Raw genomic sequence first — 144,179 nt, 5'->3', positions numbered from 1 at the left:
GAGAGAAAAATCCACTGGCTTTCCCAACATTTTTGACACTGCCAAAAAAAAAGAGGCAAATTTTCAATCTTGTGACTTAGAAAAGCAACATGATTATCAGCAGGGAGGGAAACTGCTTCCCTGCTGATGGAGAAGCAGAACACAAACCTTGCTCTGCAGGGAGCAGCAGGAGGGTAGCCAAAAGGTTCCTGGAAAGGAGACTGCTCATTCTTGACCTCTCAAGCAACAGGGATCAGAGAACATCACTTAGACAGATTTTCTCACCAGCAGAACTCAGACTGCAAATAACAACTCTTTTCTAACCAGTATTTTGTCCTCGCATAACTCCAGTCACCTCCGTAGTATGTGTTGTTGTTTCAAATGTACATCGTACAGAAAAATGTGGCTATGATCACTTCCATTGCCTCCCCACACTACCATCACATGAAAAGAGGAGGAATTTAAACCTCTGGTCAGTATAGTCCCAGTTAGCTCCCCAGCTATGTTTGGCGTCATTCGCACCACACAGCTCTGGCCTGGCTGAAGGGATCCCGTCACCCTTGCTCACCCTTGCCTAGGATAACTCCTGAACTCCCTGGTAAGGGGCGTTTGCAATGCAGGTCTCAGGTTGGACAGCATCGCTTTCACAGAGCCCACGGCTTCCTGAGGTCTGGCATTAGGATCTGTCACCCCATCATTGTCTGCTGTGGGTAGAGACTGCAATGTTTGTATAATGTGCTGGGAAGAGAGGTAGCTTGGATAAGAAAAGCCTCATGAAGGCGTTTTTGTGGTTTTAAAATGTGCAAGGAAGATACAAGAATATAGGAATTGAAACTTGGATTTCCATCATAGACATTATCAGAAGGTGGCATTACCACATACTCGAAAAAGAAAGACCTAGAGCAATTCTCAGGCCTCTGAATAAGCATCTGCAAATAATTAAATAGCCAGTCTGAGTTTGGAGGGTTTGGTTTTGTTTTTTGTTTTCAGTTTCGGTTTCATTTTTTTTTTTAAGATTAGGGAATCAGACTCGCTTCTTTATTTTGCTCGCAGACATGACACAGCTGCAATGGAGAAATCAGTGGTTGGCAACAGAAGCGTAGAACTCTTAATTTTGTGAGTTTCTTTAATATAACTAGGAACTTATTCACTGAAAACAGATCTAGAAACTTTATATTGTACTCGGGGGGAAAAAAAAAAAAAAACAAAACCCAAAACCCAAAGGGAATTAGAGTGACTGCAAGTTTTCCCCAACATAAATCTTAATTACTTCTGCTTAACCTCAAAAGTGGTCACAACTTCCCTTATGCAAATGGAAAGGAGCACAACTTACAGAAGGAAACTTCATTAAGGGAGGCAAACAAAGGCTGACCTTGCCAGGGAGGTAGGCGGTGGCTGCAGGCAGCCCTCTGATCCACAGCCCAACAGGATCAATCCCTGAATTTAAGCACTCACACCACAGTCAAGGTGGCACATACAAGGTCAGAGGGCTTCAAATCCATCCTTGTCTCATCATCTTCCTACAGTTCCAACAAAGAAACACGACATATGTTTGGATGGATGTGTCCTTACTGTGCAGGAACCTTCCCCAATAGTATACAGCTTTAAATCACTGCAAACAAGACGCACCTCAGGAAAATGTTTTAAGAAAGTTGGTTTCTCATTTTTATTTGCACAAGCCTTCTGTGCAAAGCTTTGTAAGCAAGATACTCTGTGAATGATGAATATAAAGGGAGACTGCATGGGATTCATGACTGTTTACAGGAAGGTTCATAATGGAACCATTGACATTTTTCCTGTCTCTATTCATTTAACATACAGGAAGAAAGTCAAGGACAGGAAATGAAATAAAAAAGGAATAGCTGAGCTCCTTCCTTCATTGTGCTTAGACGAGCTCAATAATATAGAGTCATTTACTGTGAAACAGGGCAAAACGTCAACAAATGCTAATGAATCTCCATATGTTTTACAACATCAAATTTTCTATAGTCTGTATTGGTGTCTCTTCTGAAGCCTCATGCTAGCAGTAAAGGCAGAAGACTTCATATTTTGAAGCAGCACTAGAGGTTTGAGCCCGCTGTGTTGAACAACTGCTCAAATGGCTAGGAATGAGAGCAGCTTTAGTAGTTCCCATATAAAATTTAAATCTATATTTCAAATGGCATTTCAATTGCCACTGAGCTGTTGTGCAGACTGAGTGGACAGAACAAGAATGCTTCATCTCCTCGATTATTTCCTCAATGGTCTTTAAGCCATTGTGTGGAGTATAGCTGCACATTTTCAACCTATGGGCAAAACTGAGTACATAAATAAGAGTATAACAGTAAACAAACATTGCAAACACACTGTGTTCACAAACATGCTCAGTCATCAGGACGGGATGCTTCTTACAGGAGCAATAAGCTATATTAAAAATTGAAAGGGGAGCTTAGAAAACATCCCCTGATGCACATGGAGTACAGCTTCTTTATAAACCCTAATCCTGTGCCCGGTGACCTCGGGGAGGGTTGTGACCCTAATCCCCAAGGTCTGCAGTGAGTAGCTGGAGCTGACGCTGTGCAGCTGCCTGCACCACACAGCTGCAGGAGCGCCTCTCGGCATGGGATCTTTCACCTCTGCCAAGAGAGTCTTGTGTCTCCTAAAATTGCCCCCACCAGTTTTGCACCTGAGCAAAACACAGCTCAAAAACCAGCTGCTTAGAAAATAGATTCCTAAAACACTCACTGACCTAACTTTCAATAGAGGAGATTAACCATTTAAATCTTCAGCTATAAGCCTGTGTATGTTCTTCTCCTTCAGCAAGAACCCTGTCTCCTGGAGAATCTTAGCAGTCCTTGGTTCTTACACTGGGGACAAGCTACCCTCCTGCATTCACCAAGTCCTCCTTACCACTTGCTAGTCGAAAGCATTTTTCCCTTTGGGAATTTGGAATTGGTGGCCAAGACTAGCAGGCTTGTTCCACAACAGATACAAGTCATTTTTTAAAAAAGGGACAGTAGCGTAAAAGCCAGCCTACATGCATTTATTTTTCATCTCCCTGTATACTCTGCCATGAGACAAAAGGAATAGCTCTCCTCTGGGGATAAGGGAGCAAAACAACATTTATCTTCCTAATGCCTGCTCCAATCCCCTTGTATGTGCACAATTATCCTCATCCTAAATTTTTTGTTTCAAACTGTTTTGATGACTCAGCTGGACAGCGGGACAAAATCACCAAAGGTAGCTGATTTCTTTAGGGATTTTATTCCACATAAAGAGGCAGAGTGCAGAAATGCCTGAGCTTATGCTGGATGAATATATGCAGATCATGCAATTCAGCCCTATGAAGGTAGCCAGGCACACATCCCAAAAGCAGTATGGCTATGTTTTTAAGATGATGTGTATAAGCTAATAAGCTCAGCTGTCCCCATACTTATTAGGAGCTAAATCAAGGATCTCTGCTGTGCTCCTGCTGAGCTGCAACATTTGCCTGATTAATATTTTTTAGTATGAGCTAGTAGAGAGTGATTTCCTTTCTCTATTTCTTTAGGCAGCGAGGCTACCTCTGCTACCAGGACATCTGTAAGTGTTTAAGGAACATTTCATCTCAGGCAGAGGATCCAGGCACTCTGTTCATCAAACAGCGCTGTTAGATCATGGCCCCAGGGCCCCACTTGCCCATTCGGGTTCAGACTCAAGTTGTCCCAATGCTATTTGGATCCAGACTTTTGTTAATTTTACTTTGAGAAGGGAAGAAAAAGAAAAAAAAAAAAAAGGAAGAGGTATTATTTATGTTAACCACTCCTTAGCTCCATCTCTGAAACACCAGAGATGAATACTGACCACAACTTCCTAGCAGCTGCTTATACTTTGAGCAGAAAAAGAGCAATCCTTCCAATGGCAGCTATCCGAGCACTCCCTTGTGATCCAGGATTTCAGGGCTCCAGTTTCAGCCTAGCAGGTTATGGCCCCCAGGTGCAAAGCTTCAAGCAATTATCAGTGAGATGCTGTCCCACAGGGTCTGTTCAAGTCACCCAACACATACATTTAGGATTCCTGTAGTTTCCCACTCCTTTTCAGCTTTCCTCCTCAACTTTAAGTTTATTGGCTAACCACCCAAGTTTTTCAGCTCCTCAGACTGGTTTCAAGGCAATAATTAAAACAGACACAGTATGTTTCACCTCAGAGCACTGAGTGCTGTGTGATTATCTACTCTTAAAAAGAGGTAACCCAGCACAGTCTCTCTTTCTCTCCTTTCTATTTAAGGGGGGGGGGGGGGGGGGAGTCAAGGAGAATAGGAAAAAGGGGATATTATCCATAAAGCTCAGAGGGGAAAACAGAACCCAAACTCATCCAGGTATTTCCTCAGGCTCTGTCTGAAACTAAAAAGAATAAACAGAAAATAATGCTGGAAAAAAGCATTAAGAAAATTTACATCCCAAAACATACCATATTTATTACATTCTATTTTTCATATATTAGCACCAGCAAATTAAAGAAAACTGCATAAACTCATGGTTTACAGAATTTACCTTGTTTTAATTTTGGCAATAAATTCTAGTACTAATAGTTATTAGGAAAGAAAAAAAAAATTAAAAAGAGAACTATAGCCTGGAAGCACTTTGAAATTAAAAGGAAACCCGGTCTTTATTTGGTGGAGACAGTTAGTGATAGAATATAGCATTAATGAACAAGCCTGTTTTGCATTAGACAGCACAATGTTTTTGCTACAAACACAAATTAAAGTATTTGTTTCTAGTGCAGAAATCTATCGTATCAATTTGTCCTCAGAGGCTCTGTTTCCTCGCTCCTCAGGGTGTCTGGCTGTTGGAAAAGAAAAAACATTGATTTAAAACTCAGTTCTGCAAGACTGTTAATTGTGGGAGTGGATCTTACTCACAAGTCATCCCCATGAAGCTAATGAAAATGCTTGTGTGCATAAGAATTAGAGCTGGCTGGGAATTTATTTTTTTCTTTCTTTCTTTTTCCCTGGAAACAATTTTTTTGCACAGATACTGCAGCTTTTGAGGAAATATATAAGGTTTTACATTGAACTTTCCGTAAGTTATCTTTCTACTGGCCAGGCTGGAAGAGAGAAAGAACAGGAGTTAGGAACTTGACTGTGCTCAAAAACACACACAGCAGTACTTGTCTGAGGCACGACCCCCTCAGGCTCTCAGCTGAAGTGTTCGGCCTTTTATAAAACACTCAGTTATTCACAGGGCTAGAGAAAAAGAGATGGAGCGGTCAGGATGCATGTCTGAGATGCCAGGATCCCACGCTGAGGTACCCAGACAATACATACCTCTACACATGGCAAAGCAGTTGGATAGGGAGCAAGGTTTGAGAGGGGCAGCTTCCATTCTGGTCTAATTTCTAGTCTAGAAATTAAAGAACTTTTCTGGCAAGTGGGAAAAATCTTTAGCAGAGGCTCAGTCACAGGCTCGCATCTCCCATATTAAAATTTTTTTTTAAAAGTACATTTTCTGAAGGGAGGAGCGTTTTGGCTGGTATCTGCTTCTTTCACAGATTTGGAAAGGAATTTTGCCACACAGCTTTGCACACAGAGGCTTGGGCTCAAAGGACAGCTTTTGTCTTGCACTCACACAGCGCACAGTCCAGCAAAGGTCTACTCCTGGGGTGAGCGCCACTGCCCTGGGAAAACTACAATTATGAGCCATTTCAGTAGGGGCAAGAGATTAGGACATTCACATTTGTCATTACAAGAATTTCTGCTTGCTTCAGAAAAAAATTTCAAAGTTATGGTGAAGAGTAAAATACCCCATTTCCTCCATGTTAACCCATTCCGGCTTTGGTCATTCTGTTAAATCAGCACTAGCAATATGCTTTTCCATGCCTTTGTGGCAGGCACCTAATGCCAGATCACCACCCTTCAGCAGCAGGTTCTTCATAATGTCTGAGATACCTTTTCACTGATAAGCCCAACTCTGTGCATTTCTTTGTCTCTTGCTTACAAGTTCTCACTCCTTGCTTGGAAGGATGGTGATATTTAGTATTCGACTGTAATCACATAGATAGACCTTTGTTCTTTACTGTTTGCCACTAAACTGCTTGGGATTTAACCTCTCATTTGCCTGCAAAAACAGCTTCATGAATAACCAATACAGAGAGATGCTGTAAGACTGCAACTGTAATTGTGAATCAGAGAAAAATTCAACTTAATAATGTATTATCATGTGCTGTCAGACAACTTTATCTACCTTTAGCATGCACCAGTCCAAAGTATGTTTAGTCTGAGATGTAGCACAGCATTGACAAGCCAGATGTAACCTAATTTATTCAAACACATTTGCAGATCCAGCCACAGAACTGAGAGCACATCAGAAATCCAAAAGCTTTCTCTGCCACTCCAGCAAGCCCTGCAGCCTGCGCTGATCCAGGTCTCTCAGCTAGCATACTACCAGTGCCCAAGCCAGCTAAATTAAAACCAGGAAAGCTCCAATATTGTCCTAAGTCCTAGATGTGTGTATATATACATCTATATACACATACAGACTAGTAACACAGCTTTGGTTTTTTTCTTGAGTTACCCACACATGCAGGAATGTACCATTTAGTAGAGTTGGGGTTTTTTAGTAGTTACACTAATCTTTGAATATTTTTTATGGTTTAACTTCTTAAAGTCTAAAGGTCTCTTCACAACCAGAGGAAACCAAGTTCTTCTATAAATACAGATTCTTTGAGAAGACAAATATTAAGGATTACTCTACTGTTACTTTTAGGACTCATTTCACAGTTCAATGCTATGTTAGGGATATGTGAGCTACTTCTGAAGCAAAGTATGTTTCTATAGGCATAGCACAGTGTTACACAGTGATAAACTGAGTCCCATTCAAGAAGAAACACAACTTCATCAGCAAGGACTTGGATCAATGGTAAGTACAATCAAACTCCTGACAGGAGGAACAGGGTTTTTTTATGACCATCACATACTTCTACTTGATACAGATGAGCTTTCCTATCAACATCTGCTGTAGAGAAAAAGGATTGATTTAATTAAAGCCAAGGACCTGGGAGAGATCTATTCAAGTCTCCTCATCTGGGGATAGATTTGCTGTGGGACTTGGCCAACGGCAAAGTCTGTCTGTGCTTAAGGTTCCCATTTCTAGAAAGTGGAAAAGTAGCTTTTTCATTTCTTCCAGGGATTTTGTGCAGATAAATATGTGGTACTTACAAGTGTAAGAATCGAGTCTGAACAATAACCTCAAGAAGATGAGCATGATACTCATTCTTTTAAAGCAAGGATATTAAATCAGTCAAGCAGAAGTATATCATTAAACTATTCTTCTTTCCAAGGTTGTAAGTAAGACCATTCCCCTGAAGGTGACTTGTCAGGAACATATACATTCTCTGTAAGCTACCGATCTCTATTTGCAGTTTGTTAAATATTACTGATAATAGAATCAAGGCGTTTATGCCTCAAAATGTGGTATTTTCAACAGCCACCCACAGAATCACCTCTCTGTCAAATTTTCCCATCATGCACCAAAAAGAAATAAAGGAAGAGGAACGGGATTTCTCTTCCCTAATCCTATAGCACAGACATTTAAATCTGAGCTAGTCACCCAAGGCTTCCTTTCAAGTCTACGTTGTGAATACATTCCTTCTAGCATATGATTCATCTCATCCTAAAGCAGATAACTAAAAATAGGTCAGAACTGCAGACTAGGAAGGTTTTTACTTCTGTCAGCTAGCAGGAGGCTAGTATGAGAAGCTTACCTAAAAAAGTCTATACTAAATGAGACAATTTTGTCTCATTGTCTTGTGTAGGCCGTCTTTATCTCATTTCTCTTGTGTGTTTAGAAAGTCTTTTAGCATAGTCTAAAATAAGAGTTTCCCAAAATGTAACATGTTTAGAAAGAATATTAAATGCAGATTACACCTTTTCCTTCCTATAAAATGAATGTTTGTCATGCAAATTAATTGTACTAAAATTTTCTGGAGCTTGAATTTGTCATACATAGCTAGGTAAAGAATAGGAAAAGTTTAAATGCCGTGCTGGTCTTTTACTTCCTTCTGAAGTACTAGTGTTCCTGTTTCCACAAAAATGTGGTGTTTCCTGAAGCCAGGCTGTACAACCCATGGGAGAAGAAAAGAGTATCTGGCATCCTAAAATTACTTTCTTTCTGATAAACACATTTTTTTCCAAGTTCCTTATAAATGTAAGTCTACGACTTCTCTTCACAGGGCTTACACCTGTACACACATCACTGTGCAATGAGAAGGCAAGGAAAAGATTAAAAGCACAGCTTGCCCACAAGCACAAACTGAGGATTCAAAGACTTGCTCAGAAATTTCATAAGCAACAAGAAGATATCTCACACAAGAATAAAGCTGTGTCAATAATAATTAAGAGTAGGTTACATGTTGATAGCTTTAAAAAAGCCAACACATATTTTGCCCCTGAACACTGGAATTTAAGAAAGTATTTGTGCCTTAAACATAGAACAGCTTCCAGAAGTCTTGATGAATTTTCCTAATTTAACTTCAGTGATCAATAACATGTTTTCAGTAGAGGCATCTTGGGAAGACCTACTTAATGAGTAATCACATTCACCAGAAATACCCTCTTATTAGTGGTTACTTTATAAACAATTACTTCTGAAACGAAAGACATGAGTAAAATTACATTTAAACCGTTGCCATTAATACACCAAAGGGGACCTTAAAATGAACTGAAGAGGAAAGATATCGTATGTTTTTCTGGCTTTTTCACACAGCACTAAGGGAAGAAAAGAAACAGAATTTTAGTTACAGAGCAGTAGTACAGATCTCCTTGTTGTTTTACAGTCTTTTAAAGGATGAAAAAAAAGTTATTTAATCTAAAATGTTTTAATCCATTTTAGAATATAACAAATAGAGGGAATGGATCTGATTTTTTTTTATCCTTGTTAAATTCTCCTTTTATTGACAAGCCTCTTCATATGTCCAAGAGATCTTAAGAACTTGTGAGCTTCCAAGAAAAAGCAATGCAGCCTCCTCAAGGTATGAGCTGCATTAAAAAGGCCACTATCACTTTCTTTTAAAAGCCGGGTGAAAACAGCTGAATGTTATCTCAAGGAGAAGCCCAGGCTGCATCAGTAGGGGAGGGCCTGACGTGTTCCTGGCACCCCGAGCAGAGGAGCCACCGAGCATCTGGAGATCATTTCCAATGCATCCCAGACGTGCTCTGTGCTGCTTCTTGTACTGGGTGCAGGTGCCCAGGTACTGGTAGCGGGGGCTGCAGGGGTGGCCTCTGTGAGGATATGCCGGGGCTCTCCTGTGCCAGGCACAGCCGGCTCCAGTGGACCTACTGCAGGGCACAGCTGAGCCCATCAGCAACTCTGGTGGCTCATCTGTGGTAATATATTTAAGACAGGGTAAAAAATGCTGCACAGCATCTGTGAGAGAGGAGTGAGAAAAATGTGAAAGAAACAGTCCTGCAGACACCAAGGCCAGAGAAGGAGGGGAGGAGTGCTCCAGGCGCTGGAACAAGGATTCTCCTGCAGCCCCTTGGAGGACCCACACTGGAGCTGATGGATATTCCTGAAGGACTGCAGCCTTTGGAGAGCTCACACTGGAGCAGAGGAAAAGTGTGGGGAGGAAGGAGCAGCAGAGAGGAGCTGTTATGGCCTGAACCCAAGCCCCCATTCTGTACGCCCTGCTGCGCCACTGGAGGTGTGGAGGGGCTAGAGGAGTCTGGAGCGAAGGAGTGAAGTTGACCCTGTGACAGGGAAGAGGACAGGTCTGGTTTTAATGTTTGTCCTTTTATTTACCACTACCCAAATTAGTAAGTACATTTTCATTTTAATTGACAATAAATTAAGTTAATTTTCCCTATGTTGAATCTGTTTTGCCTGTGACAGTAATTGGTAAGCAATCTCCCTGTCTTTACCTGAACCCAGAAGCCTTCTTGTTCTTGTTCTTCCTATTTTCTCCCCTTGCCCTGCTGAGGAAGGAAAGTGAGAGAGCAGCTGGGTGGGTGCTTGGCTGCTAGCCAAGGCTAACCCGCCACATTTCTGTGTTGCAGGAGTTGGTGCAACATAGAAATTTCAGTCCATTAATCAAATTTTGACTGTCACCATTCACTAAGTTAGGATTTGGTCCTTTCAGTCTTCAGTAATAGGTGTATTACTCATTGAAGTCCACATATACAGACTGTGGTAAGATAACATACAATACTTTGAACAAGTCCTGAATATCCAGCACAGAGGAAGAGAGGTACAACAGTGGCTTTACGCTACCACCAAAACTGCAGCCAGGCCCCAGCTTAAGTTAAAAGTAACCTCAAAGATGCTTTATGTTAAGCAAGGATCGCCAAAGCTTGAGAACACACTGCTCACACACCGTTTTTCTACAGTGAATTAGAAGGGGCAATAGAGAAACTAATTTAGGCATTTTCTACCTTTTTGTCCTCCACCAAAGGGGAATCCTGGAGGAGTCAGTGAGGTGGATTTAGCAGTAGCTCTCTTGGCAAAGCCATAATAGAATATTTTATTCTTGAAAGTCATACTTTTATCCGCTGTAAAACAAAAGTGACAGAAAAACCTTTCTTCTCGGTAAGTCTCTTGTTTTGGTGGTGTGTAGCCACATGAGGATGCAACAAAGGATTTAGACATCGATATCTTTTTAGGAACGCAGTGATATGGTCCAGATTTCACAAGAATTTAATCTCACATGCATGCACACACACATACACATGCCTTATACGTTTGTTGATCTCCTCTAATTTCTTTCTCCTCTTAACAGAGCTGTATAGTAAATCAGAAAGGGTAACAGGCAGAATTACCACACAAGATGAACTGGAAAAATGGATAATGGTGTTTATGTTCATAATTTACATTCAATTTGCAACTTCGTTCAGAACTCCAGCCCACTACCCAGTTACAGTCTGTTCAAGTGAGTTAAATAAAAGATTTTTATTATTTCTGTTGAACAATCTCTCAGCTTGCCTGTAAATAAAATTATTTGCTTTGTTGAAAACTGTTGAATTCTCTCTAGGTAATGAACTATTTGTGGCACAATCTGTCCACACTAATAAAAAGAGATGCCTGAACAGGAAACTTTATCTGAGCAGCAGCATCAATGCTGGCACTTCTCAAGTTTGCAATTATGGAAAAGAATCTGTCCAGAAAAACAAATGTCAAACTTAAACTTAATAAAAGAGAAGAGGGGAAGAAAACAAACTAAACACACACCTCCACACTCTTTACAGAGAAAAAGAATTTCCAGACAATTTCAACTAGCTCTCAAAATGCACTTTTGTAATTTGTTACCAAGAAAAGTGAAATACTCATAAGCATATACAGTACAATACCAAATAAATAGGTTTTCTGACAGTTTTTTCAGGCAAAGAGATGAACTGACCTATGAATAGACACAATAAATTATGTTGGATATTAAAACACTAACAAAATATAATTTGTCATGAAACTACATGGCAAGTTTTGATCTCAGCTTGTTCTAAAATGAAACTGTGTTTTTTCAAAAAGAGTCAAGGGCAGCAAAAATCAAACCTGCAGAACATACTGCAGATAGGATTTCTCAGAAACACCTGTGTTGCAGAAGCAACACACAACTCGAAGCTCACTAGCTGACTAACATTGAAAGATCTTTGTCATTTCGGTTTTATTTTCTTGAGAAGTGAGACTGAAAAACCTTTTGCTCCAAATGCCTTTGAGTAACTCCCACACTTCCTGCTTATTTCCCCAGCCAAGCCACAGAAGAGGCACAGAGTCAGGTATTCTGCTTCCTCTGCAGTGCAGCTGCAATACAAGGCTGGAAAATCTCATTTCAATTCTCTTAGGGGAAAAAAAAGTCAATATTTTCAAACAAAGTTTCAATTTGGGGAAATATGCATTTCTGCATGTCATTCTAGTAGAAAAGTTTAAAACAGTTCCACTTTTCAGTTCTCACATCTGGCGAAAAATATCCTCCCGAAACTGGCAGGGAGGCTCATAGGGTCCTCTCAACCTGCTGCCATCTTTCCACCCAACATGGAAGGGACAGGCACATGGACTGTAACCTTCATCTTTGCAAAACATTCCTGGTTTCTCAGGAATTCCTGGACTCTGAAACTGCTCCCTTAACTTTTACCCTCAGACCTATGATCTGCAGCAGTGGGAATATACGAGGCCCTTGTTCACAATAAGCCATATATTTCACTCCACCTCTTCTGCCCGCAGATCTCCCGTCCCTTTCTTGACCCTTAGTGATTGTTCCATGGCCAAATTTTTGTTCTTCTTCAACTACAGGTCAAGTCATAAATGAAAACTTTTTCACTATTGAGAAGCCATTTTCTAGAGAGATTTTACAGCAAAAAAGCCTTACCATTCAGCCACCTCGAACGTGAGTAGTGATGGGACCTAAACAGGTCTTTGCTATCCATACAATCTATAATTTCTGTTGTACATGACACTTTCTCTCTATCACAAAGGAGATCAGTTTGCTTCAGCTATAATCATAAATCTCTAATAAAGGACTCAGTCAAGTTGTGAACAGGCTACACTAGCTACAAATCATTGCAAATCTACATCCATTCCTGGCTCTGGCATTCAGTGAGATGGACTTTGTCACATTTCCCATATAACCGTGTGTGTGAGACGGCACAGGCAGAACACAGGAACAACCACAAAACTACAGATGAAATGCAAAGAGTAAAGTTATTTTCATTACTTCACCAATTGGGGGATCCCCAAAACAGCCCCTGGGCAGAGGCACACAAGCGGGAACGCAGGCACCACGGAGCTCGTTCTATGCTAGAGGATCACCAAACCTGCTCTTTTCGCCTGAATTTCAGGGATTCATGCAGGTGTAATTTACCACTGTGCTTTGATCATTCCGACAGGAGGACAGGAATCTCAGCATGTTCAATAAGGTGCCCCTAAGTCTATCACAGGCCTATGTTATCTAAACTTGTTCTACTTGTCCAACACACAAGGCCAAACAACAATTGGTATGATATATGTCTTTTTCGACACCCCAGCTGCAAGTCACTTGCGTGTGGTTACAATCCTCCTCGCCAATCTTCCATTATTTTCATAGAATAGTTTGGGTCGGAAGGGAGTTTTAAAGGTCATCTAGCCCAACCCCCCTGCCGTGGGCAGGGACATCTTCAACTGGATGAGGTTGCTCAGAGCCCCATCCAACCTGACCTGGAATGTTTCCAGGGATGGGGCATCTACCACCTCTCTGGGCAACCTGTTCCAGTGTTTCACCACCCTCATTGTAAAACTTTTCTTCCATATATCTAGTCTAAATCTACCCTCTTTTAGTTTAAAATCATTACCCCTTGTCCTGTTGCAACAGGCCCTGTTAAAAAGTTTGTCCCCACATTTCTTATAAGCCCCCTTTAAGTACTGAAAGGCTGCAATAAGGTCTCCCCGAAGCCTTCTCTTCTTCTTTCCCACACTGTGTAACTATTTTATTCACAAAATTTGATTTTTCCTCCAGAGGCACCCTGAAGGATGTTCAAAACTGTGCAAATTGAAGATATCCAAAACTTGGAAGAGGGCTATAAGCACAAATGGAGGAGTGGTTAGGTGAGCAAAACTTCTCCTTAGAATCATAGAATCATAGAATCATACAGGTTGGAAAAGACCTCTAAGATCATCGTGTCCAACCGTCAACCCAACACCACCATGCCCACTACACCATGTCCCTAAGGGCCTCATCTACACGTCTTTTAAATACCTCCAGGGATGGTGACTCCACCACTTCCCTGGGCAGCCTGTTCCAAGGCCTGACCACTCTTTCAGTAAAGAAATTTTTCCTAATGTTCAATCTAAACCTCCCTTGGCACAACTTGAGGCCATTTCCTCTTGTCCTATCGCTAGTTACTTGGGAGAAGAGACCAACACCCACCTCGCTACAACCTCCTTTCAGGTAGTTGTAGAGCGCGATGAGGTCTCCCCTCAGCCTCCTCTTCTCCAGGCTAAACAACCCCAGTTCCCTCAGCCGCCCCTCATAAGACTTGTGCTCCTTCATTTGCTTCATTACTTACTTCATTCTTGCAAAGCATTTACTTGCAAGCCTAAACAGCAGGCTTAAAGCTAACTCTGAACTCTTTTTATTGCTTACATGGCACACAAAGAAAAGCTTAGATACTCTGGATAAAAGCAGGATCCATCTTCCATATTCCTTCCCTTACAGAGCAATACAAAACTTACCCATACTCCAAAAGCTGTAACTCTGAATGATCAAATGCAGCAAATAGCCAACGGTCCTAAAGCAGCTTCGCTAAATCCGCTCTTCAGTGACCAAAAGCTTACCCTAAAGTTCAGCCCCCAGTAACAACTATGCAATGGAGCCCTGTATACTTATCTAGGGAAAACACATTGCATAGTGCACATTCCTGTCTCATTCCTTATTAAAGGAATGCAAATATAGCTGCAATCCTGCCCTAGAGACCCACTAATTTGCATTTTTTCCTCATAGAATCATTTTGACTTATCAGCATGACTGTAAGTTATCTGAAACATGAGGTGATATGGTGAACTCTTCCTCAGAACTGCTTTTAGAAACTGGCAGAACCTTTGATTTACCCTGTTACTAAGTCCCTAGTATGCCAACCACAACCAAAAATTTAGAGCAAAATTCTGGATCTGGAGTGAAAACTTATTTTTCCTCCATTCATCAGAGGAATGCACTTCAGCATACACTTTTTCCCAGGTCACAAATAAAGTATACTTGCCAAAGCAAAGCTTTTAAACAAATGCTTTATATATGTTAGTATGGCTTCAAGGATTTTTTTAATGTTCATGTTATACTTGAAAGTCAAAATAGAATCTTTTCTGTATAAGAAAGATACTTTTTACATCTCTCTTTCCTCATTTGTATTTTTACATACAAGACCTCATAGATTGACTTCAAAATTTGACTTTAAGAAGAAGAATTAATATTACAGTGCATTAGCCATTCTTGTGGCTTTTCCAGCCTATGATTAAAATTTTAACATTGGTCAAACTTGGAAAAAGACCCTTAGTTTTCCACCATGCCAGAACCAAAGCTACTAGATATTAGAATTTGAATGCAGTGCACTCTTCAGATTAAAATATAAAGGGCTAGATTTCTAGTTAAGACCTATACTAAGAGGCACACAATTTAAGTATGAACATAGTCACGACACAGACATTTCTTTTGTGCTTGCCTCACTTAAGATTTAGGAGCCTGTTAAAGTAAACAGTGCCTGTAGAAGCAAGTGCAACTTGTGTTTAAGATAGAGGATAAAATACAGACACAGAAAACAGTCTTATCTTTTCTCTTCCCTTTTATTTCTTCCTGCATGTAGCTGCAGCCTTTAACCTGTTCAAGCTCAATTTGTTTAGGGGATGACATTTGGATTGTGCTGGTAATTAGCCTGGGGAGGCAAAGACTAATGACCCCAATTACTGCTGGAGGCACAGCGGGAGAGTCTTAAACACTAAAGTTTATCAGAGTGTGGGGGGGGGTGGAGGGTGTTAAAATACAAACAGAACAGCTTTCCTTGAGCTAAGACATCTAAATAGGGTTGCAGTGTTCTTGCTATGCATTGTAAATTGAAGTTATTCTTTGGGAAAAAGTGGGGTTTTGCATCCAAAACAAAGGGGTTTTTTAATCCAAACGTTCAAGATGGGCTGATGACAAGGAGAATTTTTGAGAAACATAAACACCATATTAGAAATGGCCACATATTCAAAAGCACCTTTTACTTCTTTAATTGTGTAGCCCTGTAACAGGGTGTTGCCACTGCCAGGAACAGATCACATTCTTGCACTGAGTTTGCGAGGCCTCTGGACTGCTACATCTGAGCATTCCTTCACCTGCCTATAGCTTTGTTTTACTCAGTTTAGCTGTGGCAGCAATCTCTCTGGCTGACTTGGTGTCTACAGCTAACCTGATTTACTCATGTTTGTTGTATGGTACAACCCTAGTTTTATATACATAGCAGTAACAAGCAGTTATTGTTGGCAGAACGAGATATTTATGATTCTCACACAATGTTATAGTGCAGAGAAATGCAGCCCTGGTATGAGAGCAGAGACCTGGGAAGTGAGGAAGCAGGAGGTGGCAAAGGTGAATACTGACATGAGATGGTAAGAGATGGGTCCAGCATTTGGTACTGGAGATCCCACAGCTGTGCAGAGCTCTCTATAATTGTCAGTTAAAAACCAAACCAACCAAACAAACAAAAAAAGACCTGGAGCTGGACAGAACTGGTCTTTGGGGTAACAAAGAGAACAAAGAAATAGCATCTAATATATGCAAAGAGTACCATATATAGTTGTGTTTTAACCCCAGCCAGCAACTAAGCACCACGCAGCCGCTCCCTCACTCCCCCCCAGTGGGATGGGGGAGAGAATCGGAAGGGTAAAAGTGAGAAAACTCGTGGTTGAGATAAAGACAGTTCAATAGGTAAAACAAAAGCCGCGCACACAAGCAAAGCAAAACAAGGAATTCATTCACTACTTCCCACTGGCAGGCAGGTGTTCAGCCATCGCCAGGAAAGCAGGGCTCCATCACGCGTAACGGTTACTTGGGAAGACAAACACCATCACTCTGAACGTCCCCCCCTTCCTTCTTCTTCCCCCAGCTTTACATACTGAGCATGACGTCATATGGTATGGAATATCCCTTTGGCCAGTTTGGGTTAGCTGTCCTGGCTGTGCTCCCTCCCAGCTTCTTGTGCACCTGGCAGAGCATGGGAAGCTGAAAAGTCCTTGACTACTGTAAACACTACTTAGCAACAACTAAAACATCAATGTGTTGTCAACATTATTCTCATCCTAAATCCAAAACACAGCATTATACCAACTACTAGGAAAAAAATTAACTCTATCCCAGCCAAAACCAAGATAATATTAAATCTGGATATAACCTGGAGTTGCAGAGCAATGAAGAAAAAGAACAAAATAGAAGTGTTAGCAAACATACAAATGGTGGATCCCAAGTGGATCGTGGGAGAGGAAACCAGTACTTAGAAATATTGGAAGAGTTATAACAAAAGTATTAGTATTAGCAAACATACAAATGGTGGATCCCAAGTGGATCGTGGGAGAGGAAACCAGTACTTAGAAATATCGGAAGAGTTATAACAAAAGTATTAGCAGAAATCATTCACAAAACTCTTTACTAAAGAGCAAGACAGAATTCCATTTCTTCTGAGAATATGACAGTTTTCAAAAAGAAAACAAGCAGTCTGCTTGTTGCATCATGATGAAAATCTAGGTATAATGTTATGTGAGCTTCTATGGGACTACAGTCTAAAATATGTGCTTAATTTTACACCACATTATCTGTTCGTATTCTTCTAAGCACATAGGAACTTTCCTCCCCAGAATTCAGTCCAGCTGTGTGTTTTGCTTCTGTTTCTGCAGAACTTCTGGTGCAAACAGGCACCAGCCCTGCCCGGTCCGGGAGGGCGGCGAGTACACGCTCTCCTCAGGCCCACCACACGCACAAAATTTGTGCTGCACAAGAGGTGCTCTTCATTTTGCTCAGAGGAAAGATGACTCCAAGCCCAGGGCAATGGTGAGCTCTGCATGTCCTAAACTCAGCCACAAGGACCAGTTGTGTAGCACGTAACTCCATTCTAAACCTCCATTGGGAAAGCTGCTTTTGGGAGAGGGACTCTTTCACGGTCCCCAGGCTACGGTAGGGCGCAAATGTAGAGGACTACACCATCTTCCTAGATGTGTGTTTTATTTTGCTGTCAGAAGTATAGTATTCCTTTGAAGCACTACGCTGGTTCCATTGTCTGTAATGAGACCTTTCATGTGTGAGAAGTGTGCATAGAGCGTGCACAAGTACAAGCAACATTAGGGGCTTTTTATTTCAAAGATAAAAGAACCTGAAGATATACCTCAGTAACACTTTTATGGTATTTCCTCTTTACATTTGGTGAAATGGTAATAATCCATTTCAAGACCCAGAAAAAAAATACAAATAGACAGTTACCTTTTTATTTTCCTTTTGGAGACAGAATTTCTCTAAGTATTAATATACTTTTTGGCTCACTGAACTTGAAATATTTTCTGGGAATAAATGGACCCCATGCACGTGTAGTTTTGTAGTTACATGCATGTTCAGTCTCATCAGTTCTGCTGATCATGACCACACAGTGATGGCCAAAGCTATCAACATATTAAAAACACACTATCCAGCCTAGTCTTGACTCTGAATTAACATCTCCAGGAATGAAGGCATTGCAAGTAAGCAAAACAGCTGGGCTAAATATTGTACACATGCAAGATCAACACAAGAAGGGGGAAAAAAATTGTCATATTTAATTTAGTTTTCTCTCTGCATTGGGTTGAATTCACGTAGTCATCTAAGGATAAAACATTAGCAAATATTCACACTTATGAATCTACATATGCAGAAGTAAAAAAGTTAGCTAATGCATTCCTAGGAGTACGTGTTCTTCCTAATCTCTCCAATTTCTCCTGCAACACAGCCCTTTGGCCAGTACTGTAAAAGCTTCATCGTTTCATGCAGCTGAACTGCTCATTAGTACAGCAGTTGATAGCATTGCATAAGGCAGCACACATACTGTGTCGGAGCGGAAGATAAGAAAGAAAATCAAAGTAGTAATTTTCTTTTGCTCAGGCTTTTTCTCCACTTTGATGTGATTTGTTAGAATGCACTTAGTAATTTGATAGCATTCTTTTTTCCCCAGTCAAGTTCCAGCAGTACTTTAACAGTGCCCCAGGGTGCCTGTCACTCTCTGACATCTGTTACAGTTGAAGGCCATCAGCTGGGTTTGCATGTCGAAAACAAATTCTCAGTGGGTTCTGCAATTTCTCTGCGCTGTTGCTGTGCAGCAAAGTAGTATCTATTGATCACTGACTGGAACTGTGGTAGGTCAACAATTACTGCTGATGGGAGCTCTCCTGCGCCTCCGTGTAGCAGCATGCATTTATGTTGCTCTAAATGAGCAGGTGGAGGGGAGGGTACTTGGGTGTATGAGACAAGGAAAGGCTCTGCCCCTGAGAAGTAGTTTTATAAACAAGGAAACTTTAAAGCACTTAAACGTGTAAAAATAAAACCACATTATCTAATACAGAGTATCCATCTGGCACAGAGAAAAAAAAAAAAAAAGGAAGAAGCCAGGAAAACTGAAACTTACACAAGACTAAATTAAACATCTACATTAAAAAGTCAGAGATGATAACGAATTATTCCTAAACTCTCTCAATACTCCATTCTACATCCAATGTTTCAAATACAAACACACACACGAGGAATTAAAGTACTAATGCATTCTGAGGAGTACTACAATAATTTCTGTTTAGAAGTGAAGCTATTTTAGACAGTGTTTCTTCCCTTCCCTTTTACAACATTATAAGATTTTGTAACTTCAATCAATTCAATTTCACACTACAGTAAAAAAGTACCATGCTAATTGTAGGTGGGAAAATTGTAGGTGATTGCACTCTTTTAAACAGTGCTACACAGATTTAGACACTTGGGGTTTTTTGAGAGGAGATAGCATGAAATTTAAGCCAGAAATTTGGCAATGATGTGGAGTAACACGTTACTTTGTATCAGAGGAGGTAATACATAAATGTCAAGCCAGTCTCACTGCCCAGAGCCTTGGTATTACAGCGATTAGATTTCCCAAAGATCTCGTTTCAACCTTGGTTACTAAGACAGAGTGCAAATGGCCACCGGCAAGTACCTTGAATGAATGCAATTTGTGAAACTTCACTGTCAAGCCTATTGGACGGTTAACAAATCTGATTTCTATCTTTCTATCATCTCCTTCATTTTGGAAAGAAACAGTGTTTAAAGTATATGCTTTACCAACCATGCCAAATGTACTGCTGCCAGAAACAGGACCGGGAAAGCTGCTCTCAAGCTCCCTAGGCCAGCTCACATGCGGTTCTGTGTCTCTACCCAGTATGATCGAGGCCCCTGTTTCCTCCCCCCAACACCTCCTGGCGAGGAGGCTCCTCTCCTGCCAGGCTACCCCACCACCAGCGCTGGGAGCTGCTGCTTGGGGGAGGAGGTCCAGAGGGGCTAGAGTTCCCTCACCTTCCCCCCATCTCTGCACCTCCGCCCTCCCAAATAAACCTGAACTCACAGAAAAACGCAAGTCTCTCCTCTCTGAGCAGAAATGATACTTTGCCTCTGAAGTAACCCATAACACACCTTGTACAGGTGCATTCGGTAAAGGGATACAAATAAACCTTGTCTTAATCTTGTAAGTTGCTCACGAACAGAGCAGAGGTACAGTCTACCGCATTCATGTTTTCGCCAACTCTGTTCCCCATTTTGATATGAAAAGGAGACTAAAGAACAGACACACACAGACTGACAGACTTCCTTCTACAAACAGAAAACTCCCTTCATCTGGGGAAGTGTCTTTGCCACTCTTACCATGATACATTAAGGATGCATTTGCTTCACGGCATCTCAGCAGAGAGCAGGGACGGGGGCAAACACCACAGGAAGGAGTCAAGCAATGGTGTTTTTCCATCCACAAGCAAGAAAATATTAACCAGAAACATACGTAAATAGGAAAAAAAATGCATTATTTGTTTTAAATCATAGCAGACAGTTTTAAAATAGGAGGCTGCACTTGAAATATCAGAAATGCCTAGAAAATAACAGGACAAATAACTGATAAAATCAAATCTGAAATTTATGAAAGTGCAAGCAAGAGCACTTAGAATTACTCACACCAGGATGTGTGAGTAATAACAACGCTTTTTTAGCCTTTACTTGGAAGCTGCTTTTAACAGTATAAACCAAGACTAGTCACTTAATTAAGAATTTGAAAATATATAAATAAAAGCTATGTTTTCATATCCTCACATAATAATATCCTGATATAAGTTGTATTTATTTTATTTAGGTATCATTTCTAGACTACTTCTATTTTCTTTCCTCACCTTTTGATTGATTAAGAGAATTGACAGGTTATAAGTGCAAGCCTTTTGAGTGGTGTAAAAAACCACAAGATTTCTCACACTGACAGTAACAGCTAAGCAGAGACAGAAAAAGAATAAGCTTAGCAAATGTTAAATTGCTCTATGAAAACGGGTTCTGTGTGGATACTGAGCTAAGTTTCCCATTTAGCACCCTAATGAGCAAAAAGAAAAGGAATTTGAAAAATCAAATTATCAGCCAGGTAATCGGCATAATATGCATTTTTAGGTCTCTGCAACATTGTGAAGAACTACCACATGGACTAATGCTGCTAATCCTACTTGAGACCACAAACGTAATGAGACAATTTAAGTAAGCCAGGGGATAAGATGTGCTCTTCTGCATGACGTTGAATTTCATGAATAAAAAGGAACAAGAATTACCACTAGAGCCTTTGTAAAAGTAGCAGAAACACTCCTAAGAAAGGAAAAGCAATCGAAATTGCACAAAGTGCATGCCACAAAGTATATTAAGGTATGTCTGGAGAGAAACAAAAATTGTATTTAAATTAGATTAATGCAGCGTACCTTGCTCTTTTGTAGTTTAAATTGCAGTGCAGTTCCAAATCAGTCAGATAATTTAAAATAAAAAAGAATAATGGAGTCTGTTTCCATATCACTAGCTACATGCAAAGCAAATTTTGCTGAAGTAATCCAGTTGTTCTTTCTACTATTTAATTTGATAGCAGGCTGCCTCCAACTAATTATCAGAAAAGTTGGAGAGATGTAGTTCCATAGGAATCATGCTGGTACCAGCAGCTAACATTCAAATACCATGCAGGAACCAGCAACTTCATTGCTGGATAGTGTTACTTGTTGACAGTTGAGCTTTTGCTCAGAGGCACTCAGGCTCCCGCAGTTCCTCTGATGACTCCTATTCTGGTGATTTAAGATTTTATCTTCTTCAGATACCTGGCAGACATCTGGCTTGCACCAGAGATGACCAGCTACACCTCAGCTACCCCAATTCCTAGACTTACATTTAGGGCAAACAGTTCAAAAGGGGTTTTGCTGGGCCATCAGCCATCAGCGAGCCTGCGGTACAGAGATGTCCACTTCGGTGAGTTCAAGCTGCCATAGCTCAATCAATCAGGCATTGTCTGTGAGGGACCTGGACCTTTGCTGACCAAATCTCTGGAGACAGTGTCTGCTGTGGTGGCACACACAGCACTTTTCTGGACCTTACATTTTAGTTGACTGTGACATGTTAATCATGGCTGCTGTCAACAGATTAAATAAAAAGAGGAAGATGTAGGAGTTCCTCAGAGATTGTTAAGATTTTGTTTTTAAACATCATTTTTACTAATGGGACTATATTTTATGTAGAACAGGTTATCATATATTTTTACTTGGGATCCAGTATGACTTCTGCTAGTCTCTGACAAAGTTTCCATTTGACTCAACAGAACAGGCCTGCATCCTGTAAGTGGCTTTTTTTTTTTTCCCCTTTTGGGGGAATAGGCAGTAATTTTTAAACACTGTTTAGGAGACTGTATCTCTTGCATAGGGTTATGCAAGAAAACTGATTTACCAAACTAGCTGCTAAGTCAGAGTCCTATCAATTTTTTTAAAAAATTCAAGTTGAAAGGAAAAGCAATTCTTTCCCCTCCACTAAATTAAAACTTTTTTTAAAAAATAGACATCAAATAGGAAAATTTCTTGTATCATAGAAGCCAAATGTTCTGTCACAGCTCTGAAATGTATCTTTTGTCAAAATTACAAGAGAGATATTTATTGCTAGGTGTGTGTTATGTATAAGGTCTTCCTAAATAATATGAGAAAACAGTCCATGCTGAAGCCTTGCAAATCTACTTTTTAATTCCTTGTTCATATTCATCCATTCAGTCCAGTAATTCACCTTCTCTCTGATGGACTGATATTAACAATTAAGATCATTATTGCGGCAGTGCTACTTTCACACAGATCCACAGCCTTAGACTTTTTTCTCTTCAGTCCAAATGACCGATAATTTTTTCTTTTTTTTTTTAAAGATCCAACCATTTCTTTCTGAAACTTTGGGTTTCTAGTCATAATGAAATAAATTTGTTTAGCCTTGCTTATTAAGACACAATTTTCCCATGAAGGGACATTCAAGAAAATTGAACCTTCAGTTTTTACAGGCATCATTAGGTATTTCCCACTGTTAGTCTAACCATGCAAATTACAACCTACACTCGTGGCTACTGAAATTACAGACTTCAGTCCAAGAGATCTTCAAGTAAAATTCTCTACAGTAAACTTAAGTGTCTATCTTATTTTGCTTCCACACTCCTCCCCTACAAAACTGATGGCCGAGTCTGTTTTAAGAACACGAACCTGCAAAGACGGATAGAGCAACTTTAGTTGCAGGCAGAGAGATACGGTCCTCGGCATTGCGTGTGTAGACAAAGCGAGCATTTGCACTTTGGTATGCTGATTTTAGGAGTCTGATATCATATTTACTGTCCCAAAATCTGCATCAGGCTCTAAAAAGATCATCAAAAAGGTCACAAGGAATAAATAAAAAGAAAGAACAACAGCAAAGGCATGTTGCATTTGGCTTTGCTGAAAAGCAACAGGGGCATAGTAGAGTCAGTAAGAAAAGATTCCCCACTTCAAATGTAATAAGGCAGTATTTTTTGAAAGAAAACTCTGAAATACAAGGCAATTTTGCACAGAGCACCACTGATACAGTGGGCCTTGGGGCTTACCCCTTTACAGAAATCAAAGGAACAGAACCAGCAGTGTCCCCTGCGTGTCTTTCCTTTGCTTTTTCTGTAACTTTCTGTCCCACTTTTCACCATGGGAACTTACTTTGACCAAGAATTTTCTTCCAGACTTACTTACCTATGAAGGTTAAGACATGAACACATAAAAAGAGTAAGCATGGCAATCATCAGAAATTCCAGGCTATCAAGAGAAACTGCCTAAAAAATTGCCACATTTTCTAGAAAAAAAAATTGAATTTGGAGGCAATTGCCACAAGCCCTACCGAAACCTACCATGATCTGTGAATATGCTAGTTGTTACCTCGGGCTGTAAGCACTATTACTCAAAGCTGGAATGAATTATCAGGCATTAACACCATTATAATAGCATATACTAATGATATCTGTACTTACACTAAATCTGTTTTGATCTCCTCCCATTAAGTGGAAGACATGAACATAGCAGAATTTGTACGTGATTTTTTTCCATTATTATTTAAAAAAGGAAAAATAAAAAAAATACTGGAAATATTTTATAAGCTAGTGAACCCATTAGAAATTTGAAAGCACAATGTTCTAATAGTTTTATAGTCCTTTCTTTTTCCATTATTGACAGTGAATTTATTAATTGTGTAATAATTCCTTGTAAACCATTAAAAAACCCTCTACTGATACTTGCTTCATATGCCCAGAAATCATGCCTTTAAATACAAAAAATTAAAAAGCTTATGTTTAAAAAAACCCCAAGACTATGATCCATTCACAACCACTGTCCAACTCCATCCCTTTATGATGAGGTAATTCTCAAAATAACTTCTCCTCTAGTCTTTTCTTGAGCCTCAGAGGAAGGTTTGCCCCAAGTCTTATGAGGAGCAGCTGAGGGAAGTGGGGTTGTTTACCCTGGAGAAGAGGAGGCTGAGGGGAGACCTCATCACGCTCTGAAAGGAGGTTGTAGCGAGGTGGGTGTTGGTCTCTTTTGCCGAGTAACTAGTGATAGGACAAGAGGAAATGGCCTCAAGTTGCGCCAGGGGAGGTTTAGATTGGGTATTAGGAAAAATTTCTTCACTGAAAGGGTTGTCAAGCCTTGGAAGAGGCTGCCCAGGGAAGTGGCTGAGTCACCATCCCTGGAGGTATTTAAAAGACGTGTAGATGTGGTGCTTAGGGACATGGTTTAGCGGTGGACTTGGCAGTGCTAAGTTAACGGTTGGACTTGATGATCTTAAAGGTCTTTTCCAACCTGAACAATTCTATGATTCAATAGACCCGCTGGTAACCCCCCTGGTGAATGTTCCCACCAGAACCTATGCGTTCAGCCACCCAGGAGCAGCACCACCAACTGCCACCCTCCAACGTGTTTGTAGCCACTAAGACAGCACCAGCACCCTCCATGATGTCTTCTGTTCAATGAATTTCAATAAAAAACTTTAAACTAAACCATTTTATCTCAGTTTTGTGGAGAAAAGGTGTGCATATACAGTCATTCACCATCGGCTATAGTGGCTGGTGACTACCCAGTCATCAGCTAAGGCTAGAAGGTAGCTGAGAAACGTGAAATGGGAAGTCCTGTAGGATCAGACCAACAGTGCAATCAGTATAGGATTTGTCTACAACTGGACCAGTATTTAAAAAAAAAAAAAAAAATGAAATCTAATAATAGACAGATGGGATATCCAGTTTCTAAATATTGATAGATGGGTTAACAGCCTGATACACAAAGTTTTCTCCCCCTTCTTATAACAAAAAGCAGCCCACTCACCTCAGAAACACTACACAAATTATTCCAAGAGCATTTATGTCATTTATATATTCCATGAACCTGTCTTCACCTCTACCCAGTAACAAAGTCAGTATCAAGAAAACTAGTGATAAAGGAATTTATTAAATAGTGAATTCATAACAACTTAACATTGATACCCAGAAATTGAGAAGTTTATAGTTTTATAGATCATTACCAGCTAGAATGGCAACTGACAATTTTTGAATGATGCTCTGAAATAACATTCTTTAAGTAATTTCTAGTGAACTACATAAAAACGAAAATAAACTGCACTTATCCCTATTCTATACAATAAATCATGTTCTCAGTTTAATATTGTGGAACACAAATATACATAAAAGAAAGGGAGTGTAAAAATGCAATATTGTCTTACAAGCATAGTTAAATTGGAAAGTTTTGCTAAAATCTTTTCCTTTCTCCACTGAAAGCATTCTCTTGCAGAGTCCTGAGATTCCTCTGCTATCCACACCTCCTTGCATATTTTACATGAGACATTTCTGGCTGCATATTGCAAAAGGAAATATGTCATTAAATTCTTTCCAAAGTGACATTGCTGAGTGTGTTGGAAGTATTTTCTGTGCTCTTCATGAATGACAGGCTGCGCGTCCCAGGCATCAGCTGTGCGCAGTTCATTAGTGCTACAACTGCAGCAAATCAGATGACTGTTTTACAGGGCTCTTCAAAGGCAGCAATAAGCAGCCAGCTTTCACTGACTGAGGAAAAGATGATTCCTACAGCCACAAATTTCAGTGCTTTTTTTTTTTTTTCTTTTTTAGAAAACAAGTTGTCAGCCAAGGAAAAGAAGAATGAAAAATAGATTTCTAAGAGACATGGAGACCTTTACAAGAAATTTTTCTAAGCAGGGCAAAATGGAGAGCGGGAAATTGTTTGCTGGAAATTGTTCTGGAAAAATCCTCTATTTTCCTTGATGATTTGCTTCATAATTTGTGGAGGTTTTAAGGAAAATCTAACACAGGTTCGGGAGCATCCAATACCTGGAGAGGGCACGCAGAGACACTTTGCTTGCAGGAAGTATACTTGAAGTTTCCTTAAATATATTCTCATATATACACTTTAAATTTGACTTGTAATTACTAAAAGTCAGGCAGCTTTTCTATAAACCTGGTTATTAATGTACGCAGTAGGCTCACTGCATTACCAGTAGCTCAATTTCCTCTAATGGTTTGCTGTATGACTAGATTTTCATGAATGGAAATGTAACCAGTAGATTAAAGTCTTGCATGCACTCCAATATTTTGCAAGCATAGATGGGGAAAGACTAGAGCAGGAGTCTCTTAGGTCTTGTTTATGCACAACCATTCTGAAGATTAGTTATCCTCAGACTGAAGGATAGGCTATTCCTTAACAAAAAAACTGGACAAAACATTTTTAAAAGGTAGAGGGGAATGTTTTACAAAATGCTCTATTAGTTCTCTAAAACCAATTTGTCAACGAACTCATGAATACTTTCAGAAACTCTCAGAATTGGGGTAGGGTGTTGGAGGGGAGAGGGATCTGCCAAACCATATTGCTAAGGACTACAGAATGAGATGTAAACAGGTACATACAAAAGTTTTAAGCATAAACGTGACTGGTTTCTGCATGCATTTGCCAAAGCATCCTGCTTCTCCTGAGATGTATCTGACAACCTCTCCCACAATCCAGGACACCGACAATATTAAAGCAAATTTGTGCAGCCACATGATACCATACACCAAAGTACGCATTTAATGAACAGGAGCATGCCGCTTTTGTTAGCGTGCTCCATGGAAGAAATGATTGGAATCTTTCTGAAGGACATCAAACCTGAACATCTGCAACCCCTACTATAAAATTCTAACATCTTCTTTACTTCTTCCTTTCAATTTTGGAGAGGTAAGACACCAGAAATGTTCATAACAAACTTCAAACTGCAAAGCAAAAGACTATAGGCTGGATAGACACCATCCACCCTTTCTTTGTCTCTAAAGTCAGTTCAGATAAGCTCGTGACAAGAGATTGCTCAGTTACTGGGAGACTCATGACTAGACATAATTAATACACTAAAAAAAAAATTCATAGGGTCCAAGCTCACAACATTTCTACAACTAAGTGCTTTCATAAGCATCTCGCAAAAAAAACATTTTTTTGGCCATACTGAAAGGGTTTCCAGCTCAAAGAGCAACAAAACAAAATGAAAGACACCCCCCCACACACACACACTTGATTACAGCTTTAGGCATATCATCCAAGACGTGAAAAACAAAGCTGTATTTGATCACTGTTCCCGCGAATGAAAAATGAACTTCTTTTGATCCAATAAAATGCACAGGTTAACAGCTGGAATGAGAACTGCCAAATCTCAAGCAAAATCCTACTTTGTCCTTGACAAAGCAGAAATGATTTCTTCAAGATGGAAAACTATCTTTGTGACTAACCTTATTCTTTTTACAGTTTGTTTCATTTCTTCACAGGAATAGGTAAACTTCATTTCTACACCAAGCAAAAAATGCCATAAATAGATCAAATATAGATTTGACACAATCCAAGTGAGAGAAGTACATCCTACAATATATGAAAGGAATGCTAAAATATATAAAAAAAAATCTTTTAAACAGGTATTTAAAATTTGTCTGAGAAAGCATCGCCTATATTCAAATGACAACCAAGTGCTGCACTTATTTATTTGACTTTTTCTTTAGTTATTGTTTGTATTTTATATACATACCCATACAATTCACCAGAGAATTGCATGACATATTGCAATGATGCACAGAACTCAGCTGAAACAGTTGAGACAATGTTAGACTCTTCGTTAGCAAGCAGTTTGCATCTAAAAAAATTATATTAATTATCAGGATTTTTTAAATCTCCCAATGTTCTGATCCATTTCAAAAAGCAAGAAATTTTGTATTTTCCACTCTTTAGGTTGGTAGAAGACTTCATGCTCTTTGAGGGACTTTAATGGTATGTCACACGGATGTAAAAGCAGGTTAATATCGAAGATACAGAATGAGATTTCAAGCAGATACAGTTCTGTACTTAGCTTAAGTTTATTTGGCTTATGCTCAAACAGCCCTAGTTTTGTAAACTTTGACAGAATAAGGTTATAGCTTAAATTAATAAATAAAGTAAACAGGGTCAATTAAATGCATATAAACCTTTCCTTAATGTGCTTGTGGGTACATTTGCAGTGCCGGGTAATTTTTTTTTCTTATGGTAAGTAAGCAGATCTGTTCCAGAGCAGAGCTTTTATCACTTGTATCTTTTTTCAGGTTACATGCCTGAAAAATGATACACCCTGGGAGTTCAAGGCATTGCTTGTAATACATTGCAAACCTTTGCTACCATAAAATTAATTTAAATACTTGAAAATAAATCTCTCTGCTCCCAGAGGTTTTAATTTTCTACGTATATTCCACCTTCTGTGGAGCACACGGTCTTAATTCTCTTTTAAGATCCCATATTAGTGCTATGCAAAACACTGATTAATTATACAGCACCCACGATAAAGAAAACTACCAAGATAAAACGACGCTCCGTCTTGTGGAAGGTATGCAACAGTGATGATGATTACGGTAGATGGTAGATTCCCCACATGCAGCAGCCTGGAAGAGACTGGTGCCCTCCCAAATGACACAACTTAATTACCCATGCATTACCCATGACACAAAAGAAACTGCACTTGGACGCTGATGGACCTAAACAACATTTTGGCAAGTAACGCCTTCTCCAGATAAACCAGAATTGCGAAACGCATCCATTGCGGCAAAGGGAGGTTTCAGACTTTTCACCCGCTCTCTTCCATACTGTGCATATAATGTCTTCCCAGCGCTATTCCACCCCTTCTACTGCACGTTTCCACATTTCTTTCAGCTGTGGGCAGCATCTCACCAGGTCCCTGGCTCTGACTGGGCAAGCTGCCCGCTCAGGAAACTGGCAGCATTTACGCAGGACCTCACTGCCTTCCACAGAGGAGGCTCCCGCGTGGAGGAGTGATAGGCAGGATCCGACCTTAGACTGTAAACTGCTGCGTGGACTGCGCAATGAGCTTGACACGTGGGCCCTTAATGAATGATTAGTGACTTGAACAGTACAAACAACAGCAGCAATGTTTTTGATAATCATCTTGTAAATCATCAATTAATTCCCATATAATCCACAGATGACAACTTCTTAACTAAGGCCTCCAGCATTCAGCTGTAGGTAGGTGCTGTGACTGTAAATTGCTCTTCTTTTCTTTAGGAGGAATAAATGGGTGAGCTAGGGTGAAATTTTCATTGATCTGAGCTTCAGGAAAGAGAATTTGAAGGAACAACACACAGTGTTGAGGCTATAAAACTTACTGCTTAGCAGCTTCAGGTAATACACTGAAGAAGATTAATTCAGTGGTGATCAAATCCAACCCAAAGTTCTTTCATTCCCCTGTGATTTCCAGCCGTCCATTGTTCACCCATTTAATAAACTGCTACTTGCTTCCCCGGCTCCCAAAAAGCATCACGCAGATAGCTATGGAGGCTATAAAGACAAAAACAATGATTACAAAGTTCTCAGCATCATTGTAACTCTTTCCTGAAGGCAAACTAGCACAACTCCTGATGCGGATCATCCCATCCACACACACAGAGTTGGACAGGCAAACAGAGCTTGTTTGTCCACAGTAGTTTTAATCGGTTACAATCAAACTAATTTTGATTTTAAACAGTTCACAAAGACGTGGCAGGCTCAAAAACTTAATCACTTGCAAGCGCATACTCTGAAATAAGAGTCATTTGATAATCCCATGCTGCTGTAATCATTAGCCAGTGCTCCTTGTTCATATTACACTCCCACAAAACAACATTTCCAAGCATCCCCTTCTGATGTACAAACATAAGGAGAGCAAAAATTACATATTGGAACCTTAACTAAATGACAGTAGAAGTAATCAAGCTGAAAAACATCTGCCTTTACTGGCTGTGCAGTGAAGTTTGCTTTACAAACGGGGAGGCTTATCTCATGAGCACAGAAAAAGGTATCCTGGCTCAGCAGCAAGGAGAACCAGCAAAGCCCAAACCTTCAAATGCACATCAGCCTCCCCCACCAGCGACCGCACTGTGTGGCCTCACTGGATGGACCTGCCATCCAATATGCTTCAGCTTCCATGTATGTGAAGACATTTCCTACTATTTATATTAGCACAGTATCCAGCAGCTTTTTTATTCAGCGAGGACAGCCGAGCACCATGTGATGTAGCCACATGGTGTGGGAAATCAGCATTCCTCATTTAAGCAGACAATTTTCTGTCCTACTGCTGCTGCCTTTTATTCTGCTCAGAGGTCCTGCCAGCACTAGGCCCTTTGGAGCTCCTGCACTTTCACCTTTGATATTTCCAGAAATTCAAATATTTTGAGGTTCTGCTCATGCACTGGGTGTTTCCTCCTTCCCACCGCCCCCAAACCTATCTCTCCTTGCCACTCGAACTCCTCCAACCCAGGCAATCACCTGTGGACTGCCCCTTCCCCAGAGCTCTCCTGAAACCGGGCAGAGCAAGGCCGTTGCCCTGTGGCCCAGGGTAACGTCTGAGGAAGGTGTCTGCACGCCAGTGAGCACAGAGACTTTTCAAAGAGAAAGGGGAGGCAGAGAAAGAGCCTGTCCTTACCTGAAAAGTAATGAAAACCAGGCTGGACAACTCAGCTGAGCATGTGCCTACATGGCAATAGGGCAAATGTGGCTGATGCCAAACTGTCTTGCAAGAGGAGAGCCACCAAACACAGTCCACTTCCAAAGTTCCTCAGAGAGAGCATCAGTATCAGGATGGGACCAGCAAGACACTATTTAGATGCAGAGTGTAAAAGCTACATCACATTCTCTGCGGCCTGGGCAGGCAAACTTTCTTTCGCTCTTGCTCCTTCTTTCATTGCTGTCTTTCCCCATTCCTTCCCAATAAGAGGAAATTAGGAGGAAAACAGCTCGCTGACTTGGTTTGTCCTGCACCAGGATCCAGGGCCAGCTGCACAAGATCTCATTTAAATAATAAAGTGCTTCTTGTAGTGAAATAGGCCTTCTTGTAAAAACATTTGCCAAGGGGTTCAGTGACACAAAGCATGTTTTCCTGATGGGTAAACTGAGGCATGGGCTACTGACGTGTACAGTCACCAACAGATCACTGAACAAGCCTCCTATTCTCCCCAAATTTCTTGCATCCTGATTACTAAGAAAGGCTGTTTCCTCGGATCTGCTGGCAGAACTTGAAGTTTATGGCTAGATCCACTAACCAGCTTAAATCTCACAGTTTTAGCATTGGCATTGTGTAGTATTCCTTAATTTTTGGACATGTTGCCTACAGATTGTAAGTGCTCTTTAGTTTTAAGAAGAAAATTTTGGAGACAGGCTCTTTGGTTTCAGCTTTGCATTTTGATTCAAATAGACTGGCATCTTCAGAGGAAACTAAATGTTCCCTTGGACCAGTGTAGAGCATCTGTATTTATTCCCAGTCTTCTGTTGGGCCCCATACCAAAGGGATACTCCACAGCAGTTCTCTCGCCGCCGCCAGTCAGCCCCTTGTTTAAGTGCGGATCCAAAGGTATCCGTGGTACCCTGCATTAAGCACTCTCCCTCCCTCTGTGTCTGTGAGACCCCAAAACCAAGGCTGGGGCCAGGCAACAGGGGAACTGCAAAGGCCAAGCAGAGTATTCAGCTAAAAGGAAACGCTGACGAAAAAGTGCGACTGGAAGGTGAGTCTGAAATTTCACAGTTTTAGGAACAGGGTATTTCATTGAGTCCTACCATTTATCTTCATAGAGAGTGACAGGGTTGAGCATTCACCTGACAGACGCCTGTGCTGCTCCTTCCTCATGAAAGAAAAGTGCCACCATCAGCTTTTTCTTTCCTCAGTAGTTGAATTACTACAGTAATGGTTTTCTAATATTTTCTCTGCTCTCTCGAAGGAAACGTGCTGTGCTGGTGGGAGATGGGGCGGTCATGGTGAGACCTGGCTAGAGAAGGGCTGCCCAGACACCACAGGGAGCAGGAGCTGGTGCCCAAATCAGCACCCTGTGCTCCCAGTGACTTCATCCCACTCCCTTTTCAGGGGCAGCCACAGCCCTTTTATTTTTCCCCCCCCGAATCTCTGCATATCTGCTACCTTTCACCTGCTTACAGTCAGAACTATCTCCATTGTTGTGGCTCTGCCCCTGCCCATGTCCCACCACATTCCCCTCCTCTCCCCGTCCCTTCCTCCCCTCTGGGAACTGTGGTTAGAGATGTCTCAGCCAAGCCTTTCTGTCTCCATTACTCATGCTCCCCTTTTTGGATAGAAAATCTATCTGGCTTTTTCTGGATTTAGTTTGCTCCTTGTGAGGGTGCTTAAAATAAAATATTTAAACACACATTGGATGGCAGGTTGAAATTCAACTCCCTTCTCTCCCCGGTGAGAATCCTATCCTAGTTGTCTCTGACCTAATGCTTACTGAATTATTCCATTAAAATGAAAACAATTTCAGTTGAAGAGACTCAGAAAAATCACATTTCCTTTCATCTTCCACACAGAATAATCTACAGCTCAGAAGTTAGCACATTCAAAAGACAAAGAGGATTTTCAAACACTCTGATCTAGCACAGAAGTGCAAGGGCATATCACATACATTCAGCCAGCTATTGTGCAGTGGTTTTTTTCTTTGAGGCATGACATACATTTTAGATTGGACCCTAAAAGCAAGAGAGTTGGAGAAATTTGCAGAACCAAAAGGTTTCAATATGAACGAGACCAACCCATTCTAGACATAAGGACTTGTGTCAGTGAAATGTTATAAGCATCTGAATAAATTTTCTTGCCATCCTCCGAGTTATTTGGACAGATCTGGGAGAATGAATTTGTATCCCTTTTAGTCAGATTAGGTCAGAAGTCAAGCAAGGCTGTGCAACAGCAGCCCAGCCATCACCTACCAGAGCCAACAGGTCCTGCTGGGGCTTTGGAGGCTTACAAAACCTCAGGAGCTTCCCATGCGGGGCAAGAAAATCAGCAGCTTGCTCTTCCAATCCAAGCTACAGTACTATCAACGCCATTTTGCATCTTCTCTTTCATTGCTCTTTGTTAGTCCCATTCCCTCTCGCCCTCTCCGAGAGCAAACCAGGTACATCCTTTGTGCCTGTCATTCACAGTTCCTTCTCATCTTCCAGCCTTCTTCCTTCTCACATCCTAGCAAAACCTTCATGCTCCTATGACAGCTCCATTTCGCATACTTCAAACTAATCCAGAAAAAGCTGCACTTTAGATTTTAACAAATTCTTTTAAGAAAAAATAAAATGTAAAAACCAATGTGACATGAAACTGGTTACATACTACTTGCATACCATATTCCTTTCCTACAGACTTCATCTCTTTATCTTATATTGTAAACTCTTCAGAGACAGGAAATTTTTTTTGAACAGTCAAACTCAGCATTTATTGGAGGCGATAGCAGAACTCCTATTGACTTGAATGGAATCAGGATTTCATCTTTTTCACAGTTACTCCCGAGTAGACTGCTGGTCTTTATCAAAATACATTAGAGTTATATTTGCAACTGCTAGAACATTGATGTTATAGGTAAAATCCAAGTCAGAAATTTATATTGTTTAAAGAGGTAAAGTTTCTAGAATATTTATTTCTAGTATGTCAGAGAACAATACAGTGAGAAGCTTATTGTTCAGCTATTTTCATTAATGATTTTATTGTCTGTGCTTAGCCATACTGCCAAGCACTAATCAGAAAATTCCTTTGACACAAAGCTTTAAGAACAGTCAAAGACGCATAGCTGGCATTTTTGCTATTCTTGTTTGTGACCAAACACTTTCAACAGCCTTTTCAATCTCCCTTTTATATTGATTCTGAAATCTCCAAGCAACTTAGCAGCAAACCAAGTCTGCATCATTAAAAGCAACTGGCTTACAAAAGCGATCATCCCCCGGTGGGGGTGTGGGCTGGAGAGAAAAATATTTGAACCCAACATAAAGTACGTACAAGCAAATACACATTTTGCTCCATGGTGCTAAGACCGTAGTGGGGCTTTTTCCCCCCCAAAGGGTTAAATAGATAGGTGAGACTTAGTATCTTGCTGTTTTGCAGAAGCCACACATCTGAGATAACTTGTGGGGAACAGCATAGCATTCACAGCCGTCAGCATGATGACATGGAAATTAAAGCCTAAGAGGGGAAAAGATGGCCATTATTCATTTCCATGAATTCTCCCAACATGGAAGTTAGATCTCTTACCTGTCACAGGGGAACTTTCACTGACAACCTTTGTCTTTCTGGTTTTGAGAGAGCACTTGCATCAGTATCTCTTGCTGTCTACAATAGCATAATTCACCTTCTCCAAGGTCCGAGGCCTAATTCAGCAAGTGTTTTGAGCTTTCAGGACAAACTGAACTGGGGAATACCTGCTCTGTGATCCTTGTTGGGACTTAGGTGACAACTCAGTTATATTAAACCCCACGGCAGGCAGGTGGGAATTGGAGGCAGCAGTTGAGTTGAGAAGCTATGGACATACAAACTTCTATTTTAGCTGCCTCAAGTGGCAGCTGGACACTTAAACTCTTTTGCGGACCTTTGCCTATACAATTTGCAAGTTTTTTGATGTTTTTGTATTTGCCTGAAAAGGATCTCGTAACTCCATTATCCACTGGTGTTCAACATTTCATCTGTGATCAGTTCCTAGAGATGACGTTCTCGTCCCAGCATCTTATACAGGCAGTAGCTTGCACTTAGTTTCACTGGAATCCATTAGATACAAGGTGAAAGATCAGTAATGGATGAAAAAAGCAAGGTTACTGTGACAGAACTAAATCTCTCACACCACAATTGCTACCACCACTGCAGAGAAAAGGACATTAGTGTGATGATTTTAATAGCAGTAAAAGGAGATATTGTGTTTACAGAAAAATAGTTATGTCAGAATTCGTTATTAATCTCAAGTTAGTATCACATCACTATCACTCTTCAAAATGTCAGTTACCTCCCCTTCTGCACAAAAAAAAAAATTGATGAGAGATATTTTTGTGTTCAAGGAAAAAAAAGTCTGATTAATTTTTAAACCCAATTTCTTGAAGTGAGATAAGGTCATGGAGATGCATGTCATTATTAAAAATATTTAGTAAGGGTTAAAGAATACCTAAAATCCCAGTTTCTGGATAAGGAAGATGTCACTGAGGGCGGGTACTTAAGATGATGATCCTGTAACAGCTTTCTACAACATATTCACACAATCCCTATTTTAGGGAGTGTGAGAGTAGAAAAGAGGAGCTGTGGAATGAAGCACTAGAGATTTTCATAAAGAGATGAAAAGCTCTTGCTACGCTTGTCCCACATCTCAGCACGTACAAACTCTGGTCTGAAAGCTGCTTAGTAGCACTTTATGTACCTTGTGCTAGTTGAGCTAACAAGCCTGCCAACCTTTGCATCCACGCAAAACCTCACTCTGGTCTTTGAATGTTCAGCATTCATGTCCTCCCTCTGCCATCACAATAGTTTAAAAATGTGTTTTGTTTTTCAAGAGAAGTTGAAACTGCATCTGAGTAAGCTGGTTGCCAATGCTCAGCGCTGGCATCATTAGCAAAGCTGAGATCACACTGTGGAAACAGTATGACAGATCTGTTTGTCTCATACTTTAAATATGACACTTGTTTTTTTGGCCACCATTTCAAATTCTTCTTAATTTTCAGAAGTAAATCAGCAACTGCCAGAGACTGTAAACTCTCAGGACTGTGAAACTGCCAGTTTGCATAATCCAGAGGCTTGGACAGCTAGCTTGGCTGTTGCTGCGAACACTAAAGGTAGGACTGGGATCTGTTCGTGGCATAGCTAGAGGATCCAGGATGGACAAAACTCTTGTTGGGGCCCTTGGCAGCAGAGCAGCAAACAGTGCTCCAAGGTGCTCCCCCTCAGGTTACATCTCTTTCTCTGGGAAATGTTGTCCCGCTGGGGCCAGGCTTTAACACCACATGCTTCATAACATTTAATGCGTATTTGCTTCACAACTACTGCGTCCCTTCCCGCCAATGCTTGTGCAACACACACTGCTTTCCAACTCAGGAGATGAGCAGCGCCCTGTACAGCAGGCACAGACAGCAGCAGCGGGCTACTGCATTGTATAGGTCTACAAGAGTCATGCACATGGTATCATGCATAGCAGTTTTCTACACAGGCAGGCTTTCCTCATGTGCCCAAACGTCCAGTCCTTACATATGGTCTCAAGCAAGTATTAGTACGAAATCCAAAACATCTCTGGCAGCTGAAGACATCTAATGCCTAATTACACAGCTAGTCAAGCCCTTACAGACCCTTCTACAGTGCGGTACCTTAAATTTCTATGAATGGAAGACTTTATTCACATCAGCAACTCTGGCAAGGTCTCAGATTGCATTAAAGCATGCCCTAGAAGAAGCCTATTATACTATACCCGTATCAAAGACATTTCAGAAAAGTATTTAGAAAAATTATAAAAGGACTCAGAATAGGATTCTACATCTTTCAGATATATATCTAAGCAAGTTACTCAAAGACATATTTCATTATAAAACATCAATGTAGATATGATTTTATTATTATTACTTTATTGTCTTTTCTACCAGCTGTGTCAGCACACAACCGGTAAGTTTCCCGCAAGGCAATACTGCCCTCTCTTGGTGGAATTTATTATGCACAATCCTCTTGATAAAATTTCTCAGCAAGGTTAGAAAGCATTTTTCAGGGATGCACTGTTTTTTTTATTTTTGTAGAAAACCCGTCGAGTTTTGAAAAAACACAACAAACTAAAACAAACGAAGTACTACAAATAACAGACTTACTTTTGTAGGATGTTGATCTAAAAAGGTCACTATTGTTAACAGATCACTGAAGCCAACGTTACAGAATTTGTTAGATGTGGAGGAAACAGTACAAAAATAGTGCATTGTATGTTTGCTCTTACTGATTACAGCACTAATATGCACTGTATCATTTAGTAGAGAGACAAACTGAAGGCCAGGACAGAAACTTATTTAAATTAGAAAAATTAAAAGCAGGTATTTAAAGTGGTTAAAACACTTACCGAGCAAAATCTCCTTTCAAGCTAACGTGCAAAGATTATTGTTTGGACAGACCTGGGAACTGGGAGAAATTAAAGATTTTGAAACAGGAATCAAGACTTCTTACCAAATCTTTTATGATATCAACCGATCTGTTGCTACTGTTTATTTACCAGTCACTTTCCCCTTCACGAATTTCCCACCTCTCACTCCTCCTTTATCCCTGCTCCTGTCCCAACCCTAAAAAAAATGCTTTTTGATCACTTAGTTGAATAGAGAGATACAAAAGCTTGTTTTCATCCTTGTGTAGCCCTGTAATATGGTACTGACATTGCCAATAGCAGGCCATACACTTTATACTGAGTTTACAAGGCCTCTGGACTCGCTACATCTGAGCTTTCCTTGACCTGCTTGTAGCTTTTACTCAGTTTAGCTGTGACAGCAATCTCTCTACTTGACCTGGTGTCTACAGGTAACCTGTTTCACTCATGTTTATCTTTGTGTGGTACAACCTTAGTTTTATATAGGTAACAGCAACAAACAGTTATTGTTGGCAGAATGAGGTATTTATCATTCAACGTCACAGTGCAGAGAAATGCGGCCCCGGTACGAGAGCAGAGGCCCTGAGAAGTGGGGACATAGGAGGCAGCATAGGTGAGTATTAGCATGGGATGGCAAAGGATGGGGCCCACGCTTGGTACTGGAGATCCCACAGCTGTGCACAGCTCTCTATAATTGCAAGTTAAAAAACACACAGACCCAAAGCTTGACAAAACTAGTCTTAGGAGCAACAAAATACAGTATCTAATGTACACAGACTATCATATATAGTAAACTTGGATACAAGCTAGAACTACAGAACAATGAAGAAAGAAAATACAAAAGCACATTATCCAACATACAAATGACTCCCAAGTTGATCCCGGGAAATTAAGAAGGAACCAGCAACATCAATAAAATATTCCTCCCATGGAGGACTGCAGAGGTGCAGAACTCAGTGTTACCCTCTCCAGCAGTCGCAAGCTGTGCATTTAATACTCAGGGGAAACAAAGGGAGGTTGAACATAACTCCAAGAGAAGGAACAGAAATGAAGACATGCATGTGCTACAATTTTGACAGTATTACTGTGATTATTACTCTGATTTTTTTTTTCCCCCTCTATACAGAAGTACTCTAATTGCACTATTCTAAAATATTCAGATCTAGACTAACCATGATTCTTAGACTGTTCAGGTGTCTCTTTCTCTCTCCCCCTCTCCCTCTCCCCCCCTCCTCCCCGCCTAAAACAATGATTTTGAGTGTAACACCCTGCAAAAAGAAAAACTACCTACCCCTTTCTAGGAAGTAGGGATTAGAGAGCCTCCAGATCTTGACCAGCAATCAGGTGAAAGCTTCAGTAAAAATGACCACTTCAGTCATGATATCAGAAGATGGAAAGAGTCTCTATCTCGGACATACAGGTTGTCATATAGATTTGTAATAAAGATCTGCAATTCACCAACACAAAGTTATAGTCTAAATTAAGGCTCCTGAACTAGTTACTCTCCTTACTGAAATGGCCTGATTTTCAGAAACGTTACATGAATAGAAGCCACTAGGCTTCAAAATCAAAGTATACAGAAAGCTGATCAAACTGAATATACTGGTGCAAAAACTCAAAAGGATGTCCGAGAGAAAACAAAAAACCCCACAACAAACAAACACTAACAGACAAAGGGTGTATCAACAAAAAACCCTGTAGGTTTTTTGCCTGCAAGGAATATTTCTCAGTTTGTGGAGATCATCCATAGGTACTAAAGATATTTGAAGTAGGGCAGTCAAGTAAACAGCAGAGCAGTAGGATGGTTCAGTATTGTCCTAAATCAGGAAACCCTAATGAATTATTTTTCAGTCAGGAGGAAGACGCTAGCAAAATGGCAAGGAAATGCTCATAAAAAGAAAAAAGCGTTTAGCACGTGTTAATACACTTTTGCCCTCTGTTGCCTCTCTTTCCAGCCTACAATCATCATGGCTGCTTGTGAATGCATTAAGGAAGAGGGAGAGAAAACAATTCAGTGCTTTCTGCAGTGCTTTTGCTTCTCTCCAGCACTGAAGTATTTTGCAAAACATCCTGACAAGGTGTTACATACATTCCTAGTTCACAGCAGCAGAGGATGGAGCTTTAACAGGAAGGTGTAAGTTCCCTTAGCTCCCCTGACAAATCTCTGAAAAGCATCACAGAATACGAAAGATGACAATCAGAAGACTCTAGAAAGAAAGTGTTACCATCATGTTAAAAAGCATTGATAAATCAGTGTTAGATTCTTGGTTCCATACTGACCATAAACATGGTGCAAGCCTCTGGCTAAATAAGCCAGCTTTACTTAAACAGAGTAATTCAAGAAGTTGACACGTACACGGTGAAGCTACAGAATCCAGACAGGCACTTACCAAGCCAGCCTTCTAGATTTTTACTGAAAGGCTATCAAGAAACACACAACTTTAAAGCTTTACTGTTCCACTAACGCTTCAATGACCTTCTCAAAACAAGTTTATGGAAAGGACTTCATACATGATTCAAGTGTTGTCAAAACAATTAGCTCATTAAGGTGGAGTTCTGTATACACCTCTAAGAACAAAGCACACAACTCCTTTATCTTTTATAATTGATTAGTAAACCACACAAAGATAGAACCTTTCAGTTTTACTCAATTACATGAATGATGGAAAGAGACACTCTTGAGGAGATATGGATTAATATTTAATGAGTTAGAACAGCTTTAATCAGGACATAGCACATTTGATTACATTCCCTATTTGTTTTCAAACTGACAGGTAAAGACGCATTTTAAAAAGTAGGTTAGAGAAAAAGTGACAGGATTTAATAAAAAGAAAGAAAATAGACCAAGTTGCCAGTACCGAAACAAGCAAGAGACAATGCTCAGCTGAACAGAGCTGTTAAAGTTCATTTCAATGAACACTGTTTCCCAAGTTTTTGGGAGGCAGCTGTTCAGTCTTTCCTGAACAACATGGGATTAAAAACTCCAGGTCTTCTGAAAAGACTGCAGTGGTCTTGAGACCCTCTCCAGACCAAAGAAGATATAAGCCCCTGGATGTTCCAATTCATCACATCCTTCCTTACAGTGACCACAATTACAGTGCTGCTAGTCAGCTTAGCCTACCCGCCTTGTATTTTTCCTCTAACTGCTAATAAAATAAGGATGCATCAAAGGGGAGTTTCAATAGGAAGCTGACTCACTAGTTGCTCACCAGCCTTGCTATTCTTACCTCAAAGTTTTCCTTATTTATTTTGACCTAGATAGTTGCTCTGTTGAGGGTGAAAACAATCTCAGTATTTAGAAGCAAAAACCATGAAACTGTTCTTGAGTATATAGCTCAAATATATTTTGGGCTCTCCAGAAGAAACTAAGTCTCCACATGAGTACTTCAAAAGTAGTGCGGGGCCCAAAATAGCTTTCCGATGTCATGAGTAACATCTCATCTTCTAACATTTGCGAAAATTCACAATGTAGCAAGAAGGTGTATTACTCTATTTCTGAAATTCAAGAATAGTCTTTCTTAAGAAGTTACTGACCTAACTATGAACAAACTGGTATCTAAATTTCCAAATAACTGAAAATACTTGCACAGAAACACAGAAATTCCAGCAAGCAGAAACCACCAAAAAAAACATTTTATTGCAACAATTTCCCCATCATCAACTGAGATGGCAAAAATTAAGTTTTAATTCATTTTGCGTTTCTACCTTTTTATTTATGTAAATATAAATTCAAGAGTGTAAAATAAATCCACATATAAAACACAGAAGAAACATTCTCTTTCAGTGACTCCAAAAAAAACTTACATACTGAAGAATCATGACAAGTGATCCGCTGTCCATTTTTCCAAGTATACAGGCGTGAAAGAATGCAGAAATTTATTCTCCAAAAGCATCCTGTATAAAGTCCTTAAAGTACTTAAGTAATATTTAGCAATCTCATACTCTTGAGCTTATGGATGTAGATTCCAAGAAAAGGAGACACAAAAAACATCTCAAACTTTAGATTATTTAAACTCCACCTAAAATAATCCATTTAAAACAAGATTATGTTCAATTCTTATAGCTGAAGCATCACAATTACTTTATTAGTATCATTATTTTGGAAAACTTTTCTTGTTAGTTTTTCCTGCTTTTAAAATAAAGTCAGAATACTTATTTCAAATAGTTTTGTTTACTTATACTGTAAATATATTGCGGAAAGTAACTCCACATGCTGGTACAACAGGCCTTCATGAAGTTCCATTTAAACATTACTATGATGTACCTTAAAAATCAGGGACTAAAGCATTAAACGCACCATAAAGAGTCAGTGTCATGGGATTATGTATTATCTTCCTTCTCAGATGCAACAAAATGCTTACATATTTTGAAGTCAGTACTGGACTGTTTAGACCACATGAATATTAGCTGGTTATAAATACTTGGACTAGGAACATTTACTGTTTTAGAAAGATGTGATTATTTTGTTTTATTGTTATTACACAAAAAAAAAATGTTACCAATATTATAAAATGTATCGTGCAGGATATTTCAAGAGGAATGTTTTTCACTGGGTCCAACAGGCAGATGTTTCCAATGATTGTGGCTTTTAATGCATATCATGCCAAGTTCTTAATAAAGAGTGTTTTCCCTCGTGGTTATGTTATAACAGAGAATGAAGAAATTAAGATGGTAAAAGCAAACAAAGTTAAAAATGTGAACTGCAAGTAACTTCACAACCAGAAGAGGAAAAATCATAGAAGGATTTAAATCGGCACTGTTGCGGGTCCCCACAGTTGCACTGCTACTCTTAGTTTCCAAAAGATGCATATGATTTTATAAATATTTTTGTGCTAAGAGCCATGCTCAGAAACAAAATATAGGCTAGCACAAGTCTACCTTCTTGGAGATGCATGTTAAGTATAAAATTCACTTACTAAAGTGCATTTGCTGAACAAATTCTAACTTCTACTATTATAGCTACCCCAATAAGCAATACAAACTAAACTTTGTTGAAATTCTACCTCTATTTAAAAGCAGTAAATATAGATGACCGATATTTAAATTACAATCTTGTATTACCAAACATTTTGACTCAATGCTGTGAGCTGTAGAAATAAACAAAATGCACTGTCCTAAACTTCACACAAATGAGGAAGTGCCTCTAGTTAGAAATACTGAAAGTGTAGAATGGAGTTAAATGTAAGTAGAGCTGAAGTAAGCATTGCTTTGCTTCTTATTCAATATGATGTTTCTTTAAGGCTCTGAGAGAAGCTGTTACTTTTCTCAAGATCTTTTGGCAAAAGATATAAATGCAGAAGTAGCAGGGTCATCTGACATTTCAGAACTTGTATTTTCAGATTTCATTAAAGCCAGCTCATTCAGTGTCTGTATACATTTATTGCACTTGTGTTGTTGGAATACATCTATACCAACATAGGAATAATGATTGCAACAAAGCCATAGTAAAATAAACTTTAAAAGGGTCTGATTCTGACATTAGAGGATAAGTGTCTGCATGTTTAAAATGTTCCCCTAATAATAATAAATACAGACAAATTGCTCATCAAGTCAGATGTACATGTTGAACAATTATTTAGCATATATAAAATTTCACTCATCCTTTTATCAATACAAATCTGTTAGGGATCAAAAAAGACTTACCATGCAAAATATTGATTAGTGCTGCATAATGGAATATATATTTCTATCAGAGTTAAAACAGCATTTTCAAAATTTAAAGAAAAATAGATTTTTAAAAAGGGATTCTACTGTTGAATGCAAGTCTTCCTTGTAGCAAAGACAAGATAGAAACAAGTTACGATTTATCGCTGTACTTCAGTCTTGATGAAAGACTAGTAATAATTTGTCCACCTACTTCTTAATAAATGCTACATTTTCAAGAATAAAGGAACTATCAGTAGGCATTATTTCTACTTAAAACAAGTTATTTCTCTCTGTAATAGGTCAAGTATGCTTTTAAAGATTCAGGTAATGGTAGACTCATTATTTTCTCTCTCAACAGATTTCGAGGAGGCTCTTCTGGCTTCAAGGCCTCATTGTGATCTTTATCCTCCTCCTCTTTGTTATCATCTTCCATTCTTTCATCTTCTTCACTATCTAGAGGCTGAGGAATGAGCTGATTACCAACAAACACATAGGTGTTAATCCTGCGTCTACGACATCTCCTGCGTTTTCGTTTTGGAGGAGCCTTCTGAGCAATACCCTTGGCTTTCATCTCCTCATTTATGAAGTTTCTAAGGGTGCGTCTGATATATATTCGAGCTAGGTCCTGGAGATTCCTAACAGCACATGGAGCTAAAATGAAAGAAAAGTAAGTTATACTAAGTGAAATTTCCCTCTAGCAAAAAAATTAGCTGCAAGGCAGTAAGACTAATGTTCAAGAACAATTGAAATTTTAGTACATGATACAATATGCAAATGAAACAAGGGTAGATAGAGCCACCTTGACAAACCCTGTGGCACAGTCCAAGAAATTAAGAGGTCTTTTGACAGATGTGCTAGAGAAACAGAAAGTATGAATAGATTATTAACATAAATTTAAGAAAGCATACAACAAATATTGTCACTTTTTAGCACCTGGCAAGTCTTGGGACCTACTGCTGGCACTGTTTCAAGATTCTGCTGCTAGGAAACAATTTCTACCCTTACGACACATTTCTTTAGGCAACTGCCTTTCTTCTGCCTCCCTCTTCTACTCACTATGCTTCTCCCTACTTCCTACTGAACCCAACTGACGAGGGAGGACTATGTCAACTTCAGAGCTGGCCAACCAGGTAAGTCACTAGTATCTTTGCAGCAGAAAAGGAATCAAAATTACCAAAGTTCTGAAGGGAAAAAAGCAAGTAACAGAAAGCCAAAAGCCACATATTTTCCAGTGACAGGCAGATGATGACTAAGTACTGCTGGGCTGGTGGATGCCTGCCCTAGATGAGCTACAGCTGGCTAATTCCAAAGAAAACAAAAACAAAAAAGCACACCAACCAAAACTGCAGCCTGTTCAACTTTCTTGCTTGTCATTTTTCTTCCTATACGAAGTAGCATAAAATTAATGGGGACTACAGCAAGGAATAAGTTAGTGAAGAAACAATTTTGATAATTACTCTTTTTTAAGCATTCAGTTTAAAAAACACTCAATGTATTTCAAACAAAACCTATTGTTTCATACACTGACTTCAGTTGCATGCTAGTTACTCATATGTGAGACAGAAAGGATGTTTATGACTGGCAATACTGATTTCAGCTAATGCCAGCAGAAATAAAAAAACCCCAACCAACCCCTATTTATTTAATATAAAACAGACTCAAAATTCAAGAACAAAACCCTATCTAACCATCCAAAACACATCTGTAAGATCAGGCTAAACAAGCCATGACTGCAGATTGTATGCCAGTCATAGTAAATGTAAGCACCAGATATATAAAGCTAAAGTAATGGACTAGCAGGCATTTGTCCCTGTCATGGTTTAACCCACCAGGCAGCCAAACACCAGTGGGACAGGGAGAGAATCGGAAAGATAAGACTGAGAAAACTTGTGGGTTGAGATAAAGACAGTTTAATAGAACAGAAAAGGAAGTAATGATAATAATAATGATAATAATAATGATAATAATAATGATAATAATAATGATAATAATAATGATAAAATATGCAAAATGAGTGATGCACAATGCAATTGCTCACCATCTGCCAAGCAATGCCCAAAAACCAGTGATCACTACTTCCTGGACACGCCTACCATTCATATACTGAGCATGATGTCACATGGTATGGAATACCCCGTTGGCCAGCTGGGTTAGCTGTCCCAGCTATGCTCTCTCCCAGCCTCTTGTGCACTTGGCAGAACATGGGAAGCTGAAAAGTTCCTGACTATTAGGGTACTTAGCAACAACTAAAAACACCAGTGTGTTATCAACATTATTCTCATCCTAAATTCAAAACACAGCACTAGGAAGAAATTTAACTCTATCCCAGCTGAAACCGGACAGTCCCATATACAGAACTGTGTAAGAGAGACTTCATAAAATCAGAAGGAAAAAAAAAAAATTTCCTTCAAAAGAAGATGGAAAAAAATTTTGAAACACTGCATTCTGAAAAAGGTATAAAAGCAGCAAGCTCTCAGCTTTCTTATCCTGTAAGATAATTTAAAACAACCATATTTTTAGTGCTCATTATGACTGATTATATTCTATTTGATTTTGAAGACAACAGCATCTAAAGAGTTTAAAGACAAAGTAAGCTCCTCACAGTCACATCCCAGATCATAAGCTGCAACTGGTAACTACCGCAATTGATACCACATAAAGGAAGTCAAGGCGTAAAGATCCTGCACTTCTGATCAGAAATCCCAGACACACACATAGCATAAAAAAAATGAGCTTTTAGAGAGCTTCAGACTTGCTGTATTATAAAAAAAAAAAAGCTTGATAAGTAGGAAGGATAGTTAGGAAGTCCTACAGTGAGATAGTCAGAAAGCTTTCCTATGCAGGTAATATAAAATCTGTTTGAATACAAAACTACTCAAGAGGACACCTAGGGAAGACTTCGAATAACAGAAGTAGTCTTACGTTCCACTGACATTCATGGAATTAAGCCAAATTGATCAAGAAATACTACTCACTTTTGTTGTGATTAGTGATCATGTCAAACTTGCTTGATGTTTAAAAATTACATTTGAGAGTAACCAAACTTAAAAATATAGTAAAATTTAACTGACTCTAAGAAGTTTTATCTTTTCTCCTTCATTATGATTAAAGAAAAAAGAAAACTAGACTTAATAAAATCTATCATTGTGATTTAACAGTGATGTACTGGGCTCACGATCAGAGTTTTTAGTATATACAGTATACTGTGAGTCAACACAAGTTTACTTCCCACATTAAGTTAAGCATGAAGCTATGTAACCATGTCAACATCCTGCTCAAATGTAAAACTTTGTTGAGATGCAAAGTATTTACTTTACCAATGCTAGTGGCTCTTGACCTTTATCATACAGCTTACAGTCTACCCAAAGACACAGTTCATCCTTGCTTGCAACATGCCACACAGGTGTAACCACTCTGGTGTTGAATAAGCCATCTTAAATCATTTACACATGAGAATCTGGATGTGGTTTACTGCCAGTCTGTGTTAGCTTCTCTCCTAAAAGCATTAATCAAACTATTCACATTAAGGATAATTTTTTTTAAATGAGAGGAACACGATGCAATTTTTTGATGTTTAATGTCCACTTCTTTCCATTGTCTAGTGAACTGTGTCCTAACCAGTAACTAAGTTGGTAAAATGATCCTTTTAGCAACACCTCTGTAGTTTTCCATGAGAAAAAGATTCTACTTTGAGAATGACCGGCTGACAGATATTTTACTAAGCTCTATGTTAATATGAGAGTTATAACTGTAGCCTATATATAACATTACATGTGTCAGATGTAATGGAGCCAGTCCAGTTCAATATCTTTATCAACGATCTGGATGAGGGGATTGAGTGCTCCCTCACTAAGTTTGCAGATGACACCAAGTTGGGCCGGAGTGTTGATCTGCTCGAGGGTAGGAAGGCTCTGCAGAGGGACCTGGACAGGCTGGATCGATGGGCCGAGGCCAACTGTATGAGGTTCAACAAGGCCAAGTGCCAGGTCCTGCACTTTGGCCACAACAACCCCAGGCAACGCTACAGGCTTGGGGAAGAGTGGCTGGAAAGCTGCCCAGAGGAAAAGGACCTGGGGGTGCTGGTTGACAGCCGGCTGAACATGAGCCGGCAGTGTGCCCAGGTGGCCAAGAAGGCCAATGGCATCCTGGCCTGTATCAGGAATAGTGTGGCCAGCAGGAGCAGGGAGGTGATCGTGCCCCTGCACTCGGCACTGGTGAGGCCGCACCTCGAATCCTGTGTTCAGTTTTGGGCCCCTCACTACAAGAAGGACATGGAGGTGCTGGAGCGTGTCCAGAGGAGGGCAACGAAGCTGGTGAAGGGCCTGGAGCACAAGTCTTATGAGGAGCGGCTGAGGGAACTGGGACTGTTTAGCCCGGAGAAGAGGAGGCTGAGGGGAGACCTCATCGTGCTCTACAACTACCTGAAAGGAGGTTGGGGCAAGGTGGTGTTGGTCTCTTCTCCCAAGTAACCAGCGATAGGACAAGAGGAAATGGCCTCAAGTTGCGCCAAGGGAGGTTTAGATTGGACATTAGGAAAAATTTCTTTACTGAAAGAGTAGTCAGGCCTTGGAACAGGCTGCCCAGGGAAGTGGTGGAGTCACCATCCCTGGAAGTATTTAAAAGACGTGTAGATGTGGTGCTTAGGGACGTGGTTTAGTGGGCATAGGGGTGTTGGGTTGACCGTTGGACTCGATGATCTTAGAGGTCTTTTCCGACCTTAATGATTCTATGATTCTACAACATTACAGATGTGTCAGAAGTCTTTCAAGGCAGAGACTCCATGTTTACTTAGTAGCGACATTTGCAATTTCTGGCTAAAGTTTACAGAAGGATAATGTTTCCTAGCCTATTCTGAACTTTTAAGATAATTTACAGGTGTGTGGATTTGAAACAAATAGACAACGTTACCATAAAAGAGAAATTAGCTAGAATTTTTATTTCTTGAGCTTCAGATCGCTATTTTTTACACATCCTCCCCTTTTTTTTTCCTAAGCTTCATGATAAAACTAGACCAGCCTGAGCAGTGAAAAGAAGCATATCTTACTGATTTCATTTTACAGTGCAACTTAAAGCCCCTAGTGCGTTTTTTTTTTCTTTTAAATAGCACCAACTTAGTAAAACATTTGCATGTTATTTTCCTCTTCTCACTAAAGAGTCATTTTGAAAATACTCTATTAAAAGACTTACAGGAAACATCTTTACTGTACCACAGTTCAGTTCTGAACGCTACTGGTCTGCACTATTTTCGTTCTGAAAATTCAGGAATAGTGATAGAGAACACTTGAAAATCCTCCTCTATCTTCTAGGGAATTAGAGTGCATAAAATTATAGTAAGACCAGAAAGTTTGACAAGCCACCACTGTATTTCACTGTTAGGCATGATACAGCCTAGCTATTATGGAGTATATCCAAAGCAAAGAACAGAGGAAAAAAATAATCTTGTATTAACAAGTCCTAGAAGCTATGCTAAGGCACACTGAGGACAGGGAGGTGATTCGAGACAGCCAGCATGGCTTCACCAAGGGCAAGCCTTGCCTGAACCAACCTAGTGACCTTCTATGATGGAGTGACCACATCAACAGACAAGAGAAGAGCTACGGATGTCATCTATCTAGACCTCTCTAAGGCCTTTGACACGGTGTCCTGGTTTTGGCTGGGATAGAGTTAAATTTTTTCCTAGCGCTGCGTTTTGGATTTAGTATGAGAAGAATGTTGACAACACACTGATGTTTTCAGTTGTTGCTAAGTGCCCTGTCAAGCACAGCTTCCATGCTCTACCAAATGCAGAGGCTGGGAGAAGGGAGCACAGCCACGACAGCTAGCCCAGCTGGCCAACGGGGTATTCCATGTGACGTCATGCTCAGTATATGAATGGTAGGCGTGTTCCAGGAAGTAGCGATCGCTACTTGGTTATCGGTCAGTGCGGGTGATGAGCAACTGCATTGTGCATCACTCATTTTGTATATTCTATCATTATCATTATTATTTTTCCCTTTTCTGTTCTATTAAACTGTCTTTATCTCAACCCACGAGTTTTTCTCACTCTTACTCTTCCAATTCTCTCCCCGTTGCACCGGGGGAGGGGGGGAGTGAGCAAGCAGCTATGTGGTATTTGGCTGCCTGCCAGGTTAAACCACAACACACAGTCCCCCACAACATCCTTCTCTCTAAACTGGAGAGGTACAGATTTGATGGGTGGACTGTCTGGTGGGTAAGGAATTGGTTGGATGGTCGCATCCAGAGGGTAGTGGTCAATGGCTCAATGTTCAGATGGAGATCAGTGACAAGTGGTATCCCTCAGGGATCCATATTGGGGCCAGTACGTTTAATATCTTCATCAATGACATAAGACAGTGGGATCGAGTGCACCCTCAGCAAGTTTGCAGATGACACCAAGCTGAGTGGTGCGGTCGACATGCCTGACGGACGGGATGCCATCCAGAGGGACCTGGACAAGCTCAAGAAGTGGGCCCATGTGAACCTCATGAAGTTCAACAAGGCCAAGTGCAAGGTCCTGCACCTGGGTCGGGGCAACCCCCAGAATCAATACAGGCTGGGGGATGAAGGGATTGAGAGCAGCCCTGCCGAGAAGGACTTGGGGGTACTGGTGGATGAAAAGCTGGACATGAGCCGGCAATGTGCACTTGCAGCCCAGGCAGCCAACCCTATCCTGGGCTGCATCAAAAGAAGCGTGGCCAGCAGGTCGAGGGAGGTGATTCTGCCCCTCTACTCTGCTCTGGTGAGACCTCACCTGGAGTACTGCGTCCAGTTCTGGGGTCCTCAGCACAACAAAGATATGGACCTGTTGGAGCGGGTCCAGAGGAGGGCCACAAAAATGATCAAAGGACTGGAACACCTCTCCTATGAAGAAAGGCTGACAGAGTTGGTGCTATTCAGCCTGGAAAAGAGAAGGCTTCGGGGAGACCTTATCAATAGCCTTTCAATACTTACTTTCTACGAAAGATGGGGACAGACTTTTTAATAGGGCCTGTTGCAACAGGACAAGGGGGAATGGTTTTAAAGTAAAAGAGGGTAGATTCAGACTAGATATATGGAAGAAATTTTTTACAATGAGGGCGGAGAAACACTGAACAGGTTGCCCAGAGAGGTGGCAGATGCCTCATCCCTGGAAACATTCCAGGTCAGGGTGGATGGGGCTCTGAGCAACCGCATCCAGTTGAAGATTGCCCCTGCCCACGACCGGGGGGTTGGATGACCTTTAAAGGTCCCTTCCAACCCAAACTATTCTATGATTTTAAATTAATTTCAAGAAATAACTTCTGAGGTCTCAAAAAGCAAGTGTTAAAGCAACCAAAATGAATTGTTTCTGCAAAAGAACTGATTACATAAAGGAAAGGATCATCTATATACTTTGAACAAAAAAAGTAAAGGTAACTATAATAAGGAACTATCCTTAGCAAGCTCACACACACTCTCAAAATTAATAGCCAGATCAGTAGTTGTAAGCAATGCAATCTGATAGCACATCCTGGACTCCTGAAGGGTTTATACCTGTTTTACAGTTAAAAAGTGTGCATGGAGGCAAGAAATATGTGAAGAGGACAGGGGGATTAGTTCCCTTTGGTTATACGTTAACAGAACAAAACAGGAGGGAAAAGCTGTTATCTTCTACACTCTTTGTTGTGTTTATTTAAGTTCCCACGTTAACTGAAGCTCTGTGTATTACTCTGCTCCTATCCTGACTACCCTGACAGAAAATTTCAACTCTACACCTTTCTCTGCCACTTTTTTCCCTTACCCCTCCTCATGCTATCTTATCACCTTGGCAACAGATGTACTTTCAGAGACTTCCTAAGTACCTTTACTAACCTAATTCAGAGTATTGCAGCTAGAAAGCCAACCCCAATGACTACTAAAAACCAGCTAGACATGACTGCATCAGTTGCAGGCAGACACAAGCACACTCAACTATTAAAATCCTACAGCACCACAGCTGCAGTTTAGACCTGTTCTTGCATTTCAGAGGGAAGAGAATAAATATTTTTCTCTAGAAGACCATCAGAAAGTTAGCACTCCTGACAGACCTAATATTAGCTTGCTATTTTATCTATACCTCGCTAGAAAGAGAGAAGCTGAACCTAAACGGAAAAGAAGTCTGGAAAAATAAGCTGGAAACACTATCATTTTAATTCAGAATATTAATTGTTTAGCAACATCGAACATGAGCCAGGAGCACAAAAGCATATCAGTGAGCTACTGCTTTGCTAAACTGTACGTTCCTGTTCTATCATATTACATCTGTATAGCATAGCCTCCCCAACATAGCCTCCACACCACCACCAGCAAGCACTGTAACAATCCATCAAGCCAAACACTTACGCAGTCCCACAGTGTCATGCTTGCCATTGTCATTTCTGTTTGGTTGCACTAGTGGAGCAAATGAAACAGCAAGGATATTTTTACTTTCCCACGTGTTCTGTCCCGTTCTCAAGATTTGTGTTAGCTGCATAAAAACAAAACCAAAATAAATCAGTGGTTACAGTTTTGTCATACTCAATACTATTCAGATTCGTGTTTAAACACACTGCTATTTTGATTTGCTTCAAAATTAATTTATAAAGGCTGTTTTATGAACAGAAAGGACCTTCATATTCCTTGAAATATTACTTGGTCACTAGAGTACTGAATAAGGCTTTTTGGCAATGGAAGAGATACAGCTGGAAAATTAAGGCCCAAGGTAAGTTTTGCTTTTTCTGATTTTTCCAAAAGATCACAGAATACTTTAGCCTGAAAGCAACCTCTGGAGTCCTACCTCCTGCTTGAACAAGATCAACTTCAAAGTTAAATCAGGCAACTCAGAAGCTTTTCCTATAAAGTTTAAAAAGATCTCTTAGGACTGAGATTTCCCAACCTGACTAGGCAACCTGCTGTAGTGTTCAACCACTCTCATTGCGAAAAATTCTTTTCCCTATATGAAGGCAGAATGCTCTCTTTCTGCCATTTGTAACATTCTTCTTTCAGTTTGCTGTGCACCTGCGAGGAGAATTGGACTCCTGCCTATTAGGTAAATTCTCCACCCCTTTAGGAAGCCAAGTCAGGAATTATATGTTCCCTTAGCTGTTTCTTTGCAGGCTACATTAACGATCTTTCAGCTGCTCCTTATATTTTACATGGTCTAGCCCCCTAACATTTGTATATAAGGTAGAAATATTCACAGTTTTAATTTTGCTTTCAAATTGTGACTACTTTTAAGTTGGATTCCATCAATTTCAACTGACAGTATCTTAGTCCAATAAATACTGAAAAAAATATTTACGGAACTGAATCATGCAGGCTATGTTTAAATCACTTTGGTATTCTGAGAAAGCAGATACATAATGTGATTAATTCTTTTTGGAAGATAAAGTAACTAGCATGTTTATCAATAAGCATTTTAGTAATTATCTGTACTTAGGAGGACATCAACTTAAATCACATAATCTGTCTTTCTCAATTTCCCTCTTAGTAAAACGGAGAATAATACTTACCTTAGTAAAGCCTTTTGAGATCTAAGGATGAAAAGTGATAAAAGTGCGAAGTATTATTAAAATAATACACCTGTCTGCAAAATGTTTAATCTAACATGGAAAAGCAACACTGAAAACTGCTGGAAATAAGTCATATTTTTTCCTTTGTTTTTTCCTCCCCTTACAATGTCCTACTAATCACGCTATTTCATATTTCTCTGAAATAAATTCTCTTGGTTTAGAGGGTGGTTTCTTTGTTTTGAAGTACTGACTGAAAACATCTGTGTGGCAAGGAGATTTCAAAGCAGTTCTGGGACTGGTATAATACACTGAAAATACTATGAATAGAGTTTTAGTTTTACTGAAGACACGGCTTTGCCACAGAGTTTGTTGGAAGCAGGATATTGATGCTTTCCTACAAGTTTAAGGGAAAAAAGTTGAAGACTTCATTGAAAAGACTAATATCTGCTTAACTGCAGCAATACACTGAATCAAGGTATCATTAGCTGAACATTAACTTAGTCAAATATACATTTAAAAGCATTCCTTAAGTTATATATTTCTCATGGTAAAAGATAAAAAGGGGAAATTGTCACTAAGTCACCTGATCTTCTATAGGCATTACTAAAATGCCTCCAACTTTCAATAAAATTTTCATGTAGTTTTCATGGTCTTTCTGGACTCCAGCTCCACAGTAAATCCGGTCATATTGATGACTGTCTGAGGCTATTTCCAAACAATTACCAACCACAAAGGCAGGTTCACAGAACTCAAATCTAAGAGGAAGAAAAAAAAAACAAAGAGGGGACACATTTCAAATTAGGATTTTTAAGAAAAGCCAGTCCAGATAAAGACAGGAAAGTATTTTTCATATCTTCTTTTATGTAATGAAAAAAGATTAGCATACATACTTTAAAAGTCTGTATTATGGCAATACTACTTTGAAAATAGTATTTTTTTGTCTGCCACATCAGGGACCACCAAAGAAAAACTCTTAAGCAGTTATAATTATGTGTTATGCAAAACTGAAAAGGCTTCAAAGCATCACCAGACTTCCTAACTGCAAGCAAATAGATTTGTCTAAAGAAACCTTACAAGCTGTACAGTAAAAATGCCTTTAAAATATTACATTTATCAACAATGTGCGATACCCAGGCTGTTGAATAAATATTGAAACAGTTCATTTCTTAATAGCCCCCCTCCTTTTTTTTTAAAAATTAGGCTTTTAAAAGACTCGGTTTTGTCTACCTACTGATTTTCCACCTTGAGCTCAATCCACTTTTCCCCAAAAAAGGAATTTAATGGAAAAGTCTGTCATTTTTTGACCACTCACAAAGCAAGGAAAAAAAAAAGATTAATTATCTCAGAAGCATCTGTTCTAATTTTCATCAGCAAATCAAAGTTATACAACTGCTTTTAAGTGGATCTAAGTTTACAACAGCGGTTGCAAGGACTGTAAGTACTCTTTGCCATTGCATAAAATAGCAAAGGAAAGATGTACAGGATAAAGCTGTATTACCAAAGCTGCATATATTCTCCATTACACTGATATTTTCTGACATTTTTCAAATCCCTGCAGCACCTTAGTGCTTCAGCTGTTAACGCCATAATGTAATCTATCTTTTTGTAAAAAAATTCCTTCAGCAAGTAACTTTACGTTTTCCCCAAGCACTTTAAAATTAAGAAGAGAGGTTACAGAGTTGCTCATAGAAAGGATTTATGGTTTTCTTTGAAAAAAAAATTAAGTAAAACCTAACACCTCGTTGTTGCATGAAATAGTTCATAAACTTCATCTGGCCGTATTAAAATCCAATGCATCTCAAACTTCATCCAGAAGGAATGAGGAAGTTTTTAGAAAAATTCAAATACATGCAGCCATTTCATGAACTTTAGAGCTGACTGTCATTGGAAAAGAATTGTTTTTTTTACTTGGCTAGCAGTAGCAAATCCCAGTACAACACCTGACAACATTCAAATCAATATTTCTTCAGTTACAGCAAAGCTTGGCAGCTTTCACTGCTTAGGGATGCTGGCTATAAGGCTTGGCTGACTTTTGTATCTACAGCACTGCCATTAACAAATCAGAATTCTATTAAACTGAAGTTTTTGCTTGAAGTATATTCCACCCCACCCTGCAAGATGGGATGCTTGATCTTGAAAATAATACAACGCTTCCTTTCTTTGACTAGTCACAGATAGACCCCAGGATCCTTTACCAACTACTGCATAGCCCTCTCATGTGCTATATGTGGCCAACAGTCCATAATGTTGTTTCCCCATCCAAATCCAGAAGCAAAAGTGAAAACACAAACAACACTGGTAGATTAAAAAGAAAAAAGGTAGAGGGAGAGGGAGTGGGGAACAACTGCCTTGTTGCACACAAGCTAGCCCAGCCTGAACTGTGGTTGAAATAACCTCAGATTAACACAGAAAGATCTAGAAATACATTAGGCAAAGTTAAATACTGGGAAGAAAATGAAACCCAAGGCACTGATCACTTTGCTGAAGAAGCGATCTCGTTTTGTAAGCGCTTGGACTATCATGTATTTTTCTACATTCGTGAAGGTCAATCAGGCAGTTCATGCTATAGTTTTAACTTCAGGTTGCCTACAGTTTACGTCGAGCATCACCACACCTACTTAACTTGAAAGTTTGAGCAAAGTACCTTTGTGGGCTTCAAAAGTACAAGAGGAAGGGGGGGCAATGAGAGAGAGAGAATATGGTACTTTCCTAAAATGCAATTTTAAATCTTGAGACAGTCCCTGGTTAGTTTTAGAAAAATGAAGACAGCCTGCCTGCCTAACCTGGCAACTTTCAGAACTTCTATTGATCTTCTCAGGATGCTCCTCTAAAAGCTCGCAAGCTTATTACCAGATACTCCTAAACAGCTTCCTCTACTAGAAACCACCCTAAAGCTCATGAGGCCACTGGTCACACCCTCTTAAAACAAGCAGGAACACCAAACTCTCCAAGGAAGCAAAAATACAAGACAAAACAAAAATCCATAAAACATTCCCCAGACACAAAATACTCTATACATGAGCTGTGGATGCAAATCCACAGTGGTCTTACAAATATAGTAAAAGCTGAAGCTCTCATTTAGCTCCACAGCTTGCAAGCAGAAGGGCACAAAGTGCAAATGAAGACACAGAAGCAACTTCCTTTCACACCTGTAAGAACGAGATGGGTTAAGCACTAGAGACCAACAGTGTCTACAGGCACTTTAAATTGGCTGGACTGTGTTCCACGTTATTAGCACTGGTTTGTGGAGACATGAGGCTTATGACCAAAACAGCTAGTTATTTGTTACTTCAGAAAATACCCTCTTCCCCCACATAGCTTCAGCTAATTAGTCAACAGCAGGAGTTTCCCGAAAGACTAATTTTCCACAGCAAACCTAAACACTGTATGGAGTAGGATACATGTAATTCCAGAAGATATCTCTAGTCCATGTCCGATGAAAAACAAGGGGGTCTACTCGGCTCATCTGGCCATGCAACAGTAACACCGAGCTGGCTTGCACTGGTATGCTAGCTGCCCACTTGAACATAGGCAGTTCAAGAATTGCTGTATGTAGCTTCCTGTTACCCAGAAAGCTAAATAAAAGTAGGTAGAAGAAATGGGAGGAAAAGGTTACGAACTGTGTCTTGTCACAACAACACGTGAGTTCTTCATTCGTGCATCCAACAGAACCAACTGCTTCATGTGTTATGGTATGAGCAGTGACAAAACACTAGAAAAAAAGGCATACAGAGTTCATATAGTAATTATACACTTTTCAAACCCAGTTAAGTTGTACAAGGGTGAACCTTACTCCTCCACACTCCGAAGTAAAGTAAACCTCACCAGTGACGCAACAAGAGTGTTTTCCCACTCCCTGAATCTTCAGCTGATTCCATTTTCACAAAACGATACATGTGCCTCTGAATTAGAAAGAACTGATAAATGCATGTACCATTTTCTTGTATTTTTCTAATCCAGTCATTTGTGATGACCTTCCAACAGACTAAAGTATAATTTTGAGAAATTGTCCTACTAACTTGCCCAAATAATTTTCAAAATAAGCAAAGTTAAGTTCACTTTTACTTAAGTATAAAAGACTCCATCATTTGATCAGGCAATGATCTAAAACTTAAATACAAAGGTTCTGCAAATACAAGGGAATAAGCCATTTTAAGAATACCTACCAACAGCATCACAAGCTTGTTAGTCTTACAGTATGAAAGTGGTATCAACCACATTGTTTTACAATAGAACTTGACTTAATCAATGCCAAATCCTAATGGTCACTATATCCAACAAGTTGATTTTATTCCTATTGCTTTGGGACATCAAAACATATCAGATATTCAATCTCCTCCTGTGTTACACTGAGCTATCTTTTTTTAGATTAATGACATTGCTGAAAATAAACGGTTTACTGCTTTAACATGCAGTATTGACAATCACATAAGCTACCTACCAAGATGAGGTAATATTTCACTTAATTTTTTCTTTTTATTTACCGAGTTGAAATGGAACTAAGAAATATCAAGTGTTCTTTACCATTTGTTCACTTCTACCAAATGGCCAGGGTGGCCTTACAGAGACTTAAATAGGTAACATGAAAAAACCCTCTTATTTCAAACATCAGATGCCAAAAAAGGCTGTAACAATCTGGAGAAGTTTTAATCACATTAGGTTCTTCACTTGAATCTCACATCTTGATTACAAGAGAACCAACAGCCAAAAGAACAGAAATTAAGAGTTCCCATTATAGATAACACAGCAACAGAAAATTTGTTTAAATGAGCACTTGCCATAGGATAAATTTAAGCACACGCAGATCATTTTTAGCAATGGCCCAAGGTAATCAAGCAGTTTCAAGCACATAAAATGTCTGTTGACATGATTCTGCCCTTCCATTTTTTGCATTTTTGTAATCTATCCCTCAAGGATGGGTGTTTCAAGTTCACCCTCAACACAGCCAGAGTACTTTTCTTCCAGCTGAACGTAAAAAATTTTCTGTAGAATTTAAAGTGCATTTCTGTCTTTGCTGCAGCAACTTAAGAAAATTATCAAGTAATAGATTGTTACTGCCCATGTTCTTTTAAGTAAGATTCCCCATAGATATCAACACAATGAAGTATTACTATTGTAATAAAATGAACATCCATTTAAAACAACATTTATAGCAAAGACCTAGGATTAAAGTTTGCTGCTCTTGTATCCATATCCACCAATCTAGTATTTGTGTGATAACAACATATTAACTAAAAAATAAGAGCGCATAGTACAATAACCTACTCTAATAGCAAGGGTTTTTTTTACAACGGGATTCAGCAGTTGGTCCTACCATAACACCCACCCACAGAACCTACCCTTTAATTACTTCCAACTCTGAAGATGTACAATATGCTTCTTGAGCTAAGCTCTTCTATCTATATAACCTTCATGAATGCAGGATGTTATCTTGATGTCTCTTGAAGATGAAACTAGGTGCAAGTAAGCATGAATTGTCTTTTTTTTTTTAAAGTGGTATACATGACTCTTTAAAAAGGAAGAAGTTCAATAAAATTCGAGAGAAAAATCAAGTAATTTGAAGGAAAAACAACTTTCAATATCCACAGGCTTGCACAGTAAAACATGTAACAAGATGCTTTAAAAAAAACAGCAATACTGAGGAACCACTTAAACCTGTTTTTTGCCAAGAGAAAAATTAGTAAGTTCTTAAAACCAGCATCACTCCAGCTACGTCTTACTCCTCTCAACTACTACATTCATAGCAGGATATCATCTAACAGTACACTTCTGCCTATCCTTATATTTACCAACCACACTCATATCTCAGCTTGCTGCTCACAGCCCTTACAGAAAGAAAACCCATTTCAGTATGAATTTAGTATACTGTTTTCCCATCCACACTCATTTCCTTTAGTCAGGCAACTCAAATCCTCCAAAAAGTCTGAAATCTCATTCAGTACCATCAAGCTGCTCCAAGTAATTCCCCTCTAAAAGGAAATTTATTTAAATTTATTTGAATTGAGGGCACAAAGGACTACTCTTCAACTTTAATGATGTATAAGAACAGGTTGGCAAGTTGTTAACACTTGCCATTTGAATTACAGTGACGCTACATTGGAACAAAGAATTCAAAAGCACTGCAAGGCAAATTTCATGCATAACTTTTCATGGGAAAAAAAAACCAAAACAGAACAGGTTTTAATACATATTCCAAAACAGAATTGTAAATCCAGCATAAGAACTCATGAAATTACCTTTGTATCAAACTTCCCTTAAACCATCAGATACATTAATAACCAGACATTGAAATGAATCTGCAAAATGTGTAGATTCTGAAAAGATATGATAAAACATTAAACTATTTTTACTACTGTGACAAGGAAATAACACTTACTTTTGTCCTATACTAATGTACTGCTGTCCTAATTCCAATATACTGCTGACCATATTTTCAGCAAAATAATCCCTCAGGATGGGGGAAGAAGGAGGGGGGAGGGATCAGTTAAAAAAAAAAAAAATAATCAGTTCTGGCAGATTGTTTTTTTCACCAACCAAAAACTGGCCTATCTTTTTAAAACAGCTACAGCAGCTGAAAAATAAGTGTTTCCTGTGGTTATTTTAAGACTGAAAAACTACAAATAATTTAATCTAGGAAGTTCTGGCTCCTTTGTCCATTTGCATTAAAAAGACAATACTCTCAGAGCTTCTCCCATGTCAAACATAAGAATTTCATAATTCAGTAATCTTACTCCAAGTACTCCTAGAACCTGTTTAAACACTAATGCATTCACTGAAAGAAGCCTTGAAGAAGCTTTCAGATCGTTTAGCGGATTTTTCAGGTTTTAAACTGACATAAAACTTATCTTCTTTGAAAACCACAGATGAAGGTCAACACTTACATGGCTTTGTGTGATATAACATGCAATGTGCAACGGAATAATGAAATACTTTCCGATTTCTATGTCTCATTAGCCTTTCTCATTTTACTCAACTGCAAAAGTGTTTTAGAACTAATACCAATCAGATTTAAAGGTACTTATTATATATTGCAGGAAAAGGTTTTCCCATTTATTTCTCAAAAAATACTTCCCATGTTATATCTTGTCAGTGATATCCTGTCAGTGATGTCCATTTAAGATTAAATCACTAGCTAAGAAACTTAAAACCTGAATCAGTTAATATGGGAAAACAATTTTTAAAAAGTGTTCTTTTCCTGTTAAGTAGGACAATAGCAGCACAGCAAGACGGCAAGTTATTTCCACCTTTTTTTGTATTTTTTCTCCACTATTCATTCCATCTCATTTAAGCAATTTTTCAAGCTCTCTGAACTAGTCTTTGGTTCATGTATAAATGCATATTCATGGATTGCTAGTATTTTGTTGTAAAGTTACACACATTTTACCTACTATTAGTATTATTATTTGCGAGACCTTCTGCATGTACACTACAAATGTTAGAATAAACAGAAACAAAGAAAAAGACTACATCTTTGAAAACAGAATCTACAATGACAACTTTTAAGTTGCTTGCATCCAATTACAGTAATAATAATTTTAATAGCCAAAAGTGATGCTAGTAAAACTTCTTTTCAGTAATTTTGTCTTGAACACTTTTTCAGCTTTCAGGCAATGCTGTAGGACAGCAAGTGAGAAACCTGTATTTCTACTTCACTTGTATTTGTCATCTCCATTTTTGAATAAAATTGTCTTGGTTCTTCTATTATAAGACCTTAGCTATCTTGTTTATCATTTCTGATATTCATCTGATCAGCTTCACTGAAGTGGACCAAAATATATTACTCATTTATTTCTGAAGAAAAATTCAAACACTGGTTCTTAAAAATACTTACGACTAACCTCACTCTCCCTTCAACACTGGTTTATAAAATTTAAACTTCATTATGCACTATTTCTAAACTTTGGTGGTAAAATGAAGGATTATATTGAAGGAATACTTATTATCCATTCCACAGTGAATTTTAAGAAAAGTGGACAGGAATAGGGAAGCAAAAAAAAAATTTCTGTCACTTCAGTTTATTGTTAGGGCCCTAACACATCCATGGATACAAGTCTGGAAAACAACTATCTGTTTACAAAACCAGAAGAGTATTTGCTTTTTTTTTTTTTAACTGAAGCAAAAAAATGGTTCTATAGGTTGAAATTGTCGTATTTTATACTGCAGGTTTTTGTGAAGCAACAGGTTTTATATGAACTATGCACTGAGCATTGTCATCACTTGCTTTAATGTAACAAATGTTCTAAATATTATCAAAACTTGTAGCATTGAGAGATTTCCAAAGGAAGGCAGTGTCCACCATGGGATTTCTTTATTTATTTCTAAAAGATATTTTATGTGTGGTTCTGAGAGGGCAAGAATATGTATTTCTACAAATATCAAATACTTGAAAAATGCAGATTTAGTTCCTTCCTAGATAAGAGTAGATTCAATTGTCATTTTTGGCGCCTTCTGGTTTACGAGGTGTAGGATTAGAAATGATACTTCTCTTTAATATCCCTAAATGAAAAAGGGATATTCCAAAAGCCTGTTTTCCTTTCCTTTTTGTTTAACATAACCTCTGGCATCAAAGAATCCCACTAAAATTCTTGTAGTCCCTGTGTTGTTCTGGTTAGACTAAACCTCAACAAGAATTCATTCACCACTAAAAAAACCATCATTTACACTATTTGAAACTAAGCCTAAGTTATCAGTAAGATTTAAACTGAGAAAGCCACCTGTGAGTTTTGGAGACACCTTGCTTTTCCTGCTTAGATTTTTATTGCAATCATTAACCAGCTGCACAGGCAGGAAGAAGCTTTATTTTCTTTGTGTGTATACAAGGAGCTTTCTGTTTCAAATCTGCTTTAATGAAAAGAAAGTGAGCCTTCAGAGTCCTAGCAGGAGCCCTGTATTTCGATGAAGACAAATCAATATTCTGTTGGAAGACAAGCTTACTATTTTTCAATGCCAACACAATCTACTACAGGACTTCAGGAAGAAGTTTCACCCATAACAGTCACCCCAGAAGTAGTACTTGGGTTCTTGTCACTTACCATTGAAGTGGTTTCTTTTGATCCTGAGAAGGGTTGGTGATTTTCTTTCACAGCAGGGACTTCACCAGCTTACCCAGGTTTGGTTTTTGATAGGGTGCTAGAAGATGGGCAACCTAGCCTTGCCCTGTGGCTCTCTCTCCGAGCTGGATATTCTAGGTCTAGAAGTTGACTGGGAGCAGAAAAGACAACACATTCCCCTTCAATAAACAGGTGAAGCGGGGCCTGGTACTTGCACATATGTGTTTTAGATAGAGCCTTCTTAAGGAATGATTTTTTTCCCCTTAATTGGCATGCATTCCCTGGAGGTTTTAAGACTAATAGAGCGCCTTACACATATTTCAGACTCAGAGAACTTTCTTTAGTCTATACCTAAAATGTTTGCACCTCAACCATGACGACACTTTCAGTTGGCACTTCTCCTTTGCTTCTACTGGCAAACATATATTGTCAAGTAAAATAAAGGCAGCATTTCACCTCTTAGAACGAACAACTCCACCTCCATTTAGAGGAAAACTATTTTTATAGATTGGTGGGATATGGATACAGATACAAGTGATTACTGGAATTATTTGTCTTTCTGAAACAGGTACCTGAAAAGTTTTTCCTCCGATGAATAGTTCAAGAGGCCAAAACTGAAAGAAGCCCAGCTACCAGAGCTAGACAACCCTCCCTTTAGGCAGAGTGTCTCAAATCCTTCTGGACATGCTATTTTTACATTGCTTCCAATCTTTGGTCAAGCACTTACCCCAATCATAGAAAAGTAAGTTTTTAATTACATTTCAACAACATTCTTATCAGGAATCAAGAAAAAAGTTATATTATACCACACAACACGGGATCATTCCCCCATAAAAATGGCATTAAAGCAATATTCCATCTTGCTTTATCAGGCAAAAGCCCACCTAAATCATCATGACCCGGTTCCACACAAAAGTCAGATGCAAAGACAATGGCCTATTACTCCAAGCAAAGGAACACCACAAAGTTAAAGTGTTTATTTAGGATCTAGGTTGAAGCTCTCCAAGTACCTACCCATAAGGTTAAACCCCCGCTTTTTGTTTCAAAAGGAGGTTGCTTAAAATATTCAGACCAGACTAAAGAACATTATATACTAAAGAAAGCACGCAGCGAAGTAGCAATGCAAAGTTTTACAGAATTCCCTATCCGCATAACTCTGTTACTGCCAGGAAAACAGATCATGGTCTCTGTGTTCCTTCTGTCCCGTGTAACTCGTTAGAGGCTGCTAGCAAGTGCAAGCTATTTTTCCCCATCATACACACATATCCACTCAGACAATTAGCTTCATTCATACCAGTCTGCCAAAAAAAAAAAAAAAATCTATTTTCAAACAGTAAGGACGCCTGCTAGATATACACCAGTGTTCAACAGCAGCCAGACACCGCACACCTTTTTCTTGAGTGGTCTTTCGTCCACACACTAAGCTGACCAAATCAGTAGTTAAGTTCAGATGCCACAGTCCGCACAATTTTGGGTAAGTATCTTTCACTTATAAACGAAGATGCAGGAAAAAGTTACTGAAACAAGAATCAAAACCAGACTTACTGACCCAGAGCACGTTACTTTGAGAGGCAGATTAAAATTCAAGACATGCTGTATAAATTTGCTCATACTAAAAAAAAGAAAAACCCACATACCATCTTCATTAGCTACATTAAAATACAGAGTATTTACAAAGAAAGTAGTTAACCAGAATCAGCTATGCAGACAAATTGCAAATCCCCCCATAAAACACAAAATCTAACCAGCCAGTCAGGATCATGTCAGCTGCAGGGCAGCTATTACCAAGTAGATTTGTATCAAAAAGCACTTTCACAGAAGTATAATTTTTGTTAGGTTGGTGAAGAGGGTGTTTCTGTAGCCATTGCTTAGTATTTTACTGTTGGGAGGAAAAAGTGGATTGTTAAATGGCATGTGCCAAGATATAATGTATATATTAGTAACAAACTTTAGACCATATTCACCAACTAGCTGACTTTTTCCCCTCATTGGAATAACACCGTATAACTAAAGATCAATTTAATTATAGTTTTAAATAGCACACAGCACTTCTAACACTGTCCCCAGAGTCGATCTTCGCTGAATTAGGGGAAAATACACCTCTTCTCCTTTAAGAATATTTAGATCACTTACTACATATGATCACTTATTTCCTTCAAATAAGGATTATACATACAACATACAACACTGACATTCACTTATGCCAAGTCTAGCAACTTTGGGTTTTTTTTTCCCCCCAGTTCTTGCATGTTTTAAAGTGTAAACCCCCATGTTCTGATATTTATTTACATAAATATCCTGATCAGATTTTGTTTAAATGATAATAACATTTCCTTGCTACCCCTTCACTCAATTTCTCTTAATTTCTGTACATAAACGTTATCACCAGATGGGAAAGACATTTCAATCAAAACCAGCTTTTTGTACGTCTGAGTACACACACCTACAGGAATGCAGGAATACAAGTATGTAGAGGAACTGATTAGCTGGCAGGTACGTTTAACCTAATAGAGCCACTAATGCAATATTAGTAATGATCACAAATAACCACATTTCACACACGTTTTTTTAAGACAGATTATATAAAGTGCACCATAAAGTTCTAGACTGAAACTATTTTTCTTTGTTCTGGCTTCTGTATGTATTAACCTCAGCTAGCGTAAGTTCTTGTATTAAATTAAGACAGTAGTAATGAAACATACATATTTCCTCTTACATAATTGTACTTATTCTAATGGGGGAACATAGTACTAAAATCATCTAGTCAACATCGTAAGTACAGAATTGAATTCAGATACAGGTAACACTAGGATGATACTTTAAACTTAACCTTATACTCTAATTAAGAGCCTTCTGTTACTTTGGAGCAGAAGGAGGAAGGCCTGTGGTCAGACCAGAGCTCCACAAGTTTGGGGTATGGAAAAAAGTGGATTGAGCTCCAGCCAACATAACCAAGAGCATGGCAGTTCATAAGGCACATCACAACAAAGGTAAATGGATAGAAAGAATTTTCTCTGCTGCCCACTGGGGAAGAGAAGAGGCGTAGGATGTGCAATTCTTAGGCTACTCCTACAATTCAAAAGCTTTTCTGCATTTCCAGAAGCTACCTCATAATCACTGTCGGAGAACTTATTGCCTGTAAGGAAAAAAGTCTTTACAGAGAATAGCCCTAGCTAGGACCTTGTTTTCCCTTTCACTGAGGCAGAGAGGTCCAACAGGCAGATTCTTATGGGCCAACTTAAAACTAATAAAAAAATTGTTGAGTAGGTAGAACCAATAAGGTTCAAAGCCCTGTAACCCAGAAGTGTATCAGTGAAAATGAGTGGTGTATGAGCACAGATGAATACTCCTAAATTCACCTCTTCAGGTAATAAACATGAAGACAATAAGATAAATTTACTCACGTCTAGATCAACAGTGGTAGATTAGAAAAAAGTTAATACTGTACAGAAAGATGATGTCCAGTTACATAATAAAAACTGACTTAATGGATACAAATTACTTTACACATGCAGACAAAGACACCTGCATAACACGTCATTCTCCAAGTACGTATTTATATGTGCATGTACATGCACATACATACCTGTGTGTGTATGCATACACACCACCAAAACGCAGAGAAATCAACTTTGGTTAAGTATTACACAGCAGGAATACTCCCACACTTCTAAATGTGCTTTCTTAAGCCTTAACTTACCTCATGAACTAGCGTCACAAACTGGAAGTTTTATGTTTTGCTTGTGTGATGGCATTCTTCTCCCCTCCCTAAACTCACAAGCAATGATGCACTCAGTTTAAGAACAAAAACGTTGCTGCAAAGTGAACTAGAAAAATGAGATACTTACTTATCAAAGCTATCACTATATTTTATGAAGCTCTCCAATTTTTCCTTGGCATATTCTACCACATCTGAATGAAGCTCTATTCCATGATTTATCCCAAAAGGTCCTGTAAATAAAAACAGGAGGGTGTTGTTTTGGGTTTTTTTTGGGTTTTTTGTGTTGTTTGTTTTTTTTTTTTTTTTTTTAAGCACAGCACAACAGCATGGAACAGCATTATACCTTTCATCTGTGAAAGCACTAACATCACATAAAACACAAGTCTCCCAACACCGCTAGACAAAGTTATTTTTTGCATCTGCATTACCAATGCTTAAGAAGAAGGTAAAAGGCCAAAGGATCAATGAAAGAACAGGGACAGACTGTGGCAAAACAATTTTATAGAATGAATTTTCTTCATAAGCATGCAGAAAAAAAATGAATCTGACTACATGTAAGCCAGTCTGAGCAACTTCTTTCAACACAGTATTTAGTTGGAACACAACAATTTCAAATTATGATTTAGTCCATATTTTGGTATTTAAATTTTGACAAGTTTTCTTATGGCAAAATTTTCAGCTTTTGACAATTCAGAGATCAGGTATTATATCCCCCTTAGCCACATCTGCTCTTCTATTTTGCAAGTTCCAAAATCAGACGTCTGCTCCTGATTTACTTATATAATAATTAATTTACATCTAGAACATTTAAATTGACTACGTTATGTTCACTCATCACCATCCCATCACAGTTGCAACACTGCTTTAGTGCAATCAAATCCAAGTGTATTTCCAAGTCAATTTGTGTGCCAGAAGTTAATGCTATTTTTCAGGAACAAGAAGAAATTACGAGACAGTATTATGAGGATTATCCACATCAGGAAGGAATCTGAATCAGATAGTCACATTTGCTGTGGGGATTCTATATTTAACATGCACTTATAGCCCAGGGACTTTAGTCACTGGAGTATAGAATTGGAAAAGGGAGAGGGAAGGGGAAAAAGGGAAAATAAACATCAATAAGATTAGACAAAACTTATATTTATATTCTCTACTACATTCTAAATCTTTCCTAAATATTTAGCTCAAAGTTATTACTCCAATGAAACAGAATTCAATTTGTCTTTTCTAGCACACCAATTAATAAAACAGACCTAGGGTTACTAAGAAAGGTTTTATTTTACTGCAAGAAAAAAAAAGTATATGCCACTAAACTGATTAATAATTGCAATTTTTACATAGTTTAGAACACTTTCTACTAGGTGAAATAAAACCAATCCAATAGTTTACCATAGGCAGTGCTCGTAAGACCTCTCTGATGGCAAGCAAGAGGTAGGCAGATCATCCAAGGGATGCTCTTAGAACTTGTGAAAACATGTAACTCCTGTTGACACTCATACCTACTGTAAATTTAGGTGATTATCTATCACATTAAGAAAAGCATTAGCATAGGCAATCCCTTCCTAGCTGTTTAATTATTTAATGTTCCCTTGCACAGTAATAGGTTATGACGTTTCTAACCAGTGTAGTTGCAGTTCTACAGCATGCAGTAGCATCCAAGGTATGTTTTCTTTAATTAAAAATTAATCGCCATTCCTTTAACCTCATAATTTAAAGTAAATTAAAAATGCATTGACATCATCTGTCCCAAAATTCACATATACATTCCTTTCAATACTCAATTTTGAAAAACAAAGAATGTAAAAAACCGTAAATGTCAGTTGCTTCAACAGCTTGAAATGAAATCTATGAATGCAAGACACCACCACATCATGATACACCACAGTATTCACAATTTGGACAGAAATACGAGAAAGATGTTCTCTTCTTTCATCAGGAAAGTCACAGCCGTACGTTTAAGCAAAGAGTCAGCCCCTCTAAAAATGTGAAACCATATTCTCTGTTACTCTCCAAAGTCAAATGTCCTCTTTCAGTGTAATGAGCTAGCAATTCCACCATCTAGTCTGAACTACGTTTACATTTTAACGGTATCAACAACAGTCAATTTAATCTCTATGGAGTGGTGTTGGTTTTTTTAGTATGTTGCTGTACTTACAAGTGTGTACCAGTTTCAAATTACTTGCTCGTTTAATCTAGTCATTTTGACAATGTGGCAGAAATATTACTCACTACATTGTCAAACTGAGAGATATTCAACTACTGTCTAAAACCACATGGTTCTCTGCTACTCATTGCAATGCACACCGAAATCGGTTTAAAAAAAAATGTGAACTTTTAAAAATATATATGGTTTATTTGTCAGAAAATTACTTCTGTTTATTTTTCTTTGTTAAAGCAGCTGTTCCCTGGTTTAAAACAAACACTAAAATAAAGAAGAATGATTATATGCAACTAGTAATTTTATCAAAGGGAGCAGAGTAAGAAAATAAAGGCACACAAATTGTAATATTTACACCTTCCATGCCTCAGCCTAGCACTCAAACCACATTATAACACTAAGCAGACTTCGGAGACTGGGTACAGCACTACAGAAACACGGAAAGCCTCCTTCTGTGAGTAGCTGAGCAGTCGTTTCTCCAGGCTCCTCAGCGCTGCTAAAGACACATCAGCACCTGAGTTGGCTTTGTGGGAATGTCTGCAGTGTAACCGTGCTCCTCGGGGGCTGCCAGTCAATCTCACCCTCTGCTGAAGACAAGTCTTTTCCTGTTTAATTTCTTCAACTCCACATATAATGTTCTGAAGGACAGGAATTCTGCTTGATAAGGGGAGGTCAAACCCAGAAGCATTCAACAGCCAACCAACATCCACTCAAAACAGGTTAGATAAATACACAGATACATGTGCAATATACATAAGCCACAATTTCTTTTTTAAACATGGTAGTTAAGAAAGAATAATGAAATAACAAAGCTTTCCACAAGGCAGAGAAACAAATGAATACCATTACTCACCACCCTGAGCAAACATTTTAGAGAAAAAAATGCAGCAATATTTAGTAATTGTTTTAACACTGAAATAGAATGCTGAACTTAAAATATTACGATCTAATTAAAAATATCTACTTTCTTAAACAGAAACACTCTTGAAAAGGGCAAAGCAACAGTCTAATAGAGTAGGTATCTTTTTTTTATTTTTACCTGTGAATGAACACAATTCCTGTTTCCACAAGAGAACAGTAGAATCTGTTGAATTTATTGGTATTAACTGGAACAAAAGACACTACCAGAGGTGCTAACAAATGACGTTTGTTATATACTATTCGGGATAATTTTTCCTCTTTAATAAATAAGAACAGATGTCAGAAAGTAACTAAACTAAATGAAAATTAACAAACCAACTCTTCACAGCTCGGATGTGTATATAAATAAATATATGCAAAATCTGCATGTTACCTGTCAGCAAGGTTTCTGCAACCAAGGAAATACGAAAACTCCATGTAATACAGTAAACTAAATTATATCTATGAAAACTACATACTAAAATAAATTAAGTTATTTGATGTAATGAAATTCGTTTGTGAAAAAAAATTATTTGTTGGTACACACGCTCTGTATTCTAACAGAGCATGAAAGCATTTTTCTCTCTAAAATAGGTTTTAAAATTTAAATGTAGACAGCAACATTTCATTCCATCTTTTTTCCATACAGGCAATATATTTGAAAACAGAATTAAAAACACAGTGCTAATCTTTTAAAATAGTTTTAAAAACCTACAGACCTGCAGCGCTTAAATGCTGCATGGATGTATCAGTCTACATCCCAAAACTTTCTCACTAATAAAATGATTAAATAAATGTATTTTAAAATAATTGTTTGCACGCTGATACAGATTTATTTTTCAGTTAAGTTTCTTCAGGAGTCATTAGCCTTTACAATTTAGATTTTTCTTTCCATAAACTAAAGATCAAAATAGTAATCTAAGAGGAAGGGCATAAACATGGTGCAAATGCAGACTAAAATTTTAGTCCTCAAAAATTGTTCCTCTATGCCTTTTCCTTTTAAGCAACAAAAGGACTTCTTTTCAAATGAGAATTTTAGACTACAGAAAGGCAAGCAGGAACAACTGCCTCTTCCAAAACACTCCATGAAGTGTCACTGAACAGCAGCACCAGTGAACAGCTCATAGGTAACATAGAATATTTTAACAAAACCTCTCAAACACCCAGTCTTAAGTATAGTACTGTCATTAATTAAAGAAGTAAAAGTATAGTTTTACAGGGCTTGTATAATCTTCTAAAAATATGCAGAAACACTATATTAAAATAAAAACGTTGAAGTTACCTAATATTAATCCCACCATTGTACTCAAGTATCCGGTTCCACTACCCAGATTTAGAAAAGATAATCCAGGCTGAAGCTTCAGTGCTTCCATGACTTCAGAATAAATGCAAGGTGCTGACAAGTGTATATTTCCATGCTTCCAGGCCAAGTCTTTATAAGCATTGTCCCTGTATCCTTCCAGATAATAATCACCACGATCAATTGCTCTGAAGGCTTGCTCCACACTCTCAGTGCGTATGTACTGAGCTTCTTTCAAGTTATCAATTAAGTCATCATTGTCTTCTCCAGCGCTCACAGCTCCTCCCATGCTGAATTTCTATGGTAATTCAATTAGTTTGCAAAATACATTAGGAGGAGAGTTTTCCCAAAAGTGTAAGTATGTAATGGATTCTCAGTTCTTCTTTTAGAAGCACATCACAAACAAATCCTGGAAAATAGACATGTTTACATAACATGAGTTTCAAAAGAGAAACAAATCAACAACTATTAGAGGGTGATGAAATATTGTTAGTATTGGATCATTTTATAAAGCAGAGCTCTCTATTAAGAGCCAAGACAGCTAGCATTTAATCAAAATTCTGCCCTTCAGATTTTAACTCAACCCAACGTTTTTTATCTTAGCTTTAATATGTCAACATGGGCTGTCTACATTAGCAAGCAATGCAGTGTAAGAGTTTACACAGACACTGGAAACAGTGCTAAGAACCTATCACCCATATTATATATATTTGGAGGGGACAGCAACTGCCTTTGGACTAGCTCTAGTCCCATCCCAAGAAGTGAATGTCCAACAGCCGCTGGAGCATGTACCAACTGAGATACATTTGAAAGGAACTGGCTTTACATGCTCTGAAATCATCCCCAGTGGGATGACAAAGCCAGGTGAATGGTGATGTCCAGGAGATGCTTCTCAGATGTTCACTTTTGAGTTAAACCAGAATACTACTGCAGATACAACCACATATTGGTCTCTTCTGGATTCAGCACAGAATTTAGTCCTCAAAATTGGACTGAGTATCTGAGTATCTGAGCTCCTCCTAATACCTGTCACATTCACTAGAGAAGTATGAATACCTTAACTACCTACAAGTTTTCAACAGCTTGCTGGCTCTTAAGTGACTAGCAAGTTTCACAAATTCTACACAGCATATTCACTTCAAAATAATTCCTTCAGATCTGTATTTTATCTGCAGTTATTACATTATTAATCACTAAACTCAGAAAATCCATATGTTTAACACTTTTAATATTGCACGAATTACCAGTAAAACAGCAACAGAAGACTGGAAGAAAGGAAAATAAAAAAGTTTATTCATCTAGAAGTGGTGGATTAGAGTACCCATAGTGAACTAGTTATTAACACTAATTACAAAGTCAGCTTAGATAGACAAAAGAAGAAAAAGACCATCATGAATCTTGGTACACGTTCTAGGTAATCTAGCTAACAAAAAGGGAAAAAGAAAAAAACAAAGACACACTCACCCCTGACTTTTTAATTGCATTGCTGAGTATCACCTTTTAAAAAATTCCACCTGCCTCTTCAAACAAGCATATCTCACCAAGCATTCTTTTTAAAATTATGAATGTAATCTTTTATCTGAGAATACTCCAACACAATTCAGAAAATTCCTGTTTTGTACATGCCTATTTGTGCACATTCGTGAGTCAGGAATTCACAAACGCAATCCAGACACCTAAGGTCATTTCAGTTATCAGAATGAAGCTGGTTCCTAAGTTTACATTGTGGGGATCACTGCAACACAATTTTATGGTTAAACACTTTAAATGAAGAATCTTCCTAGAACACTAATGAATCCTTTTCCGTATGTTTAACGGGTCTTTATCAAAACAGTACTAATACACCTTTCCATAAAACCAAACAGAAACTTCCAGAAACTACAGGCAACTTCAAATTTGGTGTTTTTCCCCCGCATTGCAACATTAAACAAAAACTTTTGGAGTCTGAACCATTTTCCTGAAGGATTAAACAGCAAACAGCAATGATTCTGAAGTAAAGCACTGAAACATTCTTGCAAATGCAAAAAATGTGCTCACGTGCCAGGCTGTAGTCCAATGAGTTGATTCACTTTTCTGAACACCAAGCTCAGAATCAAGAGAGTACTAAAATTACTGAAGATCAGTTCTGAGCAGAAGGGGCATATATAAAGATCAGTTAATCCTAAATAAGGGAAAACTACGATTAAACTTTGAAATTTGTTCTGGCTTGCTATTTTCTTCTTGCTTTAAAAAAAGTTTCTGCAGTATCCAACACCAAAGTTGTACAATTCCTACCCCTCCCCTGTCTAGATGGCCATCACAAAACAGTCTTCCAATAAAGGAAATCTCATTTCTATTTGCAATTCTGACTGAAGATGTGTTGCCTTATCCTTGCCTTGCATTAATTTACATAAAACACCAAGTCACTAATAAAGATGAATAACCATATAGTACCAGTGCTAAGCTACACAGCTAGGTTTAAAATTTCAAGCACGCAGGCTCAAATTACCAGATCATACAGTTACAATGCTTCTCCTTAACTACAAACGTACCTAAAAAAGAAGGAGAGGGGAGAGGGGGAGAGGAATGCTCAGGGCTGCTAGAGCCCTGGTAAAATCATGGGTGAAATGATGACTGTTGACCACTCAACTGTGTGCTTTTGTCTGAAGCAAAACCAATTCTCACTGACATCCTGGAGTGGAAAGAGGTAAAAAGTCACCAGCCGCAATTATCAACCAGCAGGAAAACCTTTGGTGAAAGCAGAAAAACTGCGCTTCTCAACACCTTAGTGTTCCAGAGCTGAATAAGCAGGCCTATAAGTAGGTCTGTTTAATCACACAGAAACATCCCTTTCTATTTGTGAAAAAACTCAGGGACAATTTAGACAGGAAATGTGGAACTTAATGGAGGATTTTTGATTTTTTTAAGTAAAAAATAATTTGTAAAAATATTCCAGCCCTGCTCGCTTGTCTGCATTTGCATCAAACCTAAACATCAAACCTATTGAATCAAACGATAGTTAACAAGTTAAATAATCTACGGTGACTAAAACAACAGTTTTTGCCATCCCTTCATCCTAAAAAGTTCATGATTGTCTTGAGATATGTTTGGAAATAATTTTAACCAAAAAGTAAATGTAAGAACTGAGTTTCTTGAAGACTAATGCAGCTGCTATATTTGAGAAACAGAAATACTACTTCCAGCCCTACCTGCAGCGTGCATTCACCACCTCGCACCAGCAGATGGAGAACTTCGCCAACTATCTACACTCAACTGGCGAGCAGGCAAATAGATAAACCACTCAGATGGAAGGAAGCTATTCTTCCAATCTAAAGCTTTATCGTTTCTACCAAAAAATGTCTTCACTAGTTTCACATAAAACTTCTTTCCCGTACATAACATTTGCTAACTTCAATATAGTCATTACGCTAAAACAGAATTAATTTCTTCAGGTACTTTGTAATTTTATATTCTTGGTATTATCTGACAGCTAAAGTTACTGTAGTATCACAAGATTTTCTACTGATGACACCCACCAAATGTTTCACCTGCATTAATGATTACGAGAATCTCAGAGGCAAGAACAGAAAAGGTCTGGTAGAGAGCATGACATTGTGGAAAGCGGGGGAAAAAACAGAGAGCTTCCTCTCAAGAATGGGACACTTACGCAGCAGAACAGAGTCGCTAACTGGAAGTGTGGCTGAAGGTTGTGTACCAGTATATTCTGGGTACACTGCCCTGGCTGAAAAAGGTGGCATTAGGTAGAGATGGAGATTGTTAATCAACTGTGGTGCTCTACTCTGGCCTCTACAGCTATAGGTAAGCAAAAATGCTACTCAAATGGAAAGTATTTTTGTTAAAAAACAAACAACACCCTAGGAAGTTAAAGAAATAGATCTTTTAATGAAAAGTGACCTCTTGTGCTGCAGAGGAATAATTTGTGATATTTTACCTCCCTCCAATGCTTTTATGTTTGTAAGCTTTTACCTTATGAGAATAAATTACTTGCTTCTAACAGAGGCAATAGATGTGTGAAGTCAGATACATTTTCTACTACTTTAAACACACAAAGAAACCACTCCACAAGCTATTTCAGCACAGCTGGAGAAAAAGGGCGAGTTAGTCAAAGCTTCCTTGTGACAGTTGACCCAGGACCAAGATAAAGACAGCAGAGCATACTACAATAAAACTTTCTACATAGCTGCAAAGCTCACGGAAAGCACCCTGTGAAGCTCACCGATACCTAAATTGAAACGCAGGCAGTTCACAAAGAGTACGAGCGGCATTCTGATGCCTACTACACAAAGAGGTATAGAAATTTCAGAAGAAAGGGGAAGGGTGCATAACATTAACAAAATGCAGCAACTGCCTTTAGCCTCAGGAATCTTTGGAATACAGAAGCCAATGGAAAGTGTAGTTTAGGAGTTAAAATTTCAATATAGTCTTGAATAAAAAAAAAGTTCATTCACTGATTAAAAGCAACTACAATTAAAAAAACTCTGTTTCTCATTTCACACTATTCATTAATTTATTTTTACAAGTTGGAACACTTTATAAGTTTCTTATATTCACAATAAAAGTGAAATGTCAACACACTTTCCAATTTCTGTAAAAATCCACACAACTGTATCACACCACCTCTGACCCATTTCTGACCTAACTTGTAACCAATTTTACTGGAATTCCTTATCAGAAATAATTTCTTTTTTTTTTTCTTTTTACTTTTTTAATATTGTCACATTAGTTGAACAGGTGATCTTCGGCTATATGAATCTAAGTAGTGCTGACAATTTGAGTGCATTTTAATTCTTCACCATTTTATAAGTTATGCAAAACTCCTATCTGAGAAGATAGTAACCAGATGTAAGGTTTGCCAAGTTTTTTTTGCCTGCTCTCAAAGGGACTCAAGTTTTGCACATTTCAGAGTTATTTACAAATACATTTGCACTTCAAGTTAATTCCTTAGGTCACTAAGGATTGCACACTCTCTCAAATATAGATTAAATACCACGCTAGCAAGGTATCCAGTTAATTTGACAGACAAGACTTTGCCTTTGCTAAATCCATACCATGTCCAATATCTCACAAATTTAGTATCTTCTAATACTGACACATCCTGACTCTACGTAGATGACTCCTTAAAATACAGGTTATTTGAGCCTACTAACTTGACTCTTATTTTTTTTCAAAGGGTGAAAAATAGAAAATATAATAAATGGGATCAGCCATATTTCAAGTCTCCTCCTCAGAACTATTTTCACTAAGATACCAGCTTGGAGCACACCACAACACACTGAATCGAGACTGTGATACATTACTTTAAACTCATAGATGGCATACAAAATACTTGCTGAACCTTCCCCCTCACCCAGGAGGGGAGGATGGGAAGAGACAACAATAAACCACTGAGCTACTCGTTAATATAGACATAGGAGTCAGCTGTTAAGTCTCCCCAAAAAGGAATATTCTGTGACAGGCGATAGGAGGGAATTAACCACAAATGCACAGAAGGGCTTGAAATGCTTCAGTCCATTTAACAGTTTCAGTTTACTCATGGCAGAGGTCAGCAATACCACTCTCATCAGCTGAGGTTTAAAGTTTCCCAGGCCATCAACCAAGCGTTAGACCTACTTCTGTTCAGACTCAATTCCTGCCACCCTTGCAGCCGTAATGAACTCAAGATCATGTTTTGCCTGTCCTCGTCCCGTCCAGCGACTCCTACAACAAAAGGACTCCATTTTCAGTTTAGCTTCCCCTTTCCTCCCAAGTACTGTAACAGTGCTGTGAAAGAGGAAATTCAACTCCAAACTGCAGAGCTGAGTCTAAGATTTCAGCAGGACCTTTTCAATAAACAGAATGACTGCTTACTATCCAAAAGGAAAAGAGAAATTGTAACGTTAGCTTCACTAAGCAAAGGCTGGAGAAAACCAAAACATAAGCTGTGTGCTGGAGGTAACTGTAGTAGGTGACTACAAAAATCAGAATAAACTGTGGGACACAGAGGTATTTCAGAGTGAAGTCTTTACAAACATTTTTTTAAACTTTTATACATATGCCTTGCTGCTAAACTGCTACTAAAGGCAATAAAAATTCTAAATGCTTTGGAAAAGTAGGTGCTACTTGAACAGCCTTCTCTTCCACAGCTATTTGTTTTGTCATTCCAAACAGTTTAGAAAGAAGGAAAACTGTTGTTTTCAGGATATAGTAACATACTACTTAGTGCATTAAGGAAAACTTTATTGGAAACTCTGCACATATTCGAAGTCTATGCTCTAGACTCGTCTCACTCAGAAACATTTATTCCTAACATACTGTTCAGTGGATCATTTCAAGAAGCTTTTCAAGTTAAACAGAAACAAGTACAAAACCAAGTATAGTCAGCCCTCCAATGTAAAGCACTCCACAAAGCATACTTCAAGGTTCTTTGTAATATAGCAATGGAACAAGGAACAGACCACAGGATTAAAGTTAAGCCAAATTAATGTCAACAGCTACAACTACTGACTTAACCTGAATTGCATTGACCTACTTGGGCAGAAAATGTTTGTCAAGTCTGATATAAGCTTAAGCCCTGATCTTCCTGTTTAGGCCTTCAACAGCTGTTTATACAAGATTCCAGATGTGCGTTTGCTCTCATTCTTTCTCCACCTCCAGTCACCTGAACACACCAAACAGCACACGTGGTACTGCATTTCTCTCAGATGATGCGCTGAAGCTTACGGCACTCCACAAATGTATGAGCAGTGACAAGCTGTCCTGGTTTTGGCTGGGATAGAGTTAGTTTTCCTCTTAGTAGCTGGTTTAGTGCTGTGTTTTGGATTTAGGATGAGAACCATGTGGTAACACACTAATGTTTTAGTTGTTGCTAAGCAGTGCTTGTACTAAGTCAAGGACTTTTCAGCTTCCCATGCTCTGCCAGCAAGGAGGTGCACAAGAAGCTGGGAGGGACCACAGCAAGGACAGTTGACCCGAACTGGCCAAAGGGATATTCCATACCATATGATATCATGCTCAGTATATAAACAGGGGGCAGTTGGCTGGGGGGCAGCAACCGCTGCTAAGGGACTGGCTAGGTGTCAGTCAGCGGGTGGTGAGCGGTTGCATCATTAGTTTTTCCTGGGTTTTGTTTCTCTCTCCCTTTTTGTTGTTTTCATTACTTTTTTTTTTTTAATTATTATTATTTTATTTCAATCATTAAACTGTTTTTACCTCAACCCACGAGTTTTCTTACTTTTGCCATTCTGATTCTCTCCCCCATCCCACCGGGGGCGGGCGGCTGTGTAGTGTTTGGTTGCCAACTGGGGTTAAACCATGACACAAGCACATCAGCACAGGTTTCATGATCAAATGACCTTAACCTGTGTAGTTACACAAGGGTGTAATTTTTGGACCAACCTTGCTGAATGTCTACGGAACCTTTTGACTTTTTTTTCTTACTCATTTTTTTAAACAGAGACAATTCACAGGAACTTAAAGTAAAAAAAAATAAAATAACACAGAATTTTGTTGATTGTCCACCCGGGGGAAAAAAAAAAAAAACACACCACATTTTTTTTCCTTCTTTTGACTGGGATACATTCCTTTCCCAGTCTGTGTTTTCTTCTGTACTGGATTTCTTTTTCTCATCTGAAATTCTCTCTACCCTCTTCACACAATGGCAAGGATTGAATGTTGAAAGGAACATTTTCTATATATGAGTTTTATATGCCAGACCTGTTTTCAGGTATGCTGATAAAGACTTTAAAATTCATTAACTTTTATTACAAAGCAAAAAATCCTATGTATTTCCCGGATGGAACTTTTAATGCATAGCTTAACACCACATCCTGACTCAGTTCTCCTTTATGTTTAAAATCTGGGCAAAAATCGTTTGCAAAGCTGAGCCTCTCAGGCTTCAGAAGAAGTTTCCTTTTCAAAGTCTCCCACCTGTTACACACAAACATGTTCTGAATGACTACTTCAAAACAAAAAGCTAAGAGTTTACCATTTCCACCTGAGATTGTTAGCAGTGTAGTTTGTCATACTGGGGTGAAACCTAAAGTACAAGATAGTTTCTGAATTTTAAAAGTGTACATCTATACCCAGCACGTACTAACGGAGCCCTATACCCTCAGAGAGCAAGTCCTCAGCTGAGCTCTTTATCGATTTAGGGCTATGCTTATTATTCTCCAACAGTTGTCACTATGGTCACCACAGACCCAGCCTCAGTGTTCACATCCTAGAATGCCCTCTGGGCCACTAACTGACCTTTCTTAATTATATTCTACAAAAACTCCCTGCTGAGAGACAGGAAAGCTGTCTCACTGCCTTAGTTTAGTGACGCAATCACTAGTAAACACTATCTGTTGGTCATCTGCACATAATTATTTTCCCCCCACTTCCCACTTCAAATACATGGAATCTTTGGGATTTGCACACCTACAACCATTTTGAATCTAGTCATTCATGTTACAAAAAGATTTAAATTGGGAACAAGCACAGAAAACACTCCCTCCTCTTAAAAGAATGTGCTAGTATCCAATTTCACAGTAAGTTTTAATTTAGCCAGTATCTGCCATAAAACTTTTGTTAAGAAATGCTCTTATTTGTAAAATGAAAAAGCCTCCATGGATGAGAGGCTGATGAGATGATAAACAGCTCTGGAATACTCCGGTTAGCCTGTGTGTGCAAAAGTCTCATGAGATTTTAAGCACCTGACATTATTACCTGTGCAGAAGACGTTAGTCTGTCAGGGATAAAGAGTTTGTCCATTACTGATGGACAGTATTAATGGTCAGTTGCTGCTCAGTCCCCAGAACCAGCTCCTCCTCATATTCTGAAGCAGATGAACAGAAGTGCTAATAAGAAAATAGCCCTTAGGTGCTCTGAAAACCATTTTCCAAAGCAGCAAGATGCTGTTAGCTAGTATTATCAGAAAAACCAAAGAATTAAAATTTTATGTGCCAGTCCAGTGATACTGTCTACAACATTTTAAAAAAAAAAACCTAACTAAATTATTTCAGTAATTTCAGAGAGCAGCATTAACTGCTAACAAAAATCTGAATACCTGATTGACAGTGACAAGAACTGATGTTTATGGCAGCAGCGTATGACACACCTTGAGTGGTGGAACTAGACAGTTCCTGGTAATAGTACTCAATCAGAGCAGCATGGCATGCTTTTTTCACAGTATGCAGTGATAAGATGTCAACAAAACAATAGTTGCCAGTCTGTTGCTTATCATTAGAGGTCAGCTATATGCAAACTGGTGATTACATCTCAAGAGGTTGTATGTATACCTTTATGAGTGAATGAACACTAGCTCTGCCCCGATTCTGCATACCCTATAGTATCCCATCAACTGTAGATTTCAAAACAATTAATGTTGCTGCTCTACCAGTCCAGAAAGTTTGGTGGTGCTTGTTTGTACGACACTGCATAAAATGGTTTCATCTCTGAGGAGCCTAAGATGGCTTAGTGATGTGTCAAAGTTCCACTAAACGATCTCATAAACAAAGGATGTAAGCTTAACCCAATGTCCAACATACAGAAAATCCTCTACCCTTCCTCTGACAGCAGTGTCCATGAAAGAACCCGGCAGTCCCCTTATAGTAGACTCTTTTTAAAGGTCTCAGCTCTGTCCATTCCCACACTACAACTATTTTAAGTCTGTCCAGTACAAAGTAGTCAAAGAGTACTGCTTTATCACAGACTGGCTGGGAGAAAAGGGAAAGAAGAGAAGCTTCTCTGGAGGGCCTAACAGACCCACAGAAACAGGAGGTGTCAGGTAGTAGTGGCTTCCTCACTAGCAAGACTAAAATATCAGGACTTCGTAAGACAGATATGAATCAGTGATGCTTAATACATACAGATGTCTGATATTCACTGAGTCTGTATCATGCACCTGTTTTTCAGAAGAGAAATTGCTATCTGTGCACATATTTCACAGGAATTAGTGAGCTACAGAGTGACCAGGCTGCAAAACTCATTGCCACAATAAACAGCTTTGTACAAGGGTATTTAACAGAGAATACTCATTTCAAGCAGGTTTATATAAGCCATAACAGTCAAATGTTAAGAATTAGAAGAGCTATAGAGAGATGTGTAAAAAAAAAAAAACCACAACTTTTTTGGAGTATCTAATTCTTTTTAGTCTGAAAAGGCATAAGGCATACAAGTGACACAAACATTTCTGCAAATTTTAACTTTATCCTGATCATAAGCCAACTAAGACACCTTGACATAAAGAACAAGCCAAATACTCAACATTTTTAAAACAAAACCTGTCTTTCTCTTCATGAAAGGAAATGCTTAACAATTTAGTTTATGGTGACCAGGAGGTAACAAACCACGGTAAAATATGATGCTCCTTTACTTTCAGTATCACCTTCAGAAAGCAACCAATAATGCGAGGGGGGTGGGGGAGAGAATCCTCTTTTATAATGAAATACAAACCTGTTTAGTACAAGAACTGAAACATACTTTCCTAACCTTTTACCAAAAATGTAGTTTCTGCAGCTACAGTCTTAAGCAGATCAAGTCACAGTTCATATAATTTTGAGTAGGCTAAATATGCCCCGTAACAAAATATTCACTATTTCAGCCAGTGCTAAAGTTCAAAAGCTTATTGCACATAAACATTTCAAGTTATTTAAATAACTCACTTCCAGCAGCAACAGAACAACATACGCCTGTTGCCTTTAGCAAAAGAAAATAGAAATGAGGTCAAGTGTAAAAATAGAAGATGGTTACATTCCTGACACTTGAAACCTCATCTTAGAGCTATGCATTTACTGCAGTCTCTACAAAAAAACCCAGGTCCAAAGAAAAAACAAAAATATCAATCAACTTTATCAAGCTCTAAGTGCACTAAAGCCTTTGGGTTTTCTGATCTTTAGAACTATATCTAAAGGCAACAAAATAGCATGCAATAATCACAGCATAAACAACTTCTAATACTGTATGATCAAAATATTTACTTTCACAGCCTGAGAATCTCAACTTTTATTTATTATATGTCCCCTTCTTATGAGACGCTAAATAAATAAAAAATTCAAGTCCTGATCCTGTTTACTAGATTCTTAAAGTAGTCCAATGCAACACAACAGTATGTTTTGAGAAGTTACTTTATTACTTAGGCCTGAAATCTTCAAGAAGGATGAATGAGTAAGGCCTATTCTGTTTCCTGCTTCTCTTGCTCAGAACCGCGACACAAAATTCTTTCACCGATGCAATCTTCTACAAGCATCACACTGGATTCACCAATTTTTTCAAATGTAACTTGTTTACTAAAACACATACACACTAACAGTTACTTTTCATTTATCTTGTCAAAGAAAGTGTTGGATATCCACTTGCACATAACTTTCTTCTTTTAATCCCCAAATTCTGCGTATGTCCAAGCGCCTCACACTTTAAGGCCCATGTCATAATTTGCCTCATTCTCCAGACATACCATAAATCCACAAACAACATACTCTAAAATGACTTGACCTTGTCCGTAAATCCCTGTTTCTTAAGATATCCAATGGCTACTTCATATAAAACAGAGATTAACTATCCCTTCATGGTTCTTACCAAAGGAAAGTGATGATTTATCAAAACTTTCAAAATGTACAAATCAAGTATGAACTAAATATATTTTAAAAATCTACCCAAGAAGTCTCTACACAAATGCAAGTCACCCAGAACAAAAAAACCACTCCTTATTTTACAATTCAAAAGGTTACAGCATTAGTACTGTTACTAAAGCCTGTTATCAAAGCCTGTTCCACAAAGTTTCATGCCATCATTCTAGCATTCTCTTTGTTCCTGTTGCTATTAAACTACCCTACACTTTTAAGGTAACATTTCAAAGTATTGCTTTTGTAACAGTATCGCTTTAATTCACATCTCTGTGGCCAGCCAGTAGCATAAATTTTCGACTATGCTTGCAAATGATTAAACAGATTATTTGCCAGCATATATCAAAGTTAACGCTGTTAGGTTATACAATAAAAAGCTATTCTGCATACAAAGGAGCAGAGAGGCATGCTTGCAGGTGGGGGAACCCACCTAAACACCCTGACCCAGCTGCTCCCAGGGCTATCACAGGAGAACCATCTGTTCTCCCCACGTCCCCACCACCACTGGGCCTCTCCAGGGCCCTTTTCAGATTGAGAGGTGACTGTTTACAGGGCTAGCAGATTTATCATGGGATGGAGGGAAAGGCACTTAGGGATTGCATAAGTCCTGTTATAGGAAATTTAGGGGGGGAACCAAAGGTGGGGAAAGGGAGAGATCAAAGTGGCTTGGGGAGAAACCAGCATGGGAAAACAGAGGGCTATAGTGACAAGAGGGACAGGTCACCTGTGAACAAGTCAGTATGCGTGTCTAGCTGTGCTCTGCCCTGAATCACCGCTGTCTGTCCTGTCTGCCCATTAATCTCCTTTTGTAACTCTTTTCCTGGGGCTCTGTTCAGTGTGCACGCGTGTCTACATAACAAGTGGAGTCAGACCACAGGTCACAGGGGCCCGTGGACCTGTGGTGCCAGCAAAGAAGTGGGTGACCTTTGCCAGGTCAGGATGTGATCACAGGGAGTACCAAGCTGGACTAGCCAGCAAACTGGCAGAGTGGCCTGGGAAACAGGGACGGGCCAGACTGTCTGAGTGAGGCTGTCTGAGTGAGGAGTTGGCTGCTGGAGGCAAAGGGGGGTCTAAGTGAGCTGCTGGAAAACCTGTGGGGTTTGGGGGGGGTGGCTGAGCATGAGTGTCTGTGTGCAAGAGGCAATGGGCAATAAATGGACCCAAGAGCCAGTTTCAGGGTAGAACGGGTGTCTAAACCCAGGAACTGGAAGGATCCATACATGCATGTGTTTGCCACTAGCAGACATTCAGCTTGACCATCCAGAAAGGGCAACAGGATAAGGCCATTGGCACCATTTGTGCTTGCATTAGTGCTGCGTTTTCTCCGTTGATGTGGTGGCCAAGTATGTATTTATATACGTACATGCTGAATATGTGTGTTTGTGTGGTACTGAGAATACATGCTTAGCCTCACTACCGGCTGGGCCTGGGGCCATGCATGCCTGAACTAAGAACTGGAAATACTTGAACAAAACCCCTTATAGGCCTTCTTTAAAATCCAAAACCAAAATATATAAGCACATTTTTAACTTGAAAATGTTTCTGCACTATTGTTTTCTTTTTTTTTCCTCCAGGTGTGAATCAAGTGCTATTACAAATACGGCTCTAAAACTATGATTTACTTACAGTACAAACAACAGCGGTGTGGTCTGGAGGGGATATGGAGCATTTGGGAAAGCTTCAGTGACCGTTTCAAGATATTCATGCAAATACCAAAAAATGGAAGTTGAGAACCTTTTATCATTGCTTGATGTAGCAGCTGTGTACTTGCACAGCGTAAGTGTATCTTTATCCCCATAATCCTACCCTATCAGGGTTTTTTCAGTCATACAAAGCACGTGGTTTTCACCTGAGAGCAGTGTAGTTTACAGATATAACACAAGAGGCTGCTACAGTCACATAACCTGCTTTAGTTATATCATGAATAACTCCAGTTTATCCAGAGCATCCCAGAATGGAGAAGTCAAATCCTACACTGACTTTTTCTGACAACTGAGTTACTCCAGAAAACATCACAGAAACTCAGGAAACTCAGCAGTAATGAGTCTTAGTCATAATGAATGCATAATGTAACTGAAGTAAATAAGCAGAGACTAAGGCCTATGGGATTCATAACACTGCAACTGTCAGCTTGGCAGAAGTTACAAAGAAACTCAGCAACTCAACTTCTGTGTCCTTCCAGTTTCACTGACCTCCTGACTGCAATAATGCCAAATCTAGAGTTTCCTGAAGGAAGAACACAGCAAAGCTTAAGAAACTGGACAGCACGTGACTACACTGAATGGAAACAAAACCACAGTTCATTCTCAAAAGGGTAAAGGGGAGAGTTTTGCAAATAAACAGTAGGGTCACATGCCCCAGCAGAAGAGCAGCCAGCAAAACCCCACCTGCCAGAACCCAACACAAACAACAAGAGTAAACAATAACTTTATGGGTCTCAGGCAAAGACTTTCAGATGGAAATCAAATCCTTTAATGGCAAACTGATGTCCTATTAGAAATACTCACAGCATTCCTAATTACTTGAAATTATTAATACTGCAGGAATATTAACCTTTCGTTTTGTTTGCTGAAATCAAGTATCTCCTTTAGTGAACTTCAGAGTTCATTCTTTCAGCAATGCTAACTTGCATACATTTTAGCCATACCTATCAAGCAAAAACAATTGTGTTGAAAATACAGTTACCAGAGTAGTGGCTCCAACTCTTTTATCTTTTTTAACTTCGATATATAGACCATTATAGAACACAGTGGTCCTGACTGGGTTGAGAGTATTACTTGGCTTTTTCTTTCAAATATTTGTCAAGCAAACCACATGGTAATTCCTGAATATCCGCTGAAAACATTTGCTACAGAAATAACACAAATAGATTCTCAAAATAGTAACCACTTCTCATTTTCCCCCAACCACATGGTCCTAATTCCTCTTTTAATGTTAAAACAACCATTTATAGGAATCAAGCCTTTCATTTGGGACAAGAATACCACAGGCATATCAATTGCTGGATGTGATTCACTAGCTGACTATTATCATAAACAATTCCAATAACTTTATTGCTTGACTTACGGAAGCCATACATTGATGCAGGTATCTCTTTTTGGAGAAGCAGCTTTTTTGTCATTTTTTAAAAAAATATGACCAAAGAATTAAGACGTCATCTGTGAAATGTTCTCTTTGAAATTTAGTTCCCTTTCACCCCTGAAGACAACAGGAACTGATAGCAAATGCTATTTGCTTTGCTTGAAGGATAGTACCAGTACACATACTTTGAACAGTTACATTCAGGAGTGCATGTATTTTGTGTTTACTGTATTACTGCATACTGCCTTTCACTACAGCTTAAACTACTGTTGTGTAAGAACTCTGATTTGTCTCTAACTCCTACCGCTAAATCTATAAAAACATTTGTAGACATCAGCTGGAAATCAAAAAGAAAAAAAAGTTCCCAATGACAGTCAGATGCCTCCTGGTGGAACATTATCCAGCATCACAAAGTTGTTGCTATTCATCCTGAAAATAGTTTTCAAAATTGCTTAATTTGCCACTAGAAATATGCACCTATCATTTAGGACTTTAACAAGCTAGTTGTTAAAAAAAGGAAGAAATAATCATGATTACTGACAGCTTTAATAAGCATTATCTATTTAGAAATCATGCAAAGAAAAGTTTTTGTAGTAGTAACAGCAAGCCTTTGATACTTGCTATGTGATTCAGGTGCTTCAACACAGCCCTCCAGCGCTATTTTAGGAGCTCATGCTAACTATAAGCTACTTGGCCTACGATATGGCAACAATTAGTGTTAAGTAACACAACAGAAAACTCTTCTGTCCACATCCTGTCCTTGCTTCTCCACAAACAAGCGAGAAAAGCTGCTGCTGTTGTGTGATCTAAGACTCCTAGACAGAACACAAACCGCATTAAGCTGAGGGATGTGTCTTTTGAAAAGAACACAACAGTTGGGACTGCAAAAACCACCAGATAAAAGTTAAGGCATCATCAGCCAAAAGACTCGTAAGAAAAGAGACCAAAAGAACAAAGCTGGAGACACTCTGACTTGTAACCAGAACGGAACATGCAGTCTGTCATCACCAAGTTCTAAAAACTCTCAGGACAGAGATTCTGTTCATAGTCACCATGCTGCTGCACAACTGGTTGGTTTGTGCACATGTATATATAAACATACCCAATCTCCAGTAAAGCATGCATGTTAGCAACTAGGACAACGGCTATCCCTTCTCTAACTGCTCAGCTACCTCTACTTAGATTTATCCTGCCTGGCATCTTTTTTTTTTTCCCCCCAAACTTCAGAAGAATATAGGCCTTCAATAAACCCTCTCTCATATCTAACAGCTCCATGCTGACAACTCAGATGCCCTATAGCACCTTCATATAAGTGTCCGTCACGCAAGATTCCAAACGTCCCATGTCACTATCAAACCATTTGCTCTAAGCCTACTAGTTTTTTTAATTAGTTTTTAAACCTAATTTTAAGGGGGTTTTTTGGCAGGTTCTGGATTGTTTCCTCAAACAAGTTTTTAAAACATTAATTCCATTTGTCTTCTTTTACATCCTAGAAACACTGCAAATCCAAATTCAGCATTTGTTTTACAACTGTATGCTGAGCAAATACTACTTTGAGAAAATGTGGAGTGAAATGCAATACTTGAGAGAAATTCTAAGCTTCAATATTTTACGTCACCTTAACAACACTCGCAATATCTTAAATCTCTAATTCTCACACTTGTAACAAACTAGATTTTTATGTCCTTTCTTTGCTAAACACTATACAAAACAAAGCCAGAACTCCAAAATTAGCCTTCATTAAACGCATCTTCTAAGCAGTGGGCTCCAAGTCTTTTTCTGCCTCAGCCCTCTAACCAGAGGAGAAGTTTACTCCTGCTCCATGGTCACCTCCCCACTCCAGAACTCCCCACCATGAGAACACACCAGAATCTGTAGCCTGAGAGTTACCATGGTGACTCCTGATGTCACCTCTAAACTATTTTAGGGCTGTGGAGTTTGGGGTTTTGTCTCTTTTTTTTTTTTTAAAAACCTGCTCTATGATGACTTCTAAACCAGTGTTTTCTCCTCACAATGAAGGACAACTTACATTTTTGTGCTTCAATTTAAAGAACTGATAAAATTTGTTGAGAAGTCAGTCACATACCAATTGCAGTCACAATGTACAAGTGGTGGACACCACAGTTGCTCTCTAGATAAAACTTCCAATACTTCTTGCTTTCAGAACTAAGTTTCTTAGGACTAACTGCCATTTTCAAAGTCATCTTTTCTTTCAATTTACTTTTACATTAGTTCTTACTTTCAAGGTTTCCAATAAGCTTCTGATCAGAAGTACATTTAACAAGAATCCACACATATACATTCATCAAGATTTCAAGCTCCTTAGGTTTAGTTAACATCACTGCCAACTTTGCAGTAGCAACACTAACTCTGAAACATGAAGTTGGCATGATGTACCAGGACAAAAAGGACAGACACTACTGTTCTGAGTGGCAGCCAGCTAATCTTTCAGTCCTGCAAGAATTATATTCAGCATCCTAAGCTGCTACAAATTCTATCCTTTCTTCAAGGCCCAGAAGTCCAGTCCAATTTTCTTAAACAACACAGCAGCAGCAACGGCTTTAAGAGCTTGCATTAAGCAGGCCTGAAGGCTCTCATTAACATCCAGTGCACACAAATAAGTCCCAAAGGAATTGGAGCACAGTAGTTATTTCCTGATGTTTTAATGTAATTATACTCATAATATTTAATATAAACTACTTCACTTTACTCCCTAGAACTCCATAAAAGAAAGAAGTGGAACAGTGTGATCACACTTCCGCAAAGCAGATACATTAAAAGAATTCTCCATCCAAAAAATCCACACTCGGTTGGAGAAGATGAAGCGTACAGATCAACTTCTGACCCTACCAGAAGATTCCTGGAGTGCCTTAGGCCGGTCACATACCTGATTATCCATCTGCAAAACAAGATGGCACATACATTCTTCCCACTTTTGCTTTGAGGATTTTACATTCTAAGTAGGTAAAATAAATGAGATAATATTCAATGATGTTTGCATTCAAGAGTGCCAAGTGCTGTAGACTTCAAGGCACTTTTCTTACACAGAGGCCTAATTAATGATCAGCTACAGAGCATCACCTTCCGTTTAAAAGGGTGAAATAGCAGATCTCTGTGACATTCCTGCTGAAAATGGGAACAAAGCAGGAAAAGAAAAGAACAGGTATGTGTAAAGACAATTCTCATCCAGAAACAATGACTCTATTCTCAGGTGTTTCACACCATGCACTGAAGACTGGGACGAGCATTCCCATACTGCCTAACTATTTCAGAATTGCTTTTAATGTATTTGTTTCGGGGAACTCTTAAAACTCCTGGCATAAACCTTCCTGGAACACTGCATGGAAAAATTATCTTGCCTATATTGATTTTTGGGAGCATCTCTGGGAAAAAAAAAAAAGCTGTATTACTAACCATATCTTGCAGTAGGAACCTCAAATTTTATTTGTGTGTTACTGTTTCTTCTTTCAAGTTTGCCTAAAAAAAAAGTCACAGGCAACACACTCTTCAGAGACTTCCACCTGCCTAAGGTATCATGCATAAGCCTATCTTTAGCTTCAGAATACACACTTACCATCTCAAAGCAACCGCACTTCAAGTTTACAAAAACACAACCGAGTGACTGCTCTGGTATGGTCCAGCACAGGCACGGAAAACTACAATACATGTCTGGCAGTCAGGTTCTATTCTTAGTCTCCTCTTAGGCAGAAGCCTCTTCAAAAGGAGCTGCTGCAGCTTGGGGCAGTCACTGACAGGCAAACAGAAGACTGAGCAATAAAAATCACCAAACTGCCAAGATTAGGACTATAAAAATGGCAAGACTTCATAAATCTATAAAGAGTACTGCAAAATTGAAACTGGCCGGTCAAATATTTAAAGCAAGTCACGAAGACTGAGATTGGATGAAGAAAATCCAGAGAGAAAGCCAATTAGGAGAGGCAGAAAGATTTTCACAGGAATTCTGGAGTGAAGATTGGAGATTATGCAGGGAAGGAACCTAATCCTGCGCAGATACAGTGATAACATTTGGCTATCCAGGGCTGTCTACTGTTACATACTTTTTTTCTGTTTCTGTGATTTCATGACATTCTCCTCACTGCAGACCTCCCAACAACATCCAATTGTTTTTCCTTGCATTTCTGAGGGACACTGACTGTTGTAAAGAACATCTGGCTAAGTGTCCATCTCCAAAGCCCTCATTGTGGCTCTCTGACCTCACTCACGTACTTCTTACATTCCTATCATTGTGTTTATTCACACGAAGTCAGTTAAAATACCAATAGATCTTTCACACATTTGTCCACTCACATATCCAAAATATTTTTCAAACTTTCCCAACAAATCAGGCAGGAGTTCTGCAGAAGACAGCTCCATTTATCCAAGCCTGATTCCTTCCAGAGATGGTCTGCCCAGTGCCCAAAGTAAGGTAAGGGTCCTGTGGGGGGAAAAAATGTATCACAAATATTATGATTCATTTGCAAGAATAATGAATTATGGTTACAAAGGCATTCTCACAATACACCCTCGTCATTTACTGACTTTAAGCATTAAATTTTTTTTGCATCTTAAAAGCATTCTCTGTAATACAGAGGGCATATGGTCAAGAGGGATTGGGTATCTTCACTAATTCACTGAAGTGCTGATTATCCTTACCTGTGTCTCTTTTTTGCGTGTGTCTCAAAGTTTACTGCTCATTACCTGAAGAAACCTTACTTCCTTGCTGAAGTCTGCAGTTCAACTGTGCTTGACTTTTACTTGACAGGAGTAAAAAAATACCCACTAGAACAGCATCTACATGGGCACTGGTAAGTACTGCAAGGACACAAGCATTCTCGACACATTGCAGCAGTTCAGCACTTCCATCTCTTCTCTCACAGACCCTGAAGATGTTTTCCTTCGTCTTCCTCCAAGAAAAATGAACACCCCCCCTCCTTCCACCACAGGAGTTTTTTCTTTTTTCCCTTTTGCTGTCAAAGACGACAGAGCTGTACAGAGCAGGCCCAGGCTGCTGACTGCGTATCAAATAATTGCCAAGATTCCTTCCCCCTCCGCCCTCCCTTCCCCTTCCTCCAACTTCACTGCAAGCCGCTGACAACTGCCGAGGCAGGGGGGAGGAGGGCGACGACGGAGGAAAGACAAGACTTGCACATGCACAGAAGAAGGCGGCCCGAGGTTTCGGGCCGAAGAGGACTCGCATGAACCGCAGACCGCAGCTCAGCTACAGGCAGCCGTGACCCCAGGACGCCACCACCGAAGAGATAACAACAAAGAAAACAGAGAGGGGCGGAGGTGGCTGCCCCGGAGCGAGTTCCTGCTCCTCCCCTTACGCTGCTCCCAGCCAAAACAGAGACCACAATGTAAACAGAGACAAAATGCGCGTTTATGGCAGAGCGGGGGGCAGAGGCAGCCGCCTCCTTCCCTGCGGCTGCCGCCAGCAACGCTCCCCGACGCCCATCGCCGCCTACCCACCGTGGCTCACGGGGCGAAAAGCAAAGTTATCGTGCATTTTACACACTTTATTTATGTAAACAAAGTATTTTCCTCTCGCTGCTGCCACACCGCCTCCTCTCCCGAAAGAGGAAACACCCTTCCTTATCCCATAGGTTTTTCTTTAAACAAAACGTTGTCTCCCTCTCCCTTTTGACTCCTCCAAAATGCCTCGGCCTGGAAGACGCAGCCCCCACAAGACCCTGATGTTACAAGGACTCAGAACAAGCAGGAAAAAAAACCAATGTAAGCTCTCGTTCTCACTACATTTCCTCAAAGACAAAATAAACCCAGCTGTCACGGGGATGAGGCAGGCCGCAGAGCCGCTGCGGGGACGAGCGCTGTCCTCACCTTGCCTCTAGCCCCCCTCGCCCGGATCTCAACGCTGGAACCTTCTCTCTTGTCCCCGTCCCCTCACACCTGCCCCGGGCCCGCGGCAGCGTCACCAACCACCTCTCCTCCAAACCTTTCTGGGCCAGAGAGTATTTATTACGCAGGCGGCGAAAGGACGCGGGTGGTGGAGGGGGGGCATCGGGCAAAGGAGGAGGAGGCGGCGGCGGCGGAGGAGGAGGAACGGGCTGCCGAGGGCGTACGCACACTCTCCCCGTCCCGTCCCTCCCCACCCTGCAGAGGCGAGCGGCAGCAAGCCCTCGCCCTGTCCCGGCTGCGTGAAAACAACCTTCCCCTCCCCCCTCCCCCCCCCCCCCCCCCCCGCCCCGCGCCTCAGAAGGGCGCGCGCCTGCGTGCGGGGCGAACGGACAATGGGAACCAGAGCACCCGGGGAAGCGAAGGGAGGGCAGGGGGCTGGCGGGCCGCGCTCCCCCCCCGCCGCAACTCACCGTCCCCGCTGTCCGACAGCGGCCTCCACGGCGCACAGCGCAGCCGGGGAGCGCAGTTCTGCCCGCCCGCGGGACACTCACCCGTTCTGCAGCGGGCCCCGGACCCTGCGCGGGGCGGCAGCGGCGAGACCCGCCCGGGGGGAAGAAATGTAGGCGGGAGAACGCTCCGGTCGCCCTCGCGGAGTGCAGCGGGGACGATCGCCGGGGGAGCGGGAGCCGGCGCAAGCGGAGGTCGGCGTGCCCCCAGAGTTGCCGTCCCCCGGCCCGCCGCCGTTCGCGTTGGTGAGAGAGACGGGGAGGGGAGGAGGGGCCCCAACAGCTGAGAGGATGTAAACAGAAGGTCACGTGACCCTGCCTCCGCAGGCGGCCGAACCCCCTCCGCGCCACGGGGCTGGCTTGAAGGGGGGGGGGGGGGGGAAGGCGAGCCGCTCCGCTTCGAGCCGTGATTGGCCGCGCTTTGCCAGCCCGAGAGCCAATGGGGGGCCGGCGTTCACGGTACTCGTCAGCAGTCGCCTGGGGACGTGGGGATCCTTGTCCTCGCGGTGGCGTCTGGCCACCGGCTCTCCCCTCCCCCACCAGGCTGGGAACCTCCTCCTGGGGCCGGGCCCGGCCGCCACGCCCGTGTCCCCACCGCCAGTGGCGGGTGCCGCTTGTCTCCTGTGAGCTGAGGAAGGAAAACAGGACGGGGTTCTCGCACTGGAGGGATAGGCGGGACGAAACAAACCTCCGCGTTGCGGGGGGGGGGGGGGGCTGCGGGAGGAGGAGGACACCCAGCTTCTCGGGCCCGGTTCTTAAAAATGGCGCAACGTGCCAGGTGCCCATCCGAAATTGCTCCGGTTTCACCGGGCCTTCTAATTTTACGGCGTTTTCGCCTTTCTCCGACGAGCGAGACGAGGGACGAGGGGCAGGCCGGCATCTTCTCGGATCCAGCTTCCGTCGGGCCTCTCACAAGGGGAGTCGGAAAGTGGCACTGCCCCCCTCCGAGAGAAGGGACTTCAGGTGTTGAAGTTGGCGATGCTCTGAAAGACGAGATCGTTTGAAGAGCTACAGGGAGCAAGAGAGATCCCAGGGAATTTGGGAAAGGAGGAAGTACTGTGGAAGGGAATAGACAGGAGTAAGTGGAGGTCGAGACAGCCTGGGGCCCCGGTGCAGCGTGATGAAGCCCGAGGTGATCAAAAGTGTTGGGTCATTCTGAGCCCTGGTCTCAAGTGAGGTTTCTAAGGCGTTGTCTCATGTTTCGTTTCAAAGGGAGGTGGATGAATGACGTGAGATTTGGAGAGTCAGAGAGTGGGAAAGTAAGCTGCTTCTGGTGTTTTGAGGAATTAAAACTGCGCAGGTGTCAGGACTTGTAGCAGCTTGGCTAATCAGTTTTTCATTGACGAAAGGAATGAGAAACACCAGAGATCAGTATCAGAAAATGGATGATATTCACACTTGTGGAACAGTAAGTTCATATTCACCAAAATGATGAGGCAAAAGGTGTAGTGTTTATGGATTTCAGGCTACTGGATACGAAAACCTGAAGATCTAGAGTGAATGTTACAATAAAAACAGCAATTTAGGTAACTTGGTTATATTTACAATGATAATTTAATCTGGAGTGGTTTAAGCATTGAGAGTTTTGCAAAATGCAGCTGAGAGGCATAAAGTTTTGAGCTTTAGCCAAAGTTTGAGTGCTGGTGGAACAGGATTTCTAAGTAAAAGCCCTGAGAAATGAAGTACACAAAAATGTAGCTGGTAAGGGGCCAGGAGTGAATATTACTCTGTTGGGGGGCAGAATTAGTTAATACTTGCAGCACGCAATGGTTATAGATGGCAACAACTGAGGTGGAGATAATTGTAAACATTAAGGGGGAGAGTTTCTTCTAGTCTATGACTGAGATATAATTCTGTCTTTTGTTAGTTGGACTGAGGGATTCAAATAGTCCTACAAATTGCCATACTGTTACTGCTGCAACTGATGTCCCCTTGCATGAGAGAAATGGAGAGGAGGAAAAACAAATAAATTCCATTTTTACGTTGAAATATGCCTTGCCCTCAGATAGTAAACTTAAATAATTTTTGCTGGTTTGAGTATTGAATATTTTTTCTATTAAGAATTTTTAGATAGATGGAATAAATGTGTATAATTCCCTGCCTATTTTATGTATGAGGGTTTCCTGTTTTGCATTCCCTCTCTTTCAATCACATCCTAGATCTCCTCATGCATGACCAACACATACTCATTACCTGTCAGACAGGGTGCACTTAATCAGTATTCACTCAGGACAGAAGTTATGGCCATATTTTGCTCATTTAATTTTAAGGGAATTTTCCGTTAGCTTTTTTTCCTGTAAATGACCATGTTATGCTTCAACTGATACCATTTTTTTCCATTTACAGTGGACATGGACATCCAATTAGGAAAGTCATTCTTCTGTCTTCTCTCAGAGCTGAAAAGAAGCTTCAGCATTCAGGTCTAGCAGAAAAGTCTACTCAAGCATGTACGATTCTCCAAATCTACTATAACTCCCGTCATCCATCATCAAACCAGAAGTAAGGTACATATTTTCTATTGCAGTATCTAACTTCTGCATCTTGATGTGAAAGATATTTATTGTCACATTGTTTTAAAGTTGAGATGTGCATAATTTGGGCAACCGTTCTTTTCATTTGAGTGTAAGTTAATATTCTCAAAAAACATATCTCAGCTTAAGTATTACATGACAGACCCGTCAAAGCTCTGTAAAAATTAGCTGAGTTCAAAACCCATGTAGAGCACTTCTTAATTGAAGCATGGTGAACATCCTTTCACCCTCATAAAACAATGGGTTGTGTAGGCTAATGTGCCCCCAAAACTTCACTATTCTGTAAAAGTTTGGGGTTTTTTTACTGGCTCTGCAGATTCAAGCATTACTTAGTCTTTCAATATTTTATTCTGATACTCAGTTGTTTTTTCATGATCATGCAAATAAAGAAAGTCTGAACTAGGTGGAAGACTCCAGTTTGTCTTCATTCTGTGCAGCCGGTGAAGGTTATAACATTCAGATGCCTAATAGAAAAATATGTATTCAAGACTGCCATTTTTTAGCTAAATTTGAAATTTGCTATTAGGGATAATTAAGGTTAAGTATTGAGGCTTAACTGTTACCATATTGAAAAGAAAATTAGGTATGCACAGCAATTTATAATGAAAACTTGCAAACAAAGATGATGTCATATATATTGAGTAGTTAGGTATATTTAATTTCTTATATAGGAAAAAGTTGCTCTTTAGACTAAAACAGCATTTCAACCTTCTTAAAACAGATAAAACAGGATGTAATGTTGGGTCTGCATGTAGTCCAGAAAGGCCACATAAAAAAATAACCGAATAGAGTAGTAAAATAGAGATGAACCAATGTAGAATATGTTACAATCAAAATACTATGGAAATGTAGATAGATAATCTGATCCATAAAGCTAAGGTTAAACTTCTATTTAAAGCATAGAGCCTCTCTATATATTCAGCTGAATTGGCTTGAGTGGGATGATACAAAGATCTGGGTAAGTAGTACTTGATATTACATCATAGGCAGACAAAAAGCTAAGACAAAAATTGAAAGTAATTTTTAAAATAACTCTGAGAAATGTTAAGATTATAAATTTCTAATCCAACAAATAATTCCAGCTTAGTGGTTCAACTGAATAAAATAATTGTGAAAGATGTAATATCGCCAATTCTTGCATATTTAATAGTTTTTTTTTTCACATATTTCTCCTTATTGAAAATATCCGTCATCTTCCACTACACCAATGAAGCTGGAACAAAAAGTTCTCCTCAAAAACATGGTAGGACCAGAGTTTTCAGAGTTAATGGTAATTGCTGTTTCTGTTTCTTTTGTTATTCTCATTAGAGGGACAATACGTGGCCAATGTAGCACAGTCATTAGAAGCTAAAAATGTTGGAGCTGAAGAACTTCAGGGGAAAAACTGGACAGAGTTTCACCAAGAGCAGCCATAAGTAGGGTGAGAAGAATCTGTTGTCTTCTTAATTTATTCTTAGTCCAATGTTTAGACTGATACGGAGATCAGAAGCTGCTGCTTTCCTTCTATTCCACAAAATGAAAAAAAGTAGTATCTTCATGCTGAAACTACACTGAACGCTCATATACTTTTAATTTATGTTTAAAACTTACAGCTTCTGGTGAATCTTTGTGTAATATCCCCTTTCTCATTCATTTTACATGTAACTATTTTTTTCTCTAGTTTTCACAATCTTATTAGACTTCCTTCCCCAATCTAATCTCATTCTGCTCCTTTGTTTCATCTTTAATTATCAAGCATTTTAAAATCATAGTTGATTTACTATGTCTGTTTTGTATGCCTTCTCATATTGATATCTTCCTGATATTCTTGCCTTCATACAGTATATGCATTGAGCTCTTTCTTTATTTTTTTTTCCTTGTCATTGCTGCCTTCTTTTTCTTTATTTTTGGTGGATTTTCTTTCTTGACAAGCTTTGATTGGTGGGTTTTACAGGTGTAGAACACAAAAAGCATAAGCTGCATAAGTAGCAGTTAGTTTTCAGATATTGTCCTCTCCCTGTATACAGCAGATATCACTTCTGGCAATTGGTTACAGTGATCACGCACTTCACAGTGTATTATATGTTGTCATTGGCGTAGCCTGTTTCAGGAAGAGGGTTCTGAAATGGGGAAGTACTGCAGTGGCTTTCTCCTGTCTTGCAGACCTAGTCTTCCCACATTAACATATTGTCTCAGAGCAAAAAATACTGCACTATTGAGAAAATTATAAGTAACACAAAGCGAAAAGTAACAAAATAACTGCTGGAAAGCAGTTTCTCTTACCCTTCGTGTTTGGCCTGCCTATCATACTGTTAAAATGTTCTATTTTTGCATTCTTTGCTCCCAGATGTGGAGTGTACTTTCTGTGGCTCTCATCTGTACCCCAGCAGCCATCATGTCATTTCCAAAGATTTATAGTAAGCAGTGTTCAAGTTCTAAGGAAGAGAACTGGATCAGCCCCTACAGAGTGCCAAAGCCAAGCTGAGTCTGTTCAGTTGCACATACAGCACCAACCCAGTTGTAGTTAAGCTGTAATGGACCAGTCTGACTGCACAGTCACATGTGACATTGTAACCCCCAGTTCTGATGTGCAGCGAAACATCAAGCTGGCTCCGTAGGCTGTTGATGTGTACCTCTGAAACCGGAATGCAGCTATGCTGCTTTCAGGTGTGGCCTGGCTCTGGAAGTAGTTTAGTCACATTTGTATGGTGTTGCTTTGACAGGTGAAACTTAAGATTTCACTTGTAAGACTGGTAAGATCTACATATGCAAGCTCTATTGTCTCTGCATCTTTGGCCTTGTTAATCTGCAATTTGGGTAAACAAACCCAGCATAACTGTCTTAAACAAAAGTGGTTGTATGCTGATCAAGCTTTAGATCAGAATAATGTCTCCTAAAAGCTCCAGAGCTAGTTGATTGAAAAAGGCATCTTTAAAAGGAGTAAATCATCATTTACTCCAGGCCACGTCTATGTGCCAGGTTACTTCATGGAGTATTCGTACTGGTCTTTAAGACTTATTTGCCACTTTAATTTTCTTCTAGTACTGCACACTCTCTCCATCTCCCATCCCCTTCAGAGAGGCAGTTGGTACTGTAACCTTACTAAGCCATTTGTAATTTTTAGGAATGGAGATTTTCATTGCTGTAGATTTTGAAATACACTCTTCTCAGACATGAATTACATTAAACAATTGAACAGTGTTAACACATGCTGCGGATCATGATTGTGCTTCTCTGAAGCACACAGAATCAGTTCCAAATAAAATGTGTTGGGGTTTGAGTCACATACATTTATTTGGGATGCCTGTAATCTATCTGTGCATCCCAGCTCTCATGCCCCATTTAAGTGATCACAACTCTTACCTGCTTTATCAGAGGAAATGTGATACAATACTAGCAGAAACGCCTTCTTTTGTTGCCCTGAGTAAGCGGGAATAGCAGTGATAATTACCAGAAGTGATACACCTGCATACATCTCGTTAGGAGGGTGCAGGAGGCTTTTTTCCCCTTCCCATGAAATCCTCTGCTAGGGTGGTAGTAGCACTCTCAGGCCCCCTGGAGCAGTCATGTTGGGAGTGCTCCTGGCTGCAGACAAAGGATGGCACAGAGCCAGAAGTATTATTTTAGCTGTCGGATCATAAGTTATGCTCAGTTCATATTTTAAAACATTGAAAGCACATGGTAGGAAAAAAAAACATAATATATATTAACTTAAAGGTGAAAATGACTGAAATGAAATGAAAAATGAAATTAAATGGTATCTGTGGCTATAAACATTGGTCTCGAGGATGTCTCTCATGGTCAGCGCTCTGGCCTTCTTCAGATTACTTTTCCAATTTACTGCTTGTGCCTTCGTGGTTTTTTCTTCAGTTAAGAACAAACCTGAGATCATAGCAACGGAAGGGTTCCAGTGGCCTGTAGTCACTGATAAGTATATAACCAAATGTTGTTCATAAACACAACAAACTGATCACATCTAGATAACAGTTGACATACTATAAAGTAAAATCTAGTCACGCAATCATATGTTAAAAAAATCTTTTAGAATTTGGTACCAAGACAAGTGTTTGTCTTTTAGATTTCATGTATAGAAGTAACCTAATCATCTGTAATGATATTTTACAAATAATAGAGTATATTAAGCCATTCTTCTTTTTCAAAAGGTTATGGCTATCTACTTTTATTACTTTTTTTTTTCCATGACCCATGATGGGAAAAGAAATGTCTTCCTTCAGTGTTTCTGCTTTCAACCGTTTGTAACTTGTCTCAGAGGTATATTAGGATGCAAAATGAATGTGTCAGCAGAAAGTGTCATATATTATCACCTCTGTCCTACTCATTGATTGTAAACTGCAAGCATGAGACATTCTTCATGGAAATATGTTGATTTGTCTCTGGCTGTAACTGACAGTGAGTCAACAACAGACTCTTTGTATCATCCTTTGCTTAAATCAATAGGGTGTTTTGGTAAATTTATAATGCTATTTTCTTTAGAAGCAACACAGTCCTTCGAACTGAGAAAAATTATATGCCCCCATGATTGTTTGAAGCCAAACAGTCTATGAGCTTCCCTTGAATGAGTCATGTTAAAAGGAAGTTACTGTATTTTGTATCTTAAAAAATAGCAAAAATTCTATTCTGGAATTAATAAATGTTGGGAATTTGCCTGTAATTTTGCTTGATCTTGTTAATCAAACATGGAAAAATATGTAATTTAATTTATATGAATTAACATTTCACTTGTAGAGCCTCTATTCTGTATATTGGCTGATAACACACTATCATTAGTCCTCTTACTATCATTAGTCATCTGGCCTATGTGCAATAATTTCAGAAGCTTTTAAGACCAACCACCTACTTGGAGTGACAATCTATTACATATCTATTTCTTACATGCTGCTTTTATCTTTTAAGTAGGAAAGATGAGGAAAGCTATCTGCGTGTTGTAAATATGTCAAAAATCCAAATGTCTCTAGTTTCATTTCTAAAATATTTAACATTTTGGCAAAGTGAGAAGGTTAACTTTATATGATTTTTTTCCTAAGAGCATTTAAATCTCATAATCAAGTTGTTACAGACATTAATATAGTCTTGTTTTCGACTGTATCCTTTACCAACAGGCTACCAAAAAGACAAGGAAACAATCTTTTCTTGTATAGAGATCATTAAAATTAACATGCTGTTTTTTGAAAGCTTATAGTATATAATATTCTACATTTTAAGTCTTTTGTAGGAGAAACGGAGAAAGAATATATTAGATCCAACAGACTTACCAAAAGATTTGTGCTTGATATTCAGCATGCAGATTGCTTTTTAAAGATCTTCTAACAGAACATCATCTTTTCTTTTAGCCTCATACAAACTCTTGATGCTTTCCAAAAAAAAACAATTGATATTTTTCTCCAAATTTGACAGAGGTTTTATGCATTTTTTTTTGCTTGTTTTTGCTTTTTGCATGATGCAGTTGACTGTTGTTAAGTCTTTGATATATGTGCAGATGGCTGGGGCAATAAAAGTGAAACTTCGTAACTCTGTCTGTGGAGCACATTATTTATTAAGTTACATGAAACGAGATTGTTAAGAGAGGTGTAAAGGATCTCTGGAACAGATCTGTTCTCAACTAATTAATTGGAGTGCTTTCCTAGAATCCCTCATCCATGGTTGTACACCACACCTTTAGGTATATAGTAGAAGAAATTAGATGGCCTGAATATTCTCCCCTGTTTTATTCTTCTGGCTCTTGGAGCAATGGTGAGAAAGGTAAAAATTATGAGAGGTTAGCTAGGTAAGATACCGCCATTAAAATTAATTAATTGAATGTAGCTATGGGGAACAATATGCGTATGAGTGAACTATATGGCAGTAGCAAGCATTGGGTTAGTTTCAGAACTTTATGGCATGTAAAGGTAGTTAGGAAAAGATTAAGGAAGAGTGAAGGAAAGAAGATGGATAAAAGAACAAGGCAGGAAACAAAAGATGAGAGAGAGAGAAGAAAAAGGATATGACATGAAACTGGGATCTGAGAAGTTACAGAAGGTTGCAGAAAACAGCTAATGAGAACAGTGCAAAACAAAGATCAAGATTTTAACTTTTCTTTTTCTCTTTTTGACTACAGAAATCTCTATCTGGCCATTTCTGCAGCTGTTTCCACTAGCACTAACTGCAAGATATTTTCTACCTTCAGCTATTCTTGTACGAAGCCATAGAGATTGAAGCACAGCTAGACCCTAGCATCTGCGTCATGGAGGAAGCATCACTAGCACGTTTTGGAGAAGTTCTGAAAAGCAAGAGCGGCTAAAGAAGAAAAAGAAAGAAAAAAAGATCACTGAAGGCAAATCTTGTAAGTGAAGTATGCCAATAGTGAGAGTGGTAGACTTGGGCTCTTCCGCATATACCTATTTGCATGATATGCTGAGTGCTTTCAGGTGCCTCACTTCTAAGAGAGATTCACTTTTGACAGGAGTGGTGGCCACTGGGTATCAGGGAGCAGCTAGAGCAGGACTCTAAGGTTAAAGGCAAACCAGGAGCTGAGGGCAGCCACAGCACAGGATGAGCAGTGCCCTCATTGCCAAGGCACAGTCCAATTGCACCTGAGCTGGATAAGCAATGCAGGGTGGTAACAGCAACAGATCCTATGAACAGTCCAGGGATCATAAGGCAAAAGCAAGGCAACAAGCCAGATGTAAGGTGAACCCAGGAAATCCGAACAACAATGTAGGGATGGGGATGGTAGATACACCTAAGCATAGAGCAACCTGAGGCTAAATGGATCTTCTGGGGCCATGGGCAGGGGTTGTGAGTGGAGGTTCCAGGTGGGGCTCATCAGAGCCATGACAGCCTATTGGTGCACTCAGCCCTGACATTGAGCTTTTCAACTGATCAAGCCCAAATGGAGCTCTTTCAGGCCAAACTTTGCAGTGAATACATGAGTGCAGGGTATAATAACCAGATTAAGATTGTACTGATTAGTCATGTTTAAGGTACGCCAAGTTAAAAAGCTTCTGATTGTTTCAGATGACGTTAGGTAGGCATTAAGTCTCTTGTAGAAATTATATCGCTAAGTGTTGTGATAAGAAATAGATTTGTGATCTTTCTAATTTGTTTTATTTGGCCTAATGCATATATCTTAATGTGCAGGACAAGGACAAGTAAGCAGACTAGTGCTTGTGTTAAGCCTTGAGTAAATGCCGAAGGCCAATGTTTTCCCCTTACTGCATATTGGTAATAGTGGAAGATCTTGTTAAAGCCAACTCATTCTTGCATGCAACTACAGGACTGAGCATTTTGTATTCCAGAAGATCTGAGTAAGTGCCTAAGTCTCCACCCTTTAAATCGCGTGAAAGACACTTTCATCTTGATTCCTGGTAATTCTCAATTTTCTACTAACCCAAAGAAATAAAAAACTAAATAATCAAATATTTGGCAATAAACCAACTATAAATCTTCATAGGGATTATATGCCTTTAACTGTTTTACTCAGTCTCTAATTTTTCATACAATTGCATGAAAAGAAAAAATCCATTGAAGAAAACCCAGGTATGAGAGAGGAAGATTTATTGGATTTGGCTTTTTATAGTGTGCAAATTACTCTGCTAAAGTCTGCAACTTCTTAAGTAAAATAACAGCCTGAAATCAATGGGGCTACGTGCAAGGGTGAGGGTATACCTAAATGGCGTTTTTTCTTGTGTGTGTTGAGCCTTTCAGTGGCAAGAAAGTCTTCAGTGGACTCTGAGATAGAAAAGTATAAATGTATTCTGCTAACATTACACTGTACTTTATAGCAATGGCAGAATCTGATCCTGGAGCAATTAAAATCTCAGTATATTAAAGAAAAAGAATACAATTATTTATTTTATGTTCGAAGTTTGCCTCTATATGACTTAATACCCTTCTACTGAAGCAGGCAAAAATGCAAGGATAATACAAACCTCTTTTTCCTCCCCCAAGGAATGAACTGTATTTAATCGCTGTGCTTTTTTGCATTTTCTGGGATATAATCAACCAGAATCTGCACAAATGTTTTACAGTGTGTAGGCAACAATGTGTTAATATTAGAGAATGCCCACTAATTATTTCTATTGGCTTTCCTGTTTTTAAAGTCTGTAGCTAATTTTTAGGTGTTTCAGTGCTTCACATAACCATTTCCTATTGAAAAAATAGAACTCAAAGCGTACTTTAGATTACAGGTAAATCTATCTGTGGCAGGTAAATATGCATATTTAGATTGTGTCAGCATCAACTTAGAGCAATGAACAAATTTTACACTTAAATCTCACTTTGGCTTCTAAGTAGTTGGTAATTGCAGGGCCCTGCTGAACACTGTTGTTCTCTAGAAAGAAGGCTTATGCTGCAGAATGGGAAATGAAGCTCCAGAACTTTCCTTTCTATAAGAAAGTAACTGATAGTTTTTCTGAATGTGTTTTAATTCACCTGAATAAAGCCACTTGCATTTTTGGCATATAGTAGCAAACTGAACCCATAATGAACACAAAGTTAGTGATTAAGACCTACGAACAGAATAGCATCCAAATGGTTTCAAGTCTCTAGGGCAGTAGAAGCCACTAGAAACTACCCAGCATGTAAATAAGCATGTAGCTAAAACTTATATGACAAATGAAATTATTTGGTATCCAACTGGATTCATGGGGTTTCTTCATATACATCTGTATTAAGGGTAAAATTACAGAGATATGTAAAAAATAGATATACAAAACAAAAAGACGCCACACAACTAAGGCTATTTAATCACACATTTGTTTGTACACATCTTTTAACATTAAAAAAAAATTACATGAAGGCAACTGCATAGCTCTTCATATATTTTATTATAGTCGTCTACCTTCCCAAAGTTGCCAGAATCTTCAGAGGAATATTTAGGAATATAAAAAAAAAAGAATTGCAGTATTTCCTGAACCTCAGCTGTGAAGAGGAGAGGGCAGAAGCATCTTATTTTCTGGAATAATTCACTAGAAACAAATTTTAGAAAGCCACAATGTAAGATGCATCATAGACATCTAAGAGTTTTTCTGAATAATTGTACAAATGGCACTCTTTCTTGGATTCTAGTTTAGGATTTTTTCTTCTATATTATGACACAGAAGCAGCTTTGGACATTGTTCAATCCAACTTTATCCCAGATCCTGAAAAATTTCTGCGAAATTTCTTGCTTAGAACTTTTGGGCCCTTTAGACCTTGACTGTCCAGTTAGCTTCAATTCCTTGTGTAATGTGGGTATGCTGCTGTTGCAAGTTCATATAGCCAAGTGAATCCTGAGGCTTTTTTCATGGCCTTTCATTTGGTACTATCTTTACCGTCACTGACATTAATAAAGTCAATGTATTACCTTTCTTTATTCTGACTTTCTGCCCTGCAGCCAGGAAGGATCATTTCAGAAGATAACAGTAGCTCTTCTTTATTCTGGTGATTAAATGTAAAAGAAGTCTTACAGAACCTCCATTTAATTCATTCACTGACCCCTTCAAACATTAGAATTAATTTCTTTTATCACAGGCTAATCAGTTTTCTGCAACAGAAACAAACTAAGTACATGGTTGTAGTGTTTGTGTGGCTTTTAAAAACTAATGTAGCTGTTGCAGAAGAGCAACACCATTCATTGCAATTAGAACTTCGGAATCAAAACACAATCAGGTACTGAGAGTCCAGACTGTAATAAGTACTTGATTTGTGGCTCAGAGCTGCAGGGGACTGTGGTGTGTGAAGATATTTATAGTTAGAGGATGAAATACGCTTTTCATTTCAAGAAAGGAAAAGACATGGAAACACGGAAAGGTAAAGACCCAGCATTCGAGTAATGCCAATTGCCTTCTTAGTGAGCAACCTTCCAGCATGCTAGGATGTAAATCTGACATGCTATAACCAGTTTCCAAAATTTCAAACCCAACTTACTCAATACCTACATTTTATCTGAAGCCATAAAAACTTATTAAATATAAATATATATATATATATATAAAAAAAATTAACTCTGGTAAACTTCTTCCTTGATGGTCATTATTTAAGGACACTCTAAATATTCTTAGGGTTATTCTTGCACACTTTTTTTTTTTTTGTAATGGTCACAGGGGGTCAGTAACACCTGAAGTGTTATTGCAAAGGTCAGTAACATCCAAAATATCTTCATTATTTCCTCTGCCTAATAATAGACTGTAAATTCTTTGGGAGGAGGGAATGCCATTATATAGTTTTATTACTGCATCTCACCTGTGTAGCTCGGCTATCACAATCCTCCCTTTTAATAGATCAAATAGCTTCTGACTTTATGATATTGATATAGTAATCTTTCTGCTGACAATTCTTCTGATTTTGCAAGAGTTGCTTTCAGAAACACAGCATTGGTTAGCGCAAAGGAAGGAGGCAGATATGTTGCACTACTCCTAATTGTTACTAATTTTCAGTGGGACCTTGGATCTGTCATAGAATTAGAATTCATTTTTAACAAAAAATTCTCTGAAACACCTTATTTATGTCAGCACTGTATTGAGGAAAATTTATTAAAAAGCTGCAGAGACATTTGTTATTTAGTCAGCATCCTACTGTTGTTCTCCTCCCGTGTTATGTTAACACATAACACGCTTGATTTCTTTGGCTTATTTTTAGATTATTTTTCTTCACAGTGTAATTACTAGAGCAGCATTGTAAAGCTAGCAAACCCCAAAAGCTCCCAGACCTGAAATACTACAAAATGGCTAGGAAGAACTTAAACTAAACTGGTGATACGACTTTGATAGGGATTCTTCCTCCTTCAAACAGAAGACAGGCTGTTTCTCTAAAAGGACTTGGATCTGCCAATCAATTCCTTTAAGTAAACACCTTTACCCATAGAGAAAACAAAGGACTATGGCATTCATTACTTCTGCCCACTCTTGTTATATTTAATAACAAAGACTTTAATGGAAGTTGAACGACAATTTTTAATACAATTAAATAACAGTGAAGTAATGATATTTTTCATTCCCATAGCTTTTCAATGTTGTTGTGGTTTAACCCCAGCCAGCAAATAAATACCATGCAGCTGCTCGCTCCCTCCCCTTCCCCCCCCCCCCCCCCAGCGGGATAGGGGAGAGAATCGGGAGGGCACAGGTAGGAAAACTCGCGGGTTGAGATAAAAACAGTTTAATAAATGAAATAAAACGAAGTAGAACAGTAATAATAACAATGAGAACAACAACAATAACAGAATTCACAACGCAGGCGATGCACAATGCAACTGCTCACCGACGGCCGACCGCGTGTCACGAATGGGGGGGAGACCCCCCCCCCCCCGCCCTGGTTTTTATACTGAGCATGATGTCACATGGTACAGAATACCCCATTGGCCAGCTGGGTCAACCGCCCCAGCTGTGCTCCCCGCCCCTCCCGCCCTAGCTTGCCCTGCACGTGTCAGGGCATGGGAGGCCGAAAAGAGAAACCAAAACTCCCCGGTGCAAGCACCACCCAGCAAAAACCAAAGCATCAATGGGCCATCAACGCTCCTCTCCTACCAAACCCAAAACACAGCATACCCCCCAAGCTACTGGGAAGAAAGTTAACTCTGTCCCAGCTTGAACCATGACAAATGTAAAGATAATTATTTTCCCAGATCTCTGTAGAATAGGTATATATCGTTATCCTTATTTTATAGAGAGTACAATGAAGCACAGCAAGGTTAAACAAATTTCTCAGAATTAGAAAAAAAAATAGGGAAGACCAAGAATAGTACTTTAATTTCTTGTCATCTTGTTCTGTTCTGTTTTCACAAGATCAGCCTTTATTAAGTTGTCATCTGAAGTACCTTTTAACAGGTTATATCCATGAAGAATTTAAATGAGAGGCTTCTAAAGTTCATTTAGGAGATGAACTATCAAGACGGGATATAAAAAACATTGCACTGAAGATGAGTTTTGTCAGGTATACACAGTTTAAAGCCCCTGTCACGCTGCTTTGTTGGATACAAATTTCTTGTAGACTTTCTTTTCATGACAGGAGCGCTCACCAAAACAAAAAAAAACACGTCATCATATAGGAGAAATAGCCAGCTTGTGGTACTGCTGGGTTCCTCTGAGCAGACCAAGGTTCCTGCTACTGTAGGGAGCCTGAAATACTGGTGATGTCCTCTAGTAGCTTTTGTACTACAAGCCTTACATTTTTTACAAGGCGAAGGAGAGTGATCTGTAATTCATGACGTGCAGGGACAGAGCTCTTAGCTTTTCTTTGGACCCTCTTTTACTTGCTTGTGTCTGATTATGGGGAGTTGGGCAAAACAGGGACACCCACCATTTTCTTTCATTCTTTGATAGATCTTTCCAGATTTTGGAGACTTCAAGGTGAAATCGCTGGCAGTCTCCTGGAAAAATCATATGACAGATATCCAGTTTAGGCAGCTTTAAAAGAAAAATCAGAATCAACACTTAAAGTCGGTGGTTTTTCTGTGGAAAAAAAATACTTTAATATTAAACTGTATAGGCAGTATACCAAGTGGGGTTCCTGAAGTGAGTAAAAAATTACAATCCTGACATTTCTATTTAGATTTGTCTTTAGGGGGATGACATTTGGATGAGTTCAAAAGCTGTTTTCATGAGTTGTTGCAAATTTCTTCTACAGCAAAATTTAGCTACTTTCACCAGGCATCACTGCAAGTTGCCAGGAAAGCGTCAGAATTCTTCTCAGTAAATCTGTTTCTACAAATTTGTCCCAGGTAGAAAAAACATCTTTGCAAAGAATATGAGTCTTCTGACTAAAGGAAAAAAATCTAGTGATTTGGGAAGAAAACCCTAAAAAACCTTCTTGCTGAAGGCTATTTAATTTTATCTTTGTAAATTTTTAAGAATAGCATTTGTATCCTTATAGTAAGTTCTACTGTTTACTGATCTAATCATTGGTAAGAAAAAATGCTTTACAACCTCCAAAATATTTTTGTGATAGATGAGGATGAAAAGGTTGCTACACTCTATGAAAGAGCATTTTTTCTGTAATTAAATGTTTGTCTCTAGTATTTTCATTGTCTATTTTGCATCCTATAGGTTAGCGAGCTCTGCAGTCCATGCTTAATAAGTCAGTACAGTTGCATCTCACACCATGAAAACAATTGTACAAAATCAGTTATTCCTTCAAGTCCTGAGTGCCGCTGATGAGGCATACTGCTGCTGGGTGGACCCCAGCCTACTGTGGTGTGATAGACCAGAGCTGCCCGCATACAAAGCCTCATACACTTACTCCCTGAAGTGGCAATGCTAAGGAGTATTCTGAAAAAATACTAAAGTAATTCTGGTAGGACTTGAAAATAGAATCTTCCTGCACCTCTAACAGTGTTTTTTTTTCTGAGAGGCTCTATCATGGTACTTCAATTTTAGGACTGTAAAAATAGGAGTGCTTTGCTGACAGTGACTCCAGATATATTACAGTTTAGTTATCAGACTGTATGTCTTACTTACCAGAGGTCTTAACCCTCTACTGTTAGAATGCCTGGTACTGTAAGGAGAGGAATGCCCAATACTTCCTCAGTAAACATGTAGACCATGCTTGAAAGGTCTCCAAGACCCAGTCTGAGGTTCAAAGCAAATACTGCATTCTAAATACATAAAGGAGTTGTGATGCTGTGTTTGCATCTCTTTCTTTGTTGAATAAAACACTCTTGGGTGGATTTTCATTTTGGGAAAGAGTTTTTTGAAGAGACTTAAGAGAAAGCTCGGTACAGAAGAAGAAGAATTACAAGCTTAGACATTGCTTGGAAAGCATGTATTCTGTAAGAACACAATTTGATCACAAAAATATGACAGTTTATGTTGGTTTTGGCTGGGATAGAGTTAATTTTCTTCCTAGTAGCTGGTATAGTGCTGTGTTTTGGATTTAGGATGAGAATAATGTTGATAACACATTGATGTTTTAGTTGCTAGAATGTGATGGTTTTGGCTGGGATAGAGTTAATTTTCTTCCTAGCAGCTATTATGGGGCTATGTTTTGGATTTGTGCTGAAAACAGTGTTGATAACACACCGATGTTTTCGTTACTGCTGAGCAGTGCTTGCACAGAGTCAAGGCCTTTTCTGCTTCTCACCCCACCCCACCAGTGAGGAGGCTGGGGGTGCACAAGAAGCTGGGAGGGGACACAGCTGGGACAGCTGACCCCAACTGACCAAAGGGATATTCCACACCCTATGACCTCATGCTCAGCATATAAAAGAAGAAAGGGAGGGCGTTTGGAGTGATGGCGTTTGTCTTCCCAAGTAACTGTTACATGTGATGGAGCCCTGCTTTCCTGGAGATGGCTGACCACCTGCCTGCCGATGGAAAGTAGTGAATGAATTCCTTGTTTTGCTTTGCTTGCGCACGTGGCTTTTGCTTTACCTGTTAAACTGTCTTTATGTCAACCCACGGGTTTTCTCACTTTTACCCTTCCAATTCTCTCCCCCATCCCACCGGGGGGGGGAGTGAGCAAGTGGCTGTGTGGGTCTTAGTTGCCAGCTGGAGTTAAACCACGAGACACTTTTGATTGGGATTTGTCATGTCTAACTCTAATGTAACAGACCCGAGTCCAGATTCTGTTGCAAAACCTCTGTTGCTGGACTGGCTTCTGTCAGAACCTATGTGGTTTTTTTCTGCAAATTTATGAAGTAATCTTTCCATTTTCAATTAGTGCTGAAGCCCTAACTCAGAACTTGCAGTTCTGGGGCTGGTCAAGCTTCTAAGTCCAGTGCTCCAGGGACTTAGTGAAGGTCATTCAGGATCTTGTCTATAAGGCACACTAGAATGTGTCACAGATGGGAAGGAGAAATATATAGACATTTCTGTTCATTTAGAAAAGGATTGTGTCTGCAAGCATAATGCCATTAGTTTTCCTTCTCAGAAGTTTTCTAAGTAGAGAAATGTCAAAAGGTAAAAACCTAAGGGAACTATTCTGGTATGATTTCTTTTATATTTAAAGATAGTGTTCAGGAGAGGCAATACACTTGTTAAAAGGGTAGGTGTTTTAATCTGAAGTGAAAAATGGAAGGCATTCTGTAAAAGACTTGAAAACAAATTCATCACTTTCACACATTAGGCTATCTAGAGATGAGATTTTGGCACAGTGTTTGAGGATAAATGGCATGTCTATTTGATCAAAGAAGTTTTTGGAGATTAGCTGAATATTAAATATGTAAATATACTCGTCTCTAACAGGTATGTAATTGGCAAGAATGATCAAAGTATCCTTTCAAATCTCTAGACAGATACTAAGTATGCATTTTCCAGTGTTAAAAATTGTACTTTTTTTTTTTCTTCCCTTTTTACAAGAGCCTTCTCATCTGCTCTTCTTGGGGAAAAAAATCACACTGATAAAGACGACTTCTTTTGAAAGGTTGAAAGAGGAACATTTGTTGTGATATATCGATCTTTTGGAAGCAGCTCATAGTGGTAAAGCTCACTCTATCACTCAGGACTCTGACAATCCTGGCCATAGGCTGGCCAAAGTGCATGAATCTGGTTTTTGTATTGCTTACATCCCTGTGCTAGCAGCTGTTATCATACTATTAGCCTTCTGTAGTCCTCATGTAACCTCTTGAAACTTATATGGGCTCCATGATCTGAGTCTACCTCCCAAATATTTAAAAAAAGAATCATCATCACCTCTCTTTCTTTTCATTTTCCACCTGGAGGAGAAATAGCTTGATTAGTTTTGGTGATGCTGGAGGAAATCCAATCATGATTTTTCAGTCCAAAGGATTTATTTCCTTTCATTTCATTCATTTCCATTCAACTGAAGGTAATGAGTTTATGCAGGTCTGATTTCAAAGGGCACAATTTTGAAATGATGGGTTTTGCTTAGGTACACTATAGCTTTAAAGTGGTGATTTTGATGAAGTTGCATAAACTGGAGTATAATGTAGTTTCTTCCCGCAGAGATACGGTGTCTCAGCAGTGAAGACATGCAGTGATTTTTTTCTTTTTTCTCTTTCCCCACTAAAGCACACAAGAACAGATCTGCTGAGTAGGAAGTGCTATTTTTACATAATCACTTTTCAAACCAGAGCCTCACTGTAGACATTTTGAAGAGACCAAACTAAGCATCCTAGCAGTCACTTCTCCTCCACCTGCAAAACTGCATATGAAAAGCTGTAGTGTAGGTCATTTAATAATAGAATAGTCTCCTCTTTATCTATTCTGCTGTCAACTAGCTGAAGTATTTCCCGATAAGTGTTCTTCACATTTCTGGGGTTAACCATCCAAAAATTCCTTGCTTACGTACAAACAGCTTATGATTGCCAAAAATAGATTTTTGAACTGTAGGTATCTAAAAATCAATGTGTGATTATTTTGTGTTGAAAATTCTTTTTAATTAACGGGAATGCATTACTATAACTATACTATATCTGAGCATCTAATTTATTCTCATAATCAGCCCTTAGAGAGAGAGAAATGTTATTAGTCTTATCCTCATTATGCAGATGAGAAGTGTTTTGCTTAAAGCTGTCCAGGACCTGCACAAAAGAGAAGGGAGCTAAAATCATCTTTCATATCTCAATCTGAATTGTTCAAATGCTAACGAAGTAGCAAACATGATTAAAGTGCTTGTTTACAAGTTGATGCAGAGGCATCTCTCCCTTGATCATGTTAGTGATTCCTATCCTCTCACCTCTAAAACTCCCTCCAGCTGGTGCCATTGACCTGCAGTTCTTATTCTTGGCACCAGTAGTAGTGGCAGCATATTTTTCCCCATGTGGGTTAGGCTAAATTTCTCTTTTGTCCAGGCTTTGCTGTAATCTGGGATGACTTTTAGCAACTCCCTCCTATCTATTGTCTATCAAAAAGAAAAAATGGTGTTAAAAGCAAAAAAAACCCACCCCCGTCCCGAACACATTCATAAATCATAAATCTGTTAATGATGTAGTAACAATAGCTATTCAAAACATTTGTTGAAAGCCAACCTTTTGGCTAGAGAGCATAACTTTTCAGTAAGTTTGTTACTGGTTAAGAGATGGATGAAAATTTACCACATACATACTTAGTCTTTATAGTTTCTACAGAAGTTTTTACTTAAGAAGCATTGGCTGACATGAGGCAAATTAACTTCTTTGCATGCCAACTGGGTTACACAGTGTTTGTGATATGCAGCTGACATTTTTAAAAAAGTGTCAAAAAAAGCAGTAGGAAATGTAAGGTATTTTTAAGGCTTTCTGCCACCTTTTCCTTCCAAGATGAAGCACAAGATTTTTTTTTTTTTTAATCCTGCGAGCAGTCTCCTTGACTTCGATAGCTCAAATTTCAGAGCACCTGCTTTTACAGCAGCACAGCATGGGACTGCAGGGCCCATATCCAGAAATGGGCTTTGAGCTAAGTTCTAGTTCACTGCTTTACAGGCTTTGTGGATAGAAGTCACTAAACATCAGTCCACTTGAACTCAAAGCATTTTTTTGTTTGCGTTAGAAAGTTTTACATCTCAAATACTGTCCTTATTAACCTTAGAGTTTGAATTAATATTGGCCCATAGTTTCTCATTAATATATATTCTACTTGTCAGGACAGCTGCTTTCAAGACCAATTAGCCTTTGCTTCCTAGCACAGCCCTTCCTGTTTGTAGAGCAGCCTAGATGATGCTGAAAGTTGAGATCATTTAGGTTTAGCTGGACAAGGACTTTTCTCATCTACAACCAACAAAGTGTTTCGCTGAGTTCTGAAACAAGCAGAAGGAAAACATACACAAAGTGTCAGTGTGTCATTTGTATACATGTCTCTGGGCATTTATTCCTTTATTGGAAAGACATTTTTCCTCTGGTCCACTGAAGCAGAAGGAAATAGTATTTTAATATTAGGACTGGACTTAAATGCAAACATTGTACTTCCAAATGTTAGATTTCTGATATACACATTATTATAAGCTATTAATTTGCTATGGCAGTATTCAAGTAAGGAAGCAAAACCACACTGGATGAACAGGCAAGTGCATCCTACCCAGTAATGATATTCTGTAAATCACCTTGAAAATTACCCAATGGACTGAAAGACGTGTAGATGAGGCGCTTAGGGACATGGTGTAGTGGGCATGGTGTGTTGGGTTGACAGTTGGACACGATGATCTTAGAGGTCTTTTCCAACCTTTATGATTCTATGATTCTATGACTTGTGATATCCAAGCAATAGATTCAAGTCACTGCACATCCCTGCCCTGTAAACAAATAATTATTATGTTATGTTTACATTCTAAGGTCTAAAGTTATGTACTCATCTACAAACTTGAAGAGCTGGAACGCTTTGTATAATAAAAAGATAATTGGCTGCTATATTCTTTACATCCTTGTGTAAAAAAAAGTGTTCCACCGAAGAAATTACTTTTCATTCTTACTATTTGATGACTTACCTATGTTTTAGATTTTTTCTTTTCTTACATAACAAAGTTTCGCCAACAACTTCAATAATTCAGTATTTTTCTGGAAAGAAATGTTTTATTTTACATAGTTTATTCAGTAAGCTTTGTTTTTAATGCGTTTCAGAAATACAGATGTTTCCAAATTTTGTCTGCTAGATTGAATTAAAAAAGATTCTTTACCCTAATTTCTTTGTGTTTTTTTTTTAAAAAAAAAAGAACATTCTAGAAAACTACTAGTATGCTACACTGAAGAAGTGTATATTAGATTATCTGGTAACACATAATTATGCATTGATGCATTAGTATGTGAACTTTCCTGTTGTATTGCTTTCCCTGAAGACCCTACTTCTACCTGAAGAACAGAAATACAACAGTATTACAAAGTAGCAAGGTATTACTTGGTAGAAAAATGTTTGTGAGATAACTTCTTTTCAAATCTCAAGATGGGCAATTTGTTTTTTCATGGTGAAGTTGTTTTCATGTGTGAAATCAAGGGATCATTACAAGTGCTGCTAAAACCCTCAGACTTTGAAAAAAATTAAATGCAAACATTAAGCCAATTGCAATGAAAAGCTGCACAGAACTATGACAAATGCTGTTTTCTTTGTGTTTTCCCCAGTCATTGTCTTTCAGTTCTAGTGACTGCGTTCATTTTGCTTGATTTATAGAAAATTACAATTTGTAGATATAAATTTAGAGGTTGTCTACGTGTAAAGCTGTTCGAGGTGAAAAAAAAAGTTCAGGATCCTTACACAACATTGCAGACTTGTAAAATGAAAGCAAGAAAGGTTTTTTTTCTAATACAATTTTTAAATTACAAATGTACTCCCAGCTGTGCCATATTTCTGTAACTAATGATATTCAAAAGGCTGGCTTCTCAGCTGATGGAATTCAGTATTACTTGATGCTAGTAAAGCAAAATCCGCATAAACACTCGGCTCACTAAGTAGAAAAAGGCTGCAGTGTATTAGCTAAGCAGTAGGAGAAATGAAAACAAAAACTATGCAATGAATAGGTTAAAAATAAACATACTCGTCTTAGTTTTTCCTCAGATTCATCTGTTTAGAAGGAAAAATATGTTTTCAGTTCTAATAGTTTAGTTTTTGTTTACAAGTGAGAACTAATTAATTTACTATTTTTCCCAGTAAAGGAGCTACTGGAATGAATGAGCACTTGAGATGTATACCTGTGCTTGGGACATTTCAGTTTGTATTAAGCTTTTGATCAGTTATATAAAATGTCCAATATCCTAAGAAGGCTAGAAGAAGAATTTCCCCTTCCTTTCAAATTGTTTATCAATCTGCATTTTATTGAGGCACGTAATGCCCTCTGCTGGTGCGCATGTTTTATGTCAAGTTAAAGTACTGAAAGAAGTGGGAATTAACAGTTGGGAGTGCATCCTGTCTTCCCCTCTGATTTATAGCTCAGTGACAGAGATGTTCTAGCTATGTACAGTTTTGTTAACTCTTTTGGCAAGCGGTTGAGGTTAGCAGTGAGGTTTTATTCAGAGCTGCTTCAAAGAGGTACAAAGCCCTTGCAGCCCTGCCATGGGCGAGCTGTACTGCCCTTGGAACAGATAAAACTCCTGCCAGTGCTGAGGCAGAATTAAGGTCAGATTGTAGTCTGAATTGCACTGTCATAGGACTAGAAAGAAACCACATGTCTTATTCCGAATTTAGGCCTGTGTATCATTATTGCACAAAGAGGACTAGATAACAAAGAAAGGATTTATCCTGGTAACATGCATCAGTGGCCTATCTCTAGCATTTTTTCAAAGCTCATCTCAACCTTGACCCTAGCAACTGAACAATTCTATTGCTGCCAGAGATAAGAAATTTTTTTATTATTGTTTTTTAAACCTTATTAATGCTTTGTATACCTAATACATTTTCTTAAAAAGAACTGCTGTGAATCTTTTTTTAGCATAGTTACCAGAACCAGACAGTGGAAATATTTTATTTTACCCCAACAGATATACATATGGGAAGAAGAGTTACCTAGCTAGTGTTTTGTGAAGGTTTTCATTTTTGTAGGAGAGGGGATGAAAAGATGATTGAAAAGGTGATGAATGGAGAATGGGCACAGGCAACCTCTCCTCCTCCCCTCCAATCCCATCTACCTGATACTGCCTTTCTTTGAAAAACAGTAAGTAGAGGTGGTCATGGAAAAGTAAAGAAAAATATATATGAAGTGGTAAATGGAAATGGACTTCAAGCTGCAAGTGAAGGTACTGTCTCTGGCCATTTTATTCCTGTGATGTTCCAAAAGACAAGAGTTTGTACAGTCTATCCACATCAAAAGGACAACAGAGATATACCTGATAGATACATTGATAAATTTTCTTGACCCAAGTTTTTAAACATATAATTTATATATACCTTTATAAGTCTACTGGCTTTCTAAGAAGTCACTTTCCTGTGTCAAAGACCATCAGTCTTAAAACTTGCTAACCTTTATACCCAAGACAAGACACAAAGTATTAGCTAGACTTAGAAAGAAAAGGAAAAAAAAAAAGCCCACAACAGTTATTACTTACAGGATTCCATCAGGAGAGAAAGAAGAGCTGATAGATAAGGCTTTTTGAAAATTCAGACATTCTGGTTTGTTCCACTGTAGTTGTATTTAAATACTATTGCTGCTGAAAGGTGTTGAGATTATCCAACATAAACTGATCTAGACATTAAAGAAATTTTTGCCTTTCGTTAGATTGTTAGTGACAGTATGGTGGGTTGCAAAGGGCTGGTTGTGAAGTCAGGCGAACAAAAATAATTCAGAAAGTTCATTTTAACGTGACAGAGCTGACTGGAGGCTCATTATAAATACCAGCTCCATATAAAGAAAGGCAGAAGGGAATTGACTTCAGTATCCCCAGCTGTTTTTATTCCTGGAGGTGACAGACACACACATACAAAGTGAAAATAAAAAATAAATAAATAAAAGTAACTCTTGCTTATAAAGGGTCAAACTCGTTTCACCCACACACAATTTTTATTAAAAATGATTAAAAAACCCCAAAACATTCCAGTTACTTCAACTTTTACATCTCTTTGACTGAAAACCATTCTATATATTCAAAAAGCAATCTTATTTTAGATCACGACTGTCTTGTAACTGTGAGTACCCTGCTCGTGTCTTTAAGATCTCTCAAAGAAATTCGTGTGAAAGCCCTGTTTTGGCAGTTAACCTGAGATGTGCTAATTGGCTGAGAAAGCTATGGTCCATTTTTAAGTGTCTGACTGTACTTCAATTTTTAAAAGTCTTAAGGCAGCTCTCTGCGATAATAGTTAGTGTAGATGACTTGCGCCACGCAACACATCTTCAGGTATGACAACCAGTTTGATTTTTTGGGGGGCACAAGTTCATTCTGCCTGCTCTGGACTGAGTAAAAACTGCATAGCCATATAAGACAAAGACAAGACTGAGACAGTATACCATTTCAGAGCCAATGCAAGTAAGTTCTCACTACCCTCAAGCTGCCACATATTCTCTACACGTGGCAACTGAGTAGTTATTTCTCTTACTCGAGGGTAGCACAGTAACACTGGAGTATGCTTTCTTCCTACTGGAAGCATTTGGTGGTTTTGTAAATGTATGTATAAACATCAAGTAAAAAAATGTAATGAATGATCCATCTAACATGATCTTAAGCCATTAACTCTGACTCTTTGTGGGGATGAAGGACAGGAGGATCTAGGACTGCCTACCTGGAAACAGCAGCAGAAACTGTCAAGAGATGTATTTGAAGGCTTTCAATATTACCTACTGCAGGCAGGAGGCCCCAGAAATCGAAGGCATGTCTTCCAGAGTTATGTGGATGCCATTTGGCGTGGCAATCTGAACAGGATCTGAAAAATCAAGAGGCTACTGGGATAGCAGAACACTGACAGATTGACTCTATGGTAAATCCCTTAGTCAAAGCCAATCCTAATAAACCCTGAAGAGACTAGCTCAGGAAAGGCTAGGGGAAACGGAAACTCATGCCACACACTACAGTTCAAATGAGTAATTGTCATCTAGATGCCGTTTTGTGGCTTACCAACTTCTGGGGTTTTTAACAGGTCATTTATTTTTTGAAAAAACTGGTTGCGTTTATAGGACATCCTGTCCCTGGATAATTTTATTGACAACAGGTATGCGGTTAAACCCGCAGTTTCTCAAACAGTATTGTATTGATTACCTTTCACCTTTTATTGTATACTCCGTAAAGATCAAATCACCTAGAGTACATTAAGGGGTAAACTGACTTTCAATTGCATGCCTTTTTATTATACTGGGTACTTTGAATTAGTGGCACGTCAGCTTGCAGAGTGTGTTTACAGCTTCCTCTATTACTGTACTTCCATAATACCTAAAAAAAGGGAAGCTGTGGTCTTGCAAAAAAAAATAGTAAATCTGTTTAGAGATAGCTATTCACTCTACAGAGAACTTCATTGAAATAAAATATGATTAAGTTAATGGAGTGAAGTCAGACACTAGTGAAACAGTAAATATTTGTTTAAAACAATGTAGCATGCAAATCAAGTATGCAAAATGAAGAGAAACAAGGTGCAAATTTAACTGGATCAGTCCTGAACAAGAACAAAGTACAATGTGAAACAAATTAAGAGAATTATAGGTGATGCAAAACAAAAAAAGGAGGGGAAATAGCCACAAATAAAAATCAGACTGTATCTTAAAACAAATTAAGGTCAACCAGGCTGAAAGTGATATGAAAGGAAAAACAGAACCATATATGGTACTATATACGGTGAGTTGTACTTTATTCACAAAACCTGAAGTGTAGGAAGACCATATTCCTCTCACCAATTCAGTATTTTTATTGCTACCCAAGTCCTATCCCTAGCCCCAGCCCTGTTTGTTTTCTCTTCCTCCTCTAGTTTTCCTGACTTGCCTCACTTCATATTCTGTGGGAAGTGATGGCCCTCGCTTACAGGGCTTTTGGTTTATCACGAGAGGAGAGGAGACATGAGAAGTGCCAACACCTTAATCAAGGACCCAGTGATCTGCCAGGGGATGTGTTTTGGCCAGCGTTAAGCTTTCAGGTTATGCAGCATCCTTAGACCAATGCCATACTCGTGATACCTTGAACTACCCAGGACCTCGATGAAGGTGCAATATGGGGTCTCAGTCTGCCTCCCAGGGCTGATGTTTCTTCTTCAGCCACTAAATGCACCAGGTCCCAGCAGCTGACAGGATGGAGGAGGAAGATGAATCATTTGGATTCTGGTGCTGTGGACTGACTTATCTCTGACTTATCTCTGAAACAACTGATGCATCCTCCCAGAGATGTAGCCTGCAGCCCCCGCTCCAGGACTGCTTCTTAACACGAGGCCTCGACTGCCTCCACCTCCTGTGAGCACCATCTTTGTCAACACACAGCCCAGTGCACCCCAAGCTGATTATTGGTAAGATGATTGAGGATGCATTCATCCCTACAGACTGTGCTTACGCAGCTCATCATATTGAAAATTATTTTTAGTCTCTTGTAGTAGCTTCTGGGCAGACCTACGTGACTAATCACAAAAGCAGAATTGCAAAACTTATTGTTCCACTTGTGCTCCTTCGTTGTTTCCCATCTGCTTGGCTCTGTGTAAACAGCACATGCTGATGAACATATGGCTCAGGCAGGGTGAGACTAGAAGGTGGGAGAATACCCCAGCAGAGCAAAGTGCTTCCTACACTGGAGCTGGTTGAGCCTTGCAAAGACAAAAATCCTAACTTTTTACTCATTTACCAACGGTCCGAAAACCTTTTATTTCCTTTTATATGGGAATATTTACTTTTTTCTTTTTGTTAAAAAGGAAAAATAAAAGAGTAGTAGAGAAAATAGACTAAGGCTCCTACCTGGCAGCATTTTTCACCCTGTGCACAGGCTGGCTGATTGGCCTAGGAATTCCCTTTTGGTGTCTTAAGTCCTGCCCGAGCTGCCCCTGGCACCCCAGCAGTCCCAACAGTCCCGTCTTGCGTTGGCTATTTCCTAATTGTGCTCTGCCAGCCCTCCACTCGGACCGCATTACGGGCGAGGGGCCAGTGAGCACCGATACCCAGGCCCTGACAAAAATACAAAAAGCACACTGGTATTTTTTGACCTGGATCAGCACGCCAGAGACACTAACTTCATTACAAGACCACTAGGTGGCAATTTAGCAGCCCTGTTTTAAATGTTTAATATATTCCGTTTCTTTATTGCATTAAACGCGAACTTGGTGAATGGCAAACTGAACAAAATTCTGGAAAATCTGGAACTGGCTGTTCCTGCCAAATATATTGAAGTCTTTGTGCTTACTGCACCCTCTCCCTAATGTTCATTAAATTCAGTGAGTGCCTCTGAACACCTCAGTGAACACCTCTAGCCAGGTGACAGGACCAGGAATTCTTGATTATCATGGAAAAATAAGAGTCCTTCTAACTCTTCAATGTATACTTGGTGTTGCATGCTATATATGAGTTGTAGCCGTGCATGCTGTGAGGAGACTGACCCTGTCCACAGCTGTAGCTATATGATCATGAGGTAGCTATCTGCATACACTGAAGGTGAATTTACGTAGCAGCACACCAAAGACAGCAAGGGAGCAGTTATTTTCATCACAAATACTATATAATTGATAGAAAAAAAAAGCATAATTTATGTAACAAAACGCATACAAAAGCTACATACAAGAGCAATGTTTTGATTGCATACCCCTTCACCTTTCGGATAATGTTCATTTTTAGCCCCCCCTCTTCAGTGTCGAGGGATTTAAGGATTTTGCTTATCAGCAAAGTGATGCTCAAATGACTGATCCCAGAACTTTTGTGAAAAGTATTCTTAGTAGTGCCCACAGTTTATGATTCAATAAAGAGATTTACAAAGTATTTTTTTTCCACTGATCTCAAGTGACACACACTAAAAGCAGTGGGCTTTTGATGTGCTGACATTTGTTCCCGAAAAAAAAAAAAGAGCAATAGCGTATAGTAAAATTTCAGCCTTCAGATGCTAAAAATAGAGGAAACAGAAGAAAAGAATTACTTGAAGTCAGAAATCAACAAGACAATATGTAGTGCTTCTGTAGCTTCAAAGCAGGCTGGCTCAGAAGCTAATGTTTTGGTAGAAAAGGTCAAGAAGAAAATGGTTTATGATCTCAGTGATCTTTATATTAAGTGACTCTTAGGTCTCCAATTACGGAGCTGCTACTTGATGCAAAAAAATTCAACCAGTCTGTTAATAGCAGAAAATATTGCAAGCAAGCACAGCCTACAATTGCAGGGTGCAGGGAGGGGAGACAGAAGAAATAAAATGGATGAAAAATAATAAAGGGTTTTGTGAAGAGTGCCTCAATCCAGACGAAAAGTAGAGCAAAGGATGCTCCAGGTAACACAGTAAGAGGAACGAAATTTGTCAATAAATAACTGTATGAATAATAGAGAGATTGACACGATTGCAGCATTTTTTTTTTCTGGGTCCCTTTTTATTTGTGCCTTTCATCTTTAAAGGAGCTGAGAAGGGGATTCTCACTTAAGGTAAGAATAGCTTAGCTTTAAAGAGAGTTACCAGGAGTGAGAGCAGGCTGAGGAGGGGAAGGTAGCTGTTTCCTAGCCAGCTAAGACAACGGAAAACTTACTACTTCTTTCATTGTAGCTATTTTGGCTCATGGTGGCTCACGGCTTAGACAGGTACACTTTTTGCTGGGTAAAAAACTGGCTGGACGGCCGAGCTCAGAGAGTTGTGGTGAACGGAGTTAAATCCGGCTGGCGGCCGGTCACGAGCGGTGTTCCCCAAGGCTCAGTACTGGGGCCGGTCCTGTTCAATATCTTTATCAATGATCTGGACGAGGGGATCGAGTGCTCCCTCAGTAAGTTTGCAGATGACACCAAGTTGGGCGGGAGTGTTGATCTGCTGGAGGGTAGGAAGGCTCTGCAGAGGGACCTGGACAGGCTGGATCGATGAGCCGAGGCCAACTGTATGAGGTTCAACAAGGCCAAGTGCCGGGTCCTGCACTTGGGTCACAACAACCCCAGGCAACGCCACAGGCTTGGGGCAGAGTGGCTGGAAAGCTGCCCAGAGGAAAAGGACCTGGGGGTGCTGATTGACAGCCGGCTGAACATGAGCCAGCAGTGTGCCCAGGTGGCCAAGAAGGCCAACGGCATCCTGGCCTGTATCAGTAATAGTGTGGCCAGCAGGAGTAGGGAGGTGATCGTGCCCCTGTACTCGGCACTGGTGAGGCCGCACCTCGAATCCTGTGTTCAGTTTTGGGCCCCTCACTCCAAGAAGGACATGGAGGTGCTGGAGCGTGTCCAGAGGAGGGCAACGAAGCTGGTGAAGGGCCTGGAGCACAAGTCTTATGAGGAGCGGCTGAGGGAACTGGCGTTATTTAGCCTGGAGAAGAGGAGGCTGAGGGGAGACCTCATCGCGCTCTACAACTACCTGAAAGGAGGTTGTAGCGAGGTGGGTGTTGGTCTCTTCTGCCAAGTAACCAGCGATAGGATGAGAGGAAATGGCCTCAAGTTGCGCCAAGGGAGGTTTAGATTGGACATTAGGAAAAATTTCTTCACTGAAAGAGTGGTCAGGCCTTGGAACAGGCTGCCCAGGGAAGTGGTGGAGTCACCATCCCTGGAAGTATTTAAAAAACATGTAGATGTGGTGCTTAGGGACATGGTTTAGTGGGTATGGTGGTGTTGGGTTGGACTCAATGAGCTTAGAGGTCTTTTCCAACCTTTATGATTCTATGATTCTATGATTTTATGATTTGGAACTGCATTCCTTTTTACTGTTAATGAATATGAAAGAATCAACAGGAAAAAACAGGGTTTATTGGGATAAGACGGTTTCAATAGACTTGAAACTGAAAAAGATCTTAAGCTTCCGAAGTAGTGGTTTTTTTGGACAGCTCGAGACCTTGAAAGTAGGAAGAGTGCTGCAGTTGCTTTTTCTGCTGTGACTGATAAACAGCTGCTGTTTTCATATCTGCTCACAGCTTTTGGAGAGTGTTACCTGCCAGAAATCCCAGTGCCATCAACTGAAGAAGTGAGTGTACTCAAGTCCTAAAAGATATTATAATATGTTTAGTTGTTTTAATATTGGCATTGTTCTACAAGGATTCTTGCCTTATCCTTCAGTAACTGAGAGGCTCCACCAGTACTGCCCAGTAACAACCAATGGGAGCAGCCTCCTCCAAGGGCGCACAGGCTCTTGTGCAAAGCTGCTCTCCACCCTCTGTGAAAAAACACGGTCTTTTGTTCTTTGAAGCAGAGAGAAGCCCTAAAAATATTGGATATTGTAAAAATTTACACCCCCTCCCGCAATGCTTTTTACAGCTTGGGGGGGGGAAGTCTCACAAACTCTCTCCCATGGTTTTGTTGAGCAACAGGTAGAGGGAAACTGAACAGAAGCTGCGAAGCTCTCTGGCAAAGGCTTTCCTTATTTGACACTGCTTCTTCACATTACGTAGTTGTTAATTACACTTGAAAAGGCTCGTATTTGAAAATTGTCTTAGAAAGCATGAAAAGTATTTTTGCTTGTTTATTTCCCATGTGCAAACTGAGAAGCTTCATGTTCAGTTGATAGCCAGTAGCCGTAGGAACCTACTTTCCATAAAAAAGTCTTAAAAAATTCTTTCATCCCAGAGAGTATTCTAAAAATAAACATTTTCTTTACTCTGAGGAAACAGTGTGGGGATTTTGGTTTTGTTTTTGTTTTTACCAAATAAGTGGATTTTGATTCCTGGCAGCTGTTTTTTTCCTTAACAAAAATTCAAACAGTTTCATAACAGTATTGTTTTGACAAAGTAATAATTTTCCAAACACTTTTTTTCCCTTTAAGCCAAGACAAGTTAGTATACATGGGTATTTCAACACATCTGGCTTTAAAACACCCCTTTTTAATTCATTTTTACAGGAATTGCTGTGTTATTTGTTACCTATATTATTTCTTCTCTTTAAGTCAAAAAGAAATAACCAACCAATAACCTCTTCCATTCCGTATCTGAAACTCATACAAAAAAATCTCTCAAATGCAGTTATCTAAATAACATACTTAAAACCTGAACTATGAATAGAAATTAAAGGCTATAGAGTAAATTTTTTTTTTCTCTTTTTTGCAAATTATACCAGTTGTCTTCCTACTTTATAGCTGTCTTTTATCTTCCAGCAGTGACACCCACCATCTGACTTATGATCTCTCTACAGGAAGTCATTGAGTGACACAATAGAGTTAATGAATTGGTCTTTCACCTCCAAAAACCTGATCTAAATGCTAGCCTGAGATAATGAGCATGATGGAGTTCAGTAATGTCAGCAGAGTATTAACTTCTGTTTAAAGGAAGAATGAGCACTGGCAGGAAAATGGATTTTAAGAGAGATTTGGAGCAATTGCACCTGCATGCATTATGGCAACTCTCGCCTTCCTTCATTAGAGTCATATTCACATTATCTCTTTGCCATTTGAATAGAATTTGGCAGAGGTTTATCTGCAGAGCATATAATTTATCAGGGACCTTTCTAGATATTTAAGTTCACTACCACTGTAATATCTAAGCACCACACCTTCAGTACCTGGCAGTTCAGTGTCAGGATAGATCTATACAGAGAATCAGAGAGGAACACTTAACCGGTCAATAGTAATATTTCTTGTCACAGGCATACATAGTGGCAATATATTTCAGGAAAAAACCCACTATCATCTGGTAAGCACTGAGTTAACTGCTGAAGTCAGCAGGACTGACAGAGTGTTCCTCTTCCCAGCACAGAAAGGCCAAATACAGTTTATTTCACTGAGGACCTCTATCCCTGCTGACGGTGGATTATTGCGATGCACTGGAGGCCTTTAGCACCTATAATGATAACTCCCTCGTTCTTTTTTGGAGGGAGTAGTAAGAGGTCAGCAACACCTTTCCAAGCACTTCATCATTCACAGAGACATACTACAAACTGTCAAACCATCTGGCCAAAGACAAAAAAAAAAGTCTTCAAATTTGTTGGCATATTTGCACCATCTTTCCAGCTCTCACTCTTTGTTGTTCCAGACAGATGCCGCCTGCACTCACGGGACACTTTCCTCAGTCCAGAATGGGAAGCATCTCCCATACTTTTCCCAAATTCTTGACAGGTTTGTAGCTGTGCTGGTCCAGTGATGTTGTTACTTATCTTAAGGCTACTTCAAAAAGTACAATATCTGACATAAAAAGATCCATGTGCCCATACCAAATGCCCCCACCCACTTCCAAGCTTCCACAGGCTCTCCAGAACAAAAAGATGGTCTAGTTGTCTAGTCAGTTAAGACAGTATTTCCTCTGAAAAGCAGCAGCACAATGGTAGATTGCAGTGTTAATCCGTTATTCTCAGTCTGCACTTTTGATTTCACTTCTAGACACAGGACTGGAAAGAGCAGCTGGCTGCCAGTGAGCAATGGGGAAGGCTGCCACTCCCTAGCTGGAGCTGCATCAAGAAGCCAAACAAAAGAAGAAAACCCCAAGCAGTAAACCCCAGAACTCACCACCACTAGCAAAAATAAGTCTGAAACAAGTAAAACCCTAACAAAACAGCAACAGCAATCCCTTCTCCACTTTTATCCCCACTGAATTTCTTTCCCTGTGAACTTCATGTGTCTTAGGGGAGAGACAGTAATTTTCCTAAGTGCTGACAAAACTGTACAGGAGAACCAGGTTGTCAGAGCTAACAGGGTAGCTGCGCTGTTGCCCTCACTCTAATTTTTCCCTTACACAAAATTCAAGGTTTCACCTCAAAAATAACACCAAACCAAACCAAAAATACAAATCAGGTATTTACAAACCAACCACTGAAACTTTTCAAGGCAATGAAATGCTGAATACCCTAAGGAAACCAGGATTTTAGAATAGTGAAATAGTTGGTACCAGCATGTGTACACAGAAAACACCATCTTCACCTCTTAGCCAAATGAGCTTTATTTTTTTCTGAGTGGCAGCAGTATCTGAGCAACTTGTTCCCTGAACAGCCATTGGCACTCTACACTCTTCCACAGACTGACATTGTTTATGCATTCGCTGGTTTTGTGTCTCTGACTTTAGCCTTCCACTCCCAGCAAAATATATCTATCGATTACAGCAGGCAGACTGTAAACAGTTTGCAGGTTGGTAGTCTGGGGCCTTAACCATTACCGTCTTTTTACTTTCTGCTTTGTTTTTTTGGTTGGTTTGAGTTGCCTTTTTTTCCTTCACAGTTCTTGATTGACCCCTAATTACAGTCCGTAAATAAACAGCTTTAATACAGCCTTGTCCTCCTCTTGTCCTCTCCTGCCTTCCCCTCCGCAGCCGCCTGCAATTCCCACCAAAAGGCTGGTTCAAAGCCTCTCAGCTCACATGTCCATACCCATGTTTATCTGAACCCAGTCTATGCTTGTCTCCCATCAAAAGTTAATTTTAAACTTAAACAGATGTTTGTCCCTAATGTTGACATAGTTGATATATTTAGAAGACAAATTTTCTCTTGGCCTTTGTTATTCTAGATTAAACAAGCCAAATTCTCCTCGGGTGTGACCGACAGGGTGGTTTTGCTTGGTCGGTGCCCCGGGCCAGTAGCAGAGCTGGACCCGAAGCCAGGCAGATCTCTGTGTGTGGATACCTGCTCAGTGCTGTGCTTGAGGTATTTAGTCCTGTCCCTCAGGGCCTGCATACACCGGCAAGGATCAGGCCAGGTCCACTTCTGCACTGATGCAAGTATATGATTTTTCAGTCCTGGACGGCTTTGCTTTGGTCAGAATACAGGTGGAGAAAATGCACCTGGATGTGTGAAGCAGGACCTCAATCTCTTCTTGGACACGGTCTTCAACCCCACAGTTTACCGAGAAGATTTTCCCAAACATAGCTGTTAAACAATTGAGTCCTCTTCTGTTCATGGAAGATTGTTATTAGCTCTTAAGACTGTGTCCTTACACTTGGTAAAGCTGAGATGGTTTCTGATAGTTTTGAAGGTTTTATTTGTTCGTTTGCTGTGAGGCTCAGAGCTGTAGCACTCGGTGTAGGTCATACCACTTGCCCCAGTGGTATGACCCAGGACTTGCTCACGGACTGCATGAACAGAGCACTCAGTGGGGTACCGATGTGTCAAAATGCTGAGCAGGCATCACCAAAATGCTCAATGTAGCACATAACTCAATGCCTTCTGCATCAGGGGCTTGGCATCTTGCTTGGGATCCACAGACATGCAGACTTAAAGACCTGCAGGGCCTGACGTGAGCACAGCCCAGGAAACACTGCTTTAGAGTGCATATGCATGGGGGGAAAGGAGGAATGTAACAATCTTTGGAAAGGAGTTATCTTTTGCTTTTACTGTCTGCCTATTCACTCCATTTGTTCTGTGCTCCAGCCTAGAAGGAAACTCTTAGATGTACTGGAGTGTGCTGTAATGGCACATTTGCTCAGCTACATTAAGTTTTGGTGTATTTCTATATCTCACATGGCAGTCTTATTTTTTTTAATTTTTATTTTTAGCTTTAAAGATGCATTATGATAAGATTTAGTGGATTTTTAGGGGATATAGGAGGTGTGGAAGTCATCTGTTAATTTCTTTCAAAAGTGTATGGCAGGTCAGCAGAAAGGAACTCTCCTGAGTTCTCACTGAGTCCTACTCTTCCTCCTGGAGATGCCACCTTCCCCAGAAAGTCCTGGACATGGCCAGAGGAGGGAGGATTCCCAAGTGAAGGACAGGGCAGACAGGAGGAAAAACTGAAGAGCCAGAGCCAGCAAGGAGACAGCACAACAAGCACGGGTGGGTGACTCCTGAGGAAAGCAGCATCAAAACCACAGCCAAACAGGAGGTGAGAAAAAAAATTGCCCTTTCCTAAAGTTTGAGAGAGGGAGATGTGGTGACTCAGAAGGTCACCGAGTTGTTAGTTTGAAACCAAGATTGGATGTGGAGGCTGGCTCTGCTACAACACTCAGGACTGGGAAGGTCCTCAAGTTCTCTTCTGTCTTCCATTTTGAGTTTTCTCACATTTCAAAGTACATTCTTCTAGTTTCTGTTCTAAAAAAAAATGGCTTATAAATCTAAAAAAGCCCTTTTAATCTTCTGGGAGTGATTACTTCCAAGGAAGAGGTTTATGCAGATGTGCCTCAACATTGTGGCTTATTCAGGGTGAGCATCTAAAGAGCTCCAAAATATATCTTCGTCCTGCATGGTGGTGGTTGCTGCAGCTTTTGACTGTGCTCCAGGAGGAGAGCGCAGGTTCGGGCTCTGCGGCTTCATTCTGCTCCTCATTTGCTGAAGTCAGTTCACTGTACAAACCGAGCAGACAACAACTTGAATTATAGTTTACTCGTTTATGCCTTCCTCCCAGCTGAGTATTTTATATTCACAATTGTATTTCAAAATGTAGCTATCCAGGGTGTCTCATGTCTCGACATGCTCAGAGCAAAATAAGAAATGGCAGAGCCACATTTTAGATGGTGCTGTGGTCAGGTTAATAAACCTTGCAAGCTTTCCAAATAGTATGTTGTTGTGCTTGAGCAGGGCTTGCCACCTCAAGCACAATGTCATCTTAAATATTGTTATGTAGCTTCTGCATCTTTGAAGATTTGTGTCCAGTCAGCTGAAAACACAAAGTGACCAGGCTCATTTTCATCTGCAGAATACCAAGTAATGTACCCTAAAAAAATTTGTATTTGTGCCAAAAACATGTACACAGAAATGGTAGCTATATTTCCAAGCTTTAGGTTTGGTTTTAAGCAAGCTAAGAAAAATAGCTTTATTTTAAAATCAGCAACCATGTCTATAAAAAGGTGCGATACACCAGAAACACATTAAAATAGCCTTATGTGAATGCACAGTATGCTTCCAGTGATAATACTAACAATGTGTCTTATGTACATAATCTTATTTGCACAAAGGACTAGCAGGATTCTGCTTTTTGTGACCATATACGTGGTGGAAAATTGACCAGATTAATGTTCACTTGACAAGCTGAGATCTCAGGTACACTAACAGGTGTTTTAATGACCGGTATAAACAACGCCTGTGGTTTTAGCTGGCAGTGAAATGTCTTTGAACCTGTAAAATAGGAATGGAATACAGGCTGTGTTTGTAGGATGGTGAGGATAGGAATAAGGGAAAGCGGAGCAGTACTTATAAAGCATTGCTAGAATGTTTCCTATACCCAAAATCAAGCACAAAACCCAGGAAAATGTGTTTTTAAACTTTCTTAAGTAGTGCAGCATGCCCTGTTTCTTAGGGGAAGAAATCTAGCTCAGCAGCTTTGTGCTACGGCAATTAGGCTGCTGCTAGCTATCAGGCAGCTCTCTAAACCACCCAGCAGTTAACGAAGAGGCTGCAATGCAGGTATAGACTGGCTACGCTTCCTGCAGTAAGGAAGCTACCTTTTGTTACTTGAAAGCACTTTTCACATTTTTCCTATGTTCAGGCAGAAATCTACCCAGAATTTTTCTTCCCCGGGAGAAATTCCCATTTTTGTGTACTTGGAAGTCTCCATAATTCAGGTGGAGAAACAGAAACTAGCTGTGAGGAGTTCAGAGATTTCAGTTAAACCTCATTCATGTGGAAATTATTTGGAATTCCTGGGAAATTCAGTTCATTTGCCAATTTTCGGGCCTAACCAAACTGAAAAGACCTCACCCCAGTCCTAAACCACAGGGTTTAGCTAACAGTGCTAGTGATGATTTTTGAGTAACCCCTCCTAGCTCAAAATAGGCATCTGCATGTTTTCAGGATCTGAGAGACAGGTTGCAGTCATGACTGGGTAAGAATAGGAATGTTTTCCGATAACGAACAGGAAAAACTGCACTGACCTCCAGAATGAAGAATTAGAGAAGAACCTCCTAAGCTGCTGGCAGGAGCAAACAGAAGCTTCTGCTTCTTCAGTTTACTGCATCTGAGACATAGAGATAGGTTGGTTTTGTTATTACCTAATACTGGTATTGCCATACTGCAACGTGCATGTGCTTTGAAGTTTCCAGTGTTTTAAGAACACATTCAACATCCAGACTCCAAAAAGTTCTAGACTACTATTGAATATATATTTCTAAAAGGAAGAAAACTCAGCAGCCTGGTCAATATTAAATCTCTTCTGTTGCATACAGAAATAGAAAGCCAGAGAAATTATATTTTATACAGTATCGTTCTTTTTCCTGAAAAGAAATCCATTTTCACATGATAAAGACCTTGAAAAAGGTGCATGAAAGATTTAACATATTAAGTTTTCTAGACATTCTACTGGCAGTAGAATGGAGAAGAAGGAAGTTTTCAATTCTTTCTAAATTTGGGAAGACAATAGATCTGAAAGAAACTGTTAGAAATTCTGTCGTCTAGATTTTGACCTTTACAGTCATACAGTTTGTTATTTTTAATTTACATTCAAGTCATTTGGATTCCATTTTGAGGACAAAAAACAGATCAGAAATACACAGTGTGGTTTCAAAAACTTCTTTGAAGTGAAATTTGACTCATGCGGTTACTGCTGCTGGTTTTGTTGCTTGAACTGTCTGAAGAGTTTCCTCACTAGATTTATTGAAAATAATTTCTTAAAACCCAGTCCTTCCTAGAACACCTATAAAAAAAACCCAGAGGAAATAAATATTAAGAGGGAAAAATAAAACTAAAGAATCTGATTACGCTTAATAAGATAGAAAGTTATGGAAACCATCTTAATGGTGTCTTTTCCAGTTATTTAGAAAGGAGAGATCATTGTAACCCAAGTAATTCCTGTTACTATATCAGGATTTATGGCTAGTGTTAAGGGGGAAAAAAATGGAGGTTTTAAGAATTTGGAGAAAAAAATACGTATTGTTCCTGAAAATAAACCAAAGCTACTGTTTGCATTGTATATGGTAAAACAATAGCACGCTGTGGGACATTGAATGAAAGAGAACAACGTAACATGATGCTTGTATGTCGTGTTGATACTGCTCCCTTGTCTGAAAGCTCACAGCCCAGCAATACCTCGGCCCAGGAAGGGACAGTGCCATTCAGTGCAAAATAAATGACACTGGTAAAATTCCATTTGATGGGACTGTTAAATTCTCACTCTGCTACATAAAAGGGAAACACATACGTATACATTTTAACTTGAGTATTCAACTTCTTCCTCACTTCCTTCACATGGAAAAACAGATCACCCCACTGTTCCATGAATCAATTTTGTCATCACATTTTTTTCATTGCTGGAAAAAGGAAATCAAAGTCCCTGTCTAAATTTAAAACTTCCTTGCCTTCACTGCAGGCTTCTCAACATAAAGAAAATCTTAGCCTCCATGTACATTTACCCACAACAAGTAAAAAATTCCAGAAAGATGTTTTTAATCTGAGTTTAGGACCCATGTTCGTATGGTTTCCTGCTTTACAACAGTTGGTAAACATAAGGGCTAAGCTAAGCTTGAAGAGCTTGTGTGGCTTTTGCAAACTACAAAGACAACTTGGTTCTCCACATTACACAGAGAGGAAGCAAAACCATTTATGTGGCGAGGAGAAGAAAACAGGGAGGAAATGGCAGACAAACCCAAACAAGAGAAACAGCGACACTAGAGAGCCAAACAGATTTAGAGGGAGCCCTCTGTGCTGTGTGCATGATCTAAACTGATTCTTCCTCAGGGAGCTGGTACAGCCTGCCCTGTCCCTGCTACCTGCAGGTAGTGCTTCAGAATCCCAAGAGGTGAGGAGCTGCTCCAGCCAAAGCCAGAGTACCCAGCAGCTCCGATGCTGCAGAGCAGCAGTGTTGAGTCTGTCCCCTGATTTTTTCCACCAGAAGCTGCTGAGGGACTGCGGTCCTCACCTGCGCGGGTGCATCACCTTCTCCTCTGGGCTGGAGGATGAACATGCCACATCTCCCCTCGGTGAACTCTGGGCAACGCCAGTCAATCGGGGAAGGCCCGTCTGGACCTTTGCATTGTTGTGATTAAGAATGCTTTTTGACATTGAGAACTTAGAAGTGAGAATTTCAGAATCATGGAAGACTTTCTGTATGGAGGTGAAGCATACGTTTGTTTCTCTTGCATATCCCCTGCCATCGGACATACCTGGCTGTGTCGAGTAATGAAATGAAATGGCCAAGTGAGTGACTTCAAATGTCTGTTACACATCAGAAGAGGTGAGAGAGGGGCATGAAATTAGGAGCAAGCTCAGGAAAAGTGCTTTGTTCCAGTACCATTTTATAGGTGTGGCAAAGTGCTTGGTTATATAGTCCAGAGGCAAGAAGGAGAAATACCCCAGCTGTCAGGGACCGTTCCTTCATAGGCAGAACTAACAACTAGCACAATTGTCGCAATCAAATACCTAGGAAAATCCCTGAAAAGGAAGGTGAATATTTGTATAGATCCATACACATATTCCATTTACTTTACTTTTTTTTTTTTTAAAGTACATGCCATATGGACATTTGAGTGCTTCCTGCTAACGGTATATATGTGCTGCCTGTGATCATTATCCTGGAACAGGAAAATTGGAACTTAGAAAGGATTTTGTTAATAAGCCTTTTCTAAATGACACTTTTACAGTCCACCTCTCAAAGGAGTACAGTGCCAACTTTGTTGTGAGGCAGATGGTAGTGAAAAAGGTGGATGTGACTCTGATCATTTAGCAGGGAAATTAATTTATGTGATACTAACCAGCCTCCAAATTGGGTTTATTGGCTCATTACAGTTTCTCCAAAATGCCAAAGCTTTATGTTTTAAAGAAGCTGAAGGTTATTTTCAGGATATTTTTAAAAGAGAGAGAGAGAGAGAAAGGAGAAAATTGACTGAATGACTGAGGATCTGTATTAAAGGTAAGATGACAACTTTTATGCAACTTTGGATGAAGGACTTTGCAGATCAGCCAAGGAACGTTGAGGAAATTCTCCTTTCTGGTGGTAAAATGTGTTTTTATCCATCCTTGGCTGCTCTAATGTGAGTGTTCTTAGTTTATTGGCATTGTACTTCTGATGCGGATACACCTTTCATTGAACAAAGTAAACTAAATATACCATGGCCTAGCGTTAACAGCATGATAGTTATGTCAAAATTTCTATTTTGAAACAAAAACTTTTTATCCCCTTATAGCAGAATAACTCAGTGTCTATTTAGTTTACTAAAGAGAAGAAATTCAGGATGAAAGTTGGACAGGAAAATGAAGATTGTTGTTTACGTTTCAGTGTTTTATGTCGGATAGATAATCTTTATATGACACTTAAAAAGTTCATTCCTGGCTGTGGAGAACATTACAAAGAACATAGAAGGTAACTAATGGGCATACTTTATAGCTTTAATTTTACTAATTTCTGTTTGTGAGTAATAAATCAACGTCTATCCCCATTTCACCATATTTCTCATCCCACATTGGTGTGTTAACTTTTTTTCTCCAAGTACTACATTATATCTCATCATCAACACAAGAGTGCATATTTTATCACTGCTTGTTTCAGTCTGTGGTACACTGTTATCCTAAGGATGATTAGAAGCCTTTAGTACCAGCCTGCCTGAAGAAACAATTAATAGTGTTCCTAGATCTGGTGCTTTAAACGTCATGCTTCACTTCCTTCGAAGTAGTTATTTGTGCTTGTAAATGATCTAAGCTGAAGAAGATTTTATGTAATGCATTAAGATATACAATCTGATGAGATTTGTGAAGATTCCTTAAAATTTAGTCCTGAAGTTTTATTAGGCTGCTTTAGTCAACTGTTATCTTCAATAATTTTTTGACATTTCATGTAATATGCACACTACAAATACAAGACTAATAAAACACTAGTCTATAGTTTGGTTTTAGACCTCTTTCCTTAGTTTGTGTTTACCTTGGTATAAATTATTTCAGTGGTATAAAATTAATTTCCAATAGATTTTTTCAAGAACAAGTGGTATTTTAGGCTTTTTATTTTCATCACAATCATTTTTTCTAACTTTGTGGAGCGGAGACTTTAAAAATATTAGCAGTTTGTATCCAAACACACCTGCAGAGAAGCACCAGTCGTGATGTGGCTAACACTCCCAGATTAGGCTAACTCCTTCATATCCGTTGGATGGGCTTTTTATAGATCCTGTGCTGCAACCTGAAATTTGCAGGATGCACATGATTGCTCTAGCCACTTGAAACAGGGGCACTCTCAGTCCCCTGTTTTCATTTGGTGAGCGGATCTTTATCAGCAGAAAAAGAATCATAGAAAATTCCCAAAAAAGACAAGATGCTGAGAGCCAGAAGTCAGTTGTTCATGGCTTTTGAAGGTTTGGGGAAGGGCTACTTATATTATCAGATGACTTCAGGTTCGTTTTAAAATAATGGCAAAAAAATTCCGATGTTTTTTGGAAGTGGGAATGTTTCACAGACACTCAGATGTGTCTTCTATTACATTTCAGTCCTGTACTAATACTCATTTGCTCCAGAACAGATTGTCTGTAATTAGTTGAAATAAATACCTGCTATAGTTTAGAAAATCCTCCAGAAGGACTTGGCTAGAATGAAGGATTCCTAAATCCCAAATTGAGACCTAAAATAGTTCTCCCTAATCCTGGAGATATTTATGTTTGACAGCTGCAACCCTGTTTGACTTAGAAGTTTTCAAGGCAACTAGAGCTCTGTTTCTAGTCACCAGAAATGCTTTTAATTGTGCAATTCAGTGTGTCTCTGCCCAGAATATTGTTAAGATCCAAAAATTAAGTTTAACTTCACTTTACCCTGAGTCTGCCAGCCTGACTGGGTTTTTCAGAAAGTCTTGCTTGTGAGATGTCCCCACAAAACCAGCTATAGCAAATGGGAGGAAGTGGTAAAAGCCATGCTAAAGCTTAGAGGTCAGAGCATCTCTGTAGGTAACAGCCCCACACATCCTTTACAGGGGACCATCCCCTCCTCTAGCATTACATGCTCAGGATAAAACCTTTTTCCTCCAGTCCTGCTGCAGGTGGCAGCTGTATATCAGAGTGATTGAGGTGGTCGAGATACATTGGGCTAACAATAATTTCCTCCCTGTTGGTTAGGCTTTCCTTTCAATTACAGCTTAATCCGTCCATAATTTATGCTGGAGACTCTCTATCTGTTACAGTTGCCCAGCTTCTTCGAAAAATCAATATGGTTGTAAATTTTTAAAGGACAATTAGACACAAAGGAATTACATATGAAGCCCAGAGAAATGAAATGGAGCAAAGGAAGAGAAGGGCTGCTTATCAAACGTTTTCCAATAGTGCTATTGGATTGTGGATTAGCTCCCTGTGAAAAGCTCTAGTATTCCAGTGATCTGAATAAAATACAGTTGTGGTGAACAAGGGCTGTATGAGCACATCTTGCAACATCAGTTAACCCTGGCAATGAGAAAAGTGGGAATTATTAGCACTTGAAAAAAACTAATGCCCTCCTGCATCCCCCAAGACGCACCACAAGTAGGAAGTGGAAACATGCTTGGTTTATGGCTCCCCACAAAGCATTAATTCAAAACTTTATAAATATGAACACTCATTAATATTCTCTCTTACAGTAGTCAGCTACCAAATTAGAAGATTCTGAGGCTGAGTTTAAAATTTATGTAAAAAAAAAATTATTAGGGAAAAAATAAGTGTTTCAATAACCTAGGTTGGTGGTGCCCAAATCTTTTCCTTTTGCAATCGTACTTTTGATTGCTGATCCTGGTTTCTATCAAACTAGCATAGGTGGCTGAGAAGTAAGTGCTGCAGCTTTCTTTAAGACTGAGAAGAACATGTGTTGCTATCCATAGCATAGGCTTCTGTGGCAATACTTCTATTTTATTAAAGATTATCCAATTTTTCATCAACCCATCCTAGTAGTACTTTGAAGGACAATGGAGAGGGAGGAGAAGACTTGTTTTTTCAAGGTAGAGACATTGTGTGCCAACTGTCCAGACTAGAGATATCCAAAAGTGCTATCAACACAAAATGCGTCGCAGGACCAACCAGAAAGCGCAATTTTCCTCCATACCAGCTCACGGCATAACAACTTCATTGGTTTTTCCCCAAGTCAGAATGTTTTCATCTTGCCTTCGTCAAAAAACATGCAGGATGAGGCTTGAAAAAGACTTCTTACTCTAAAATAAAAAATTACTGAAAAGGTGAAAACAGGTAATTTTCAGTGCTGATCAGACTTCACTCCTCCTTGCCTGTGAGGTAATTAACGGCTGACTTTAAATGCTAAGATCTGAACCTCTCCAGATTTTGAGGTGGAACTTGAGGAATCCAGTAACCAGCACACAAAACACGGCAGATAATGGCTGACACTTTAAGGTGGAAAAAATGCAAATGAAAGGGCCTGTTACGTGAAATGCTGCAGGCTTCCTGCTTTCCCTAAATCTGTGGCAGTTGCAAGTGTTCACTGCCTAGAAAAGCTAAGCGGATGTACAATACCATACTCTAAGATCCCATGGGAACATTTTGCGGGATAGTATAATTGATTTGGTACTGAGTGTGAACCTTCTTGTTCCTTTCTTATTCAAACGTTAATATCCACTTGCAATACTATATTCTCATTTGATTAAAAAATTATCAAATACTTTAAAATCCCGTACACCATATTCTGGATGATCATCGTTTTAATAGATCATTTGTTAGTTAAAAGGGCTGTGGCATTTCATAAAGCCCAGACCACACTTTTCAGTGTCATCTAGTAGTCATTGCCACCCCAGGTTTTAAGTGACTATTTGAGGCACGTTGAAGACAGACTTTCAGAAAATGGCAACCTTTTATCTAAGAAGTCAGATCTGTTCAAAATGGTTACTTTAGGTACCCCAGAACATTTGCAGTGAGATTCCCAAAACATTTCGGTGATAAGCAGCACAGTGACAAGGTGTACTCACCATTTCACATGGCATCATTTAGGCACGTGGTCCAGCAAGGTTTAATCTCTGGCTGCAGCAGACCCGTGCTGATAACTCACAGAATTAGTATTTCTCCTTGTGCTTTACAGCATTGCAGATCTGGGAGCGTGAACATCCAAGGAAGACAGGCAGAACGAGGTGGGTTCCTTGCTAGTGCTGTAGGGAACCCTGTGCAGACACATCAAAGCAGCTCCCTGTAGAGCCAGCCAGTCTGCTGTCACTGCAGATATGCTAGAGCTAATAGAATGAGGTGCATCAAACTACCTAATTCCCACTGGATCAAGCCCAGTTCCTGAAGAGCCTTTGGTCTGCACTGCAGTCCATCATGACACATGTTCTGGGAGGATTCTTCTCTTCAGGGCAGTGCATGGTTTGAACTTGCTCCTTGTGCAAGTGCCATGCTTCAACAGCGCCTGTCAGTCTACCCCTGAAGATAAAGTGTCAGCTGCTGCGGGAGCCCTGTGCAAAAGTGGCTCTGCAGGACCCCACTGGTGTCCCGAAGTGCTGGTAGGAGAGCCAGCACTAAAGAGCCCAGCTGGCACCATGCCACTTTTTTTCCCAAGAAATTCTTGGACATCTCTACTCTTCCTGGTATTCTGCTGTTCTGCTATTATAATAGTATTCTAGCAGTCTGTGATCCCTTGTGCTTTTTGCAATATCCATATTAGCTCTTTCCACATCCCATTATTGCTTGTGCCCTAGTTCAAAATCACAGCGCAGGCAATAGTAGCTCTGAAGTTAATTTTGCTTCTTTAACCCCAAGAAAGAATATTAACCGTGTTTTTTCATTGTCAGGGACACATACTATCAAAGTCTTTAAACCTGAGTATATAAGGTTGACTGTTTGCTGACATTAGGAAAGACATGGGAATCTATTCGTTAGTGAGTTTTTTTCATATGTATCCTGGCTTCGTTAAATGGGCTAAAGCCAAATAAATTCTTGACTGTCAATCACCCATTGTCTTGGTTCATTACACAACCCATTTCTTAAGGCTCACCACAGCAGGAATTGTTTTCATTTTTGTTCTGCTAATGGAACCTGATTTGGAAAACTCAATGGAAGTCATTTAAGGAGCCTTAGCTTCAAATGAAAAATATGAAACAATTTACTTCCCGGTGGGGAAAAATGTGGGTTGGAGAAAGAAAAAGGCAGCAAAGCAAAAAAATGCAGAGAGATATAGCATCACAACTCAGTTCAGAGTGTGGGAGCCCAAAACACTGCAGGAGTAATCCATGTAATGAACCAACAGTCTGAGAAACCCACAGGGAGTTTCCAAAACATTTTCCCTTTGGGGAAGATAAAAATAATTTCCATAAGAATTATAGTCAGGGGCTTATAACCAACACAAAGATAGTATACTATGTTTTTAGCCAACTGTTTCTCCATTGTGTCTGAATAAAAGTTGGTAAAGCCCTGCTCCTGTTCCCAGATAATGGACTTTGTTCTGCAGCTCACACAGCAGAAATATCTTTGTTTCAAGTCCTGTTGTCACCCCCCTAAAAAGGGTTGCTATCTATCTGTCTATATATCTTAACACACATGCATATATACAGGTGACATAATACCACTACAATGTTTTTTTTTGTTCTGAGTTGAGCTTGACGAATCATTCATGGCACTTTTGAAAAGTTTTAATTCATCCTTTTCTCTCTTAATAAATTTCCCACAAGCAATTCTGTTGGGGTTTTTTGCATATTCATTTTTTTAAAATATTCCTTAGGATATGCTTTGCGGCAGAAGCAGGACATTCACTATTTGCAGTTCGCTTTCTCTACCTCTATAACTAGCTTTTGTTTTTAGGTTCGTGGATACTCAGCACTGTAGTATCAAAACGCCTGTGTCAACAAATTTTTCCTTTCAAGGATTAACTCTCAGAAAAAAGTCAGGAAAACATCACAGTTCTAAGGATTATAAAATTATGGTTAAACAGTTACATTATTACCAGTGAAAACAAAGTACAGCATTCAGTGTAACTAGGTTGTCAAGAGTTTCATCCATGTTTCTTGTGAATTCTGTGAATTACTATGGCTTTTTTTAAAAATAATGGTAGCACTGGAAATAACATGTAACATAGCCAGAATTTAAAAACCAAATAGGCGGGTTAGTCAAAGCCGGTGTTGAAAGAAAAGCAGTGAGCACTGAAATATTTGAATCCTTCTCTTAAGGTGGTGGCTGGAAACCATGAGGAGAAGAGTTTTAAAAAAACCCAAACCAGACTCTCTGCACTGCTTTCTGATCAACCTATTAAAGGCCAAGCAGAAATTCTTCCACACTCAGAAAAATGGGGAATTTCTCCATGTCCAACTCCGCCACTGGACTGACAAATCTGACGTTGAACTTCCGCTCCCTTGGTGAGGGCCCTCTTGCAGCTTCTCATACTGGGCAAGGTCCTTCAGTGTGTCTTTGGACTGTGACACCACCACCAAACCCCCAACCATCAAGTTTCTGCGTTCAGCAAAATCCAGATGGATTCATAAGTCGAAGATATGAGATCATTAACCTTGAAATCTGTTTCCGAACCTTACTTTGAAGTCTCATATTCCCAATTGTCAGAAAGTACAGGTAGAAATACTGCTGAAAACACAAGCAAATACTTTCTGTGTTTAATGCAATCAAGGTCTTTCACTCTAGAGTACCTGCTTAACTGTGGAAGGATACGTTGCCTGAGGCTTTGAACTGAAGGAGAAAGAGTTTGCAAAACTCAGTTATATTGGTATTAATAGAATACAGCCAGATGGTGCAGTCATCAATAATCTAAAAATATCCCTGGTGCATAGTCAAAAGCAAAGTAGCATGAAAATTTAAGCAAAAAAATTGCACTCACCAATAATGTCCTAAAAAACCTTTAAGGGCAACTCACCCTGTGTTTGCTGAAAGGTCAATGCGTACATACAGTGAAAGCCTTTTGCAAATGGATTTATTCAGAAATGCAGCGTTTTGAGATGAGAAGTCATTGAAAGAGAATCTTACCATTACCTGACTGATTTTAATGTTGTGTTCTTATGCAACTGAACTAGTTAGAATAAATATTTTATATAGTGGCTTTAAATGACACAAAATTTTTATTACAAAAATGCCCTTGTCCTCTTGCATACATGGCCTATGAGTCAAAATTCATCTGACAAGCCTGATTCATCACTCGTGTGGGTTTTGATGTTGTTTATAGACCCTTGTGCAGAACGGGCACTGTTCTGACTTGGTCCTGTTTGTGCAACTATTGGTACCTGTCTAAGGTACAGTGCTAGTCAAAAGCAACTTTTGTTTATATCTACAATGATATATATATATTTATATTTATATCTAAAGCTATTAAACTGCCATAACTTATATATATATATGATAGTTGCTCAACTAATATATACATATATATATATACACACATACATATGCTTGCAAGCAGTGATCCACCCTGTCATCTGCATAGAAATAGTTCTAGTCCTTAGCTGCTACATTTTTGCATTACTATGAACCTCTCCGTCTAAGTCTGTGGTTGGTAGCTGAATGAAAGATGGTAGAATAAGCACCATAGCAAACAGTTATTTCAATGTTCATTTAAATGCTAATAAGATTTTTAATATCTTTATAGACACTTATGAGCAAGTAGTCCACATGTAAGACTTAGCAATTAGTTAAGGCAAGCTTTAAATTTAGCAATATTAAATAAGAAAAAGATATTTACACATTTACACATTTTTAAAAAGCCTTACATGGTCATAATCTGGAGTTTTGGTTTTCTCTGGGCCCAGGGGAGGAAATGTCACCAAAAATAAATCAATTTTCTCTTTGCTAATCCCCAAAGAAAAAAGCTGATACAGCACATTTTTATTTTGTAAGCATAAGCTATTTTTCACTAACTCAGTCTTTTTGTAGTACATGTCAAAAGGCAAGTAGGATGGGTTTTGTTGGGATTTTTTTTCCCCCACAGGTATTCCCTAACAATGAATTTGGAAGCCTTTGTTCTACGCAAAGTCAAACATCTACTGTATGCCTTCAGAGATCTACATGCACAGGCTTTGTAAAAGAAAGAGTACACAGAATTTCTCAGCGCTTGTCAGCTTTTACGAGACCGAGCATCTCTTCAGCAACAAGAGAAGCAAATGGAACAAGGCATGGCAGGAGATTATACTTGTCAAGTGGAGGAAATAGCACAACTGCCTGCCACAAAGCCACCTCAGCCCCACGACTGCCTGTATGGCTCAAAGAGACAGCAACTTAGACCAATAGTGCTTAAAGCGGTGATATAAGGAAAGACTCAATAAATCTTCCTCTCAAGAGCAGGAGAAGATCTAAGAAAAATTTTGGTTTTTTTGTCTTGGCTCACTTTGCCCCCCTAATCTGTACTACCAGCCTTCTCACAGATTCGCCTTGGGTTGCCACGTGGGCTGCAGGAGAGAATGGGGCACATCGCTTTGGCAGTGGTGGCTTTCCTAAAGTGTCAAAAATGATCTTTAAGGGGAATAGACACCATGAAAGTGGGATGTGAGGTGGAGGTTGGAATGTAGAGTTTGGGGCACGCTAGAGATGACAATACATGTGGGATATTCACATACGCGACCATAAAAGGAGCCCAAATTAGTAAAGAAAAACGCCAGGTTTTAAAATGTTTGAGAGCTGCTAAGAAAGGCATTTAAAGGAAGTGAGTAGATATGTAAAGGCTGCTTTTGCTCAAGAGAGCAGGCAACTAAGCAATACTAAGACAAGATGTTCTTCCGAGCATCATATCCCACCACAGGTGCATCTTATGGAAATGCAGTAACACCAGAAGCATGTACAAAAATGAGAGTTGTGCTGATTTTCCAGTGGTTGTAAGTAACACCTGAATCTGGTCCAAATTTATCCAGCTCCGTCAATGATCTTCAACAGCTACTTCTGAGGATGATACTCACTTCCTTTCCTGAAAGCTATTCACTCCTTGAATCATTTCAGAGTAAGAAGGAATGCATCATTGAAGACAAAACACTAGCACCACCCGAAATGGAGGTAAAACATATCATTTTTATAAACCTTTATTATTTTTTCATACACAAATAAGACTTGGGGTTTTGGGAGTGTTCTTACAGTAAAATACTTCAGCAGTTATAAAACACCTGATACTTCTTTTTGTCATCACCCAAGAAAACAATTTAAAGGGCCGAGATATCCTCATTACCAGGATCCTTTAATCAAATGCCCAGACCACCCATCAGAGATACTTAGAAAATATATGGGGTTTATATGTTAAAAAAAAATTAGAAGGAACACACCATGTTTTTTTCTAAAGCTGATGAAAACCTATTCATTTTAAAGGGATTCATTGGAAAAGCCCAAACACCAATATGGTTTTGGGCCTGTTTTATGCTTCCTTTTTATTTAGACAGATGGTGATACTCTTATTTCTATGAATAATTTTTATTCATGCACACTTCAGGAATAATTTCACAAAGTTAACAGTGGTACTTCGGAAGGAAATCACTTTCCAGCATCCCCCTTTTAAGGGTAAATTTTTCAAAGATAAGTGACTTAGGATCCTACATCATTTTCAAAAGTGATTTAAGTCCGCCTAGCCTAGTTTCCTCACAGCCAGCAAGATTTAGGATTTGAAGGGATTTATTTAGATGGTTTTCAGCGTTGTTTGGCAGAGGAGCACAACACAACTCCTCGGCCGCTCGCAGCTTGGAATTTCAGCACCAACTTGAGTGCCTGTTTGCAGCTTGGGATCCCTACACGGGAATTGTTAAGCTCGTAAGAAAGGGATTTTCAGCTTTTTAAGGCAAACAGCTGAGCAGGGAGCTGCCTAAATTAGCCAATAGTGCAAGACTGAAGAATGGAGCTTATGTGTCTAAGCAACTGATGTGGTGCCAGTTTAGAGGTGGCTCCCCTCGCTCAGGATCCTTGGCTGCGAGCTCTCTGCTGGATGCAGGCACTGCAGCCAAGACAACTACTTAAGCAGCATGTGCCCTAGTTGTCAAATCCTCTGCCTGTCTTGAAGGCCATCTCTGCTGAGCTTATTCTATTATTCTTATTATCCCTCAGCCATCACATAGGCTGGAGTTGGGCTTTCCTTCCATCTAGAGGTGGCCTGTATTTATTTTTCTGCCTGTGGTCCTGGGAGAGAGCGTGCCTCAAGCATGCTGAGGAAAATGCTGGATGGGTAAGACGCTGATGAAAGGACTGTTTTGGTGCCCAGGATAAAACCCCCATGTCAGGGCTTGCAGGACCTCCGTCTGAGGCAGGGCTCGGAGCAGCTCATTACTGTGGTGCTGAAGTTGTGATTAGGCTGATCTGAATGTGTCGGATAGCAGCAGGTGGGAAGGTATTATTACTGATTTGCACTGATGGTTTCACTGTGATGTGGTTTTAAAACTCCCAGTGAAGCCTCTTCAGGTGCTTAACTTGGTCTTATGATCTGGCTCGAAGGAAATGAATTGTTTTTGAAAATGGGATTTATTATCATAACCTATTTATGCTGAGATCCCTAAAGGTGATCAGTATCATATCAGCATAAGTAACTAAACATTTAGGTATCCAAGTATTTCCGTGAATTTGAATCTTACATGCTTTAAAAAATCATGAGTGCCTATCAGCATCCTCTAATACCTAAATGTCCTTACAAACTTAGCCCATAACTCCCTTGAAACTTTGGTTTTTTTAATTGGAAGGAAGTTTTTGTGAGTATCTGAACTGCAGTTCACAGATTGAACATTGAATAATTATAAATATATTCAAAGAAGTTTAAAAAGAACTTCTTCTGAGTTAACTGTTAAGCTATTAATTATTGAGACAGCTGCACTTTCTGTTTTAAGCTTCGTTCTAATGGAACATGGCTTTATTATTTCACAGTTTGCTTTGAAGTCCTGCCACCTATTGGTTTATCAGAGCAATGATCAGATCAGCTGGATTTCTCCCTATGAAACCGCAAAGGGAAATGTATCTTACATCATCAAACCCTTAAACAGTAAGAAATTAATAAGTGATCAGAAGTAATTTAGCCCCTTTGCAATTGCCAGATAATTTTCTAGTGCTATGTTAGCACTCCATCTGGAAAAGGCAATTGCTAAATTTTAGTTTTTGTCCTTTCGAATTTGGAAAAAAAACCCAACCCTTTTCAAAGATTGAAACACTGAAGCCCTGGAATCTTATTCAAAGGATTTGTAGATTTCCCTAGAAAAGTGTGCATATGTTTATTGATGCAAAATAGATTTAAATATACAGATATGCATGCAGTACATTTGCTTGTTTCAAGCCAAGTTGCACATAAATAACTCACTTCGTAGCTGCAAACAGATCAATCATTCTGCCTTTATTTGCAAATGCAAATTCTTCTACACCACTAACACGCTGCACTGTGAGAATATTTTAGAATTCTCTTTTAGCTTATGTTATCCTGGTACCACATTACTTTCAAGGTCCTTACTACACACTCAAAAACTGTTTGTAATGTCAAGAGCATTTTGGGAATGACAGCAGAGCACAGACAGAAGCTAAGAGGTACGTGAACAGTGCAGGACAAAAGTCTAAGGAGTAAGGAGTAAGCAAAAACTGTATGGAAGCAGCGGTAAAAACTGGGTGAAAAACTGTTTATTTCTAGACCTTCTGATACTGAGATTTTTGAAATTTTGTTAGGAAAGTGAGAATTTTTCAAGACATAGCTGAACCTGCTTTTAACCTTAACTTTTCTTAAGGCTTTGTTCAGGAGATGCTTCGCTCTTGGATAGTTACCTTTGCCTCCAATACCTGATTTCTGCCTGGTGTCCTCCAGGGCAGAATAAAACAAATAACCACCCGAGGAGAAGAGTTTTGCATCTAATGAGGGGCAGCCAGCCAGCCAGCCAGCCCTCAGCTTTCCCTTTAGTACCAAAGCAGCGTAGGCAAGGAGGATTGTGCAGAGGAAGCAACGATCAACTTGTCACAGCTGCAACATAGACTGTATAAAATAAGGCGTCATTGTCAACATAGCTTGCCCGGACAACTCAAGCAAGTTGTGTTGTGATTATTCATGCAAAAGGGTCTGGATGGAGAAGACAAAATATTTTAAGAAAAGGGCTTGAAAAATATATCACCAACAAGAAACTTCCAATCTGTTAATGGTTCTTTAAATATTGGGGACAAGAAACTGCTTAATTCACAAGCCTTGCTGTCTTCTGTTCATTATTTTGTGTACCCAAAAGAATTCACTAAAGTGCACTCCACACGATGACAGTGTGACAAGGGCCAATTTGTGAATAACTTGTCAACAGCTTGAATGAAACTCTAGAAATCCATAACAGGTGCTCGATAGCTATAATCGAGTGACAGATGGATTAGATACATGAAACCACAACAAACTGACTAAATGGGAGAGGGAGAGAGAATGAGGGTGAGAGTGGGGGAGGTTCATTAACTATAGAAGAGAGCAAAAATACATGAATTATTAAAGAAGCGGCATGAGCCAATTTGTGTGGATGCTTCCTGCTCATCATCTTCAGCAGGCCTGGGAAGAGGAGCTGCAATGCCAGCTACTACACACAGCAGCAATGGTCTAATATCTTGACTCTAGGCAGGGATGTACCAGAGCTTGGCACTGGCCTTGATTGCAGAAATCATTGTTATATTTTGGTACACGCATAAAAGCTGATTCAGCAACGTACTTCAGGGCACGCCTTGATGCAAGCGTGTGAATATGCCATTAAGGTCAGCAGAACAACTGTGTTCAACTCACACTAACAGGTTTATCATCTTGCCGAATTTTTGTTCTCTGTTGCGGGATTTAAAATACAAGGGGATGAATCCTAGCTACTATAAATTGCTACAAGCCCCCTGGAGCCCTGGGGACTGCTGCCATAAGAGTCTTGAGTGCCGCTCAAGGACACATCCGTGTGCACGGGCAACGAGGGACCAGAGCTTCTCTGCAGGCTATAAGCGAGGGGGTTGCCATCCAGGCCAAACCTGGGCACTGCAGATCTGTCCCTGTGCCAGCAAACCCAGCCTGCCTCTCCCGGGAGCCAGAGGCTGCCTGCACCCACCCCGTAGGCTTTTCCCGGCGGGGGGCCACAGCGCCATCGATGCCTGACGTCCTGTGCTTTAAGCACCCAGCGTCATCGGCAGGTGCCTGCTGCTCATGCATCTTTGTGCCCGGTATGTCAGAAAATTATATTTAGGCTCAGCAAGGACCGATCCTCCTTAGTCCGTGTCCAGCCTGCGTCTTCTACCTGGCCCTGACTGCAGGCAGGAGCAGGGCTCTCATTACTGCTCTTCAGCTCACTCTCTCTCTCTCTCCAATGGGTTTTCCTTTAAATTAAATTTTTTCCTTTAAATTAAGCCTTCCATTTCCTTATTTTCCTCCTGTGCACATCACGTAATGCCACAATCCCAGATTTGCAATCATTCTATCCAAACAATGCTTTTCCACAGCTACCTATTAAGGGAACAAGCAAAACCTTGACAGCTGGTTTGCTTTTATAGAGTGACCTATCGTTTTTTTCCTCACAAATCTTGCTGTGCCTAGTATCTTCCCTTAGAGAAAAATTCATGAAATTTTGGAACCTGGTTAGATAATGAATAAAATACAGTTACTGAATATTTCAGGTGCAAAAACCAAGACTTGCTGTTGGTAAAAAAACACTAGTAACTTGATTTCTCTTCACCACAGATGTCATGTAAACACATGAACCAAACTGCTGCTTAGAAAAGGAATTTGCTGTGTAGCCATTACTGTACCAGAAACCCCTGTGATAATAAAATACAGCCATTTTACAAAAGGATACAGGATTTGTGTCCTGACATAGTTTAATCTTCTCGTACTTTGGCATAATTCTTATGTTTTATGATATATTAACTCCTGCCATAGCCCAAGCTGCTCTGTTTACCTGGTGTGAGACTGTGCTCTCTGGCTGCATGGACAGCGATCCCCAAAATGTCACACTAGCACACTCATATTCATATGTTAACCTTGAAA

General features: G+C 39.5%; 1 protein-coding gene and 1 long non-coding RNA gene across 14 annotated transcripts; one reads left to right on the top strand and one right to left on the bottom strand.

The window, feature by feature from the left end:
- Nucleotides 1-40,979: 40,979 nt before the first annotated feature.
- Nucleotides 40,980-90,892, bottom strand: PCMTD1 (protein-L-isoaspartate (D-aspartate) O-methyltransferase domain containing 1). Of its 12 annotated transcripts, none has more exons than XM_075141877.1 (8): nucleotides 90,712-90,868; nucleotides 88,613-88,739; nucleotides 69,624-70,050; nucleotides 65,411-65,513; nucleotides 53,096-53,267; nucleotides 52,513-52,533; nucleotides 51,365-51,488; nucleotides 40,980-43,675 (listed from the first exon to the last, which is right to left on the bottom strand). In XM_075141877.1, exons 3-8 carry the CDS (start codon nucleotides 69,928-69,930, stop codon nucleotides 43,305-43,307), a joined length of 1,098 nt encoding a protein of 365 aa, XP_074997978.1. In that variant the 5' UTR covers nucleotides 69,931-70,050; nucleotides 88,613-88,739; nucleotides 90,712-90,868; the 3' UTR covers nucleotides 40,980-43,304. The 12 variants fall into 12 exon arrangements, with proteins under 12 accessions (XP_074997978.1, XP_074997980.1, XP_074997976.1 ...); XM_075141879.1 differs by lacking the exon at nucleotides 90,712-90,868 and adding an exon at nucleotides 88,958-89,270; XM_075141875.1 differs by lacking the exon at nucleotides 88,613-88,739 and having other exon boundaries at nucleotides 90,712-90,892.
- On the top strand, nucleotides 90,830-137,332 carry LOC142078781 (uncharacterized). Of its 2 annotated transcripts, XR_012672347.1 has the most exons (7): nucleotides 90,953-92,192; nucleotides 93,013-93,170; nucleotides 94,506-94,617; nucleotides 99,292-100,480; nucleotides 122,516-129,564; nucleotides 130,606-130,689; nucleotides 136,432-137,332. It is a non-coding gene; the product is annotated as an uncharacterized LOC142078781 (long non-coding RNA). The 2 variants fall into 2 exon arrangements; XR_012672348.1 differs by lacking the exons at nucleotides 90,953-92,192; nucleotides 130,606-130,689; nucleotides 136,432-137,332 and adding an exon at nucleotides 90,830-90,912 and having other exon boundaries at nucleotides 122,516-126,250.
- The last annotated feature ends 6,847 nt before the right edge of the window (nucleotides 137,333-144,179 follow it).

The sequence above is a fragment of the Calonectris borealis genome, chromosome 2 (assembly GCF_964195595.1).
Source record: "Calonectris borealis chromosome 2, bCalBor7.hap1.2, whole genome shotgun sequence".
Taxonomy (NCBI): domain Eukaryota; kingdom Metazoa; phylum Chordata; class Aves; order Procellariiformes; family Procellariidae; genus Calonectris; species Calonectris borealis.
Note: the sequence above shows the minus strand (reverse complement) of the source record. Positions and strands in the feature narration are given on the sequence as shown.

What these genes read in the sequence shown, in the direction of transcription:
- PCMTD1 (XM_075141875.1), bottom strand. Translation starts at nt 69,930, where the DNA reads ATGGGAGGAGCTGTGAGCGCTGGAGAAGACAATGATGACTTAATTGAT. An exon ending in TATAGTGATAGCTTTGATAA is followed by an intron (nt 53,268 to 65,410) that starts GTAAGTATCTCA and finishes TCTTCCTCTTAG; the next exon opens with ATTTGAGTTCTGTGAACCTG. An exon ending in GCATGACACTGTGGGACTGC is followed by an intron (nt 43,676 to 51,364) that starts GTAAGTGTTTGG and finishes CTTTCATTTTAG; the next exon opens with CTCCATGTGCTGTTAGGAAT.